The sequence below is a fragment of the Hermetia illucens genome, chromosome 3, assembly GCF_905115235.1.
Source record: "Hermetia illucens chromosome 3, iHerIll2.2.curated.20191125, whole genome shotgun sequence".
NCBI lineage: Eukaryota > Metazoa > Arthropoda > Insecta > Diptera > Stratiomyidae > Hermetia > Hermetia illucens.
In genome coordinates, this window is record NC_051851.1 from 79,259,594 (window position 1) to 79,398,254 (window position 138,661).

The 138,661-nt window shown below is 40.7% G+C and overlaps 3 protein-coding genes across 6 annotated transcripts; 1 reads left to right on the forward strand and 2 right to left on the reverse strand.

Annotated features, from left to right (window-relative positions):
- Window positions 1–8,592: 8,592 nt before the first annotated feature.
- LOC119653054 (serine protease easter-like) lies at window positions 8,593–15,271 on the reverse strand. 4 transcript variants are annotated; one of them, XM_038057531.1, is made up of 5 exons: window positions 14,969–15,126; window positions 14,225–14,420; window positions 9,734–9,927; window positions 9,504–9,666; window positions 8,593–9,415 (listed from the first exon to the last, which is right to left on the reverse strand). In XM_038057531.1, the coding sequence occupies exons 2-5, from the start codon at window positions 14,247–14,249 to the stop codon at window positions 8,709–8,711; spliced, it is 1,089 nt and encodes a 362-aa protein (XP_037913459.1). In that variant the 5' UTR covers window positions 14,250–14,420; window positions 14,969–15,126; the 3' UTR covers window positions 8,593–8,708. The 4 variants fall into 4 exon arrangements, with proteins under 4 accessions (XP_037913459.1, XP_037913458.1, XP_037913460.1 ...); XM_038057530.1 differs by lacking the exons at window positions 14,225–14,420; window positions 14,969–15,126 and adding an exon at window positions 15,133–15,271; XM_038057532.1 differs by lacking the exon at window positions 14,225–14,420.
- An 8,953-nt stretch (window positions 15,272–24,224) lies between these two features.
- LOC119652942 (26S proteasome non-ATPase regulatory subunit 13) lies at window positions 24,225–32,067 on the forward strand. The gene is made up of 7 exons (XM_038057331.1): window positions 24,225–24,384; window positions 24,482–24,595; window positions 24,664–24,799; window positions 24,885–25,187; window positions 31,006–31,097; window positions 31,173–31,437; window positions 31,803–32,067. The coding sequence occupies exons 1-7, from the start codon at window positions 24,278–24,280 to the stop codon at window positions 31,929–31,931; spliced, it is 1,146 nt and encodes a 381-aa protein (XP_037913259.1). The 5' UTR covers window positions 24,225–24,277; the 3' UTR covers window positions 31,932–32,067.
- An 11,531-nt stretch (window positions 32,068–43,598) lies between these two features.
- Window positions 43,599–103,948, reverse strand: LOC119651225 (putative glutathione-specific gamma-glutamylcyclotransferase 2). The gene is made up of 5 exons (XM_038054695.1): window positions 103,152–103,948; window positions 82,363–83,834; window positions 59,254–59,289; window positions 49,821–49,899; window positions 43,599–44,356 (listed from the first exon to the last, which is right to left on the reverse strand). Exons 2-5 carry the CDS (start codon window positions 82,651–82,653, stop codon window positions 43,920–43,922), a joined length of 843 nt encoding a protein of 280 aa, XP_037910623.1. The 5' UTR covers window positions 82,654–83,834; window positions 103,152–103,948; the 3' UTR covers window positions 43,599–43,919.
- Between the last annotated feature and the right edge of the window lie 34,713 nt (window positions 103,949–138,661).

The following is a 138,661-nucleotide window of genomic DNA, read 5'->3' on the forward strand; positions in this document are numbered from 1 at the left end:
TTTATTGGGCCGTACGTTGATGCTATTCTTCTCTCTTGACTGATTCGAAACTTGAAATCAATTTTATAGAAGCTGGCTCTTTACTCGCAAATGAAACTAGAACGTATTCTGTGGATGACATTGCTACAGATGTCTGCTTCTTACTGCACCAAATAATCGCCACTTGTCATTTCTAATTAATCTTATCATCTGTAGAACCCGCGCGCTCGTGGAAAGTGAGACTGAACATTTTCGAACAATCACATACTAGTATCGTGTCACCACGGTTTCGTTCCAGTTAGCTTGAGTTGGATGCTCCAACCGCCGACACAGCAAACCAACTGCAACTATAATGTCTTGTCTTAAAAATTGGTTCCATCACTTTAATGTACAGTTTTTTATTTTCCAGCTCCATGCCATCTTCTGTGAGCTGTGAGGAATCCTATCACCATTAAAATGGCAACTGGTTTTGCATTCTCCGTTCTCCTCCAATAATTTGACAATTTTTGCCCTTTAATTTAGCAAAAATGAACCGTCATCTTCTCATTCGATCTTGATCTCCATCTAATTAGCACCCTCTCCCAAGTATTACCGCTCACGTAGGTGATTGTATCATCTTTTTCTGCCTTTGACTATAAACGTTTGTCCGCAATTCCGCTGTTGAACTCCAGTTTTCCGAGATTAACTGTTGCCTTCAAGTCTCAAACCCTTACTGACTGCTTCAGCCCGCATAGACTCTTAGAACCTTCTGAGTGTAATTACGCGGTGTTTCTAGCGATTAATTATTTGAAATAGTAAAACTTGTTTTTTCTTATTCGCTAGTGTTGACTTTTATTTTACAAATACGGATATTTCGGGAACCTCCTCTTGACTTGTTAGCACTGATGAAGGGAACAAGTGGTTTCCGAAATATCGGTATTTGCAAAATAAAGGTCAACACTAGCGAATAAGAAACAAGTCGGAATACTAGAAGCTCGCGCTTCGGGTATAAAAATTTTGTGTTCATCTTATGTAAGCAACTTCAACGCACGTGTATAGCTACACATCCAACATATTCCTTCATCATTCATTCATTTATTCATTCATTATTTCAACATTTCCGAATACTGTCCATGTTTCCGATTTAGTTTTGTACAGAAAAACATACATATGTGCATATATAGTACGCATATTAAATACAGCTGGTTTAATGTACAAATATATCTATCTGAATTAGACACTACCCGCAAACTTCATTAGCACGCAGATGCTATATACCTACATACACACATGTCTGGAGTAATTGATATTCATATACAAAGTCTCAACCCCTGTAACTTTGTTAATAATAATTGAATTTTCTTCAAACTTGACCAAATTGTGCATTATGTTGTTCATTATAAAAATGCCAAATTGTACTTCTGGGATGAACATAAGGTTGCCGGTGAATTTCTAAAATGTGGAAATATAATATCATTAACTTCATTTGTGCAGATATGGAAACCGGATGTATTATATTTTGAGGCCTAGATTCCTCGATATCAAATATGGAACCAGTTTTGAAAAGTACTAATTTAGCCCTTTCATTTGATACCTCACATGACCACATTCAATGAAAAAAAAATTTGCACCCTCCATTCACATGTATGGGGAGCCCCCCTAAACTTAGCACAAAATGGCGCCACTTGCTGCATGTAAAGGAAACAATAGTTCACACGCTATTGCCAATTTTCGTAACAATCGGTCAAGCCGTTTCGAATAAATCGAATGTGACAGACAGACAAACCTGTGAGGAGTGGCCAGATCTCCCACCAGGTGCGACCCCAGCTAATGGATTGGGGCATACCTATTGATGTGTAAATATGTGTTCATGCACTTTTCTTTTCTGACTGTGCATGGGCTAGTGGAAGTGGAAGTTGGAAGTGTTCAAACGAAGTACGACCTTATCAAAAACACCAGTAACAAGACCAAAGAAAGACGAACTGAAGGCAAATCGTTGGACGACAAAAAACTTCATAACACCCACCGCATATGTTCAAGATGCGCGACAGCAGGAAGTGCTCCAGGAGCAAGGAAGGGATCCATTCAAAAGAAGCTCGTCAACTTTGAGATCTCCACCAATGCCGATGAAGGATAAAGTACAGGCAAGGCCAATAAACGCCAAAATTGAAGCAGCGTATAAAAGGAGTAACCCAGCCGGGGCTTATAGGGAACAGAGTCCCGATCCGCAGGAATTATCCTTCACCAAGCCTGGGGCAAAAATAGTTGTGCTGTCCAAGTTTATCAAGGACAAGCACAACGTGCACCAAGCCATAAAGAATATGGTTAGGGCTATTAGAGTCCTCTATAATAGATCGCAGATGGAGGAAAAAATTAATAAGGATACGCCGAACCCCGCTGTGCCAACAGTACCACAAGCGACCCAAGTGACGCCTAACCGTACTATTATCGAATCACAGCGAAATAAAAGAGTACGTGAAAAAGAGGACAGGACATTCTAAAAACCAGCACCAACAGCTCAGAAGGAGGGAAGCGTACAGCGAATGTAGGAAACTCGACCAGCGTTGCGAACCTCAAGACGAACGAAAACGATGGATGGGCTAAAGTTACTAACAAAACAGCGAAACAAAAAGGAAAAGTGCGAACTCGTCCTCGTCCAGTAAGGGCAATCTGTCCTACGCGGAGATTCTCAAAAAAGTCAAAGCTGATGCCGACCTAAAAGATCTGAGCGGAAACGTGAACCGAATCAGAAGAACCCATTTCATGTTCGAGCTCCAGCTTAGACAAAACTGACGACTTTCGCACTCAAGTGAAAAACTCGCTTGGGGAGAATGCCGCAGTGCGTGCCCAAAAGCATGAGGTCTACATACAATGTAAGGATCTCGATGAAGTGGCATCAAAAGGAGAAATTTATACTGTTCTGAAGGAGCAATTCAAGTTGAAAGAGCTTACTGAGGAGTCTGTTGTGGGCTTACGAAAAGTCTATGGTGGCACCCAAACGGTCACAATACGAGTACCAGCGGAGGCAGCGCAGATGTTGTTAGCTGTCGGAAGGGTTTGAATTGGATGGGTTGCCTGTCGTTTAAAGGAACAACCTTCCCTAAAGAGGTGCTTTAAATGCCCCGTGTTTGGGCACTTCGCGAAGGCATGCACCAGCAGCATTGATAGATCCCATCGATGCAGAAGGTGTGGGTAGAAAGGCTATATTGCCAGAGAGTGCAATAGGGACCCCAAATGCCTATTGTGCAAAGTAAAAGAGGGACAGGATAACCGGCACATTGCCGGAAGTGGTAAATGTCCGGAATTTAGGAAGGCGCTTCCTGCAATGAGAAAATGAGGTTTATTCAAATAAACCTCAATCATTGCAGGGTCACTCAGGATTTACTTGAGCAGACCACGTTCGAATCTGAGATAGAAGTTGCCATCACAAGTGAACCGTATAGAAACCGTCACGGTGGCATATGGGTCACAGATTCGACTTGTGGGGCGGCGATATGGAATTGCGGTCGACAGACCATACAATGTACTGCAAGTCAGCCACACACACAAGCCAGTGGCTTTGTGTGGGCGAAAATAAGTGGTGTATATGTATACCTCACCAAGTTTGACACTGTCTGAATTCGGGCAAATGCTTGATAATCTTGTCCTTGACGCAAGGGGACGAAGTCCAAAGGTGATTGCTGGTGCTTTCAGTGCTTGGGCCCTAGAGTGGGGTAGCAGAGAATCAAATGCCAGGGGGCGCAGTTTATAAGAAGCTTTTGCGCAGATGGACATAGTTTTGGCTAACGAAGGTTCTGTAAAGACCTTTCAGAAAAAAGGGTCAGGCTCGATTTAGACCTGACCTTTGTCAGCCTGGTATGTCCCGGTGCGTGGTATGTCCTGGTGCGTCATCGAACGCTACACCCACAACGATCACCAGGCAATCTTCTTTGAATCATGTGTCGAGCCACGGGGCAAAGAGCTATCATGCCCGAAACCGAAAAATATTTCAGGCTGGTCTGCAAAATCTTTGGATGAGCAGACCTTCATAGAGGTGTGGTTAGATCAACCTGATAAAGCAGGCGCCTCTACGGAGAAAGCCGTCCATCTAGCTCAATGCATCGCCAAAGCATGTGACGCGTCCATGCCTAAGAGGTGGTCATTCCCCAGTAGAATACCAAACTACTAGTGAAATGATGAATTGACCGGCCTTCGATCAGCCTGCCACCGAGCCAGAAGAGTGGCTCAGAGAGCGGTAGGTGGAGTCGATCAGGGGCAAAAAAAAAGCACCTATAAGGCAGCCGGCAAAACCCTCAAGCTCGCCATCCAGCGAAGCAAGAGGAAATGCTTTAAGGATCTCTGCTCAGAAGCGGACGTAAACCTTTGGGGGAGTGCTTATAGAATCGTGATGGGACGATTCAGAAGCCATTCATCTCCGCAGATCACAGTGGTGGGGGGTGGTTTTAGTGGGTAAAAGTCCCACACGCTGGTGTGTCCAGACCAGTGTCTTTTGAAGATTTCCACCTCCTAAAAAAAAAGACGGACAGACAGACATCGACTCGATTTTAATAAAGTTTTGTTTCACACAGAACCTTAAAACCTGAATGGAATTTTAATATTTCACTGGAATGTCAATTATTTTCATTAATTATGACGTCAACATCTTATTTGTATGGCTTAGGATGCTGTTAATTCACACGAAGTTGATAAGTTTGAACTGCTATAACTTTGACACTAATAGTTGGATTTTCATGAAACTTGGCATTCGTATGCACAATACTGCCTTCTATGCCGGTGTAATTTAGTACTCGTCGGATGAACTTGAAGGGGTTTTTCAGTAAATTTCTAAAAGGTGATAATATACTATTAATAACTTTATTTGAGCAGATATCGGAATGAGACATATTTTGAGGTCTAGATTTCATCTAAACGCACTTTCCTGATTATTTTTTCGGACTTTTGGGCTGGGTAGTTTTCGAAAATGAGTCCTGTCTCACTTTAACTGCGTACATTTTGACCCCTTACTCACGCAGTTTGCAAATCACCCCAAAACTAGTGTCAGTTTCGGAAAGTACAAATCGAGACCTTTCATTTGATATCCTACACGACTATTCGGTAACATTTTTTTTAAAATTCCCCCTTTCCATGTATGGGGAGCCCGCCTTCAAACTCCACCTAAATTTATGTCACTCGCTGTATGCCTGGAATTTCATAATCTGACCACCAAATGTCGTTCGGATCGGTTTGGCCGTTTTGGAGAAAAGTGCGTGTGACAGACAGACAGGCAGTGAATCGATTTTTATAAGGTTTTGTTTTACAAAAAAAAGTTTTATTATTTCAAATCTTAGAACCTTGTCTTTTTGCTCTGGTACGATAAATTCTTTAGGCTGCTCTATTCGGGTATGCACTCTTTACAGTTAAATGCGCTGCCAGTGTAAGTATAACTTGGACTCTCATGTGGTTAACCACAGGAGCAATCGTCTCATCGTTATCTTTGCCTGCTGGAAGAATCACCCCGCTTTTGCGTATATGGGCCCCTTTAAAATGAACGTTGGACGATGATATTCACTGCGACATGCTAATCGCGTAGGCATCACAGTTCCTGAGAAAAGTGCGCATGACAGACAAACATTGCCATCAACAGTGACCAGCACAATTGTTTTGTTCTTTCACTAATGAAGTATTTTGTTTTGGGTGGATCTCGGCACTGCACTCCAGAAAAAAGAAAAATTATCTACTCATTGCTCGGAACAGGCAAAAATCTATCTGAAATATCTAAAAGGGTTGGCTGCTCCAGAAAAGTGGTATACAACACCATCAAAGCAATAAAAGAAAACCCAAAAAAATAAAAATCCAAGCCTTCCCCACCTAAACCCGCCGCCAGAGTCCACAGAGCAATTGTCAGGAAGTCGGTCGCTGATTCTTTGAAATGCTCGTGCACTGAAATATATGAAGAATTGGGTACAGATATTCCAAGTAGACTTGTAAAAAGACGACTCCACGATGTAGGGCTGTTTCGAAGCTTCAGCAAAAAAAACCCCTATTGTCCAAAAAGATATAAAGGCTCATGTGAACAAGGACCTTGAATTTTGAAAGAGAGTGCTTTGGAATGATGAATTGAACCTGATAGTAAACCATTCATTCATCGCCCTGCAAGACTGTGATGCACGGAGGTGGTAGCCAAATGGTATGGAGTGGATTTTCCTGGAGATGGCTCGTTGGCCAAATTTGAGGGTGTCATGGACAAAATGGGAATTTAAACATACTAAGGAACACCATGCAACCCTTTGCTTCAAGCTGCATGCCAAAAAATTGGATTTTTATTCACAATAACGATCCAAAGCATGCAGCTAAATTGGTGAAAACGTGGTTGTCGGTTGAAAAAATTAAAGTTTTCCACTGGCCAGCCCAAAGTCCAGATCTTAATCCGATCGAAAATCTTTGGAAATATATTAAGGAACGGATCGGGCAAAACAAATACGAAAAGCAGAAACGAACTTTGGAAGGATATTCAAGAAGCTTGGTCCTCTCTACCCTATAGTCGATGGCAAAAATTGGGGGAGAGCATGTCCCACAGATGCCATATTCTATCCGAGGAGCAGAAGGGTTGTCGAGTATGGTCAAGGGGTTGCAAAGAGCAACTCATTATCGACTCGGCAATTGCAGGACAAGCAACGAGAGGGCAAAGAAACCTCTGTAGTTGCTATATCGATTATACCAAGGCTTTCGATAGCGTCCCGCATACCTGGGTAATCGATGTCCGACATCTGTATCGTATTGATCCGAAACTAATAAAGTTTTCAACGACAGTCATGAAAGGGTGGCATACCACCTTATCAGTGCACACATCTTAGGGTCCTAATACCTCAGGGCCCATCCATATATGGGGGGCATTTTCCAGGGTGATTCAATGACTCCCCTTTATTTTTGCATGGCTCTGAACCTCCGTTCATGGCTACTCAATGATGCTAGAGGGCATGTTTTTGCAATAAAGAGTAGCCTATTTGCTAAGTGCGAACTGACACACTTGACGTACTTAGATGACATCAACTTGTATGCTGGTACTGACGACCACCTTAGAATTCTGTTGTGAATAGTGGAAATGTATAGCCGTGATATTCGGATGGAATTTGGATTAGACAAGTATCGAATCCAAGCCATACGCAAAGGTCATCACGAGCCACATGCCGGACATAGCATTAGTGAATTCCACATCCAAGCTATGAGCGAGACAGACTTCTACAAGTACCTAGCAATTCTGCAAGGAAGCCATGCTCGAGTCGGTGATCTGAAAGATGGTTTCGATTCCGAATTCCTGAGACCAGTAAAGCTGGTACTGAAATTGTATCTCTCGTGGAAAAATAAAATAAGCGCATTGAATATATTGGCTATCCCTTTACTGGCTTAAGCATTCGGAATACTGGCGTGGACGAAGACCGATCTAGAAAACGTGCAGCGGCGGATATGGACAACTATGTCCAAATTCCGAATGCATCATCCAAAGTCTACCATGGAGCGGATGAACCTGCCTTGTGACATCAGAAGCAGGGGCGTGTTGACGTGGCGGCACTGCATCATCGCCAAGTCGACTTGCTGCGCGCTTATTTGTACAGCAAAGAGCAAGCGAGTCCCTTGCTTGTGGCTGTCTGTAAGGCAGACTGTGGAGTGACCCCACTTAACTTGAAGGATCAAGGTGAAATCGGATCAAGAGCGGATCGATGAATAGAAGTCGAACGGAATGTACAGTAAACACGTGAATTGCCTTTGGCAGCCATTTGTCGATTTTCATTTGTCGAACAGATGGATGTGTGCTGGGAAGCGCTTTGCTGAGACGGAGGGATGTGTGTCATTCAGGAGGGCGTGGTCGCCACTCGAGCTTATAAAAATCTCATCATGAAAGAACGGGTGGAGAACGACCAGTGCAGAATGCGTGGTTCCGCGTTAGAGACGTTATACCCTCTCATTTCTGGCTGCACTGTTATGGCACGGGTGCAATACACCACCAGGCATAATGCTGTATATAAGGTGATCCACCCGGCATGCAAGCATGAGCTAATCACGGGAACATGTCCGATATACCGATATGAGTTCTGCTTACAGCATATATTAGGACCGGCAAGTTCTGTCTGGGGGTGGGGGGTGAGAGGGTTAGAAAGGAGTCACTTATTTCAAAGGGCCATTCAAAAAACTTCCCAATCTAAATAGCCTTAAAAAATCAAGGTAGACGCTAAAATAATGTTAACAGTACATAGCGGAGTACTTTCTTTTTTGGAAATTAATTGGAAACTCCTTAAATTCATTCTAGAATTATAAAACTTTTTAGTAATGTAGGTTATAATATTATGCACCAAGCAAATTTGGTAGAAGTCCTTTTTCCAAATCACTACTCTCCAGTAAACGGTTATGCCACCGAAAAACAGCAGCAAGAGATATATATGTATAATATTCTTATTCATCGTGAAATTATGGCCCGATCAATTTGATATTACGTGAACTACTAATGAATAGCTGCATGTAATCCTGTATACTTAGAACTCAGTGTAGTAGGAGTGATTAGTCCCAGAAATTTCATGAAAATAACATTAGTAGTGCCAATTTTATAGCTACAGACTTAGAACTAATGAGACCTTAGGGTCTTGTTAAAACTACTAAAACTGTATATTAAAGTTAAATTTATTATAATGTATAAAAGGGAGAATTCTAACTATCTATCAATAAATATCACAAAAAGAAAAAAACATATTGTCTTTGTTTCATTATACAAAGTTGTTTTACGGTCTAAGATGGCTCATAATCCAGTTTACGAAGCTGTTAACACGCGTATAGATTCCGGGTTGTCCCTTAAATCCGCAACGGGACGGTCCGAATGATGTGATTCCAGCAACATAGAGATGAGGAATTCTATCATCACTCTCTGCAATCAAAGGCCCGCCAGAGTCGCCATTACACGAGTCGACTCCCCCTTGAGCGCCTGCGCAGATTTGTGAGTTTTTCAATGTAACGTTTATTCGATTATATAATCTATTACAGTCATCAATGTTCACACCAGCTATACCAGCTTTCTGTAATACATTACTTGCACTTCCATTTTCTGTCCTTCCCCATCCTGCAATATTCATGTAGACGCCTTCGTACGTCTCGTCCAATTCTCTTGGCCCTAACGGCAAACATAAAGGTCTTATCCAATCTGTGTAGTTAATATTTCGAGATAACCTCAGTAAAGCTATATCGTTATGTTGGGAGAGTTGCTCAGGCTGGTAAAGTTCGTGGGGAATAACCCTCTCGATAGGCACATCAATAGGCGAATTATTGCAATTGTCGAATTCGCAGTCAATTTCAGTACGGATGTCCCATTCGCCTAATCTAACGCTTATCAACCTAGCATATTGTGTAATTTTTCTTACGCAGTGAGCTGCGGTGAGAACGTAACGATGGTTGATCAGGACTCCACCGCATCCAAAGACTAAATCAGGACTGTCTGAAAACGGAAGAATTTGTCTACATAAAATTCACTATTCATGATCATGGGCTAGTTATTATGATAAAAGGTGATACGCTTAACTCACCTACTAGGTACTGCAATAGAACCATCCAAGGGTGTTCGTCGATACGTGTTCGTGTTCCGCCGAAAATTTTATCACTCAACGTGAACCCACACTCTCCCGGCGAAGGAAGCAAACCCATGTTAGGAATATGTCCTAGTATCGTGGAATTAAGAGGACAACATATCTAGAAATCATTAGAACTGGAAGTCTTGTCATTTGCATATGTAAGCAGCCCAACACGAATAACTCACCATTATGTCACCATTCCGGTCGGCACACCGACTGCGTCTGAGGTAGAGCCGGTTAGCTTTGTTCAGCGAAGGCCTTTTAATGACATCAACCATGAACTTACATTGCTCAAACTTAGTACACCAACCTCGTAGCATATCACTGGTGAAACAGTCGAATTCTTCTTCAGTGGACTTTTCAAATATAATGCGATCCCCTGTGCGGAGTTTTGGGTGAAACAAATTAATAGGTTGCTTATTTTTAAGTTAAATATATACAATTACCACCTAAGCCCTATGAATTGCGAAAAGAAGCTATCATAAATGGGATAAATACTGGGTATACATTTATCTTTCGCTCGGCTTCCTCTTGTTCAACCAATTTAAGATTTATTTCCAAAAATAGTAACTAAGGCATTTAATTTAGAATCCCACATGAAAATATGTATTTGAACAAAAAACCTTATACCGCCCTATTGCCTTCATGTTCCATTAAAGTCTCATCACACCTGTCACTTCATTCCTGACGAAGAAGAAAGAATGACAAAAATTCTTGAAATCTATTAAGTCACTTGACACATTCATTGGACTTGATGAACACCCCTCGCAGCTCGAACGATGATACCTTTTAATATTTAAAATATTTTCAATCCAAATACTGTCGGCAGTTAGTAGGAGTAGTAGGTGATGAACTTCGTGAATGTTGGGCCCGATCTTGGACGCCGTTTGTAATGAGCGTTGTAATTAGAGTGATTTTCAATTACAAAGGCCGAGTGATGCAAACCTAGAGAGGGGATCCTAAAAGTCGGCCCTAAATGACTTCTGAGGCATCAGGTAAGGATATGATACGTCTTGTAAATCCCTTCTTCGATCACTGCTGTCCGTTTATGAGTTGCAGGCTCAACACAATTGACCTGCTTTTAAAGTTTCGTACGAAACTCTTTTTCCGAAGCTAGAAATTGTCAATAGATTCTGGTGACATGTTCCAGCATATAAGATCCTGTCTTCTTCCTCGCGAAACCGCCGCAAAGTATTACATTGTGGGGTGGTCATGTTTCTGGCCCTTTCCTTCGCCCAAACTGACGTTGTGTAGAGGAGCAGAGAGCTCCCCACTCTAGCTATAAGCAGCCTACGGGTGTATCGCAGGACCCCAACATTTGGCACCAACTTTGCTAGGATCATGCTTACATTGGACGACTTAGTGGAAAGATATTGTAAATGCTACTTGAAATTCAGCCGCGTGTCTATCATCACTCCAAGGTATTTGACTGCTGGTTGAGAAGTGATGATAAGCTTCCCCATTCTGATCGGTTTGTAATAAGCATGGCGTCAGTCTGGATACAGACTGAATGTGCCTAAATTTTTAAAATCCTTAAAATAATAGGGATTGAAAGTGTCTGTTAAAAACTTCAAGGCGAAAAAACACTAATTTTCGAGAATTCCATTCTCGATTTTTGACTCTCATAAGAGAGAATGGGTTCAACGAAACGCCGAAAACTGTTCCATTGCTAAGAGCAGATTTACAGTCGATATAATTCGCACCCATGTTGTGTTTTGCATAATTCCCAAAAAAAGAGCAAAAAGGAGCATATAACACTAACGAACCGCTTCGGTCATGCTGCTCCCAGCGCAAAGGCGAGGCGACTTCTAATGACTTGCTTCTGTTCTGGTATGCAATCGTGAGCCGTCTGCGTTCCCATTTTTCTCTAAAAGCCTGCTACCTGATCCACATCGGGGTTGCTTTCCTGACAAATTCTATTCGGTTTTGAAAGAACAAGGTTTCGTCTGTTTGCCGCTTAAAACTCTTTTCTTGGTGGTGGATTTTCATGCTTTTGTGACACGGCCAATCTACATACCCAACTTTTGGACCCTTTTCTTGAGCCGAAACACCCAGAAAAGTAAAGTCCGCGTAATTCTGTCGATCGCTCCAGGAAGAAACATTTGTTTGCTAATTTGAACGGCGACTTAATTATTTTCCACTATCACTGGTTGACAACGTTCTGTTCCACAATATAATTTAGCTCCGGGAAAAGGGCTATAAACGCGTCATGGAGTCGATATCTATATCCTCCGGAATTCGTTTCTAAATCCGCGACATAGCTGTAGGCGCGGACGATAAACTTGTTGAGTTTTGTCCAAACCATAAGATGGTAAAGTTTTCCATCACTGGTGGTTGACAACGCAATCGACAAAACGTTCAAGGGTGGAAGGTCACTCTGATGCTCTGATGTAGACATCGGGGTATCAAGGTACACCAGAGAGTGAAACAGGTCTCTTTGACAGAATTTATCCAGACGAAAAATCTGACAAAAATCACAATGATGCATCTATATTAAATCTAGACCTCATATATGCACAAATAAACTCAATAATAGTATGTCACCATAAATCTTCACTGACGGTTTCGTCCAGGGCAGAGGCAACCATCAGACACTGCCTCACCTCTGCCCTGGGAGCAGCGTGACCGAAAGTAGCGGCAGCTGGTAATCGCTCCATTTATATATTGGGCTGGGGGAAAAGAGATGTCGTATTTTGTCAATAGATGGCGACACTTAAACGCATCTTGTGTTGTACTTATTGCATAGGGTCATACTATACGGCGATTTGAAGACGACAATCTGTACTACAAGTGTGTGATCGTACATTTCAGTCTCATGTTATAGCGCGTCAAAGATGGAGTCCACTAAGCAAGAAATTCGTCATATTTTACGTTTTTACTATCTGAGAGGTAAAAATGCAATGAAGACGGCCGAAAAAATTTATGAAGTTTATGGGCCCGATACTGTAACGATTCGCACAGCACAGCGTTGGTTCAATCGATTTCGATCTCGTGTAGTGGATGTCGAAGATACACCTCGTACTGGTAGGCCAATCATCGAAGAAACCGATAAAATCGTCGAAATCATCCAAGTAGACCGGCATGTGAGCATTCGCTCGATTGGCCAGGAGCTGGGTATAGACCATAAAACCATTTGGAACCATTTGCAGAAGATTGGATTCCAAAAAAAGCTGCATGTTTGGGTACCACACGAGTTGACGCCAAAAAATCTCTCGGACCAAATCAACGTCCGCGATGCACTGCCGAAACGGAGCGAATTCGACCCATTTTTGAAGTGGATGGGTGATTGGTGTTGAAAAGTGGATCATTTTCGACAACCTCAAGCGAAAAAGATCTTGGTCGAAGCGCGGCGAGCCGGTCCAAACCATCGACAAGCCCGGATTGACGGCCAGGAAGGTTTTGCTATGTGTTTGGTGGGAGCGGAAAGGAATCATCCACTATGAGCTGCTCAACTATGGCCAGACCCTCAATTCGGTCCTCTGCTGTGAGCAACTCGACCGTTTGAACCAGGTGATTGACCAGAAGCGGCCAAAATTGGTCAATAGGAATCGTGTTCCACCAGGACAACGCTCGGAATCACATATCTTCGATGACCCGTCAGATGCTGCGGGAGCTCGGATGAAATGTGCTATAGCACCCACCGTATAGTTCGGACCGTCTCTTCGGGTCCATGCAAAACGCTCTTGATGCTAGTAAGTTGGCCTCAAAAGAGGCCTGCGAAAACTGAGTCTGAGTTTTTTGCAAATAAGGAGGAAGGTTTTCTAAAGGGGAGATAATGAAGTCGCCTTCTAAATGGCAACAAGTTTGCGAACAAAACGGCGTATATTTGACTTAAATCGAATAATTCTAAGTATGTTAAATAAAGCGTTAAATTTCGATCAGAAATACAACATTTCCTTTTCCCCAACCCAATATAATCGCAAAAAGAACATGATTGCGAATTATATTGGAGTGAAATCCATTTTAAGTTCAAACCTAGACCAGGCTGAAGTGATTTTTTTTTTTGAGGATGCTGGGAGTCCTGAGTCCGCATCCACTTGATGATGGACCGGACTACCATGTTTGCGATTATATATAAATGGAGCGATTACCACCTGTCGCTACTTTCAGTTACACTGGTCTCAGGCAGCGTATGATGAGTTGACTCTGCCCTGGACGAAACCATCAGTCATGATTTTTCATAAACTTGGGTGTTTAACCCAAAAAGAGGAGTCCGTGGACCATCCGTCTGTCATCAAGTGAAAGGTTTCGATTAATATTTTCGACGCCAATGTTAGTTTTAACATTTACTGGAAAAGTGGGGTGGTCCAAAGTGATCATTTGTTTAACGAACCCATTCTCAGAAACTACCCAACCCAAAATCATGAAACTTCCTCTACACAGTGTCCAGGCCTCAAAATACTGTCCATATTGGGAAATTAACTAGAAACTCCCAGTTACAAAAATTTGCTGTAATATAAACTATAGTATGGAACATGATATCCCCAAATGATCAAAATTGTACTATTACTAATAAAGTTACAGTAGATCAAAGTTGTCTTTTCCGTGTAAATTTACTGCAACCCGAAATACCAAATATCAATCTCACATTAAAGTGAGTAGTTTGGCATGATAAATATACATATATATTATGGGCTACGTACAAATGAAGTGGTTCTGCACTCAAATATACTTACATAGGAAACAAACAAAACCTTCCATACTTGAAGCATCTATCTTCCGGTTTCCCTACTTGTTTAGGTATTTGCATATCAGTGTCAATTACTCGAGGTAGACATTTGTATGTATATCATCATGCGGTACTAGATAATGTTTATTGATTTAGGATGATCACAGTATTTATGTCTTTGATATGTATGTAAATATGTGTATCTTGGAGTTTGGCATAATATAAAAGAATGTTTTGTAATCTTAGCTATGTACGAATAAAAAATCATGCATAGAGAGTTTCTCACATAAGATGAGCACAAAACCTTTATATCCGAAGCGCCCAGCTTCCGGTCCCCCGACTTGTTTGTATCTGTTGTACGTTAACTTCTTCATATTAGCTAATAATATTGAACTTCTAATGTGAAGCGTATGAAGTTGGCTATTATCAATATAGTGCTTTCCAGATTCAATTATTTGTGTAAATGGATCTTTAAAAAATAGAGCACAATTGAATATTTAACTATGAACACGCAGAACTGTCATGCACTCATTGTTCCTCACATAGGGAAACACAAAACCTTTTATATCTGAAGCGGCTAGCTTCCGGTTTCCCGACCTGTTTTAATTTGATGCGCGAAACTATTTTTCTAGTACATCAAATGAGAAGGATAAGATAATAGAACGGTCACTATTTCAGGAGGTTTTTCTGTTCGAATAATAAAACTGCTCGGATCCAATTTTGTGTACACTACGCATGGTGCATATCCAACCTTCCATTGCTGTGAGTAAGATTCATTAATTATAACTCATAACCATACGTATGAATCACTATTTAACGTCTAAATTCACTACTGCACATTTGCACCCGGATGATACCGCGGAATTCCTTTCCTTCAGACTATCAATCCACTATCGAAAAAAACACTGAACTTACGGTCGCTGGTCGATACCACCACGAGACTAGCAGCAATAGCAATCCAGAGCGGTAACATCTCTGCAGCCACAATATAACTTGAAACTTGTTGCTTTTTTTATTGCTAGAACTTCAATAGTTAGAGCTTCAGAGCGTGATCAGTTTATTACTCAAAGAACTCACTCTGAATAGCATCTGATCTCTTACAAGTTCAGAAGAGGCATGAATGCCGCATTCCTTAAATAACTCATGCCCATTTTCTATGCATAGGGCCATCTCTAATTCACAGAATTAATTACGCTAGAGAGATAAGTACATCAAGCCTACTTGCAAAAGGAAAAAATATAGAAAACCCCAGCTTATCTCTGGTCAATTGCTCTTTCGTCTCAAGGGGGATCATAGGGTGTTTCCATATAAGATATCTTTCTAATTTATCGTCTCCTCCGTGATTTTAAGTCTCGGCATTATCATTCTGGAGAAACATTCACTGTATCCGGAACAAATAAAGGGTGACCCGCCAGTAAGTTTCTTTTTGAAGTTGTTTGCGACGAAGTTCAGTACTTTCGACTTTTCTGAAAGAGAATACTTTGCAATGATTTAGGAGTAATATTTCGATTCCATTGATACATGTCTATCTGTCATATGTTCGTCTCATTTTACTCCTCATTACTCTGTAGCGCAAGCTAGAGCGTGTGGATTTCGCATCCCCTCAAAGTCACCTCCAGTCACAGCCCGGGACACCACCACCTAAGTATTCCCATACGGAGTGGCTGCTCCTTTTTGATTTCTTCCTTATCCCAATAATTCGGCAAATCATCCAACCCTATGCGATACAGATACTGCTTGTAGCAACTGCCATATCGCGTGAAGAAATAGAAATATTATAGTTGTTCTCCCCGTGTTCTACGTGTTTGAACCAGACTGTGCGAAACTCTCAGGACATCTAAAGAAGCCGTGAGAGATTTAGGTATAGTACCCGTAACTGGGTATATTATGAATATTACAATCACCCTCTCGAGATACCAAATTTCTTTGACTTCCTGAGCCAGTGGCTCATAGTTCACCTTCTTCAACACGTATATCCGTTCAATGTTGATATTATGAGGACAGCACCATACATAATATACGCTGTCTTGGTAATCAACAGCACATTAGCCTTGTTGTGCGCTATATGGCGATCGGTCACATAATGTGAGCAAATCACAACGGTAAACCGGATATGTTCCCGTAATCAACCTATGTTTGTATGCAAGGTTTCGATGATTCACCCTTCATACAGCATTATGCCTACTCATGTCTTACACAGGCGCTATAACACTGCCGCTAGAAATAATATGGTCCAGCGTCTCTAACGTCGAACCACACATTTTGCACTGATTGCTCTTTTATAATGAGCTTTTCATAAGCTCGGAGGTGACCACGCCATCCTGAATGGCACACATAGATCCCTCCATCCCAACAAAGAGCTTCCCATCTGTTTGACAAATGCAGATTAACAAATGGATGCCACAGACAATTCACGTGTTTATCGTGCATTGCCTGCAACTTCCATTCATCGATACGCCTTTGGTTTGACTTCACCCTTGTCAGAGGATTGAAGGAACGAGCCTTCGAGTTTAGTAGAGTCAGCCCACAATCCGCCTTGAAAACAGCCGCATGCAAGGGACTCGACTGTGGTCATCATACCAGCAGATAACTTTCATCGAAGTACATCAAGTGTGTCACCTCGCACTTAACACATAGGCCATATTTTAATGCAGGTCACCAGCCATGAAAGTGGCTCAGTGTCACAAAACCAAAGGGGACTCAATGAATTCCGCTGAGAGATGCCAACAATTTTATTAGTTTGAGTTCAATGCGGTACAGATGTTTGACATCGATTAGCCAGGTGTGGAGACGCTGTCAAAAGTCCTGTCTCTAGTTGACCATTACCGTGTCAACAGTGAGTTGCTTTTTGCAGCCCCTTGAACCAACTCGGCAGCCCTTCTGCCCCTCGAACAGATTATTGTTGGTCTAAAGGTGCGCATTGAACCTTCCACTAATAATAGAGGTTATAAATTCATTGAAGATTAGTAAGCAAGTCATCGGTTTTGTGTCTGCGAGGTCCTTCACCGTGTTCTTCTTAGGGATAAGGTAGATAATCATTGCATTGAGGAAAGGTGAAATATTCATGACCTGATTTATGCTGTGTGACAACCGAGCACACCAGTCCTTCGTGATGTTTATGGCTCGGAGAACCTCCTCTTTGGGAAACTTCCGCAAAATTCGTGCTCTTCGGTCGCTCAAACCAATAACGCGAAAGCGAATCTTCTGACCGTGCAATCTGGCAGCCTCAACTGCACCAGAGAGAAAGGAAATGCATAGAGCCTGGGAATACCTGGTCTATCTAAAATATCCATTTCCGATAATTTTATACGTACGTTTTGAAATTCGTCCTAAATCTCAGCGAAGACTTCAGCTGGCAGGTAAAGGAGAGTGCTTCGGCGAGTATCGAAACTGTTGCCTACAGTATGGCGTGGTATTATTGACATCACCGCATCTGCCCCCATCGACTCTTGGTCACCAGTTTCCGCGATGAACACGTTCCCTGATGAAGCGGTACTGGTTAGCGACCCGCTGCACGGTTACGCGCGTATTGCGGGAAGCACTCCACGAATATTTTCTGCAACAAGGGGCGATAAGATATTGTACTTGCCCCGCCGTTGATATCTCGTAGTAGGAACGGATTATAAAGAGGTTCATATGCTCAGTCCACTTCATTCGCTGCCTACTCGAACCTGCTAAAGCGGTCGCCACAATTTGTGGTGAAACAGCTGCAGCAGGCGGAGCCATGCAATTGATCATCGAGGCGCCTAGAGCCGAATCGTCACCAAGACTTCCGCCAGTTATCCGTACCGGATCTCAAATTGATCTTTCCCCTCATTTTCGGTGTTGCATTTTATACATAACTGCCAAGTGTGGTGATAGCTTCACCAGTGAGTAATCTGCAAGACTGCAAATTTCCTGCACTTTCCTCACCTGCCCCTGAGACAATGCGGTAACGTACAGCCATTCAGACTGAAGCTATCTATCCCTTCTCCTTTCATAACCGGGTTTGGAACCGAGAACGACGGAACCAACAAGTCAATATTATTACCTATCCTTCTTCCTTTCAGATTTTTCCTTTTATTTTAAGTCCAATTTATTCTAAGTTTTTATTCAGGTCTTTTAGTTTTTATTTCTTTTCTTTTGTATTATCATCCGCCGCTGCATGATGCTCATCTGAATGAAGACGATTTAACTTCTATGAATTTGATGACTTCTTCTTAACCCCGCAACTGTCACCCTAAATCAAAGGACCAGGGTGAGAACCTCAAAAGTCGCATCTCATAACACATTTGAGGCATGAGAAACATCGATTGAGGAAGCGATCCGGTTTGGATTTCCCGTCGCGATCACGACACTCGAGCCCGGAGTCTTATGACTCCACCAGCGCGGCCAAGCCATTATTTTTTTATTACAATTCCAACTTTAGCTCGCGTGTTGATTATTCGATAGGCGCGCGGAAAGTCCCGTGTTGAATTGATTTTTAGGCTCCGGACACATGACACTGATTGCAATATGACCATGGTCCCCATTCACCTACCCTTTACGCAGTGAATAATTTGGGTCACCCTTCTGCTCCTGTATCGCTTCTACTTGTCATTCGAACTGGTGCTTGCCATAAGCCAGTCTGATGCCTGTTATCATGGCCCTTAAATTATGATTAATATTCAGGCGTTTCTTATTGATATCACAGATTTGTTATCCACTGCGATAAAAACAGCTCCCGATTGGTCACTGCATATTATATCGATTGAATGGTTAGTTGTCAAAGTTTCTTTTTTTGCCAATCCTCTCGCTAATCACTCCCCACTTGGGATAACACTTTCAATCGCGGGGGTTTATGCCCGTATGGGTGGGAATCTGTGAAGGATAAGGCTTCTTCTGAACGGGTTCATCGATGGAACCGGTTCTACTTCCTCCTATGCGCTTGTACCATTTGATACCACAGTAGCCAACGACCCCACTATTGAGGTACTGAGGTCGTTGGGTATCGGCGCCGGCAGGCCGCTTGCTCACTCCCAAAAACCCCCTCGTGGGTTTCCGGAGCCCCGCAACGTAATTTCCCCCTCCTTCATGTTCGAATTTATTTCTGGGTATTCTCCCCAAAGCCATTTTTTATTTACGGGTGAGGGCTTTTTGTTCCCATCTACCTGGCCAAAAACCCCAAGCTTTTATCAATACCTGTCTGCATCGTATCATAGGAGTGCGCCGCTCTGACGCTATTTCAAATGAAGAACTTAGGTGGCACACAGGGTTGCCATACACTGTTATTGGAAGACGGAAGTGACAGTAGATAGGCCACAAATTAAGGAGGGGCGACGGCGAGACTCCTTCACAGGTTCTCCACTCTCATGGCGAGTTCTAGAAAAGCCGCGGAGAGCAGCGGCGGCGTCATCCACCCGCTCGTATCAACAACATTCGAAATAACTTTCCAATGTTGTTAATCCTGCTGCGCCACAACGCCAACAACGCCTCAGATAGGGACTGGCCTCACGGACACGACCTTTGGCTATCGAAAACGAACTATGATTGGTTTCTAGAATGTACGCATTATCCTTGACAAATAAAAAAGTGACAATTTGATTGTGATGGGTAATGCCAAATTCCGATCTGACAACAACGTGCTCGGGCATGTGATGGGGAAACACGGTTTTAGCGACCAGAACGGTAATGGTCGGAAGTTCGTGGATTTCTATTATTTCCACTTGCCATAGGGTCAGTTGGGTTTCAGCTGACCGATACTGTACAAGCAATCAAATCGAACATTTTGCGATCACCAGTGTATTTACGGGCTGTCCCCTGGATGAGCGTAACAAGAGAGGCACTGGCATTGATTCCTCAGGAGCCAAGCCTCTTGTTTACCAAGATCACTAACAAGTGGATCATGGCAGCCACACTCTATAAGGGGTGCCCCTATTATTAACAGAACGCTACAGATGTAGACCGAGGAGTTGAAAAACACCTCCCCAATACAAGGTGTTATGCCAACCGTGCCCATTGGATAATTTGCAATCGGGGGTAACTGACTGTACTCGAAAGGAGCTTCATTGATACCTGATCGCCTCCGTGAGTAAGCTCGACCTTACAATGGCACGTCAAACCTCTTAGCTCCATACTCGTGGGATGCAAACTAGCCGGACCTCGTACCACACAAAAACTGGCTCATCAGGCGGAGGCAAATCTGCGCAACATTGAGAGCCAGGTGAATACACCCAAAAAGGGAGAGGTTAGGAGGTCAAGCAGCGGAGCCAACGTCAACGTTGGTCTACTGCGAAGACCGCAAACAACAATGGTACCTGCTCAAAAGGCAGGGACGAGTAAGGGTACGTCTGATGTCAGGATATCAGGGTTATCAGACGTCAGAACGGATACAGGCCTCAGTGGCGCAGGCACTAAATTGTGTCTGCATTATCCGAAAGAAGACCTAAATCCAGAAGAGGCCCTTAAGAAGGCTCAGGACACACATAAGCCTTCAGTATCAGAGCCAAAAAAGCAGGGAGCAGCGGAAATCAACCTGCATGAGGGAAATACTGCTAGCAAATACAAGAAACCCAAATCCCAGCCCAAGAAAGGTTAAATCTTGAGGCGATCAGGAATGAACGCCAGAACCAGGCAACCCACCATTAGCTTTGCTAATGCGGTAAAGAGCGATTGACTGGCTATACTGCCGAAAGTATTTCTGGAGCAAATAATCGCACGTGAGGAGTGGAGGGATAGAATACGGAGCTTGTGTTTACCGGCATACGTTTTCGACCAGGTCTAATACTGGTAGACTGCGTGACCGAGGACATGGCGGATTAGCTTAGGACTATAGTTTCTAAACTACCAAAATGGAAGGGAGTGGAACTATCGACATGTACTGGGGATGATATGCCAAGGGCACACATGTTGACCTTAACCGACGCGATTGAAACGAGGAAACTTTTATGTCTTATCATCACTCAAAACATGGATCTCCACACATGGTTATGGAGAGTTTTTAGAAGCAGGAAGGAGGGCAAAGGCAAACTCTACACGATCGGGGTAGACGACCAAACCCTGGACGGAATCAAACGTCGCAACTGCTTCACCAATTGCAGATTTGGTACCATACCTATACACGTACATAGGGAGAAAACCAAAAAAGATGCTTCGGATGACACATCGGGTGGAAAGCTTACCGAAGTCCCCGAAGGAAATGCGGAGGCCATAGAGGCTGAAATGACACCGAGAAGAGAATTAGCCCTGACTTAGGCCTTCTAAGGCTCAAGTCGGAAGGCGAAGCACAGGGCAGTCCCATTCCGGAGGAGGAGGACAATACTCAGACATTGGAGAAGCCTAAGCACTGTCGGTGCCGATGGTCAGCATTAAAATGCAGTAATTGCAAAAGCAAGTTCCAAGGATAACCTTGGAACAGTGCTGGCTCAAGAGCCCTGGGTGTAACGGGGCAGATTGGCGGTCTGCAAGAAAAATCATCCAAGTAATTTGAGATTCCTCTTGTGATAAATCAAAAACTTGCATCATTCTCAAAAGAAATATAAGATTCATGTCTTTCACAGTTTCTAATAGAAGATCTAGTGGCTGTTTAAGTCTAACTGGAAGCCGCGGGAAGAGCTCGAAAGGCAGTCGCGGCGTCAGGCTACTTTCTAGAAGGCGACACCTGGATCCCATCGGAATTAATAGTTAGACTGGCAACGTTCTGCGAGAGGAAAGCGCTACTAGCTCTTCTCGATTGCGGCGCCAACACCCGTCATGAGGTCTGGGGAAGCAAAAACATTAATCGAAGAGGTGAGTACCTTCTGGAAATCAGCCTCAGTAACAAGTTAGAAATACATAACGTAGTGAACACTTCAACATTCATGACCAGCAAGAAGCAGGAGATACTAGAAATACAAACAGTGGTGGAAGGCCTCAAGAAAGTCATCATCACGTATATGGGGCAAGCTGTCTGGCTAAGACACTTAAGTCATCAAGGGATGTACATTTGTGGAACAGGAACGGGTGAAATAAACCAGGGACTGGCATAGGTAGCACTGACGACGTATAGCAATGCAATCAGGGCAGCGAAAAGAAACAGCTTCAAGGAATTCTGTGAAGGGGTAGAGCAAACGATAAAATCATCCAGCTTATATAAAGCTATAGCCAAAGACAAGGCAACATGTTCTGTCTGTTTGAAGAAGGAAGATGGGACATTTACCGAGAACTGAGAATGCTTAAAACTCATTTCCCGTCCTACCCCACGGCGGAAGGTTATAAAATTCTACCTAAGACCCCAACAACGAACAAAAGGCGAAAAAAGGGAACTGGAATTCAGCGAAAGAGGTATGCTCGGAAGCCAGAGTTGGAACCTTTAAACCACTGAAATCACCCGAAGGATTTGGTATTTTCCCAGCACTACTCCAGAGAGGCCTTGAAATAATCTTAAGATCTCTCCTAAGAGTGGTAAGGGGCAGCATAGCCTTCGGATATATAGCAAGGGCATGGAAACAGGCAAGAGTAGTCTTTATTCCGAAAGCGGGTAAAAATGATCGTTTTCACCCTAAATCTTTCAGACCAATTTGTCTGACATCGTTCGTACTTAAAACGGTGAAGAAGGTTGTAGACAATTATTTTAGAACTAACGTTCTAATGCGTAGTCCCCTATACCCATGTCAGCACTCCTACCGAGCAGGGCGGTCAACTAAAACTGCTCTGTATCAGCTGTGTGCGTTTTTGGACTTCCGGGGAGCGTTCATTGCACACAGAGATACGAGATGCCTAAATCCGCAAAGGAGTGCGAAACATTCTGGCTTTCTGGGTGGTCGGAATGTTAGAGAGTCGGCAAATAGATATGTCGACAAGTGCGGTATTATCACCATTAATGTGGAGCATGGTAGTTGGTACTCGTCGGAGAGTTATCAAACACTGGTATACAGGTTCAGGGTTACGTTGATGATATTTTTTTAAACTGTGACAAATATGAGGATACCCATGTGGCAAAATCTAGACAGATTACATGGCACGTAGGTGAAACGAGTAATAGAGGTCAAATATTTGGTCATTACACAAGATCAAAAACTACTCCGGAAAAGGTGTATAGCAGGGAAAAATGGGGATGCACCCCGAAAATGCTGCATTAGATATACGCTGCAATAGTAAGGCCAATGATTACCAAAGGGTTGATCTGGGCAGACAGAACTGAACTCAGCACAACGGCCAGGGAGTTACACAAACTTCAAAGACTGGCTTCCGTGTGCATCATTGGGGCAATGAGAACTGGGCGAACTTTCAAGGAATGCAATAGTCCAGGATGTTCATGGGGAGATACGAACAATTGGTTGAACATCACCAAAAAGAGGAGAGTGATGAAACCTCGATACCCGTTCTGGGACAGTGTTGAGCGCTTGTGCAAATTAGGTACCTTGGAGAATATTTAATTAATAGATGCTAGATTGAAACTTTTGGAAGCAAGGAACATAATAAAGTTTCTGTTGGTTTTAGGTTTAAACGATACACTATACTTTATAGGTATACTATAACCAGTAAAGGGATATAATACTTGTTTTAGGACGCAGTGCGGCTTCCCTCGACAATGTTATTATGTACAAGAAAGGATCAAGTTGTTTTCTAGACAAAACTTTTAAAAACTGCTAATTACACCTCGCAGAGAGTACACAAGATATTCTTGCCATTTTGTAAACACTTCTCTAACATCAAAGAGTTCAGGTCATTTCTCATCAATAGTCCCAATTCGTATCGATGAGTACCTTGACTTGGGAACATTATACAAAAAAGTCCTTGAATTGCGATGAAAATGAGTCTCACAACTGGCTTTGTAGTTATCCTTTCAATTCGTAAAGTCCGTTGAATTCACACAACATACGGTAACATTTTTATATCATTCTTCATTTTGCTGTTCAATCATTTTAAAATTACAGTTGAGGATAGACAGCTAATTTAGTATTATAACCGATTCAGCGATTTTCCCTCCTATGAATTAAATAATCCCGTTTATCATTGAACGTACTCAGTGAAGTTATCTCGACAAAGCATCATTTAGTCACTGCCGTCCAACTAACCTAAAATTTCGCCGATGTATTGACATTTTGCAAAAGTCATCGTGATGGCGTCCGGTCAGAATGTTTCAGCCTATTTGGCTACACAAAAGAAAACTCCCAACAAAGAACTTGCCGCCGAGTGGACACAAATCGAGGACCTTTATAATGAGAAGTAAGTACACATTTGATATGCACTAGTTCTCTGTGATTTCTCTACATTTTCCGCTACAAGACGTGACCTCCATTTGTTTGTGTCTGCTCTTTTCCAGGTTGTGGAATGAATTGACAATAAAACTGACAAAATTTGTCAGGCATGAGTCGCTGCAGAATGAAGACGATTTGCTGAAGCTTTACCAGAATTTCATTTCATCCTTTGAGACTAAGTAAGTAACCGGAGAAAGTAGGAAAATTAGTTTGAACTCTTAACATTTCAATGAGATTCCTTTTGCAGGATCAATCCTTATGGACTCGTTGAAATCCTGGAAGTGGTCGTCGATCATATCAGCGACAAGAACGAGGCCGTCCAATTTCTAGAAAAGCTCAAGGAGAAGGTGAAAATCTGCGAGGAGGCAATTTGGTACATAAAGGTAAAGCGCGGTTGATATTCCAATTGGCTGAGAGATTTCTGTACAAGTCATTTGGATAGAAATAACTTTACTTCTCGTCTTGCAGGTACTGCAGGGAAACATCTATTTGGATCACCTAAATGACTTGGATAACGTGAAAAAAATTATTCTGGAATTGAAGGAGGTTCTGGAAGAGGCAGGCAACGTTACTCCCGTCCACGGAAAGTATTACATGCTCGCATCGCAGTACTACAAGCGCGTTGGCCAACATGCCGATTACTACCGTTGTGGCCTGCAATTTCTGGGCTGTTCGATGGATGAGTATCCCCGGGACCAATGGGCGCAGCAAGCGTTTTTCCTTGGACTGGCTGCCCTGTTAGGAGAAGGAATCTACAATATCGGAGAACTGGTGAGTGTCAATGTTGCCTTCGAATTTGTTAAGCTACTATCAACAAGTTGCAATACTCGCACGTAGCGCCATTTGTATTCAGCTAGAGGGAAAGGCAGAGAAATTGAAAGATATGGCGCCAAGGGTGGCAGATAATGTGCGTAGTTGGATAACGCTACCGGAAAGGGAAATGCATCTGACCGTCCTGAATACTCATCATAATCATCAACGGCGCAACAGTCGGTATATGGTCTATGCCTGCCTTAATGAGGAACATCCCGGTTTTGCGCCGAGGTCCACCAAATCGGTATCCTTAGAAGCAGCCTACGCTTTGGCGTGCGCCATCGCTCCATCTCAAGCAGGATCTTCCTCGTCTCCCTTTTCTACCATAGATCTTGCCCTTATAGACTTTCCATACGAATTAAGTGATTCGCTCACCGTATCCTAATGAGCCGGATTTTATCTACAACCAGGCGGTCATAGTATCGCTCATAGATTTCATCGTTATGTAGGATACGGAATCGTCCATCCTCACGTAGGGGCCAAAAATTCTTCGGAGAATTCTTCTCTTGAACGCGGCCAAGAGTTCGCAATCTTGTTAAGAACCCAATTCTCCGAGGAATACATGAGGACTGGCAAGATCATAGTCATGCATAGTAAGAGCTTTAACCTATGGTGGGACGTTTCGGGCGGCTCTACTGGTTGCAAACAAACGTGCGCGGATTTCATTATCGTAGCTGGTATCGGTCGGGTCGGGTGATTTTCGACCCCAGATGGGAAAAGTTATCTACGGTCTCAAAGTTCTAGTCTCCTATCCAGTGCCCACTACGATTCGAATATGTGAGTTGAGCCACGGACCTTCCATGAACGGATTGCTTCAGTCGTGATTTATTGATGGAGTTGTTTTGTCATGTTGTTAACACACAAATATTCTACTTCTAATGGGTGATCTGAGCAGTAGCGTATTCTTCTGAAATAAGAAAAATGGGTTTTAAGTCACAGCCGAATACCGAACATTCTTGGCTACGAGTGCAAAAGATGTGGCAAAAAATTGAACGCTTAAATTTTGTGAATGTTCGCTTTTGCCAACTCGAGCGAGAATTCTTGCGACACACCCACAGCTCTACTACCAAATCCTATCTATACTTTCACGCGGTGAGTGTGAGAGCTCTTTCTTAACGAAAGCTGCAGACGGAGAAAGATGAAGGGCGAGTCTCCCGCGCCTAAAAACAAGTTATACCAACTGGTCCTCCCGGTTGGGGGTTGGGAAGGGCTGACAATCCTACACGCAAAACCAACGTTACGAACCTACAGAAAGGAGCCTCGGACAGGATGGACTTTACAACGACGAACCCGGCAACGACAACGGAATAACGGTTTGTGCATTTTCTCATGAAACGCTGCCAAGCAGTTAGCCGATACTCTGTCCCAATATAGGGTTGATGTCACAGCGTTGCAGGAAATGCGTTGGACAGGGACCGTTTTGGAGAAGAGCCACTACACTATATATTATAGCGGCCATCCAGCAAACCATGTGGTCGGAGTAGGTTTCTCAGTCAGCCAAAAAATGAAACCTGTTATCGGCTTTGAAAACATAAGCCAACGGCTATGCACTCTGCGCTTGCGAGGCAAATTTGGAAATATAAGATCCATAAATGTGCACACCTCTACAGAGGAGACTGCAGAGTCGGAGAAGGATACCTTCTACGAGGAAGTTGAGCGGACGCTCAAAGTCTATCCCAAGTATGATATCAATATCATACTTGGAGATTTCATATTGGAGCGCTGGGTTGAGTATTTTGATGAACTGCTCAACAACCAAAATATCGGCCAGTTGAAGGTCCTGCCAACTGAAGACGACGGGCAAATGCTGCCACCACCAAACATACATGGAACACTCCGTGCAATATACCAGCTTAAAATCCATAAGTCGCCAGGAGCCGATGGAATTACAGGCGAATTGGTTAAATTGTGGAGGCGACCAATTACAACAAGTGGTTCATCAACTAATGTTCAAGGTGTGGGATAGCGAATCAATCCTTGACGACTGGCAACGAGGCATTATCTGTTTCATACATAAAAAGGGGGATATCACGCAGTGCAGCAATTATGGAGGTATCACGTTGCTGGGTACCATCTCCGCTATCTTGCTAGGCCGCATAGCCCCATACGCTCAGATCATTATTGGCCCATATCAACGACGCTTCACTCTAGGTAAATCAGCAACAGATTTTCTCCTTGTGGCAAACGACGGAAAAACTGTTGGAATATGGACATGAGTTGCATCATCTTTTTATCGTCTTTAAAGCCGCCTATGACAGTAAAGCCAGTTCAGTCCCCCGACCAAGTTAATAAGGCAGACTAGGCTGACCCTGACCAATGTGTCAGGCCAGATACAAGCAGCAGGATCACTCTCAAGACCATTCAACATCAACAACGGTCTAAGACAAGGAGATGCCCTATCATCATACGCTGACGATACTGACAACCCAAGATGTACAGTCTACCTTCATCCAGATCGAGCAGGCGGCGCGAGATCTCGGACTGCAATAAATGAAGGCAAGACGAAGTACATGGTGGCAACGTCAGCGCCAAAAACCAAAGAACGAACAACATCGAATCGCACTGGTCAAACGAAAACAATAAACAAACAATGAGGGCGTTGAAAATTTCTCTTATCTAGGTTCGAAAATCACAACTGATAACAGCTACGATGAGGAAATCCGCGCACGGTTGTTGTCAGCCAACAGAGCCTATTTCAGCTTACAAAAACTGTTTCGCTCGAAACGTCTCACCATAGGGCCAAAGCTCTTACTGTACAAGGCTGTGATCTGGCCAGTCCTTGTATATTCCATGAAAGCCTGGGTTCTTAGCAAGAAAAATTGCGAACTCTTGGCCGCGTTCGGAAGAAGAATCCTCCGAAAAATTTTTTGCCCCCTACATTAGGATGGACGATTTCGTAACCTACATAACGACGAAATCTATGAGCGATACCATGACCGTTTAGTTGTAGATAAAATTCGGCTCAACAGGTGATTCAGCCCGGAAAGTCTATGTGGGCAATACCTATGGTAGAAATGGAAGGCGAGGCAGAGCCTGCCTAAGATGGAACGATGGTGTAAGTCAGGAAGTCAGACAGCTTTTAGGGATATCGAATTAGTGGACCTCGGTGCAAATCCGGGGTGTCTGGATTTCCTTATTAAGGCAGGTCTAGATCGGATACCAGTTGCTGCGCCGTTGATGATGACGATAACAAATTAAGGTACATTTTCTGAAGCAGTAAGGGGCTTCTGGGAGAGAAAGCTTTGGTTTCTAGTCTGGAATCCACGTGCTCGCTGCAAATCCGAGACTTTGACTGTCTTACAGAGAGGAACGAAGAGGCCATCAAACGTGAATGTCCGGAAGTAACCAATCGCCGGATTGGTATCACCTCTACGAGTTCCCGAGGCCAAAACGTCACCATGGTAGGAGTTGTGGTCGGCTGTGTAGGATACGAAGCCGGGCCGCCCCAACCAAATTTTACAGATGTTTGGATTATCGTCACACGTCTGCAAGCTTTCGGGCACCTGAAAGGAGGACAACATGCGGCCAGGCAAGCCATAAATCGAACACCTGCAACGAAAAGGATTGTTGCGTCCTATACAAGGATCGTGACGTGTCTGATGAGAACGTTGGGCAGATTGCGACTGGGGCAGTGTCCAGTCTTCAGAACAGAACTGGAAAGAGTTAGGACCAGGCCAACATGATTCGCATCCTGCAAATCCATATGCTCCAGAGTCCAACCGCTCACGAGTTGCTAGCCCAGTTCGCTGCGGAGACTAAAGCTGATTTAGTGCTCAACAGTGAGCAGCAATGAGATAAGGACCCGGCTTCATGGCACCATATCACATGGCACAATATCAGAAATCGCTGCATCTGAGTTCGGGGTGGCTCAATGCCGAGGGGAAAGGTTTGTCTGGATTCAGTGTTTAAGAGTAACATTTTTAAGTGTCGAACACTAAATGAGACGATACCGGACTTTTGACACAGACTTGATGCTCTGGAGGACGGTATATTGTGCACAGAGCGGCTGATCCTAGTCGGGGGTGACTTCAATGCCAGGACACTTAATTGGGGTATGCCTCATGCAGGCGCCAGAGGGAAACGAATTCTCGAAATAGCGACGAGAGCAGGATTTGAAATTTTAAACACCGGATCCACCTCAATGTTCCGGCGCCTAGGCTGCGAGGGAAGCATTCCAGACGTAACCATAAATACATTGCCTTCGAAGTAGATGACACTAACTCTCGTTGTGCGCTACCCCGGCGCTCCTTCTATGTATGGAACGTCGCAAAGGTGAACATCGGGAGGTTTGCCAAAACTCTGGGAGCAGCTGATATTGTTGTAACTTCAGCTATGAATCTGATAACGACGGCCTGCGGAACTTTCATGCTCAGAATGGCATCGAGACGTGGCAAACCTTCTATGTATAAGTGGACGGCAGGAATTGCAGAGCTCCGAAAGGAGTGTCTCAGACTCTACCGCCTAACACGACGTCTAAACAAACCGGAGGAGGCGTGGAGGCATAATGACAATACAGATCACCCAAAAGTGCAATAAACAGGAGCAAAGCTCGCTACTCGCTAAATGGGGACCGGTTACAAGCTGGTAACCCGATAAGTGGGGGCTCTGCGGAAACCGTGTTCACTTAAGACCGAGCAGATGCTTCGCATTGTACGGGCACTATTCCCTGCGCACCTCGTACGGGATGATGACGCTGGCGCGGAGAAGAAAAGAGTTGGAGCAGGCATTCCTTCTTCTCTATGAAAAACAAGAAGGCGCCAGAACCCGATGGTGTCCCAGTAGAGGTATACAAGCTGGTGTTCCAATATAGGCTTGGTGAATTTAACGCTTGCCTGAAAGAGGGCATTTTCCGTTCTCGTTGGAAGGTGGCGAGGCTTGCGTTGATAAGCAAAGGAGAAGGGAACCCTGAGTTGCCATCTTCATACCTCCCATTTTGTATGTTTAACACTGCTGGGAAAGTGCCCGACAAGCTCATCAGAAGTAGACTCGCTGAAGTGATACGCGCTGCCGGAGAGTCATCCTGACCAAAGAGAGAATTCCGACCCTGCATCCCATATCGTTCGACAAGACAATGATCGAGTCAAAACCAACGGCAAAGTATCTTGGACTGACTCTTGACTCAAAGATGAACTTTTTTGAGCAAATTAAAGCAACAGGTTGCAACTGGAGTTTCCGCCGTAAGTAGGCTAATGGCAAATATTGAGCAGGCGACGTCTCGTGATGAGTTCAACGCAGTTTGTCCTGCTCTACGAGGCGGAGGTATGGACTGACGCTCTTGAGAAAGAGGTATATCGTAAGCGCCCCGCGCAAGTATAGAGACGGGGAGCTTTGCAGGTGCCCTCTGCATACCGCACTGTTTCTGAACTGACCGTGATAATGATCGCGGGATAATAGGAAATGTTATTCGAAATTTGTATTCGTTAAGTTTTAAACGCATTCAGAATGGAGACGCAGAAATCTTCAAATAAGAGTGACAAGTATTCAAGCGAGCCTATGTCATTATGGGCGAGAACGTGATATTTACATGCCTCTCCCTATTTCTTCTAGAAAAAAATACAATAAGGTTTCCAAGTAATTCCACTGATTTTCTCTTCAATATGTTTAGTGTAAATTTCATCGCAACTTTGCATACCAATTTTGTAGCCCTAGATACTGGAGCAATTTTTTCTCTGCAAACTCTAATTTTTTCTCTGAAACCTCTAAACTTCCACACTTTCCTAGTGTTCTCTGTAATTAGCATCGTAATTCGTAACGACTTCAAATATTTTCCTTTCAGCTCACGCATCCCATCATTGAGTCATTAAGCGGCACCGAGAACGAATGGCTTGTAGAGTTGTTGAAAGCATTCAACGCCGGTGATATTACAAAGTAATTGCCAAATTCCTTTTTTCTTTTGCAATAAAAAAATTATCTAATCATCCAATTTCAAAAATCCAATCACAGATTCATGGCAATGAAACCAACGTGGAGTAAAATACCTGATTTGGCCGCGCAAGAATTGAAGTTGCGTCAGAAGATCTCATTACTGTGCTTAATGGAAATGACATTTAAGCGACCCGCGAACAAAAGATCCATTTCTTTCGAAGAAATTGCAACAGAAACAAAATTGCCCCTGAAAGAAGTTGAGCTTCTGATTATGAAAGCGTTAGCACAGGGATTGGTACGCGGTGCAATTGACCAGGTTGCCGGTGTTGTTAATATGTCTTGGGTGAGTAATATTCGATTTCATTTTCATTTTCTTCATCTAAAACGATATTAGGAGCAATTTCGCTATGAAAGTGCCAGAAAAGGTAGAAACAAAACGTTCTAAAGTGGCTCCATATCTTTATTTAACAAAAAATCATTCTATTCTTTTTTAACGTATTCAAAGTAATTCGCTGAACAAATGAAGCTTAGAGCCAAGGAATTTTGCTAACACGAAATAGCTCTAATAAAACACTTGCCTTTATCAGACCTTTGAATACCTACATTACTTCATTACTAAGAAATATAAAAAACCGGCACTGAATATGTTAAATTAAGCATGCAACTTACAGTATCGCATTACATTATCTTTTCCTATCATACGTGCAGGTTCAGCCGCGCGTCTTAGACAAAACGCAAGTAATCACGATGGCCTCAACGTTAGATACATGGATGCAATCTATTACGTCGATGGAGCAGTTGATGGAAGCACGTGCTGGTGAAATATTGATTAATTAGAATAAATTAGATACGTTTCGATTTGTATAATGTACGCTGCGTAAATTCGAGGGATTTACTAAATTCAGAACTAATTTTTTGTTCATCTTTTTTGTAATAATTCTGAATAAATCTAGTTCAGTAATTATGACGAAAACAGAAATTTATTTACTTTGCAAAGTTGTAATTGAAATTCACTCGTTGAAATTGTTTATTGGTCCACGAACCTTACCTGTTACCTTGTTTGAAACCCAGAAGTAGCGAAAGTTAAGGTAGAGTTGCTGTGGATTTTATGAATGAAGGCAGTAAGTGTGAAGATAATGGAAGTGATTCATAATTTCATTCAAAATGAAACTGGGGAAAAAAATAAACGACACTGAATAAATGTCCTAAGCCCCAAAGAGGATTTGGCGAGGAGAAGGAAGTCATATCTTGTCTTTGGTGATATAATGCGGATAGTATACTGTACATTTTTTTTCCGAAGGACAACTTAGTTTTGTCACGATTTATCGCATCGTTAGGGTGTTTCTACGTGCAAATGTCCAATTCACAGGTTTATCTTTAAGTACTGGGGAAATGGCAATGTATGTACAATTCAAATGCAGACCCTTGTCCGGCTCATACACAGGGTTTTGCCTGTCTGTTGTCCGAGACAGGCACCGGCAATTGTTAAACACAAACACAGAAATTTGTTTGACATGGACATTTGTCGGGCGTAGACACAGGCATTTGCTTGAGCCAGACATGACATAATAAGAACAGCTTGTTTCCACTCAGCATCTTGCATACAGATCTTACATGCCAGATTGTCTCCTCTTCACAATTATATAGTCTGCAGCTGCAGTTGTCAATTCACTGGTTATTTAGAATGGGTAGGTAGATATAATTAGCAGCTTCGTGCATTCTAACGCTATGGTGTGCCGTTTTGATGCTAAAAACTTCTACCTCCGTGGCCGCTGCATGCAGGACATGGGTGCAGAATCTAGTAGGACCAAATCTCCAGCGCCGCCTTAAACCGTTCACGAAGGTTACCAACAAACAGAGATTTCTTTGAGGCCGTCATGGACTTCGGTTGTCTAGATCCAAAGAACAATCCTCGTGCGGAAATTCCACTTTCTCACGAACGTTTTGTAAGCCTAGAAGGCTATATAGGCCTCAGCTCTATTTTTAGTCTCCGATCTAACGTAGGATCCTAAATTACACAAGGGTGCGCTATATTAGAGAAAAGTGAGAATTTTTGAACATTTAGACATTGGATTTGAAATTCCGGTATATTCTTTAGTGATAACTAACATTAGCTCTATTTTGATTGGATTTCTGTTACAGCCCACATGCTCCCTCTATTAATGGAGGGAAACATTGTAATGACTTATGTGTTTTAGGCGAATTCACCAAGAAGGGAAAAATATCCCACAAACTTAAAAAGTTGGCAAAATTGACCGTGAAGGACCGTCCGCAGAAAATGAAACTCTGGACCAGATCTAGAGGGAAGATCCCCGAAGGATCCGATCCTTATGCGTCTCCTGCCTCAGATCTTCAAGGGGCACGGCCTTTGGAATTTTCACTCTGATCTGGCATCCTCAAGACATTATGTTGGAGGATGAGCGTTTAGATTACTGTGAGTCTTGCAAGCTAGAGAGGAAGAGTCATCAAATTAAATCGAATAAGCTGATTCATTTTATTATAATTCAAAAAGAAAAAAAATTATGCAGATGCAACAAAAGAATTCATGGCGTCAGAGGAAGAGGCGTGAATGACGTAGCGTCGCTACGCGCTTATTTTTACAGCAGGGAACAAACTCAGCGCATAATGAAAGAGCGGGTGGAAAACGGACAGTGTAGAATATGTGGTTCAGCGCTAGAGACGTTGAAACATCTCATTTCTCGCTGCACTGTAATTGCACCGGTGCAATACACAATCAGGCATAATGCTGAATGTAAGGTAATTCACCAAAACCTTGCATACAAACATGGGCAAATCACGGTATGAACGGCAAGCAATACTCAATAGTTCTGCTTGTTGGGACCGGTAAGTTCTAACTGAGCACCACATACCACAACAAGCCTGTCATGTTAGTTGATAAGACAAGTCACTCCGCGTATATTATTGATGTTGCTATCCGCGATAATAGCAACAATGGGCAGAAATACGCAGAGAAGGATGTAAACTGTGAACCTAGTGACTCAGGAAATCAAAGAAATTTGACATCTCGCGATGGTGGTTGTAGTTCCCATAAAATATTGTCGGCAACAGATATTATACCTAAATCCCTCTCGGCTTCCCTTGAATCCTGGGATTCTCACACAGCTCGGTTCAAACCATACATAAATATACATACAATGGACTCCCCACGTTAGAAAATCACTCTATGATTTTTTACGCCCAAGTAGTAGTTTCCCTTGCCCAATTATCATATCAGTTGAAAAAAAAACAATCCTCCAATTTACCCTTACGTTTCGGCAGCAATGGTAACCAGCTATGTTGTCGGAACACAGAGGTCGGTATGTTGTCTGTCGCATATTAATTATAATAATTAGAATAATAGTGTTGTAATGCTGACGCCGATATCTGCCCCCTACGATTGTTTCAAACATATTTTTTAAGAAGAAGACAAGGTGCACAAAAAGCTTCACTGACATTCTTACCTATGAGGCAATAAAATGTACGTTTTTGGAAGAATCACAGTCCGCAAAAAAATTGATTTGTATTGAGCGGGATTCGAACCTTGGGCCGGATGAAGACCATGCGACCTCCCTAAAGATCTTCCTTCAACTAAAACATGAAAAATGAATAATAGTGACACAAAACTAACGCAGTCATGTATTATCAATTAAGATTGGAGTTCAAGTTTAAAAAGTGTTAATTCACATTGAAATGATTCTCAAATTTCAGTCAGGATTACTCCAAAGAAACAATTTAGTAGGGCGATGGGGACTTCTTAGGAGTAAGGCCTTTTAGTGCAGCTGGAAAAGCTTTCAGCATTTTTTTTTGCGAAATTCACCGTCGTTCTTCATATTTCACGCGCAAAATTAATTTTGACATTTTGAGGTTTTAATGAGCAACTGCCAGTTGCCAGTCTACTGAAGTTTTTTGACGCAACTTGTGACAAACACAATGAAGCGGGCTTCTCAATACCTTGGAATTTGGTTGAAATTTAAAATGCTGATATTTTAAAAAATACAGTTCTTTTCAAAAACGCTCTTTGTTAGATTGCATCACAGAAATGAAATGATCGAAACCACAGCCGGCACCACTGTTTTTCATAAAAAAATGTTGAAATACTCCGGAACGGTTCCTTTGAAAGTGCGCGAGCCAGAGTTCTCCGATCAAATAATGCCTCTAAGAGCTTTATTCAGCGGATGCAGTAGTTGTCGAGAAATTTAAAGGGAGCGAGTCTTCAACCTTAATTTCCCTATTAAGACCTTGCAGCATTACTTACTCTAGTTACTTGGAATCATCGAATTCTGTAGGTCATTCAACGTCAACTTCGAATATTAGATTTTAAGGTTTGGTGCCAAAGGGATGAAATTACAATCTTTTATTTGATATTTTATTTTATGTTTTCACGTTACCTTCTGTTAAGTGGTGAAATCGAATGTGTAAAAAGCTAAAACTGAGACAAATTATGAGCTCTATATCTCTCACTTATTTCGTATTCGGAATGTGTAATGAGAGTTAAAGTGTCTCCGACTCATTGATTATCAATGCGCAATCGGATGAAAACTATGTAATTACATAAAAGTCATGGAAGAGGTTTAGTTAAATGTGTAGGACGGGCATGGTAACACGCAATTAGTAGACGTACTAACTTGTTGCCATAGCTTGCAATCCTACACAAATGAGAAAATTGGGAATGGATCTTAACGCAGATCTTCCAATAATACATGTGTGTGTCAAAACAGGTTTAGCTTGAAACCCTTCCACTTGTCCAGTTTTACGCTTTAAAGTAGATGAGAAAGGATCTCGATTAGAGATACGTGGTTAATATAGAAGATTATAGAAGAGAAAAGATTTCGGTTGAATATCGAGCACGAAACATTTGAATTAAAGACAAATTGACGGAATTTTGTGTTTTCAATATTTAGGCTTTTAAGTACTTTACACATTCTCATCTGTTTCTGGAGTATTTCACACTTATAACTCTGATATTCATACGTAGAAATATCACATTTTATTTCACTATTACTCCAACCACACATCTCTTGAAAAAAATCAAATAATTATCAATTTCACAGAATTTTTGTTGAAATCTCCTTAACTGTGTGAAATGGCAAATAATGAATTGAAAGGAGGGTAATCGTGATGTTGAAGAGTAGGAAAAAGGAAATATGCTGCATACAAGGAAACGAATCTCACATCCGCTCGTCACAGAACGAAGAAAACCAAATGATGCGTATACTGAGAAGCCACAGACACTACAATACTCATGTCACCAATATGACCAAGTCGTCTTTAGCGTCCCTACACTCAACTCTGACAAATGGTCACTTCTCAGATCAGATTGGATTATCCTCGTTCCTAGCATTGATACTATTTGTTATGTAAGACACTCCTCCCTAGTTTGATGAGAGCTTCTTGATGGTTCTATACCAAAGACGGCAGCTAAGGTGTTCTGTTTGTAGTCAGCAATCGATCTACTTTGTAAATTGCTTTGTAAAAGAAGGTCTTTGCGGATTTGCCTTTCAGGTAGGTGTACTGAGATTTGTACAACGGCGACGTCTCCATGATCATCCTTAAGTGCGTTCTAGGATCTTTAACACGAAAGAGGTGGATCTAGGATCTTCAACATGTATGCCCGCTTTCATTATGAAAACGGCACATGCGTGTCTCCAGGAGTGCGGTACATGTTTGAGCGAAATGCACCTTAGATAAATCCTTACGGACCGTTGAAAGACCCTTTCTTGCTTTTTTTAGAATATTACTATTATTATTCCGCCTAGGCAAATTTATATGCAGAGAAGCAGCTGATTTCATTCTAGGTGATTTTCCAAAAGACTGGCATTGCATAACCATCAAACTTGGTTCTGACACAGTCTTCCTCGCTACCAGATGATTCCGCCCAAGAACCCTTAGCTTTTTTAAGAAAGAATGGATTTCTAATTTCGTTGGCCAGGAACTTATTGAGTATTGCAGAATTGTCCACCTTTTATTTCTTTCAATTTGCAGACATCGTCAAAATTAAAGGATAATTTATGAGAGGCACGTTGAAAAGGAGGGAAAAGGTGAAACTGTATTACTCGCTGCATGCGAGAGATTCATAGGTCCCACCTTTCTACCGTATCGATAGAAGAAACCGGGTCTGAAATATAAGGTGTGACAGATCGACAGACAGTAAAGCGATAAGATTTTGTTTTAGACCAAATTGCAAAAAAAAAGTCGTTTATTAAAAGGTGCTTATCAAAAATTGATTTTGTAGATATATTCAATAAAAATTACAAAAAAAAGATATTTTGAAAAAGTGTTACACTTAAAAAACTCTGTTATTAATGGGTGTTGATGCCTCTGGCCTGCTGTCTTGAGCTCTCCTAGGGTCGTAACGACTGGTATTCCTACTCGTACATGTCTTTTGAGGTTGCCCTAAATATGTTCAATTGACTGCTCGCCTTATTTTCACTAATGACGGAAATCACTTCTATATATACACTTTTTGAAAAAAAAAACTATTTGTTTGAAATTGTGAGCATTTAAAATTTCAACCAAGGAATTGAAAAGTCCACATCATGCTGTGTAACGTCACAAGTCGCGTCAAGAAGCTTCAGTAGAATCGCAACAGCAATTACTCATAAAAGTGTCGAAATGAATTTTGCACTTGAAATGTTGGATGTAACTCCACAAAAATCGCGGTGAAAGCTGTTCTAACTGCTCCGAAAGAAAAATATTGTAAGAAGTGGATCACCATCGCCCGGTGAAATCCGGTTTTTTCCGGTCGGCTTTATATTTTTGTGAAGATCATTTCAATGTAAGTTAGCATAAACCATCTTAATAAATAATATATGACTGACTGAATTTTAGAATTCTGTTACTATTATTCATTTTTGATGTTTCAGTTGATAGAAGATGTTGAGAATTTTATGCAGTTCTCATTAAATTACACTTTTAAAACCTCAGAGAAGAGAAAATTACGTAGAAAGCAGAAGATATATGAATCTAATTCAAATTAAGTCACAAGAGAAGACATCCTACTGAATATTCAACCGGTCCACGGTTCGAATCCCGCTCAGTGCAAATCCTTTTTTTGCGGCCTGCGAATCTTTGATGTACGTACGTTTTATTGATGCCCAGGTAAAGATGCGAGTGAAGTTTCCTGTGCACTGTTTTCGGGCATTATTTCCGCCAATGCCGTGTAAACATACAAACAATATGGTGAAGTTTTGCATTAATTTAATTTCTCACGCTTGTAAAATGCAAATGTGTTGGAAGCAATCGATGGACAAAGATCATAATCGACATTACAATACTACTATTCTATTTAGTATAGTTAATATGCGGCAAACAATATATTCAACTTTCCGTTTTGACAACTTTTTGTTTTTGGGACGTTGAACTTGCCAGGATTTACTATATAGCTTCTTACCATTACTGCCGAAACGCAAGGTAAATTGAAAAATTGTCACCCAACAATTTCTCACTTTTCTGTTGAAAACTCACTGATTACTTCACAAGCAACAAGTAACAAAGTTTAAACCGTACGCTTTCACGTAAATAAGATTCGAATTCTTCGCTCAGTAACGTCACATGAAATATCAGCCAATCATCGCTTTTCCTTTTTTGCTTTGTGAGAATTCAGTTTTTAAACCATCATAATTAATAAATGACCGTTTTGAATTGGTTTTTTTCAACAGATATGGTAACTGGGCAGGTGAAACTACTATTTGGGCGTAAAACCATATATGAGTCTATTAGGTCAAGATCCGGACTTCGTGCCGGTCATGGTAACCCTTGATTCCCGGCCTCATTAAGGTGCTCAGTGGCAACGTGCGTTATCTCGCATGAATGGCGCGAAAGATATGATATGGTCTTAAAGAACATCTTCTACTTATCTTTGAGCGGTCACACAGCCTCTATCGATCACAATAAGATCCATTATGTAGCCTCCCTGGTAACCTACTTTTCCGGATATATCGCATGAAGCAAATATTTCATTTCGGCGCTTGTAGACACGCTGATGTCCATTTGGATCTCTTAGGGCTATTCTGCTCTCAACCGAGAACAGGACATCCTTCCATTTCTTCACAGTCGTCAGCGTTTCTTGCAAAAGCAAGTCTAGCTGTACGGTGTTGTGAGAGGAGTTGTGGGACGCGAATTGGGCTAAAAGCCCTCGGATTTATTTCTGCCAGTCTTCTTCAAATGGTACATTCACTCCCACTGACATTTCACACACTTCCAAAAGACGCATGTGAGCTCCAGTAGCTTTGCAAAAGCGATTTCTCAACATGTTGCTGACAACAAAGCGGTCATCTCGAGTTGATGTGCATCGATGTCGGCCTTAACCTTGCCTGTGGGCGAATGAGTCTGTCTTCCGAAATCGTCTGATGGCATTGCGTACCATAGTACGAGGCACACCGAGTGTACGAACGATGCGACGTAAATTAAAGCCACTGTCCTAGCTTCACCAGTTGCATCGAGTGACACTTTTTACAGTCACAAACAACTACAAACTCAAATTAAACAATATTCGCTCACTATAGCAGAATAGAACGAGAAAGGTTAATAAAGTAACACAATTGCAAAAACCAGTCGGTGACACAAGTTTACGAAAGGAAATAACGATATTAATTTTTAATTAATTGCAAGAGTACCCACTTGACAAAAAAAGCAAAACAGTTGATCAGCCATAGTTAACATAAACAAACAGGACGAATTATATAGGTGGACGGCTAACTGTGCCTGCGAGTGTAGTTTCGAAGTTTTGATAATACTCTTGTCAGGACCGCTTCCTTTCCGATGACTGACCTATATTTCTTCAGGTAGTCTAATTCATTCTTGTAGCAAATGTTAAAGATTTTCCTGGTTGACTCTCTGAGAGTGGACAGATCTCTGTTCCACCAAAGTTACATTGCTTTTTGGCTGTGTTTTGCTGGGTATGAGACTGTAAAATCTAGTTTGCCTCTCGTGCCACCATTAGAAGCACTTATAAGTTTGGCTTCGATAACCTGATCAAAATTTCTCCAGTCGATTCTTCTGAGGCCTTCGAAATGGTAAGATACCTCTACAGTGAGATTCAGATTAAAAAACATTTAGCTGTGATATGAGAAGGATCTCTGATAAGACACTCTTCAGTTTTTTACCCTGAAAGTTTTATTGTCAATAGGGTGATATCAGGGACCTCCTCTTAACCTGAGAGGGGAAGTGCTCTGCTCCTGTTAGAAACGGATCAGACTCTCTAGTACTGCGAAATAAATTGTTGTTTTGGAGCTCGTTAGTGTTCGTCATCTTTTAATCCAAGGCTTCTGTATTGGTGCGATCTCTTCCCACCGGAGGATGATCAGCGGAGCCGCATTTTGAATTCTACCGATTTATCTATTGTCTGTTCATGTAGGGGGATCTTCGGTCCCCGTCAGACTATCGATTTTCATCTCCTTCACAGCTTGCTGACGGCATCTTTGTAGCATAGAACATACGGTATGCGAAATTGTTTCGAATAATTTTTCTGCCTTGTAAAACAGTACAACATTAGTCAATCATGTGATGAATGAATGACTATATTTTTACAAAAATTATCTAAATTTCCCCCGTAATCTTTCCCATATCAAAAAGTAATTGGTCTTTATTTAGAAGAGTATTTCTTGGTAATGAGACCACCCCTTTGATAAAAATGGGATAATTTGCCAATTTCCACTTACAGTGCACTTCGACTGCTTCAGGTTTACATTTTATAATATTAACTCCTTCCGCTTTCAAATTATGTCTTTTTAAGAGCTATTCCAATAGAGTAAACCTGAATCTAGTGTTGGATAAATGCCTACGGCAATCGCAAGGCGCGTCGTCATTACTTGGGGGCGGTTTCGGCAGAATATTGCCTGCGAGATTCCTTCCAGTCCAGAATGAGGACCAACGGAGACTTCCGATATGATGGAGAAGGGGGCTTTCTATAAACAATTGAATGCAGTCGAGGAGAGGCTTCCCAACGGTGATCTTGTGATCATGATGGTTGACCAGAATGCCAAGGTTAGCTTTGTTAACATTTTGCTCAGACATGTAATGAGGAAACGCGATATTGGCGGTCACAATACAATACTAAAACGGCGTCACAAGACCTGGCTAATTGCCGAATCTTGGAGGCAAATAGTGGCGAACGTGACACGTTAGAGTTCCAATACTGTGCGAAATCAGCGTGGTATGTGCCGTAACAAAAAGTAATTTATTATTACCCTTGTCAGAGAAGGAGAGGGTTCCGAAAATAATAATCTTTCCAGAATAGGTGGAAAGAGCATTCACAACCGTTCCCAATAGTATAAAAACCGGCGAAGTTCCATCTCTTGTAAATGGATTCCAGTCAACCGATTGAGGAGTGCCTTCCCCATGTACTCGAGGAGGGTGATCAGACCCGAGTCTACATGGGATTTCTCTGAAGTGACTCTTGGCACGAAGCCTCACCGGAGGTTATCTGGTACCGTGGAAATCGGGATGGCTCTTTGAGAGTATATGTTTTAGGAGAATTCCTGGAGGCTATGCTCTTGGTCCGGTTATTTGCGGTCTGCCCCCTTGAGGGTGTGGCGCGGCAGGATTCGCAGCATTCGAAATTTATTTCGAATGTTGCGAATGCGAACGAATAGATGGCGCAGATCTATCCACTTTGCGGAGCTCGCCACGGGAGTGGAGGACCGGCGAGAAAAGTGTGCCATGAGTTAGGGGCAGAAAAGAAACACATGAAGCGAGACTCTCTTCTGCCTCTAACGAGCATACGGTGACACAAAATATTAAAGTTAAAATACAAAAGTCTAAATATTACGCGCATGCAAATGATCAAAGTTCACTTAAAGAAATTCTATTAAAATGATTCATGTTCACAATGTTTGGCTTAATAATTCTCATAGGAATTAACTGTAAAGAAAGTTAAAAGGGTGTTTCATGCCGGTTGTGCCCATATCGCGGGCGTAGTTCCTTTTAGGCTCAAGCGGGTAGTCGTCCTTTTAGGCTCAAGCATGTAGTCGTGCTGTACAGTCGGGCGCCGTACCCCTTAGTATAAACCAGTACCGCCGTGCCAGTTATGGTGGGTCCTTGATTGTGTGGAGACCAATCAATCAATCCGTGTCCGAAAAGAATCGTGGGATTACACCTACACGACAGGTACTCACGTTGAACCACCAGGACCTTCATCTCTTATAGATGAAATGGGTAGTTACCGTGTCACTTATGGACTGCTATTTTAAATAGAAGTGAAATCATATCTGCCAACAATGTGCTCGAGTCGAGTAAAGTCGTTGGTGTTGTAAGTCCTGCTACTGCTACTTCTATTTACGCGGAAACACTACGAATCCAAAACTTTTTCCAGAAAGTGAAAGAAGGCGATGGTCGTTAAAATACTGAAAAAGGCACACACTGCAATAATCCTGGAACGTATCAAGGAATATTTCGAAAGCTGGTTTCCGCTCTGAATCTTCCTGCACTGACCACATTAACGCCGGATCATTTTGCAGTTCTATTCTCCGTTTCACTGATTTCGAGAAAGTCATAGACAAGGTGAATAGAGAGTGTATTTAGAAGGTTATACGCGCGAGGGGTATTGGCGTGCTGGAACGAGGTGAAATTTCGGAGGAATTTGAAGTTGAAAGGGTTGTATCCTGCCGTCAATATTATGTCTTCTTGTTATCGGTGACATTTTCCGTGCCGATTAAGCCATTTGTTTGCTTTCTCAACTTAACCAAATGGTTTTAAGTTTGGAGAAGGAGGCGGGTAGACCATATTAAAGGAGTGGAAGTACTTTGGGATCAGCTTCCTTCCTTTTGGAAACTCGATCAATTTTCATGATTCACTTTCAATTAATTTTAGTATCTAATGATTAATTTTAGTATTTCATGATTCACTTTCAATTAATTTTTATCTAATGAATCCCTATTTTCTCTGTCTTGTATAATATTTTATCGCCCCCAACAGTTTTCACTGATGTAGCAGCTAGAAATCTATGTCCCATGCCATGTTAACGTAATTTTTTCAAATCATTATTTAACCAAATTCACGTGCCCATGAGGGACCAGGTGCATATTATGCAGTGTTAATGTGCAGCTCGTGAAGTTCGATTAACACTACAGTCTTACCTGGTTTCAACAGTTTCATAGATATCGAAACTTTTTTGAGTATTATTATTTTGAAGCGCTCAGACTTCTCTCTGGGGCTCTTATGTGAAATTCGTGTTATCAACTTTCAACCGCAGTTCTCTTCACCGTTTACAGATTTTTACTTGTATCGTAATTTAGTTTCTCATTTCTGTAATCGTTTCGTCCTGGCAAGATTTCTTGTCATAATTTCAATCCACACTGCCATAGGTGGCTCATTTGATCTATTGATCGAATGTCCTTGGATTTGCAAACATTTACTACGAAACGAACAGGTTTTTGGTATATATGAAAACGTTCAAAACCTTGCAGAGATCCTGAAATACAAATTTAATTTTTTGTGGGAAATGTTGGATATTTTAATAGTAAACAAATGTTCATGTTTTCAACATTTATTTGTTCGTATAAAAATCAGCCATTGTCTTATATAATATAATTTCACGGTTACATCATAAAGCTTTGAAGTTTTATATTTATTTGCAATTAATATATTTCAGAAATTTGGTCAAAATACCATAGTTTCCCTAACTCCTATCAAATAAAATGCTTATTACTAGAACAGCTCGGCTAACTCTTAAAAGATAAAAAAATCATCTGCATTCATGACTTCAAATTGTTCTTATTAGAAATAGCTGTGATCCATAAGTTATTAGCATAAAGCCTCTCAATCAAAATATCACTAACAAACGCTCATGAATCCTCCAAATCTTAACATTAGCAAGACAGAGTTATCTTAAATATTAAGACAGCGCAATCTTGTTTCTGGTACACGTGACGTAAACTCAAAGGTGGTGGGTCGTTGAATTTCTTCATGCGAATCGCGTCTAATTCTTTGCGGAGCAGCGCCCATCACAGATCGAAGAGGTATTTTGCGTTCATCCAGGATATCTCGTACACTTTTCTCTAAGCAGAAAAGATGCTCGTCATACGCCTCAGAAATCTCCTCTTTCATAAAATTTGCTAATTTGAGAACATACTCTACATTATGTCCGCTAGGACCAGACGAATCAACAATTTGCTGAGCTATACTACTAATTGAATTTTCACCGAGCCAGTGGGCGTTTTTGTCGGTAGCAATGTATACTAGGACGGGGAAAGCTTCGCCGCATATGTCTGAATTTTCCACGGCGACTCGAGGGAAGAATTTCGTGTCAATGGTCACATAGCCACCTGAAAGAGATAAAAAACAATATGTGAGAAATTGCGAGCTAAGAACTCCTAGGGCAAATGTAGTGATTTAACTAGAACTGCGGTCAGGTATGTGAATCCCAGACAACAAGTAAATAAGTCTACTCCAGCTATCCGATTTGCGATCGAAAAGCTCCAGAACAAAGAAATGGCTCTGAAATACGTCAAAAAATTTACACAACAAATCCGGCTGACACCAAATCAACATCAGAAAATTACAGTCCTGAGGAGAATCATATCAATCAAGTTAGTCGATTAAGATAACTGCAGAGGAACCAATTGGGTATCAACTTCAACTATGGGAGGCGTTTGAAGGCTCCTAAGGTTATCTAGGCATGTCTTATTTGACTTTCAGAAATATAGTAATGATACACAAGGAGCAATTTACCAGTTAATCTGAATAGTTGATTTGAAACGTGGTGTGCGATGGAGTCGCATTCAGGTCACAAAAATTATAATACAGAAAATGTATATCGAAATCCACACAACACAAACTGGAAGCACTAGTACTACCATCAAAATCTGGATATTGGAATGGAGAGAGTGAAGAACTTGGTTAAAACTTGGGTTAAAATCAAATATATCGAGGCGCTTGCAAACAGGCTTCATAGAGCATGTTATGAAAATAGTTCTTGGCTGGCAAGTAAGAACCAACAAACTAAATGCTGGAGCTACTACACTGCTAACGTACAATGGAAAACACGACAATTATTTGATAAGGCACAAAGGACAGAAAAGCGGGAGGAATGCCACTGAAATTGATACATTGCTAAAAGGAATGTGCCTCTAGAAACTCCTAGCCTAAAGAAGTGGAGGTTTAGCGAAGGTTTTGCCGGGACATTGCAGAAACCCGAAGGATCACAAGAACTGGGAAGGAATTTCTAGAAATCCTTCCAGAAGTCCAGGTTCTGAAATAAACGCAAATGGGGTAAGAGACGAGCTATTGGCCCTACAATATTATGACCAGGGATATGTCGATTATTGTAAAATTCCTACAAAAGCTCTCACAGCTCGTTCCGTATGCTCTGCTTATAGTTAAGGGAGAGGAGAAGCTTGCAACATATAGATTGCAAATAAATGGGATGTGAGCACTTGTGACACATGAGATATTTTTCATCCACGAAGTTACAAATCCAACTTGGAAAAGAGGAAGTGATTTCATGTTACCAATGTTCTGGACACTAAAGTGGAAACCTCATTAATAAGACAGAACTCCAATTCCTGGAGAGGAATCTATTTGAAAACACAGATTTTATGGAACACATATGGTGAAAAACGGAAGATTGAACAGAGGTAGGGATACATGGACCAAATCGGAAATATAACAAACTAATACATCATTGTAATCCAGACAGAAGTGTATGCGATAAGCCAGTGTGTTAGGGACAATCAACGAAGGAAGTAAATGCTTGATAAAATCCGTAGTCTAGGTAGTCTTGCATCAGCTCAAACCTTATCTTAATTGGCGTTTGAACTTCAGTAATATTTTAACATCTCCCAACTGAAAAGGAAGTACCATCAACATAACAACATAAAGGAATTGACGGCAATGGGAAATTGGACACACTTGCAAGAAAGGGATACCAATCTAGACCAGAAACTATGTTTGGAATTTGCAAACCTGCAGCAGTGATAATCATAAGGGACTGGGAAGCCAAGCAACTACTGCATCTATGGTAGACAGTCCCACTCAGTAAATTTGCACAGCATTCAAGTTCGCCTTTTGCCTTCCAGTCCCACATCCCTGAAGAAACGTTTCACTTCAGTCTTATTGCTCTTACAAGCACAATTTAGAAGTCGTCTGGTTGATTTCCTGAGATTTCTACTTCTCAGTACCACCAAGTAATTTTGCCAGTAGAAAGGAAGAGGTTTTGGCATAGTTGTTCCACCTAAAGTTCCGCATCCATGCGTCCAGTTTCTATGTCCTCACCCCTAAGGAGCTTCGCCTTCTTTCGCAGTACTTTCTGTTGCCATCAGCTAGGAACCCAAGTTCGCTCTAATATTGTTTCAAGAATTCCGTCACCTGGTTGGCGCAAACAACCACTAAGCATGTGACAGTTTCCAGATTTTTTCTATCATATATTTTTGGAAAGCAGAATATGTTGTATTTCTATAGGAAATTTAGACAAAAATTCAAAATATTTACCAAGTCACAGCAAAAAGACGCGATATTTCAAATTTAATTTTGTATAATAATTTAAGACCTTCATAATAACATACAAAAATATTAAAAAGATCACATCTTTTTTTCTGGGTATTTACCTCTATCGTCCGAAACACGATTGTAATTTTACCTTTCTAAACATTAAAATGACAAAATTGTAAAAGAAAAAAACAAGCAAGTATCGCAATCTTTTTCCATTAAAATTCCAGAATAAAAATCAGAATTTGTCTAAAATACATAATTGTGATTCACACAGCAACTACTGATGTCTAAAATCGTTGGTGTAAGAGTTATACAGTATATTTGCAACATATTCTGCTTTCCAAAAATTAAACCCCTTTATAGTAGCCATTACAGCCACTAAGCCAAAGTATCACCTATTATGGTACTAGGTATTCTCACAAGGAAGGAAGACTTTTGCCACAACCGCTGCAAGGGTGGTGTATGCACAGCCAGGCGAATTCTTCGACTTATAATACAATAATGAGCAAGTATATAATATAATTTCCTAAACGAGTTAAGACAGGGTCATAGAAGTTGCCATGATAGTAAATGAGTTCTCATATTCAAAGGTCCGAAGAAACCCCTCTTGCAATCGTGGCAGGGCCCACCATGGATTATCAGAGGAGCAGACCAATTTTTTAAGCACCAAGATACCGTCGAAGCAACGCATTCCCCCGTGAGAGACATTTCAGAAATTTGTCAAGCTTCCCTGTTAAACAGGAGTGACAACCACAGATTTCCTAATCATTACCAAGTAGCACTTCAGTATTTTCGAAACTAAGCAGCAATGTGGCAGGCATCATTCATCACGTCCTTGCTATAGATACAGTCGGGCGACCTTGATTTCCCGGTTGTTTGCAGGTGAGATTCAGAATACCCGTGCTCGCTGAGCCGCTGAGTTAGGGAATAGTCAACCTCACCGTGCTTTCGATTGAACCACGACCGCACGTCTTTCCCAAGGTTGCTGTATGCGCAGACAGTACGGGATCTCTCTTCACAAGCAACAGCTTTCTTATTTCCCTCGTCGCGATCGGAATAACTTCCACTATCATCATTACAGCTGTACAGATGGATAAGAGACCTGCGACGTTGGACATTAGGTAAATCGTAGACATTCTAGCCGCAGTCTTGTCTGCAGTGTTGCGTATCTGATCGAAGAAGCTCATATTCGTGTCTCTCATGATGCGGAGGTATTCCACTGCCCGCTTCGACAAGACCATGGTTTCACCAACCTGAATAGGGAGGACTGTGGAACCTTCTTCTTGGTCAGCACAACGACTTCAGTTTTCTCCAGAGCAAGGGAGAATCCACGCTCAGGCATCCATCTGCTCACTCGCCGCATCACCATTTCCAGTGTGCGGTGAGCTTGCCCAACCGTGCGTGCAGCAATTTCGTCAGCGTGTCCGACTAGATGCGATTCATCAGGCATCTGAAGTCGTAGAAGGCTATTGTATAATGCGTTCTAAAGGTCCGGACCAAAGATAGATTCCCGAGTTTTCCCTAGATGTCACCTTTATTCGGCGCTGTCCTCGGGTCTCATAGAGTAGGGCATGGTCCTTTAAATAGTCCCTCGAGATCCGCAATAGGAAACCTGGGCTATGAAAACGATTCTCCAGCGCCTCAAGTCTGTGGCACCACTTCGCAGAATTGAAGGCGTTTCTTACATCGAGGGTAACAAGAAGCACCACTGTGCCTCAGCTAGTTATACCGCTTGGGTCAACTGCTTAATGGCATCAGCTATGGATCGCCCCGCTCTAAAACTATATTGTGTTAGTGAGTAGCCTCCCACAGCATGTATTGCGCTAATCAGTCGTGGCTTGATGAGCTTCTTAAGCAACTGCCCCGCTGTGTTCAGTATACTGAGCGGACAATACGCTGATGGCGCCCTTGGATCTCCTTTGCCCTTGCTTATCACCACAAGTCTCGCAACCTTCCACGGGGAGGGAAAACACCTGCTGTCAAATATGCGTTGAATGCGCCGAGTAGCAAGCCCGGCAGGTGTTTACATACGACTTTCAATACTTCGCTGGCAATACCGTCTGATCCTGATGCTTTTTGTCCTTCATGGACAAGACCGCTTCTTCTAATTTCTTTGCAGCGAAGAGTGGGCATTCCTCAATACTCCCTTCTTGATCAACAGTGTCAATTCGGATGTTGTGGCCAGAAAAAAGCCTCTGTAAGATTTCTTCCACCTTAGCTGCCTCCATAGAACACACTAGCCGATGGGTACCGAGTTTTTTGGAAACCAGCTTATACCCGAGGACCCGTGACTACCTCTTCATGTCGTTGATTAGCTCCTGCCGGCAGCGTGCCTTCTGCCTGTTGATTTTGTGGCGGAATTCCTTTTTCACACTCTTATACTCTGTGGTTCTAAGCGTTACCTTGTCTTGGCTTCTTGCGCGCTGAGCGTATGCTTGCAATTTCGGCCGACCACCAGTACACGGGTATGTTTCTGGGACGCAGTTACCTTTTGGGGCACAGTGACCTTATCCAAGAGCTTCTGGCAACTCATCCAATGCACTTAGTAATATTTAAACCCTAAATTTTTTTTTGTTACGAATTGGATTACATCGAAATATTTATTTATTTTTTTATACATAGTGTTTTCGCACTGCGATCATTTACGAACTACATTTTACGAGTCGCTTCTACGACATTTCCTGCATATGTTGTTTACAAAATTAGGTTTTATTTGTTTATAAATAGCAAAAAAATTGCAACCTTTTGAAAACCTTAGGTTACCGTCCCTTCAAGTCGTTGAAATACTACTTGCTAAACATGTGAACATGCATAACAGTTGACCAGGCAAACAAACTGATGGCATATTTTCACCTTCACTGAATTCATAGTGAAAGGTAAGCCACTTAAGAAATTCGATTGTTCGTTAACCTGATTAGAGGATCAATGGTATATACGAGCACATACTAACCCTTTGCATAAACAGATAATTAAAGACCGATAATAGCGCAGAAAACATCAAAGCCTGTTACGTTTCTTATTTTTAAATAATATTTGCGTAATTTTTCTCTTTAATTCTCTGAACAAATTTACCGAAGGTCATCACAGACATGCAAAATTCTTGTAAACATTCCGCCATTCACTATAACCTGCCGCAACGCATGTTCACTTTGCTACGCTGTTTCAACAATTTATTGAATAACAATCTTCTTACAAAAACTACCGACAAGCAATCTGTAGTTAACATTTTTCGGGATAAATGTGTCGATATTACTTCAAGTGTGGAGGTACAGAAGTTATCTAATCATTGACTAGTCTTACCTAGGGTGCACTCCCGCTGCTTCAGATATTCTAACGCACTATCGCCAGTCACTTTATACGCACAGCCCCAAGTTATACCCTGGAATATAAAGATATAGAAATTACGTGTTAATCATTTATCTGATTTTGATGGATTATAGTATTTACAAGAAATAGTGGCCTCTCCGAAATCATTCATTCGAGAAAATGGTGACGTGAATCACTTTCCTATGTATAATAGTGAGTGTAAAAGAAAACCAGTTCAAAAGGAAGCCCTTTTCGTATTTGCGGACATCATCTTAAATCTTAACCTAATCACGAAAAATCCAAAATATCCATATGACCTTCTTCCTCGTCTAGTAGAGAGGAAAAGGTTTTGTAGGTCTCTTCGAAGTAAGCCCCATTATGACGAATTCCCCCCGCCCAAGTTAATCAGACGTTGAACTTCTTTCCTAACCCATTACTGAGCGCTCTGGCCGGTTCTCGAGAATACCACTTACGTCGGATGTGTCCCTTCTTTTCTCAGGAATGGCGAAATTCTCGAGATATGGACGAGTGACGTCCTGGCACTTTCTGCCCTAGGCCTGGGGACTTTTCCCAGGGTTGAATGCACGTGGAGTTACCGAGAACTCGTATGTGACCCCGAGAGTTGAGCTGAAAAGACCCACGTAATCCACGTGTCTCCTATTCACTTCATTTCTTATACCTGAGTTCCACAAAACTTACATCCACGAATTATATTGAAGTGAAATTTCTCTTACTAGCTTTGCTCGAGTTCTATTTATACATACAAGAGTGAAAACGACATTAAGATTTACCGTAGACACAAACCAATAACTAATTGAGTGAAAAGAGTTTGGAATTTGTTTTCCGAACGTGTCTGTTTCATGCTTACATGCGGATTATTTGATTTCTGAAGTCAGCAAAAAATTAAATAGATTCCGCATTTAGGTTATATCAGACAACCTAAATAAGAACGATCTAAATTTTGATAAATATTTCGAATTATCAAATGAATTCACCCAAGATATTTTCCCACAAATTAGTACAGAAATTATTTTCTTAAGGGGGCCATCCCGTGTGTCGGATTCGCGGAATCGATTTTTTTTTGGCATCAATTGTATCTAGATATAGTTTAGAATATATGGACAAAGTGGTTTTTTGATATTCGGAGTCATTCGGAAATTATAGTGTTAAACACGTGATAAGTCACATGCCAGATTTATGTCGATCGCCGTAATAAAGCTCATATTTATCGGTCCGAAAGACGTTCGAATGACTTCGCTAAAAGGACAAGAATTGAAGCCAAGGCCGTACATGTCTTTCTTCAAGAAACCTAAGGTTTATGGACTAGGTATACCAGATTAATGGTCAGTTAAGGTTTTATGGCTAAAAATCGCATTTTACTTTTTTTTCGAAACCGTATGCTGAAAATCGGCTGCCACCATAGCGCAAAATCTATCCAACGAAATTTTTTGCAATTGTCACGACTTATTCAGAACCTATTTCTACGGTCCGCAATCTATGATAATTGCGATTCATTCAGTAGTTTTTTTTTTATTCATTGAAGAAGCCGTAAAAAAACCCCAAAATTCAAAAAAAAAAGTTTAACACGGCACCAAAAATTTAGTTTTTAATATTTTTTAACAATCCTAGTTTGCGGCCTGTAGTTAACTCTGTACGTTAAAGTGCCGTCTACTCCTTTTTCTCTAAGATGATCGCAGCGTCCTCTAGCGTGACAGCAGAAAAACCCCTTTTTTGGAGATGGGTGTATAAATTGCTCCGTATTACAATAAGGAACTATGTGATCGGGCTGGAAAAATTACTATGCACGCTCAAGATATTAATAAATCTATGGTGAAAAATTTGTATTTCCATCTTTCTTTAGTTCTTCACAAAAATTTCTAAAAAAAAACCCAAACAAAAACGGCCTTCACACGAAATGACCCCCTTAAGATTTCCAAGGTTTATTGAGGAAAGAATATAAGTTGAGGACACTTTCTGACACTTTAATTAGTTTTATAGCATTTTTGCTATAATTTCGTTCACAATGTCGGAAAATCAAATTTTTTAATTGGAAAATGTACTTACTTATTTCTTTCTTAACTGCATTTTTGAAAATTTCTCTCTACTTTTTCATACAGGAGATTTGATAGTTTTATGCTGCTTTTCTTAAGTCTATCAATCGGTTTACTGACTAGGTATCTAGGTAATTGCGTTGATTAAAAGACGGAAGTGGTAGTAAATGGGTCCCAGCTACGGACAAAAACAGCGCACTTACCTGTAAAAATGGCAGTTCTAAATTGTATAGAAAAGTATCAGATAAGATGGTCAAATGGTAGTATAGGTCCCAGGGCGAAATGTGAATTGGTACCCACGATGGAGCATAAAACCTGGGAAATGCCTGCTGAACCAACACCAACAGTTCTACTACCAAACCCTATCTCCACCTCTACGTGGTGACCGCTGGGAGCTCTTTCTTAACGAAAAGCTGCAGACGGAGAAGGATGAAGGCGAGTCTCCCTCGCCGTTCACGCCCCTACAGAGGAGACTGCAGAGTCGGAGAAGGATATCTTCTACGAGGCAGTAGAACAAACCCCCGAAGCCTATCCCAGATATGATATTAAAATCATACTCGGGGATTTTAACAGCAAAGTAGGGAAGGAGCCCGTATTCAGGCGATACGCTGGACCCCATAGCTTACACCAAAATACAAATGGTAACGGACTGCGGATTATTCAATTAGCAGCATCGCATGAAATGGTTGTTGGAAGTACCTGGTTTGCGCGGAAAGCGGTCCACAAACATACGTGGGCCTCTCCAGACGGGATCACTTTCAACCAAATTGACCAAGTGTGGATCGAACGCCGCCACCTCTCAGCCTTGATGAATGTCAGAACATATAGGGGACCAACATAGACTCGGATCACTATCTCGTTGTCATGTTGTTCCGAGCTCGAATAACAACACCACCGAGAATCCCCTCTGACAATCAGGTGAGAGTTAACACTGAAGCCATCCACACTCCGCGACACCTATAAGAGGGAAATGGATGCCGCAATAACTGCAGTCAAGAGAGGACCTGGAGATGAAGCATCAACAAATGATCTTCACAATCACCTGAAGAACGTTATCATGGATACGGCCACAGACGGAAAAAGGAAGCCTGGGAGAACCAACAAGTCTGTGAACTAGAAAAGTACAGGGAGCAACCGCACCAGGCGCGCAAGTTTTACCAACAAATCAGCAGGATGAAGCCTTATACATCTCGACGCTCGAGACGACCAGTTACACCAAGTGGTTTATCAACTTGTGCTCAAGGTGTGGGACAGCGAATCAATGCCTGACGATTGGCAACGAGGCATTATCTGTCTCATACATAAAAATGGAGATTTCACACAGTGCAGCAATTATAGAGGTATCACGTTACTGAGTACCATCTATAAGATATTCTCCGCTATCTTGCTAGGCCGGATAGCCCCATACGCCCAGAACATCATTGGCCCATACCAAAGAGGCTTCACTCCAGGCAAATCAGCAACAGATCAGATTTTCTCTCTGCGGCAAGCGATGGAAAAACTGTTGGAATATGGACAACAGTTGCACCATCTATTCATCGACTTTGAAGCCGCCTATGATAGCCTAGCCAGGGTAAAACTTTACACGGGCATGGGAGAATTCGGTATCCCGACGAAATTAATAAGACTGACTAGGCTGACCCTGACCAATGTGCGAGGCCAGATAAAAGCAACAGGATCACTCTCAAGACCATTTGACATCAACAACGGTCTACGACAAGGGGATGCCCTGTCATGCGTCCTCTTTAACCTGGCCCTTGAGAAAGTGATCCGTGATGCCGAAGTAAATGTAAGAGGTACCATCCTCTTTAAGTCCACCCAACTACCTACGCTGACGATATCGACATCATGAGAAGAACCATCCGAGAAGTACAAACTGCTTTCATCCAGATCGAGCAGGCGGCAATTGGGGCGAGATCTTGGGCTGCACATCAATGAAGGCAAGAGCAAATATATGGTGTCAACGTCAGCACCGAAGACGAATCAACGAACAACATCAAACCGCACTGGTCAAACAGGAAGAATAAGGATAGGAGAATACAACTTTGAGACCGTTGATAATTTCTCCTATCTAGGGTCGAAAATCACAACGGATAACAGCTACGATGAGGAAATCCGCGCACGGTTGTTGTCAGCCAACAGAGAGTATTTCAGCTTACAAAAACTGTTCCGCTCGAAACGTCTCAACATAGGGTCAAAGCTCTTACTGTACAAGACAATGATCTTGCCAGTCCTCATGTATTCCTCGGAGACTTGGGTTCTTAGCAAGAAGAATTGGGAACTCTTGGTCGCGTTCGAAAGAAGAATCGTCCGAAGAATTTTTGGCCCCCTACATGAGGATGGACAATTCCGTAGCCTGTATAACGACGAAATCTATGAGCGATACCATGACCGTCCGATTGTGGATAAAATCCGGCTCAATAGGTTACGGTGGGCGGGTCACTTAATCCGTATGGATGAGGATGATCCAGCCCCGAAAGTCTATAAGGACAATATCTATGATAGAAAAAGAAGACGAGGCAGACCCTGCCTAAGATGGAGCGATGGCGTAGGCCAGGACGCCAGACAGCTTTTAGGGAAATCGAATTGGTTGGACCTCGGCGCAAAACCGGGGTGTCTGGAGTTCCTTATTAAGGCAGACCTGGGCCGGATACCGGTTGTTGCGCCGTTGATGATGATGATCAGATAAGAAAATTTTCTATTTATTTCTGTTACTCATATACGTGTTTGCATCTCAAAACGGTAATATACAACCACCGATAAAAAAATCTCTACCTTCTTTGAACACGTTTTTCAATTCAACCAATAATTTGTCTCCTTTCGGGTAAGTGTTAAGCCAGTTTTCAAAAATTAAAGGCATTTTCATGATCCGAAAATCAAAATTAAGTGCAGAAGAAAAAGCGAGAAGGGACTCACCACTTTAGAAAATGGCTATATGTTTTTTGCTTTGAAATAGTAATTTCTAATGCCCAATTAACGTATCTGTTGAATAAAAAACGGATTCCGAACATTCATTAATTATTTATAATGGTATAACGTCGAATTCTCACAAGCCGAGAAAAAAATGAAGTGTTTGACTGACATTTCATGTGACGTTACTCAGGAAGTAGTTTCAGTCTTGGCTACGTAAAAGTAGACGATTTGGTGTTTCTTGTTTCCGACTTTTGAAGTAATCACTCAATTTTTAACAGAAAGAAATGAAAATTTTACTTTGTTACCTGAAAAAGGAGAAACCGAAAATTTACCTTACGTTCGGTAGTGATGATAGCGAGCTATATACCAATGTGGACTGGAATATCTGTTTCCACCGATTGCTGCAAACATATTTTATATTTTGCAAATGTGTGAAGTTAAATTAATACAAATCTTCGACATATTGCTACATAATTGAGCTGCAGGTCGAAGCCTAAAAGAAAGAAATTACCCTCGAATACAAAGTGAACAAGAAACTTCAAACACGTTAACGAAAAATTCGCAATCGCAAAAAATGAGTTTGCACTGAGTGGGATTTGAACCTTAGTCCAGTTGAATATATTGCAGTTCTCTTGTGCGTTATCATCTGTATTAAGCTCATCTACCTCATGCAAAATGCTTTCCAAGATGCTCTTCCTTTGCAATTTGGAAACATGAAAAGTAAATAACAGTGATACGAAACCAGAATGCAGTCATATATTATAAATTAAGATTGGAGTTTAGTCTATAAAATGTTAACTCAAATTGAAATAATCCCCACAATATAAACTTAACTACAAAGAAACCAAATTCAAACTTCTCGCGGGGTTTTTGTGTAGTTATAATACTGGTGTAGCAAGGAAGGGAATTAGCTTTGATCACTTCAGCTGGTCTCATGACTGCAAACCTAGGGTGCGCCCCTACGTTCGTGGGACCGAGAAGAAGTACTTCAAAAGTGTTACAGCTGATTACACATTGGCGGGTGCTAAGCGAAGTCTCACTGTCAGATCACCAACACCTAGAATTTAATCTATTGCAATACAAAGACGGAATCCTAGATTGGACAAAGTTCAATGAACTTCTTGGCAATAAAGTAAAGCCCTAGGCGACTAAGGACTCATTTGAATTGCACACTTTTAGAGTGCTATGAAGAGGCTTGTCCTATTTCTCGATCCCAAAGCGGTAAAACAGTTCCTTGGTGGAACCGGGAAGTGCGAAAATTCAGGAAATCAACCAGGCGACTTCTGAACCGTGTTTGCAAAAGTTTCACTCTTTTAGAAAACCCGATGGTACTTCCACGAGTTCCAGGCAGGAATCAGTAGAGACCCTCCTAGAAGTGTACCATCCGGAAGAACGGGTGAGAGACGTGGTAGGGAGAGAGTTGACGGTCCTTGCAATCCCTTCAACTGATTGCTAAGAAATATTTTTCTAGCAAGTCCTGCTTTGGGGTATGTGCCTACCTATTGACAGGAGGTTAAGGTAGTCTTCATACCAAAGCCTGGGAAAGATGGCTATTCTAATTCAAAGAACTTCAGACAGATCAGCTTGACTTCATTCTTGTTGAAAGGGACTGATTGAGCGTCGCATTCGTGGGAAGGCGCTTAGGTTGCATTCACTTAATGAAAACCAACATGCTCACCAGCGTGGAAAGTCATGTGAGCCTGCTCTTCATTCTTTGGCTGTAAAGATAGAGGATGCAGTTCTGAAGGGTTAGTACGCGATGGGGGTGTTCGTGGACATTGAAGGGGTGTTTCACTGTGCGCCTTTTCAAAAACTCTGTGATACCGTCAGGGAGCAAGGTGTTGATAATACTTTAATTAGATCAAAGATACAACCCTTCAACTCTCCAAAGAAGTGAAATATCTGGGAGTCACTCTAGATAAAAAGCTTCTTTGGAACGAACATGTAGAGTTAAAATTCAAACAAGTTCTTTAGGCTTATGGGCTGTGTAGACGGACCTTTGCCTCGACATAGGCACTCAGACCTCATGTGGTAATGTGGATATACGGTGCTATCATTAGTCGGATCTTCGCTTATGCATCCGTAGTGTGGTGGGTTAAGGTGAGACAAAAAGGTTTTCACCGTAAACTAACCGCACTGCAAAGAACTGTGTATCTAGGTATTACCGGGGCCATGAGCACGACATCCAGCGCAGCTCTAAATAAATTACTCAATTTGCAGCCCCTGGATATATTTATTCAAAGCACTGCAGTGAGAGCAGCTCATAGACTAATTAGATTAGGTCTACGGGGAAACAACGGACGTGGGGGGGCGGAGCATGGGAAGAGTTACTCGGAGTACTGAATCCGGTTCTTATAATGCCTTCCGATTCTAGAGGCCCCATACATCTCTTTGGTAGAAGATATGAAGTTATCCTGAAACGTAGAGAGAACTGTGGAAGTCCCAGAGAAATGCGTGGCGGGATATATGGAAGTCTTCTAAACCGATAGCTCAAAAACAGGATAGGGCTCTGGTGCCGGAGTCTACCTCTTGAAGAAAAACGAGAAGTGGGCTTTTATTTTGGTACAATATGCAACGGGTTTTCAAGATGAAGTATATGCAACCCTAAGGGCGGTAAACTGAGTGTTTGACGAGCGGTTGAAGAGGTAGGCGCATCACAATCTGCCGTGATAGCCAGGCTGCATTGAGGGCATTGAGTAGTCCTGTGATCACCTCAAAAATCGTTCAGGAATACAGAAACCGTTTGAACTCTACCTGTAGATTTAATACGGTGGAACTACTGTAGGTACCTGGTCACTGTGTTATAGAGGGAAATAGAATCTCGAATGCGTTAGCAAAAGAGAGGTCAATCTCCCCAATGACAGGTGGCAGAGCCTAAAGGCTGCCGAACATACCAAACTTTTCCTGACCAAATCGAACATGCGTACCGTAAAGTTTATCCTGTCGAAAAGCAGGAGGACTTGCAGGAGTATTCTAGACATTCTGATACATGCCCTTCTGTAATGAGGGAGCGTAATCCACCGAGCATTTTTAATGTGAATGCTACGCCTCTGAACGCCTCAGACATCAGATTTTTGGTGCCGACATTCTCCAGGTACGCCGAGTAGCATCGCATCTACTAACGGAAGATTCCGGGATATTCGTTAGATGCGGGTGTCCAGTACTTTGGATCACCATGGCCTGAGTGTTCAGAAGGTATAGCTTCCCCCCACCACACACACAGAATGCACGAAACAATATCTTGCTATCCTTCTTGACACTTTACCGTCAAAATTAACTTTGATATTTTGATGAGGAACTACCAACTGCCGGTCAACGGAACTTTCTTCACTTGACTTGTGACGTCACAAACATAGCGGGAACTTCTCAGTGCGTTTGAATTTAGTTGAAATTTAAAATACCGAAAATCTAAAAAGAAATTGGGACACCAGAAGCCTAACGCTTCAGGTATGAAAGGTTTTGTATATTGCTTATATAATATATGTAAGTATATTTGAGGGGGCATTTGTACTCAATTCGTAATATAAGTTAAGAAAAGAACTGGGTGTTTTTTCTAATATTGTAAATATTTTTATTTTTACAGTAATGCGTTAGAATTTTGTGTCACTATTATTCAAATTCAAATCAAGTCACAAGAGAAGATATACCGCAACATATTCAACCGGCCCAAGGTTCGAATACCGCTTCAGAGTTGAGCCTATACAGAACCTCTTGGAAGGACACCATCCGGGAGAACATGTGACAAAAATGGGGAGCAGAGAATTAGTAGTTTCTGTAAACCCTTCAACATATTCGTGAGAAGGCTCTAATATCGAAGCCACTAAATGACAACCTGTAGAAATCGTTTGAACTGCTTCTAGATTCAATACGGTGTAATTACTCTGGGTGTCCGGGCATTGTGGTATAGAGGGAACTGAAAATTGAAGTGTTAAAAGCATTGGCACTGTTATCAAAAACTGGGAATAAGCTTCTCATAATGACAGTGACAGAGCCTTAATGCTGCTAGACACGTGAAGTTTTTCCTGTCAGAACTTGCAGGAGAATTTGGAACATTCTGATTGGCATTTTTCGAGATAAGATATCCTGTAATGAGGAAGCGGGATCCACGGTCCTCCGCATATGGATGCATCAGACATAAAGTAACATCACATCCATTAATGGAAACCCTGCGATACCTAAACGAATCCGGGATATTCCGTTCGGCGGGAGAATCGTGTACAATGGAGCACACCAGGGTCTAAGTGCTCAAAGGTTTTGCCTCTTCTATCTCATAGACACACACATACAGATACTATATATATATGTAATAGATTGTTAAGAATTTATAAAAATATCCGCTGCGAGTCAAGTGATGCAGTGTTTTAGTTTTATCAATCAAAGAAAGTAGATCCGATTAAACATCCAGTTTGCTCTTTGTTTTAATATATCATGATCTGCAATTTTTATTGGGGACAAAAGCTTACCTCTTTATCTTCAACTAGAGTAGCGACACGCCCAGGCTGGAAAGAAAGAAAAATACATTACAAACCATCCATTATTGAGCCAAGGCAGAATATATTTCCTTACTTGAAACTAGCACAAATCTAAAAATAGCCGACCCACGCTCCACTAATCAAAATATTCACCATATTTATGTATGTCTACACAAACTTTTGTAAATAATCGGGAAAACCGAAAATATCCAGATAATTAATAGCTTCGAGATAAAAATAAATTATCACAAAATTTCCTAGACATTTTTTATGATGGAGGAAAAGTTTGAATAAAGTAAATAAAAGCCAAATTGCTCTACCTTTTGCTTTCGCTTTTATATTGTGCTTTCTGGTTTTTCTTACCAATACGAGCTGACCATGTGACAGGTTCGTGTTCTGTCTACATTTATTATAGAATACTTTGGTCGTTCTATTTGCGCGTGCGATTTTGTTAGAGAATTAACTTTATGGATGCCAAAAGTAGCACATATGCAAATCTATTTATCTGGTTTTAGGCATAAATATGTTCATTTTGTGCTCCTAGTAAACAAATTTTCAAGGATGGGCATTGCTCTTTGGTGGGAGAGATCTATTGCTAGAATTTGAAAGATGCGCTACCTGGGTTCAAATCTGATCGGTAGGATGAAAAGTAATAGGTTTAGAGAAATATTCTTGACTTTTTTTAATAAATACGGTAATAACGAATAATTCTATTGCAAACCTGAATTTAATTGTTAATTAAATTTAATCAAATTCAACACAACATCAAATATTTACAGCCTTGATTAGAAACCCACCACCAGATGGTTCCCGACTGTTATTTATCAGTATAAATTTGTCGATAAAGGCTTCGTTTGCTGCCGACAGATATTTCAAGTGGATTTGTATTTACTTACAATGCAGGAAAGGGAGACAAAACAAACAAAGCGGAACTCACTATGTTATCATATGTGAAAGCTGTTGTATGTTTATTTAAAACGCGCTTGCTTAGAATCTGGAATATAATTTATAAACACGCCGACTTAAATGTAAAACAGTTTATTTGGATTTTTTTCTCTTGATTCATTCATTCGTCTGGCGAATTTATAATGATAACGCAATAGCAATATTAAACATTTTGTGGCATTTCGCATAACTTGCGTCACTTGAGTTAGATAAGCAAAATGATACAAGAGAATTAATTTCAATTTGATGTGGATTGCTACGAATATCGGGAACAGGTTTCCTTTGAGGGTCTGTTGTTAGTGGGTTATCATACTGGTAGGACAAGAGTTCTGCGTAGAGAACCAGAAAATAATAATTAGAACTGGAACTATTGATGACTGACCCTGGAAATAGCCGGTTGGGATTGAATATAATTGAATAAGGAAGCCGCTTATTATCAACAGAAGAAATTTGAGATCAAGAATGATGTTTTTAAGCTTGCTTGAAGAAATGGGCGTTATCTTATATTCACCGTTCTTCAATAGCTCATCTCACGCTAATTGGCGGTTGGTTTGGGAATCAGTTCGTAATTAAGCATTTTGAAATAATTTATTCAAGAGGGTAAATTTGATACAATTTCTATACGAGCAATTGCTGTGGTCACTTCATCATATATGAGTGGAAATACTGTTCTTATCGATAGTAGTTCTGCAGATAAGAGAAATTCAATTGGACAATATTTAAATGATTTAGCTTCGCCATATTCTAAGCCAAAATAGAAGAAAACAAGTCGGAATACCGGAAGCTCGCGCTTCGGGTATAAAGGTTTTGTGTTCATCTTATGTAAGAGACGCACATTTTTCTGTCCGTATATAGCTACAAATCCAACATAATCCTTCATATATTTCCAAACTACGAGACATACGTACATATTAGAGCCATAGATATCACGCTCACCCTAAATAAACAAACTGCCTATTACCTACTGTGCACATATATGCACGTATCTAAATTTATCGTACCCATATTTCCGATTTACGTCTTATATCTAACTGAATTAGGCACTACCCGCAAAGTTCATTAGCACGCATATATTATATACCTACATACACACATGTCTGGCTGACAAATAACTAAAAAACTAAAACAAAATAATTGTCTGCGACCCAATTCGTAAGAACTCATTTCGTTGTGATATTGACGAATTGATATGTGATGATGACGTCATGCGGGTTGTAGAGTGAACGAAATTCACAAAAAATTGTAAAGTTTCACCCCCTATAACTTTGTTAATAATAATTGGATTTTCTTCAAACTTGACCAAACTGTGCGTTATATTCTTCATTACACGCATGCCAAATTTTGTACTTCTGGGATGAACATAAGGGGGGTGCCGGGTAAATTTCTAAAATGTGGAAATATACTATTATTAACTTTATTTGTGCAGATATCGTAACCGGATATATTTTGAGGCCTAGATTTCGTAGAGATGCACCACTGTGATTTTTTTCAGATTTTTCGGTTGGATAGGTTCTGAGAACGAGACCTGTTACACTTTTTGTGGGTCATATTTTGAACCCTCACTCCCCTATGTTTCATCTAATATCAAATATTGAACCAGATTCGAAAAGTACTAATTGAGATCTTTCATTTGATACCCTACATGGCTACATTCTGTGAAAAAAAAATTTGCACCCTCCATTCACATGTACAGGGAGCCCCCCCTTAAACTTAACATAAGATGGCGCCACTTACTGCATGTAAAGGGATCACCAGATTACATACTCTCACCAATTTTTGTGACAATCGATCCAGCCGTTTCCGAATAAATCGGGTGTGACAGACAGACAGACAGACAGACAGACAGACAGACAGACAGACGGACAGACGGACAGACAGACACCGTCTCGATTCTAATAAGGTTTTGTTTCACACAAAACCTTAAAAAGAAGGTACAATAAAATGCTGAGCTCAGGGAAAGAGATAAATAAAGTATAGTTGGAGTTACTCGTATTCCAATACGCTAAAGTCTACCTGACCTCACCTATCTTGGTGGCAGACCCGCGGTAATGTCCTCAAAAACTAAAAATAATCGCGTGGAGTAAAAAGCCTCGGAACAATGCTAGGACGTTCTCCTCAGTCGACGCGGCAAGAAGGGCTGCGGTCTTGTTGAGACATGAGCAAGCAAGCAAATTAGTCTGACACAAACGAAAACGGATCTGCACGCTAAGTATTGTTATCTTCGCTGGAAAAACTGAGGAACTCAGACGTACCTTTCGGAAGATATGCGTTTATCTCTGCACTCCACAAGATGCCCGATGTTGCGGTGCAAAATCTGCCTATAAATTTCTCTATTTTGGTAGCCCACACACGCAATGTGTTCGACAGTATCATCTCTGAGGGTTTCCATGATACCATTAAACATATCGACCAGTTTGGTGACCTCACCATTATGTCAGCTGATCGCACGCCTCATTTCTTTACTGCATATGCACCACAGACAAGTTGAGTTGCTGCCGAGAAAGATGCATTCTGGTAACTACTTCACACAGACACTTGCAAGGTGTAATAAGGTAAATATTTAGCTTTCGAAAGACGATGTCTAAATGAAGATCCGTGAGAAGAAACGGCTTTACTATAAGTTTCTCGTCAGAGAAACAAAGAGCGATCGCTTTTACAAAGATCTTTAGGATAAACTGGACACATGGGACAACAAGAGAAATCTGTATCTGCGTCATAAGCTAGTGTCAGTTCTGAGCGTTAATGACAAGAACGATATTTTACTTACTAATCGCCGAGGGCAACGGACCAATAGCGAGAATATTTTGATCAGATTTCAACGTTAGAATTTGCTCATTCTCCGATTCTTCAAGTACTGTCGACATTTAGAGCCGTTTCACCTGTTCGCACTGCTGAAGGCAACGAAACAATCAAACCAATGAAATCGGGGAAAGCAGCAGAATCTCATGCCATCGCAATTGAGCTTTGAAAAGCAAAGAGCTGGAACCCAACACGTGACTAAGTAAGTTCTTCAATCAGGTTATTGGGGAATGACTGTCCCAATATAAAAAAAATGCTGCTCGATTAGATTGCTGGCAAATACCATGAAGATTTTTGAACGCATTCTCGACAACTGTATTTGCGACATCATTCAAATAAAAGTGGACCAAGCCAGTTTTGCCACAACTGAGGAAGTGCGAAATTACTGACGTAATATACGGCGTTGTCCGATTGAAACATGAACTAACCTGGTATGCTCTCTATGGGAACACATAGTGCCAGAGAACTGCTGGGTTAAATTGCTCTGCTGCGATCTAGAAAGAAAAGTTCCAAGTATGGGCTTCGTATCTCTGTCGATATCTACCAGGAAGCATTCAACACGAATCCGAGGTGTTTGTCCTTGTTATGGACACTGACCATAGGACATCCAACGCCCAGCTCTATACATATGATATTTTCCTAACATCTCATAGCAAAGCTGATGTCGAGCAACTTGTCCATAAGTGGTATGATCTCCACATGCAAAACGGTCTCAGACTGAATCTTAATAGAACAGAATTTTCGACGACCGATCCAAATAAAACAAGCACTATCACGGTCAGTGCCAACGACCTGATGAGAACCGAACAATATATCTCGGATCAATGCCATCAGCCAATAATGAATTGTATAATATTATGAAATTGCTTCACACGTTAGCGCAACTTAGAGAAACTGGCGTTCGACAACTGCAACAAACGTCCCAAATCTAAAATTTAACGCAATGTGGTCCGCCTTGTCATCCCTACGATTTTGAATCTTGCCCAATTATAAAAGATAATGAATGATGCCTTGAAGTAATTTAAACGAAAATGTTGCGGTACATGTGAGGACATCCGCAATCGATATGAAGTTGGACCGATCACAGAAAAAGTGTGAGAGAAGGGTCTTTGAGTGGTATGTAATTCGCGCTGATTAAAACTCAATTTTTTTTACAAGGACCTAAGTCTTTGAGGAATACATGAGGAACGCCAAGATCATGTTCTTGTACAGTAAGAGTTTTGACTCTATGGTGAGTCATTACGGAGTTTTTGTAATCTCAGATAGGCTCTGTTGGTTACGAACAAACGTGCGCGGATTTCGTCGTAGCTGTTGTCGGTTGTGATTTTCGTTGCTGACGTTGCCACAATATATTTCATCTTGCCTTTATTAAGGTGCCCGCTCGAACTGGACGAAGGTATAGATGTACAATGTCAGATTGTTCATCAGCATAGGCTAGTGGTTGGGTGGACTTGAAGAGGATGGTGCCTCTCGCATTTACCTTAGCATCACGGATCACTTTTCCAGGGCCAGGTTGAAAACGATGCATGGTTGGAGATCTCTCTGTCTTTAACCATTGTTGAAGTTGAGTGGTCTCGAGAATGATCTCGCTGCTTTTATCTGATCGCGCACATTGGTCAGGGTCAGCCTAGGCAGTCCTACAAATTTCGTCGGAATACCGAACTCTTTCATGACCGTGTACAGTTTTACCCTGGCTATGCTATCATAGGTGGCTTTAAAGTCGATGAACTGATGTCCATATTCCAGCAGTTTTTCCATCGCTTGCCGCACAGAGAAAATCTGATCTGTTGCTGATTTGCCTGGTGTGAAGCCTCTTTGGTATGAGCCAATGATTTTCTGGGATTATTGAGTTATTCGACCTAGAAAGATAGATATAATTGGTATAATTGGTACTCAGCACTGCACGATATTTCCCTTTTTATGTATGGTATAAATAATGCCCTATTGCCAGTCGTCAGGCATAGATTCACTGTCCCATACATAGAGCATAAGTTGATGAATCGCTTGACATAGATGGTTGCCTCCATATTAAACCAGCTCGGTTGTAAATCAATCAGATCCTGCGATTTATGATTTTTAAGCAGGCGAATTGTACGAACTGTTTCTTCTATGTTTGTTAGTGGCAGTATTTGTCCGTCGTGTTCATTGGCGGGACCTTCAACTTTCCGATTTCCTGGTGGTTGAACAATACATCAAAATAATCCACCCATCGCTCCAATATGCCCATTCGGTTGAAAATCAGATGTCTCTATTTGTTTCGGCGGGATGAACATCGTGTTGTATAAGGCCTCACCCTGTTGACCTGCTGTTAAATTTCCGCGCCTGGTTTCTCCCTATATTTTTCGAGTTCACAGATCTGTCTCTTCTCCCAGGCTTCCCTTCTCCGTCTGTGAAGTCACTTCTTCGCTCGAAAAAGTCCGTGATAGGTCTCTGACCAGACACGTGTTCTTTGAGAGTGCAACGTCACTCGGTATACAGCATTCTTCCGCTCCGTTGGTAGCTTACATTTGTCGTCAAACCAGCCGTTCCGACTTCCGGCTTTGACTGGGCCAAAAATGTTTGTGCCCGTATCAATAATAACGAACCCGCTTTTAAACATAAGAAAAGCTGAAGAAGGAGAGATCTGAAGGGTTTTACGAGCGACATGATTCTCTTATGCATGTTCATAAAATCGTTACTTCATTATAAGGCAGGTACTTGGTGGAATGTGTGATTTAGACGAGCCGACTCCACTATCGAACAGGGCAAAGCAGTTGAAAAATTGAGACAAAATTTCGAAGTTGAAATCATCCTTTTTATATCTTTTTGATTTTTCCGTTGTGACACTACATAAAACTGATTTTGTAAAGTATATTAAGTAATATGTAAGAAAGTAGTGGTGCATTTTTGGATATCTCTAAAATGTTTTGGGGGTTTCTAGTTAGAGACTTCTATCAGTAATCGTACTATCGATAATATGGAAACGACATATAATTAAAAATAGTGACAATTTTGTGGTGCATACATATGGACAGTGACGGAAAAAGTGCGTGCTCAGAGTTTTTTTTAAAGCTGTGTTTGAATGAATTTTTAATCTTTATGTTATATATGATTTTGTAGTATATCTTATATAGAATTAGATGTGTAGTTTCAATTTTTACAAGTTGTTATAAAGTAGTTATGTACTTTCATTTGACTGGAAAATTAGCTCCAAGCAATTTTTCCAATTTATGGTTCATTTATTGGAAAAAACGTACTCAAAGTAATTTTCTTAGTTTGTTGTTTATTTATTGTGTTGTTAGAAAACACTTCCCCCAGAAGGTGAAGTCCTTTATTGTTAAAGTGGCTATAGTCAGAGAGTCGTTGCTAAGGTGCTCAACATCTCGCAGTCCGATTCCATGACACGAAATCCGTTGCAAGAAAGAAGGATAGCGGACATCCGACGAAATCAACTGAGACCCAGGACTGTCTGCATATCCATATTGTGTGAAAAGATCCTTTTGAAATGGTGCCCTCGTGTCTTAGATTAGGACAACAACTCATGGAAGATGGGAGTCATGTCAGCTACGGCTACAATTATTTTGCAGTGAAAAATGAAGTTTATTTCTTTGTGACTTATTTATGTTACATTGTGTTGTATGATCACACATGCAAAGCCGAATGCTTTCCGTCTCACTCGAAACCCATTAGCAAGTCGGGATACCTGAAGCCGGACGCTTCGGATATAAAGGCTTTGTGTTCATCTTAGATGAGAAACTCTTTATGCGCCATTTTCCATTCGTACTAGCTAAGAATATCAAACACTCCGTCATATTTTGCGAAGCGCCATGATACACATATGTACATGCAAATCAACGACATAAATCCTAAATAAACAAACACTATCTATTACCGCATAGCGATGCATTAATATATGTGCGTGTCAAAATAGGTCTAACGCATCTTCACTTTACTCCGTGCACAAAAGCATACATATATATGTTACATACGTAAATTAAAAACCGCTGGTAACCAGGAAGACAAATGTCTATTATATTGGTTATTACCCGCAAGCTTTATTAGCATATACATATACATGTCTACCTCGAGTAATTAACACTGATATGCAAATAACTAAAAAAACTCAAAAAAGGAAAACTAAAACGTCCTCATTGACCTTGCCATTCATATAAGTTCACTTTATATAATGATAGTGTCATACGTGTCTTGGGTGCCATAAATTTACCTAAAATTCGGAAATTTTACCCTCTATAACTTTATTAATAATAGTCGGGTTGCCTTCAAACTTTCCAGAATTAGGCCCTATATTATCGTCTATGCTGACGTCTGTTATACTTCTGGGATGAACTTAAGGGGGCTTTTCGGTAAATTTATAAAACATGGTAATATACTATTATTAACTTCATTTGTGCAGATATCGATATGGGATGTATTTTGAAGCCTAGATTTCATATAGTTGCATCAGGTTCTGAGAACAAGACCTGTTTCACTTTTTGAGGCCCACATTTTGCGCCATATTTCCCCTACGTTTCACCCAACATCTGAAATAAGATCAGTTTCGGAAAGTGTTAATGGAGCCCTTTTATTTGATATCATAACCATGTTCTGTGAAAAAAAATTTACATTCTCCTTTCGCATGTATGGGAAGCCCCCCTGAAAATTCAACACAAAATGGAACCACTCGCTGCATGTAAAGGGACACATAAACTGCATGTTCTCACCACATTTCGTAATAATACGTTCAGCCGTTTACGAGTGAGCTGGGTGTGACAGACAGATAGGCAGACACTGAACCGATTTTAATAAGGTTATGATTCGCGAAAGAGCACTTTGAATGGGGTGTTAAAAGCTGTACTGCCGTATCTTATGGTTGGGCTAATCAATATCCATGCTCTTTTCAGTAAAAGGGATTCGTTATGTTCGACTACCTTTTGGAAAAAATTATTTCCAGGTATCTATGTATGAATATGTCGGTTAGTGACCAAGCAGATACGCATATGTGCAAATACGATTTAGACAGAGTAGGCCTCACTATAAATAACTTACATTAAGCTGCCAACATTTGATCGATCTTTGAGCAAATATTGACTCGACATTAATTGGACAAGTTCTTGCTATTAACCATCCAAACTTTCAACTTAATTAGCAATGCACAATTATTGTCTGAAGTGAAATGTACTAATCCGTTAAAACCACTCTAAATAATACTCGATAACACTATCACCGACCTTGCTAAAGTTTTACAAAGAAAAATGAGATCGAGCCTGTTATGCGCGTGCCATGTTTTCATGCTTCGAATTAGAAACACATGGCAGAGTACGAAACTTTCCACACATTGGAAGATTTGCTACGGGGGTGACGCAAATACATACAAGCAATCAGTAGCGAATATTTGTAACGTGTCGCTAATTGAAGGTCTTCCGCATAATATTCGCACAGCTTGGAGAGGAGCATGTGCTGATTTTGTTTGGAAAAAATTAAGTTAGATTTAGAAGAGTTTCTCTCAATTCTGAAGCCACCCAGTAGTATTGCTATTTGAGTTGGAGCACAAATTATAGCAAATTTTTGTTTAATAATAAAATTTAATGTCGCGACGTATACACTAAACAAAGAACGTAAGAAATCGTACGGTGAGCGGGGGCACTGACAGTTGCGCATCAAGTTCTGCAAAACTCTGCCTAGAGCTTTAAATAACAGAAAACAATCTAATAATATCTATTATGCAGGATGGAACGGGAATTCTAAAAAGCCCAATAAAAGACCAGTAGAAAGAGAGCACATATTTCATTGTTTTGAATAATAAAGGAGCAAATTCCTGCGCTGAGCCCAAAGCAAAATAAACTTGCGATATGGACATAAACACAAACTTATAAAACTCCCACAAGGGCAAGCAGGTAGAAAAAGGCCGAAAGTGAACGCGTACACAAGTTGATCATCAAGTAGGTTTTGATATACACATAACTTGTTGGCGGTCAAACGAACTAGAGATATTCCACTCGAATTCCAACTCTTCCTTGAATATAATGGGACATCCACATTTTGAAAATAAATTGGTCCAAAAAACTATTCGAGGAAATCTTTACTCTCGGAAAAAATATAATATTTTCAAAATGATCTTTTTGCCTATTTAGAGCGGTAGAAAGTGTAAATTTAAAGAAAGGTGAAAATTGATTTCACTAAATCTAGGCATCGAATCAATTTCGGATCCATATCTTACAGTCTTGCCTAACTTCAAGTGTGTACTTTTTAAACATTCACTCGGCTAATTTAGAAGGAAAGTCAGAACAAAGACCTGTTCGGCAAGCATTATGCTAATGAAGGTCTTTCGTTTGATACCCTAGTCAGCTATACGACGATGCAAAAATTTTCCTTTGAGGAGTCGCCTGTGAAACCTAATAGAAAGCCCGGCGTGGGATTTCATAGGTACGGTTGTTTCCAAGAAAAGTCGATGAGAGAGATGGATTGAAAGTAAACCGATTTCATATAAAAACAGGTATGAAAGGTTTTGTTGTATTTTTATGTCAAAATATATGGATTCCATTTATAGATAGCTCCTAGTACACATATGGTCTATATAGCTTATATTCGATTCAATGTGGTATTGACATTTTGTCTTTTAGGGAGTGGTAATTTGACACCAAACAGGCAACTTTGACTTGTCACAACTTTGTTAATAATAGTAGGATTTCTACCAGCGTGATGCTCCTTATTAAATCCTACCTTAATGCAAAATTTTATGGATTTTCCTTGGTAAATTTTCAAAATATAATAATATACTATTGTTAACTTTATTTTACCAGACGTCGGAGTGGCTAGCATTTTTCGGTTGAGTAGTTTCTGAGAACGGCCCCTTAAAGTAATTGACACTCTTTGGCCCAGTTCACTCCTGCCGTTTGCAGCCAATATCACAACCAACACCTGCTTGAAAAGTGCTAATCCAGAACTTGGGCGGTATAAAAAAAAAAAATTGTCCACCCCTGTTTTACGTATGGGGACCGCTGCTTACGCAGAGCAGTGTAATTCACTGGATGTGCGGGGGTTCACAGTTTCAAACTTTTTAACAAATTTCGTGTCAATAAATGTAACCGTGCCAGAGAAAGGTCTATATAACAGACAGACAAACAGTGAACCGATATTAATAAGGTTTTGTTTTCAACAAAACCTTAAAATGGAATGACTAATGATGAGTTCTCGAAAAAGGAATATACGTCTCAAGGTAATAGAACAGAGACTTTGCAATCACATGGAGAATACTTAAAATAGCCATATATGAAGATATTTTAAATAGACTATAGCTGAGTTTATACAGCATTGCCGCCACTTAAAGCCAAATAACTATCAAGCAGTTTCGATTTGAGATCGTATCAAGTTAGGTAACTAATTCGTTAGGAGAAAGTATTGCTGTCACGACAACGGCAACAAAAATTAAAACCAGGGTTCCAAGTACTGTCACGATTGCCTTTAAAACAAACCAGTGGCAATAACGTACGAAACAAGACTCGCAAACCAGTTGGGGAATAGACTCCTGGAGTTCTCCGAATTAAGGCTCAAATCATTATGATTGCAGTTCAAAAGAGGAGTGACGAACTTAAGGCAACAGTACCATGCCAAACAAAGCAAAGGTGCTTTGATAGCATGTATAACGATGTAGTCAAAAAGAACAACAATGTATCGAATGGCTAAGACGGATAAACAGTTCAAGCATATGACGAGCTAAGGTGATTGGCAAATAAAACATGCCGATGCAAACTTAGAATATGGAATGCAATTATTGGAAATATTGACGTCTCACAATATTGTGTCAACGTTTCAAAAGCCAATTCACAAAATTGTGAAAAATAACATACGAGTATACCGCCGGAAAGCAGCTCGGGCTACGCATGAGGGATCACTGCTGCGCGGCTTCATGGATTATTTCGCTCTCCTCGAATTGAGGATAATATATACGACCCCGGCAGAAATGGTTCGTGTGCCTTTAGTCTGAATATCAATTTTTCACGGAACACCCCTCATCATCTCCTGCATCTTTTTCGACAGTTTCTACGGCTGGTTTTAATGTTTTCTCGATTCCAATACCTTAAAATCGTTCAACTATCCAGATTTTTTTCCATCAACAAAGATCTTTCTAGGGACGATCTTCTGACCAAGTATTTGGGTAGAAATTACCAAAAAGCCAATGAACTTTTGAACACCATGGTGTGGCACATTATCCCAAAGCACTTGAATTTGGGGGAAAATCGTTGATATAGCCGCCTACATTACCGCTGGGTTATTCGACCGATTCTACGGAACAATATTGATGAAAGAGACTCGTAGTGCTCGTAGGATGGCACGACACATAAAAAATGAATATTTCGAGGAAGGTGGGGGTTTGTCCTACGGCCCTGGTGGAGCTGGACATTTCAGTAAGTTTCTTTTTTTGCTTCACAGTAAACTTCAGACCGCGTTTTCTCGAAATCACTTTTCTGGAACGGGCGTGCAAGATTACTAAGAACTAGTGAATGGGTTTGGTACTGTTATTTTATATGAACTAGGATCTTTTGAAAACTAAACATTTTGATACCAGTTTTAACGCACCAATAATCGAAAATTGTCGTGAAAATTCAAATTTTGTTTGTAATAGCCTGACTAGCTCCTAGATCATCGACAACAGAAAACCCACATGATCAAGAAAATGTTTGGTTTTATGTTTTCAGATGAAAATTACGGTCGAGACCGTGCACACCAATTAGGACGTCTGCGATGCCATGCACGTATATTACCCTGAATAACTTTTTTTGTTTTCAATTTTCATTCTTGTAAACATCTCTTTTTGTACTTTTAAGCATCGCCCTAATATATTAAAGTGATTAGTTATGTTCCGTCTTCATTTTCCCAAAAAATGAATGTCAACAAAGCACCCTTCTTACGGTTTTAAAGGGACTTCCTCCCTAAGCAGATCGAGCACTTCCGTAAAATATTTAGTCTGGCCCAGTATATCCCCGACATCTATCTAATGAATGGCAAATGAGAAGCAAGCATCATTAATGTTGTCATTCTTAAAAATTAAATAAAGCTCCTGGGATTGACGGCCTACCAGAGCTTCTGAAAAAAGTGTGCCAGTATTGATCAATCATTTTCCGCAGATGAAAGTAAGACTATCCGATAACTATCTATAATAAAAAGCGTAATGTGTCTGATATACAAATAAGGAGGGAATAGACTTTAATTGAAAACCAAGTAATGAACTTCTTTTAAATTTTCGATGAAAATTAATGAGAGCCAATGCATTCACTAACTGTAGGAGAATTCCAAAGTATACCTGAAACCGGACAATAGATCAAATATTATCAGGTAAATTAAATGCTGGAATTCAATATGACCGTGTAGTTTTTGTGGACTTCCAACAAGCATACAATAGTGATGGTAGGAATATGCTATACAAAATAAAGCTTGTATTTGGCGTGTCGTCTAAACTATTTGCGATTAAGAAAGTTGACACTGAGTTCTAAATTAGAACCGAAAACGAATTATCCACGGGTTTTAGGATTAGCTCAGGTGTTTAAGAAAAAGGCGATGGTTTTTTTCTGATGAGCTTGGTCCGGGGTACGCTATCAGGAAAATACTTATCGGCACCAAAAGAAGGCTATCGTCTACCTAAATAGTAGCCTATGCTGATGTGCATTATACACCTAGCTTCGAAGGATTTGGACTGAGGATAGAGTCAAATGGCCGCTAATTAAAGACCTAAACGTGAAAACGCTAAATTTCAGCTAAAATAATAAAGCAATAAATTATGCAAAGTTTTATCATATGAAAGTATCTAGTAAGGAATACAACTTGAAATTCTACGTCATGCAATCCGATGAACACAAGCGTCCATGGCGCAACCAGAATCCGAAACCCACATACAAGATGGATGAGAAGTTCACCGCCTATGCCCTCACAGGACCACCGAAAGGATTAAGATCATCTGCAAGCTCTTTCCTGATGCTGTATACGGCAGCAGATTCATTGCTACTTATGGCAGCTTCTACTTCTCTCACCAACGTAATGATGGAATTCCTTTTGTCACTGCATATACTACGCTGCACTTCTCGTAGTTTTTCACGGTAATGCACCTCTAATGCATCACTGCCGTTTGCAGCAATCAACAGAGTTCTCATGTCTTTACGTTCATCGATCAGCCTAAACGTTTCCGCAGTCAGCTAAAGGCATTTTTAATGAGCCTCCGGTGGTGGTATTTTCTCGAAACTTATTGAACATTATCATTGTTTTTTTGATAATTACCGTCTAAAAGCATTCAACGTTTATACAATTTCGACTGCAATTTCAATTTTCCTCCTAATGTGTCAGAAGCAGAGGAAATTCAGCTGGAGCGTTGGTAAGCAAACTTGACCGGGGGTAATTGTGTGCCATTGAAGCTGAGCGGATTATTCCCAAGAATTATCTTTATTTCAGTTTTTTGCGATTGATCAACTAATGGAAGTATTATTTTGGTTCTGAATAACTCGTAAGTCGGGCAGAATTCCTTTCGAGATAAGTACATTAAGAAATTTAGAATTATACTTGCACCACAATTATAACATTCGTATTTGTTAGGACTCGCATCTATTCGTATGTACACTAAGCGCCCATTAAAAGACTGCTACCAGACTCTCAAAGTTTTAGTAGGATCGTGAGTTTACGTCTGCCGGATAAGTGTTCACAGCTAAATTCTGTTTTGATAGTATGAAGGGTTTCAGTGTTTCGAAATTTAAAAATTATCCAATACACCGATAGACATGATTTGGATTTAAAAGCGCATGAGCCTTTTGTCAGTGACTTTTGTAATGAACATGTCTATGCATCATCGAAAAATACCAAATTGTCAGGTTGTTTTCATGCCAGTGCATATAAATAGAAAATGCATGAAAACGCAATAGCAATCCAATATGCATCCAAATTTTATTCACTTGAAAAGAATTTAAACAATTCATGATGTGCAGATAAGTGATCTTCCTGCTGACACTATTAGATTTAGAGAGATTGTTTGAGTAAGTTTTGGTTAAAAAGTCTTATGCAGTAACCATTTAAGGTTTTAAATTCCAGAGGATTAATTAATTAATGGACAAAATTTCCATTCGTTCATGGAAACTCATTACACATATGTAAATGATAATTTTCTTAGGTGACACCTGTACTTTATGTTGTGTAATCATTATTTAATTTTCTGTTATGTGGTGTATATTACTTACCTGCAAAATAAAAACTTACATAAAGGGGAGCAACTCATAAACTTAAATTGACTGTGACCAAAGCTTTCAGAACAAATTCAATTTAGTATGCTCATTTCTTTTCGTCGCAAATTTCTCGTGAATCAACTCTCAATAAAACTTTCTTTGTAATGAAATGTTTTCTGATTTAAAATTTTGTCTGCCCATTCTTTTTGGGATCTGATTCATCCAAAAATAAAATTAATAAACTTTTCTAAAGTTTATCATCCAGATATGTGGGTCAATTACCTTCAGGATTCACATTGTGATGACGTGGAAATCCACGAAAGTTTCCTGATATTGTATCGAATTTAGGTCGCGGTCCTGGTATGTAAATAGTAGAACTTATTTACTGTTTACGCTCTAGCCAGAGCAAAGTTCTAGCTGTATGGGCATTTGAACTCGCCCTGGTTGGTTTGTATTTGTGTTTACCATGGCCTCGTAAAAAATGGCACGCGCACGGAATGACTGTGTGAATGCGATTATTTCCGAAAGTTTAGTACTGTGTGAAAATGATAAATAATGTCTACGATAATAAGCTCGTGTTATTCTTACTCAAAATGTTTTTCACTGCGTCTTTGTCTTAACTTTTATGCGTTCGTAATTCAAAGACCAAACGTATCTGCTTAAAACAATAAATTGTATGACGTCTGTTTTAAATGGGAAAATTGCAATAAATTGGGTTGAAAAATAAGTTGATGAACAGAAGAGGTTGGTCACGAGATGTGCATATATGAACTTGCTAAGTGAATAAACGGGTGCTTGACTTCTGATTTGAAATTGTCTTGACTCATCTTAGTTCGACCTTCATATTGTTAAAACTGGAGATTGCCGACAAGTTGTATAACCCTGCGCAAATCGTAAAGTAAAGATGCGCAAAAAGCTTAAAAACAGAGACCAGAAAAGCTTTCCACAAAGTCCTGCGCTCCCGTTCATTGGATTAATTAACTTTCCTGTTTATATTCAATGATACATCAATAAAATCAGGGGTCCCGCATCTTAAATTGTCTTAGATTTGACGCTTAGCTCGTGCAATTGCAATTTTGAGTAACACTTTGGTGTCTTAGTAAAATGTCTTAAAATACGGATGAATACTTCAACCAAAAATGAAACATTTAGATTTATAGTGCACCAACGAGATAAAGTCCCGCTCCTTAACAGAGTTTCAAAGATCGAGCCCTAATGTGAGACTGGCCTCACGAGGAGTAACGGAGCCCACTAAAGCGCTAAAGGATATACGTACATTTAAAGACTTTAGCTATGAAAAGATAATATCGTTTATTCACAGGCCCTAACATTTAGGAATATCAGCTATGCAACTTCCCTGAATGCCACTATCCCGTTGCTTTGAAAAATTGTTTCCCATTTGAGATAATCTGGAGAATATTTGATGAAAATTTCAAGTAGAAATTCCAAATTAGTCGGCAAACCGGAAGCTCAGCGTTTCAGGTATGAAAGGTTTTATTTGTTTCTTCTGTAAGTAGAAACTTAAAAATGGCTGAAAAAAAAATTTACATTTCCCTTTTGCATGTATGAGGACCGCCCCCCCCTAATCTCAACGTAGAAAGATGTCACTCACTGCATGTCTGGGCGTTCACAGTATAGTCGGTTCTGAGAAAAGTGCGCGTGACAGACAGACGGGCAAACCGACAGATATTGAACCGATTTCAATAAGGTTTTACTTTGCAAACAAAACCTTAAAAATGAAAAAGTTACGGCACAAAGAGATCATGGCGTCGTTAGAGGGAGAGGATTAACAAAACTTTAAATCGCTGATATTTTTGAAATCGATGTCAAAATATCTCGAAAACTACTGAACCTTTTTTTTTTATTTTTTTTTTTTTGTGTATAATACGTAATTACTTATTCTTTCCTACCGGATTTTTTCGATATTTCGATATTTTTGTTAAAAATCGTCACTTCAAGTTCATACATCCGCATTTTATATAAAATCAAAATTTTTAAAATCGGCTATGACATAGACTAGATTATAGTATCCACTTTAATAATCTTGTTGTCTTTTTTGTTTCGAATGGCTTTCGAACAAATGGCAGTAGGCACCGAATTGACGATTTTTTTGCCACAATTTAAGGACAACGTCAGAGTTGCCTTAGTTTTTAATATTTTTTAATTTAAAAATGAAGATTATAGAAGACAGTGTGTACTTTTTAGTACAAAAAAAACCCCGCGAAGTTAAATGATTCTATAAAAAAAGTCAATAAAGGTAGTTTCTAAGTATAATATCCCTTTTAATGAGACATTTGCTTTCTAAACTAAAAAGAAATGTGTTAAAGAACATATAAATGACGATATGGAAACGACTTTTCATATCGGCGATAGAGGATCTGTGGAAGTTACAGTTAAACTTTCAAGTCGATATCATTAGAGTTCTACTACTCGCCGATTTCCAAAACATTGTTTCAAAAAAAAAACGCTTTTGCAATTTAAATTTAATTTAAGAATACTATGATACAACTTTTCGAAATCATGATAATAGGATCCATATATTTTTTTTTTAATTTCATTCTGCAATCCCCCAAGTATGATATAATTGCCCTTCCATAGCCATATCCTACTCTTTCAGGCCTTTTTAAGGTTTGTAAGTTATGTAAAGCAAAAAAAACATTTAAACAAATATAACATTTAATGTCAAAAGATGAGGTTATGTGGCTCACGGTTAAATACGTTCCCTAGATCCAAAAATACAATGTAGAGAGGGTAATGCTTCTCATGATGTTTCCCCACAAGTGCAAGGCTGCTGTACGAAAAGTCTCGGTTCAGTGAATAAGTACTCAAGTCAAATCACGTGCGAGCTCAATGCTGGCCGTATTGCCTTCAACAGGGCACCGTATCCCCGTAATTACAGCCTTGAATGAAGTGCTCTAACACGCTTCAAGGCCCAGATCCAATTGGATTGTCACCCCAACATTTATCATTATTATTAACGTTCTCAAGTAGTGTAATACAACTATAGAGGATCTACATTTTTGGCGACCATGGCATGATTTTTAAGGAAACAGCCGTGATTTTGGAGCACTTTGTGATTACAGCTGGTGTTGACAGTTGGGTTACTCGCAGAATGTACGGACGAATTAGGGGGCGCACCGTAGTGGACATGTACTGAATGTAACTACACGAAATAATTTCAAAGAAAAACCACAATGACAGTCCCCACAAAAAACCAAAGTCTGAAAATACATCCCCACAAAAGTATATATATAAATTTTCAGGCATCCAAAAAACTGTAAGATGTGTATATATGTAGGAAATCGGTTCTTGTTCGAAAAAGAAAGTTAGACGTGTTTAGAGATTATTTGTACTTGGATGGGGGACCGTCTGGAAATATTTTATTTTTGGTTTAATTTTACCCTTTTTTAGTAAATTGCAGAATAGAGTTAATTACTGCAAAGACTTGGGTAATAAATTAATTAGCAATTTTACGTGTTTTAATTGGAAAGTTCTGTTAACTTCGGCATGCTTATCAGGTTATGTTTAATGCTCGTCATGAAGGCGAACCTATTCCTCATAGCTACTCCCGGTGTATTATTTCATAGAATATACTCTAACTGTAAATTAATCTTGAAGAATAATACTGTACTGTGATTGTAGTTAAGTGTATATGCATTATTTGGGCGCCGATATTTTCTATTTATCCGTTAAAGTAGTAGTTACAACGAAAATTCAAAATATGGATTGAAAACAAAATACTTGTCACGTGTAAAAAACCCTGCGCGTGATATTTTCCGAGCCACCCTCAATCGTCTTCCTTTAAAAGTATGATAAATTTCGCAATTATTTTAGCAGACGTATCGAATTTCCTCGTGGCTTGAAGGGAATTGTCAACGTTCAGAATAAATCAAGACGATGTGAGAAGTTAATGGAAATGCATGTGCAACCCGCATGCATCAATAGACGATTCCATTTAATAAAATATAAATAGTAGTAGTAGTGTTGTAGGTAAGTCTAGAAAGTTACAATAACGGCAGAAAAAAGAGCTCCATTATGTTTGATTCTTTTTTTTTAATTTTTGCATTATAAGGAGGTAATTTAAAATCTAATTCCATCTGTCTGTGACGTGCTTGGATTATCTGTATGTATCTCATTGTCAGGAAAGTATTTTTCTTTGGGCCTTCCGAGTTATCTATGCATGACATACACTAATAACCCAACGATATCTTTTCTTTAAAAGTTATTATTTACTTCCCTTCCCTTCCCTTAGATTCCCAAATTCCTTCCGCAAACATTTCCAATTTCATTATCTTCTGCAAACCCATCCCAATGGCCATAATAGATCCAGATCCCTGTCTAACCGCATAAAAAGTTCCCAGCTCCTTTCTTATTTGATTTATTGTTGGTCACTCTCAATTAATTGCAACCAAAGCAATACAAAGAAATTGTCATTGAACAGTGCTACCGGAGACAAAAATAGTTGACATAAGGCTACATACTGTTGAGAAAATGCTTTCGATAATGACACAATTAGTGCTTAATGAGTTTGAAATAATGAAAAACAGGACAACTAATTAGGGCCTTTGCAAAAAAAACATCAGAACTTAACATTAATTTTCTTCAAATTTCCGTGGACCGTCGATAGGATACTTGTTGATATAAAGGGAACTTTATTCAATAATTCTAAGTGAATTGCACATTAAAAAGCCCTATTAAATCCCAACCAGGAAGCAAAGTAGGTAAAATCACAAAACGAAACGAAACAGATCTCAATAGACAAGATGCAACACTTGACGAATATAAAATAGAAAATCTAGAATAATGAAAGTGCCGAAAAAAGACGAAGACGATCGCTCGTTTATAAGACTTTTTATCAATTGACGATTCTAAAAGTTATTTGCGTACACAAAAAAAAACAAAGTTCTAAGTCGTTAATAAGATCTATGTTATGCTACGAATTTAAAACACAGACCCTCCTGATTTAGCAGTTTCCTTTTATCGGTAACGTCCTGATTTTCATTGAACAATTTTGCTTTACGTTTGCAATCGTTTCTTTATGTTTTTTTTGTTTTGTTATATTCCCTTTTTAAGGTTTTGTGTGAAACAAAGCCTTATTAGAATCGAGACGGTGTCTGTCTGTCACACCAGATTTATTCGGAAAGAGTGTGTGATCTGCTGTTCCCTTTACATGCAGCAAGTGGCGCCCTTTTGTGTTAAGTTTAAGGGGAGGCTCCCCATATATGTGAATGGAGGGTGCAACATTTTTTTTTCATAAAATCTGAAAAAAAAATCACAGTGGTGCATCTCTACGAAATCTAGGTCTCAAAATAAATAAATAATAGTATATTTCCACATTTTAGAAATTTACCCGGCAACCCCCCTTATGTTCATCTCAGAAGTACAAAATTTGGTATAGGTGAAATGAATTTGGTCAAGTTTGAAGAAAATCTATTATTAACAAAGTTATAGGGGGTCAAACTTGACCATTTTTGCGAATTTCGTGCATTCTGCAACCTGTATGACGTCATCATCACATATCAATTCATCAATACCACGACGAAATGAGTTCTTATGAATGGGGTCGGAAAGAGTTATTTTGTTTTAGTGTTTTTAGTCATTTGGATATGAATATCAATTACTCCAACCATATATGTGTGTATATAGGTATATAATATATGCGTGCTAATGAAGTTCGCGGGTAGTTTCTAATTCAGATAGATATATTTGTATAATACATTAAACCAGCCGTATTTAATATACGAGCTATATATATGATATATATATGCACGCTTTTGTGCCCAAAGTATATTGGAAATTTGGGTACGACCAATGTATATACGTACATGTATATGTACAGTATTCGATAATAGGCAGTTTGTTTGTTTGGGGTGAGGATAATATCTATGGCTGTAATATGTATGTATATGTTGCGTAGTTTGGAAAAATATGAAGGAATATATTGGATTTTAGCTATATACGGATAGAAAAATTTGCGTTGAAGTTTCTTACATAAGATGAATACAAAACCTTTATACCCGAAGCGCGAGCTTCCGGTATTCCGACTTGTTCTGATCTGAGTAGGGCACAATCAATTTTCCGTAGCAAAAGCCACTTTTGTTGCTACCTTCAGAAATAATGTACATATTTTTTTGGTTAACGACATTGAGGACCAGAAATGAAAAGCTTCCCGTGAACGTTGCCCAACTGCCCAGCACAATATGGAGACCAAATTAGACATAACATTGTACAGAATATGAAATCGCTCATGGAATTCATGAATTGCCGAAGAAAAGATAAGTAAAGGCTGAATGCTAGGTGAAGTAATTAAACCATAAATCTTTCGTAAGAAAAACTAGGGGGCGTTTTCAGTCTAGTCATCTATACTACGTCACCAGACGACAAATATACCATAATTATTTGCTGTTTGAATTAAAACGACAATTAGAAACAGCATGCCATCAAACACCTACTTCGGTGCGAGCATTGGGTTGGCACTATTCATCTACTTAGGCAACACATCGATTCGATAATCAAATGTACTTTATCTTGTATGGCGAAATCGCACAAGTAGTTCCTAATTGTACTATCGGTGCTTCTAGTGTAAACACCGTTTCCATCACTAGATAATGCAAGATGTCTGACAATAATTTTATGGCTACGACTTATATATCTTACTTAAGCCTAACCCTAATTATACTTAATTAAATCTAAATAGGTGAGACCTGCAATTTCCAGTATTGATATTAAATCTCTGGTTCGTCATGTGACTGTACCAGTCGGGACTCTTGCCCGACCATCATCTAGAGTCGAGCACGCTCATCTGGCTCTTATCGTTATGCCCTATTGTGAGGGGTAACGCTATTGCCTGCACATGGTAAACCGTTTCTCACGTTGGCCGCAAATAGCACCAATCCCCGATCAAGAAGCCATCACAGTTGCCAGAGCGTTCCTTGACACATAGATCTCCAAGTTCGGCATACCATTTGAGATCACCACAGATCAAGGAAGACAGTTTGAATCGAGGTTGTTTCAAGAACTCAGCAGCCTGGTCGATGCTACCGACATCAGAACTACAGCATACCATCCTGCAGCTAATGGCAACCTGGTCGTCAGTGTTTTCATCGTCGGGTAAAAGTAACAATAAGATGTGATAATAGCCGCTGGTATTCACACAGCTTGGAGGAAGATCTCGGCTCAACTGCAGCAGAAATGGTGTATGAACAGCCATTACGCCTCCCAGGAGAATTTTCGATTTACAGTTCTACAAAGAGCAGGTGTACAAGTCTAATTTCGCGAGTTGAGACAGCGTCTCCAAATGTTATGGGCAGTCAATAGGAGTCAACATGACAACAAAAGAAGCTTCATATTTAAAGACTTAGCAACAACAAACCATGTCTTCATCCGTATAGATGGTCCAAAGAAAACACTCCAACATCCATACCAGGGCCCATATCTGGTGATCAGTAGAACGGAACAGAACCGGATCTCGGACCAACAACAGGGACCTGGAGTGGCAAACTCAACGAAATCTGGCAGACGGGTTAGTTTTCCTGACCGTTACCAGGCCTTCAATAATTTAACAATCACAACCCACCCAATTATTTCCAGACACTTGTCTGGAAGTACCAAAATTACCTACTTCCTAAAAGTTAGCTGACTACTAAAAAGTTAAGTAGAGCAGTCACTTGGTAGAAGAGTCAGTCTAGCCACAGCTCCTTGTAAACACTTCAATGAGAAGCAGGAACGATATTGGATTTAAATAAACATATGGCATATATAAACAACTTCTTCTATCTACCTAACCTGCAATTCCGAAATTATAAAACCAGCAATGATACTGAGTGTATGAAACATCAGTAATCATACTAACATCTTGTTAATGTAATTTACACAGCAAAGCGAAGAATATTTTGATCGAAAAATGTCATATACATATTATAAATAAACAATAGCGCGCGATAAGCAAGCGACAAAGGAATAATCTTGATTTATAAAAAATATTCATGAAGTTTTCGCACCATATTGTATATTCGTGTATATTTGTCAAAGGCCGCTCGGGAAATCACGAGATTTAGAAATATACATGAACGAAACCGCGGAAACTTTGCGAACAGAGTCGGCTTATTATTGCCGGTCAATACCCCTTTCAAAATATTGGGGCTATTTTTCGCTAACTATTATTATATAAAATTACCTTTTCCGGCGTGCCGCGGTGGGTTGTATTTCCTTGCCAAAATCGCCTCACGTAGCCTCTAATATATCCTGTAACACACTTGGAATACTGGAAACCAGGATACCAGCACAATGATCCGTAGCCAAACACCCAGACAGATGTTGCATCTGTTGCTGCATTGTTATTAACGCCAAATGCATTATTTGCAAAATAATTGTCGCCGTTATCATTGTTGCCATTAAAATCTTCGTCATCTCCATCGTAGACAACTGCATTTGGAGCGAAAATATTTCTGAACGGTTGGTAATCCATATTGGGTGACGGGTTCACTGGGCTGATTGAAACTTGTTGGATTATTTTGATTTGTTTGAGAATTGGGTTAATTTGGCTGTTTGGGTTTATGGGCTTTGTAGATTATTGAAACCACGGTCTATGTCTCTGAGTCATGAATTTGTTTTTGTTTTATTCTTTGAAACTAAACCAAAGCTAGACTTTTATAAATTTCATCCACAATATCCACGTTTGAAATTTCCATATAATTGATTTGAGAACACTAGCGAAATTTAAATTTTTAAATATACACAAAGAAATTAATAAATTTTTCAAAGTACTTTTGCCTGTTGATATTTTATAGATTTTCGTTAATATTAGTAAACTATAAGAGGGAAGACGCTATTATCATCTATGAATTTATCAGCGAACACTCGAAGCACTTTTCAAAATTATTTTAGATTCCCAACAAGCTTCAAGCGGACTGATGGCACTCAGTCCGCCTTTATCACTGCGCTTCGCTGCCGCTAAGTCTGAACGTTGACTGAAATAATCTCTGATAGAGCCTCATATAGTGAACTAAACAAGCTTAAAGACTATTAGCTTCCCCGAGTAAAAAAAGATACGGCTACGCCAGACATCTAGCTTTTCCCACTTGCTGAGCACGTCAGTATGCAAATGTGGAGGTGCAAAAATATTAGACGCTGAAAATCAATTGCGATTCACATTGAATGTTGCGTTTATGTAAGAAAAGCGCACTCACAAGCCAGAGTATGAATGGTTTGTAGTAAAAATTGAACTTTTCAGTTTCAAATGCGCGTAAAATTGTGTAAAAGAATTAAAGCTTTCGTGAAAAGCGTAAAACGGAGAAAAGATACAATAAATAATACTTGTGGTTGCTGAATGGCACGTTTTATTTTGTAGAACGGGGTGCCGAGTGTGACATTATTCATGGGTTTTCGCGGGGCGACATGCAACGAATCGACCTTGCGCTGGTTATACACTATATCCGCTTAGCAGAAGGCAATGGGAAGTTATTTAGCACTAATTTGTTCAATGCACTATTATTGTCTAGTCTGCGCCTTTGGTTATTTATATGATTAATAGACGTTTTATCAGTTCGCTCTATATCTATTTTTTGTGCCAAAATTCCAATCTAATTCGCATTGTATACAATTCAAAGTTAACGACGCGGCCGATTATCAGCTGAACTCCATGTTTATCTGCAAAAAATAAGCAAATGAGCAGATGAAATCAAACAAGCCACTTTCGAATACTCTTCAAATTACAAAATCTGTACACCCATATGTATATATTTTTTTTCTTAAATTTGTATTAATTACAAAATATTATATTTCGGTAGAAACCCTAAGTTTGTAAGCGTTCATTATTTTGGGTGATTTAGCAAAATAGAAAAATGTTTCAATTGAGAAGAAAGTCAAAAATAGAAGCAATGGACGGAAGAAGGGCAAAAAATAGTGCAGCAAAAAGATGAACAGATGCTAACTTGAAATGTTATCTATTAATCCGGGTACGTTCTCGTGTCACCTGTTAACAATCACACAAGTACACACTGCGCGCTAAAAATTTACATCCACTTTAATAATTGCATTACCCAGTCAAAGGTTCGTCTTTCTTTAGCTTCGTATTGTTTTACAACGGTCAATCATAGTTAAAGGTAGATAATTAGAAAGTTTTTATTATAAATTGAATTCGTCTTATTTTTCTACAACGTCACAGCCCTTGGCCTCCGGAAGTCTATGCCTCCACTCTTCTCGGTCGCCTCATCGGATCCTCCAATTTCGGAAACCGAGCAGCGTGCATTGTTCACTGAGACCTTCCAGTCAGTTTCGGTGTTTCCCAAGTGGTCATTTGCCTTCGAGTAAACACCTGGGAATTCTTTTGTCGTTCATACGCACTGGATGACCTGTCAACTCGATTTTTCGAATCTTATATGGATGGCGGCTCCTGGTCCGTCATATACAACTCACTGATGTAACCCATTCATCATCCCTCACTGGACCTAACATTCTCCTTAGGATTTGACGTGCGAAAGAATTCATTTTCTGCAACCGTAACATAGGACTTTATACTTACCGATAAGAAATGATTAATTTGAATCATGCATTGCTTGAAAAACTACCAGGCAGAAGGAGTAATTTTTCAGCACGATAGTGCCAGTCAGGGACGCCTTTGCTCCACCTCGCTGGGATGTCCTACCCCAGGCGCCCCACTCACCAGACTTGGCGCCTTCTGACTTCCACTTGTTTATATCAATGGGACACGCGCTTGCTGAGCAGCACTTGAATTCTTACAGAGGAGTCAGGAGGAGGGAATGCATGGTTCACTTCAAAATACCAACGCTTCTACTGGCAAGGCATCATCAAATTCTTTGAATGGAATATATTTCAACATTTTTCTAAAATATACGGTATATAAATTAACACAAGTCGAAAAACCGGAAGCTGGACGCTTCACGTATGAAAGGTTTTGTGTATTTTTTTTATACAGATATTTGAATGTGCATTTGTCCCATGAGTACGTAGCACGTAATATATGCACATGTTATGTGAGAATATACACATTCAGGTGATATCGACATTCAAAGTCTTGAATTTACAAAGAAGCAACAATTTTGACCTATTATAACTTTGTTAGTATACCCTATATTGTTGCAAAATTTCGTGATGCTAGGCGGAACTTAAGGGGTGGTTTTGCAGCCAATTACTAAAAATTGTAGTAATATACTATTATTAACTTTATTTGAACAGATATCGGTATGGAGGGTATTTCGGAGCATAGGCACCATACAGTGGCAGCCTCTTGATTTTTTTTCTGATTTTTCGGTTAGGTAGTTTCGGAGAATGGGAGAAATGACTACTTTCGACCTCCCGCACTCCCCACTTTTCCAACAAATGTCAAAACTAATACCGGCTTCGGAAAGTACTAACTGAGACCTTTCATTACACCCCACATGACTATATTTAATGGAAAAGCATTTTACCCTCCTTAAAGTCAATGTAGAATTATGTAACTCACTGTATGCGTGAGCGTTCACAGTTCCCATCTTTCCACCAAACTTGGTGTGAATATCCGAGAAAAATGCATGCAAATATACCATTAATAACTTCATTTGTGGAGATATCGGAACGGGATGTATTTTGGGGTCTAGATTTAGTATTTTTCGGTGATCCCTGATTTAGGGATCGGAAATTCTTCTGATTATCTTTGACAGCTCTTTCTAATATGTACACAATTGGAAAACCCTCTATATTTCTCTCAGAACAGTTTGTCACTATTTTGAGGTGTGGAAAACAAAATATTAAAATCGGTTCATTCTTTGTCTGTCTGTCACATGTATTACTCTTAGAAACGATTACCCCAATTGACACGAAATTTGGAAAAAACTTGGAGCCGTGAACCCCTGTGTATGCAGTGAATGACATCGTTCTACGTTAAACAAAAGACGAGTGTAGAATTTTTTCCACCGTATGTAGCCACGTGCGATATCAAACGAAAGAAAGTAGGGCTTAGTTTTAGTTGTATGCGTATTTCGTAAATGGCAATTGTTTGCGTATGTACGTACTGTGTGAGATGCAAAGCACAATCCAGATGGAAACCGGCCGGATTTTACCTAATACTAGCATTAAGTGCCAAGGATTTAGGCTCGGGCGATCCTGCCCATTTAAAAGATAATAGGCGCTGGTGGTAGTGACCGGTGGTAGGTTAGTGGGAGAATCCGTCAAGAACTCCTCGCAACATCAAGCACGTTTTCAGAATGGTGTACTTCTGCATGGTTTGAACCAGACTGTGGGAGAGTCCATGGGCACCAAGGAAGCTGTGAGGGATATAGGTAAAATATTATGGCAACTATAAACACTTTCTCCAGACGCCAATTTTTTTTTATTTCCACAGCCAGCGGCTCATAGTTCACCTTCTTTTCCATATATTTCCGTTCAATGTTGCTATTATGGGAGATAGCAACATCAATAATATATGCGGAGCGACCCGTCTGGTCAATTGAAAGCACGTCAGGCTGCTGTGTAGTGGCGATCAGTTAGAACTTGCCGTTCCCAATACATGCTGTAAGCAAAACTATCACGTACTGCTTACGGCTCCTATCAGTAAACCGCCTGCGCTTTGCTGTAAAAATAAGCGCGCAGCGAGTCGACTTGGCGGTGATGTTGTGCCGCCATGTCAATCACGCCCCCACCTTCGATGTCACGAGGCAGATTCATCCGTTCCACCGCAGAGTTTGGAAGGCATTCGGAATTCTTTTCAACATTTCGGTTGGGTAAGTACTGAGAATGGGTCCGTGGACGAAATTATCACTTTTCGTATTTGGGAGTAGTTCATATTTATAAGGAGGTTCCAAAAATGTCTATTTTTTAATATTCCCTAATAAACAGCCAAAAAAATCTCTCGGAAAGTTTATGAGAGAATACCTATGGTACGAAGTGCCGAATTTTGAGAGCGATTTCACTGAATATGGCAAAATACTATTTTTAAAGGGAAAACAGGCCGAAAACCGGAAAGTTTCCGCTTCATGTGTGCAAGGTTTTATTGATTTTTTAAGTAAGAATATTCGGGTACATGATGGTTCCATTTATCCATAGCTGGTAGTGTATATAAGTTTAATATACTCGATGTTCAATACGGTGTGGCATGGGAAGCGGGATGACCCTCTGCCAAAAGAATTACTTGAGAATGCGTTCTCGCCCGGTTATTTGCGGTTGGCCCCCTTGTGATAGTTTTATGGTGATTGTGGGTGCGCCCATATCGCGGGCAAAGCTCCTTATGTGTTCAAGCTTGGAATTGCGGTGTGCAATTCAGGCGCGGTACTCCTTACTTGCGGTAGAGCACTTAGTAAAAGCCAGTGCCAGGGTGCTAGTAACGACGGAGCTCTGATTGTGGTTGTCAAATCAATCCGCGACCGAAGAGGACCGTGAGAGTATGTTTACATCCTTAAAGCCCCAGCACCTTCATGTTGTATGAGATTATCATATATTACAATATCATTGTTCCAAACTATGCCATCTGAAAGCATGTATCATATTTCACAATATGCTGTAAAAAAATCTTGGGTACTTCTAACGATATGAGTTAAAAGTGGCTCTGGCGGCTCAGTTAGTGGTGGCGAATTTGCCTTCCCAGTGGAACAACACAAATCAGACATTTCTTAGTGAACCTTCAAAGTGCAAAAATGTAAGCACATGTTTGTCAGACAAATGTCTGAGTCGGCAACATCATGTTCCAGACAAAATCTTTTTCTGCATGAAACAAATGTCTGTGTCTCTGCCACACATCAGTCAGTTTAAACTTGCGTCCGATATCAGACATTTGTCTGAAACAGACAGCCAAAGGAGACGTTTTGCTGAGACAGATACAGACATTTGTTTGATGCAGAGGAAGATGAAACAGACATTTGTCTGACGAAGTCATTTGTCTGTCTAATGTCGACTCAGACATTTGTATGACCCATATGTCTGCCTGTTGCCTGAGGTACTCGGAGGTAATTTCTTAGTGTGTAATAGTGTTTTCAATATTCAAACACTATGCAATATATTGTCATGTTGTGTCGTTCCCAGTAAGCATTAGCAAAACTGTCGTGTCGGTCCCAGTGGGCGCGCTCCTTAACAGATCTCGTTCTTAGGACCTATCCAACCGAAAAATTTGAAAAAATCATAATGGTGTACCTATACAAAATCAAGGCCTTAAAGTTAATAATAGCATAATACGATATTTTAGAAATTAATCCTAGAAGTACAAAAGCTCCATTATAAGTAATAAATAACAGACATTTTTAGAAAGTTAGAAGGAAATGCAAATATTATCAGCAAAGTTATAGAAGGTCAAAAGTTTGTATTTCACATGAATTTATCGCAATCTAAGACGTTTATCATGTCATTACTATAGAAAGTGAACAGTGGAGTTGGATAAATCAAGGAATATTTTGAATTTTTAGCTATGTACGGATGGAAAAACGTGCATAGGAAATTTCTCACAGAAGATGAACGCAAAACCTTTACAACCGAAGCGCCCGGCTTCTGGTATTTCGACTTCTTATATGATAGACTAGCTGAACCCGGGACACTTTGTTCTGCCTAAGTATAATATATTAGTAAAAAACGCGGATTTCTTTGTGTTTTGCAAGAAGCTGGAAACTGGTGTGTGGTTTCCTGAAGAAGAGCCACTACACCATATATTATAATGGCCATTTAGTAAACCATGTGCCCGGAGTAGGTTTCTTAGTCAGCCAATTGGCTTTGAAAACATAAGCCTCATTAACGTTCACGCTCCTACAGAGGAGACTACAGAGTCAGAGAAGGATTAATACAATAATTAATACAAACATATTTGGTCCCAGTCGCGAAAAAAGTCAGAACGGCTGGTTCGCCGATGAATGTAAGCTAGCAACGGAACGGAAGAATGCAGCATAGCGAGTAATGTTGCATTTTCAAAGAAGCGACTTCTCAACGGAAAAAGAAGCTTGCTAGAATCAACAGGTCTATAAACTCGAAAAGTACAGGGAGCAACCGCACCAGGCGCGGAAGTTTTATCAACAAGTCAGCAGGATGAAGCTTCATACACTACGATGCTCATGCTGCCAAGAAAAAGAGAAAAATATGATGGGTTGAGTATTTTGATGAACTGCTCAACAACCAGAACATCGACGAGTTAGAGGCCCCGCCAAATGAAGCCAACAGACAAATACTACCACCACCAAATATAGAAGAAACAGTACGTGCAATCCATCGGCTTAAAAATCATAAGCCGCCAGGAGAGGATGGAGTTGAAGCTGAATAGGTTGAATATGGAGGCGAACAATTACACCAAGCGATCAACTGATGCTCAAGGTGTGGATCAGCGAATCAATGCCTGATGACTGGCAAAGAGGCATTATCTGTCCCAAACATAAAAAGGGAGAAAATCATTGGCCAAAGAGGCTTTATTCCAGGCAAATCAGCAAAAGATCAGATTTTTTCTCTGCGGCAAGCGGTGGAAAAACTTTTAGAATATGGATATCAGTCGCACCCTTTTTTCATCGCCTTTAAAGCCCCCTATCATAGCACAGCCAGGGTAAAAGTGTATACGGCCAAGAGAGAATTCGGTATCACGACGAAATTTATAAGACTGACTAGGTTGACCCTGACTAATATGCCAGCCCAGATAAAAGCAGCATAATCACCCTAAAGACCATCGACGATCAACAGCGGTCTAAGACAAAAGGATGCCCTATCATGCGCCGTCGTTAACGTCGGCTTGGGAAAAGTGATCCGTGTTGCTGAGGTAAATGCGAGAGGCACCGTTCTCTTTAAGTCCACTCAACTATTTCACTGATGCACCGACATCAAGGGAAAAACGACCCGAGACGTACAAACTGCCTTCATCTAGATCGAGCAGGCGGCGCGAGATCTTGGGCCGCACATCAATGAAGGCAAGACCAAATATATGGTGGCAATGTTAGTATCAAAAACCAACCAGCCCACAATATCAAATTGAACGAGAATAATAAAGATAGGATATTACAACATTGAAATCGTTCATAACTTCTCCTATATAGGGTCGAAAATCACAGCCGATAAGAGTTACGACGATGATCTTGCCAGTCCTCATGTATTCCTCGGAGGCTAGGGTTCTTAGCAAGAAAAATTGTGAACTCTTGGCCGCGTTCGAAAGAAGGAGATTTTTTGGCCTGACGATTCCGTAGCTTACAGAACGACCAAATCTATAACCAATATCATGACCGTTGGGTTGTGGATAAAATTCGCCTCAATAGGTTGCGGTGGACGGGTCACTTAATCCGTATGGATGAGGATGATCCACCCCGGAAAGCCTACAAGGGCAATGCCTATGGTAGAAAAAAAAGACGAGGCAGACCTTGCCTAAGGTGGAACGATGGCGCAAGCCGGCACGGCAGACACCTATTAGGGATACCGAATTGGTGGATCTCGCCGCAAAATCGGGATATCTGGAGTTCCTTATTAAGGCAGGCCTTTGCGCCGTTAATGATGATGATGATTGGAAGAAGTGAAAAAATGAGAGGATACACTTGCCCTTGCACTTTGTCCCCACGTGCTCGAGGAAGGCGATCAGACCCGAGTCTGCAATGGGACTCATCTGAAGTGGCTCTTGTCACGAAGCTTACCGTAGATTATCTGGTATTATCGGAACGAGGACGGCCGTCTGAAGTACATATTCCAGAGAAATTCTAGGGGGATGTGTTCCCGGCCGGATTATTTGCGGTTGGTATCAAAAGTTCCTCTTCAATTTCAAGTTGATTTTGCCCATATCGGGAGCAGAGCTCCTCGAGGACTCTAGTGTGGTGTTTCGCTACACAACTCGGGCGCCGTCGCTCCAAACGATGTCATTTGAAAATATGCATTGTATTTCCGAATATACTGTAAAAAATGTTTGGATTGCTGAGTAGTTCCAATAATATTAGTAAGTGGATCTGGCGGCTCAGTTAATGGTGGCTGATTTTCATTGCCAGTGGAACAATACATATGAGCCATTTCTTACTGAAATTATAAGAAAATATAAGCAACATATAGACATCAATTTCAATTTTTTCCTTCCATGCACACTTTATAATAAAATCTAAACAGAAAAACCGTCGATTTCTCCTTGAAACGGGATATGCCATTTATATGCAAATACATATTTCGGGTGATCTGGCACTGAGGAAGGGCACAACTTGTGCTCGAAATATGTCTTTGCAAATAAATGTTTTAGGAAGAAATAGATGTTTTTTTATTTAGAACATATGGCCATTATATCAATGAGGACATTTTGATCCATTTCGTAATCGTAGTCTTCATTGTAATTAAATGCTGTTTTATGGAGATCGATTCTCAATATTGATCGAACATGTCGTGAGCGTTCAGTTTCACCGGAAGGGGAGGAGGTAAGGATAGGAGGAATAAAAATGTTCCTCCTTTTTACCCCCGATTAAAGCCCATAACGATTACTTCTTCTTAAAGAGTTACAGTGCTCTGAAAGCTGTAACATTAATAAGCTTATTGGACGATGATTGCCCTGGTCGCGATGTGGGATTGCTGAGAGGGTTACCTTCGCCATACCACTCCTTCCAGCACCCACTCAAGTGAAGGGGTGGAGGGCCGTCCGACGACTACAAGCAAATCAATGTTACGCCATAACCTTTCAACGGAGGACGACCGTAAAAATTCTTCGATGATGTTAGGAAGTGGGGACCTTCTTCTCCCTTCTGCGCACCCTCTTCATTCCCTCCCTCTCCGGGGTGCCGCTGACAAATCAAACTTTGCCATAGTGATATAAAAATATCCCCCATTCGAAGCGCAATGATCGCTGCGACTTTGCACCGGGTTTTGAGAGAGATCTCCCGCTTCTCGACTCATACTTTCCTGTGGAGGATGGGTTCAAAGTTGAACTTTACCCTTTTCACATGAAAATAAGCCCAATTTAGGGCGAATTAATTTTTTCCAGTGGACGGGATTAGAGAGGAGGATCTTCCTTCCTTCCAGCGCCATCTAGCGATGAGCTACGACAAAGTGGGTGCGACCAAAATATTTGCCATGGAAAAATGCATGTATATACCAATTTTCGTAGCGATCGGGTGAACGGTTTCGGAGTCCGTCGATCAGAAAGAAATATGTATACCAACCAATTCTATTTTTAACGTTTGGTGTAAAACGAAGATAAGAAATTTAATTTTATTTTGTTAAGTAAAAGGGTTATAGGGTAAGCAACAGTTGGGGAGGAGTGTAAACTACTTGACAAGTCCTGGTAAAAGTTAAAACATAATAACAACTAAACACCAACAACGATGCTTCGATCCCATGATAAACTTAATGGCAACGGACTGGACTTTGTACTTTAAATAACTGATTTAATCCGCTTTTATGAAGTACCAGACGTTTACTGATTCCTCAGTTTGTAAAAGATGGCATAGCTTGCTCAATCTAATCAGTTGTGAACTTATTCGAGTGTAATCAAACACAATTCGATTTATATAATTGTTTTTATTTTCTATAAGTATGTCTGCATAAATTACATCTCGCAAGGGTGATTTTCAAAGCGATGATTTTCTATGAATTGTTTATTTACAAAGTGGAAACCTATCTTACGAATCAGTTTACAATTGTCATCCCTTCATCTTTCAGATAATTGAAAACAAATTACGTCAGCTGTTAACTCACCTACAACAGAATTGAACTGTGCACATTTCAATCGAAATTTACGAAATTCATAGCGAAGTGTACTTTGTTTAGTTAGCAAATCACAGAAGTACAACAAACGAAATAATATAAGCATTCACAGTTAAACCCTGTCTTATTCGTATCTTTTTGATTGGAGTTGAACGGAAGCATTTTTGCAGCGACTGGATTTATGGTCACTTGAATATATATGTGTATTTCTGTACTGTAACAACTGTTTAAACCTCGCAGCACACATTGGAGCCATTAAATACCGATTATCATTTCCAAATTTTGATTGTACAAAATAGGGAGAAAGCACAGGGGAATAATGTGTAAAATGTAGTTGCATGATTTCATCAGCATTTTCATCATCGTGCTCTGGTAATGTTTGATGTAAAACTGGTAATTAACTTGTAATCTAACAGTGGTAATTGCTATTTTTAATGGTGAAATGCATGATGCATCTTATCAACTTTGAATAAAAAATTAGCGGTCAATGTTGTCTTTTGGGAAGCATTTGTTTCTATCGGTAGTGCGCCCATTTCAGTTTGAATGCATCTTCCTATTTAAAAAGACTAAATTCGTGAATGGAGATTTTGATGCAACTACCCGATAGACTTATGTTGGATGACCCAAAAAGGTTTTATGGAAATATATTTTTTTGTGATAATCGCTAGTCGATTTTTTGTTAAACCCGTTTTTACTCAGTGAGTATTTATAACTGACAAACTGGTCAGAAGAACTGATAATTCCAGGACTGGCGGGGTTAACACCTGATGCGCATTAATTGAAAATATATTTTTGACTCCCTGGCTGAAACAAGGAGGCGTATTTTATATCATATAGGAGGGTTCTCGAGGCATCCTATAAACAAGTCGAGAAACCGGAAGGTGGACGCTTTGAGTGTGCAGTTGCCCCAGTAGTACGCAGCACGTAATACAGGGTGCAGCAGCATAACTTCCTTTTTTAAAATGCACGCCACTCAGTTAGTTGATGTCATAGCGGAGCGCTAGTGGTCTCGTTCAAGACGGGATACTGTAAAGTTTTGTCCCGACACGGTTCAGTCGCCATCATGCGTTGAAATAGTGAGGAGCGTGCCTTTGCCGTTGAGGTTTACTTTTTAAGGGGATGTTCGGTTATTGCAACACAGCGTGCATTTTGGAATCGCTTTAATTTAGCCCCGTTGGCTCCCGTCGCAGACCGCAAATCAATTGTTACATGGGTCACTACATTCAGACAAACTGCAAGTGCGACAAAAGGAAGAACTGGAGTCCCTCGGCCCGTTAGATCACCTGAGAACATTGAAGCAGTGAGAGCGTCAATGTTGCGATCGCCACGGCGTTCTGCGCGCAAACACGCATCTGCCCTTGGACTATCCGATCGTTCTGTGAGAAGAATTCTTCGTGATGATCTTCATTTTCATTCCTATAAGATGGCGATAGTGCAGGAACTTTCAGAACGTGACTTCATTTCTCGGATGAACGCAAGTGAGCTTCTTCTTGATTTCGTTCCCGAGGGTGCTATTGTTTTTTTAGCGATGAAGCCCATTTTCAGTTGTGTGGGTCGGTTAACAAACAAAACATGCGCTACTGAGCTGACACCAACCCTCGAGAATTGCATCAAAAGCCTTTGCATTCACCCAAAGTCACAGTGTGGTGTGCAATTTCCTCAGCTGGAATTATTGGTCCCTGGTTTTTTGAGGAAAATGAGGTTACAGTGACAGTGAATTCGGACCGGTATGTAAACATGACCATTGATGTCAAGACCATTCGACATCAACAACGGTCTACGACAAGGGGATGCGCTATCATGCGTCCTCTTTAACCTGGCCCTCGAGAAGGTGATCCGTGATGCTGAGGTGAATGCAAGAGGTACGATCCTCTTCAAGTCCACCCAACTACTGGCCTATGCTGACGATATCGACATCATGGGAAGAACCACCCGAGACGTTCAAACTGCCTTCATCCAGATCGAGCAGGCGGCGCGAGATCTTGGGCTGCACATCAATGAAGGCAAGACAAAATACATGGTGGCAACGTCAGCACCGAAGACGAATCAACCAACAACATCAAACCGCACTGGTCAAACACAAGTACGAACAAGAATAAGGATAGGGGAATACAACTTTGAGACCGTTGACAATTTCTCCTATCTAGGGTCGAAAATCACAACCGATAACAACTACGATGAGGAAATCCGCGCACGGTTGTTGTCAGCCAACAGAGCCTACTTCAGCTTACAAAGACTGTTCCGCTCGAAACGTCTCACCATAGGGTCAAAGCTCTTACTGTACAAGACTATGATCTTGCCAGTCCTCATGTATTCCTCGGAAACTTGGGTTCTTAGCAAGAAAAATTGCGAACTCTTGGCCGCGTTCGAGAGAAGAATCCTCCGAAGACTTTTTGGCCCCCTACATGAGGATGGACGATTCCGTAGCCTACACAATGACGAAATCTATGAGCGATACCATGACCGTACGGTTGTGGATAAAATCCGGCTCAATAGGTTACGGTGGGCGGGTCACTTAATCCGTATGGATGAAGATGATCCCACCCGGAAAGTCTATAAGGGCAATATCTATGGTAGGAAAAGAAGACGAGGCAGACCCTGCCTAAGATGGAGCGATGGCGTGGGCCAGGACGCCAGACAGCTTTTAGGGATATCGAATTGGTGGACCTCGGCGCAAAACCGGGATGTCTGGAGTTCCTTATTAAGGCAGGCCTAGACCGGATACCGGTTGTTGCGCCGTTGATGATGATGATGATGTAAACATGCTACAAAAATTTTTTTTTCCACGCCTAAAAAATTTGGATTTGGGGGACACTTGGTTCCAACAAGATGGTGCAACAGCACACACTTCAAGAGCATCGATGGCTGTTTTGAGGGAACACTTTCCAGAGCGCCTTATCTCAATTAGAGGCGATTTGGAATGGCCGGCACGCTCTCCCGATCTGTCCCCTTGTGAGTTTTTTCTATGGGGTTTTTTGAAATCCCGTGTTTATGTGAACCGTCCAAGAACCCTACAAGATTTGAAGACCAACATCCAAGAAGAAATAGCCAACATAACACCTGCTATGCTAACAAGAGTCAAGACAAACGCCAGAAATCGGTTTACGCAATGTATGGAGAATGGGGGACGTTACCTAACAGATTTGATCTTCAAAACAATGTAAATAAAAACTTTAGACATGTATCTACATTATAAAAAATAAATAAATATTTTCCGATGCATACAATAGTTTTTATTGAGTTTTGAAAAAAAAAATTATGCTGCCGCAACTTGTATATGCATATATTATGTGAGAGTATCCACTTTCGGGTGATATTGACATTTATAGTCTTGACTTTGCAAGGAAAAGGCAACTTTGACCTATTATAACTTTGTTAATAATAGCGCGATTTCCACCAAACTTGCTAGAATCATGCTCTATGTTATAACCTATATAACTACAAATTTCGTAGTACTAGGATGAGCTAAAGGGCGGTTTTGCAGCCAATTACTAGAAATTATGGTAATATACTATTATTAACTTTATTTGGAAGAATATCGAGTGGAAGCTATTTCGGAGTCTAGGTACCATATAGTGGCAGCTTCTTGTTTTTTTTTCAGATTTTTCGGGTGGGTAGTTTCTGAGAATAGGCCCGTTAAAGGAATGTTCTCTTTCGACCCCTGCACTCCCTATCTTTCCAACAAACGTCAAAACCGTCTTCGAAAAGTACTAATCGAGACCTTTCATTTGAGACCCCACATGACTATATTTGATGAAAAACAAATTTACACACCCCTATTGCATGTATGGGACCCCCCCCCCCCCCCTAAAATGTCACGTATAGCGATGTAACTCACTGTATGCGTGAGCGTTCACATCCCCCATCATTTCACTAAATTTGGCGTCAATCGTTATAACCGTCTCCAAGAATAATCGAGCCTTACAGCAAGCAATCAAGCACCGCGAGCACGCTTTTGTAAGGGTTAAAATCGATGACCTCTACACATACAGCTGTTATGCCGTCCCAAGTATGACAATACCAGAGTATTGCAACATGCTAGATAGACTGACGAGAGACGCCAAAGATCGCAGCCCCAAAATTATTGCTGGTGACTTCAACGCTTGGGCAATGGAATGGGGAAGCCAGAAAACAAATGGAAGGGGAAGAATCCTACTCGAGGTTTACTCCTGCCTAAACGTCACCCTGGCTAGCATCGGAAGCGTGAACACCTTTAGGCGTGGAGAGCTAGGCTCCGTTCTAGATCTTACTTTCGTAAGAAGAAGAAGAAGAGAAGCGACCAGCAGGCGATACATATTCCTATTGATAAGGAAGCCAGAACAATAAATCCTCACCTGAAGAAACCAGAAACAGGTTGGTCATCAAGAGCTCTTGGTGAGGATACATTTCTGGAGGTATTGCAGTGGAACACCGAGTTTACTGGAACGACCATAGAAAAAGCATCGCAGCTATCCCAACAAATATATGGAGCATGTGACGCTTCCATGCCAAGACGTGCACACTCTCGGAAGCATAACCCTAACTAATGGTGGAACGCTGAAATAGCGAAGTGTCATACGGAATGCTTGAAAGCCAGAAAGCGGAGTCAACGCCGAAGAAACATGCTAGAGTATGAACTACGGTACCTCGAACATGAACAGGCACAAAAAAAGTTGCAGTGGACCATCACGAAAAGTAAAAATTATTGCTTCAAATGACTCTGTGATGAGGCAGATTCAGATCTATGGGGTATGATAGCATAGTTAGGGTAAAATTGTACACGGCCATGGGAGAATTCGGTATCTCGACAAAATTAATAAGACTGATTAGGTTGACCCTGACCAATGTGCGAGGCCAGATAAAAACAGCAGGATCACTCTCAAGACCATTCGACATCAACAACAGTCTACGACAAGGGGATGCCCCATCATGCGTCCTCTTTAACCTGGCCCACGAGAAAGTGATCCGTGAGGCTGAGGTGAATGCAAGATCCTTTTTAAGTCCACCCAACCACTGGCCTATGCTGACGATATCGACATCATGGGGAGAACTACCGAGATGTACAAACTGCCTTCATCCAGATCGAAATGGCGGCGCGAGATCTTGGCTACAACATCAGCACCGAAAACCAACCAACCAACAACATCAAGCCACACTGGTCAAACGGGAAGAATAAGGATAGGAGACTACAACTTTGAGACCGTTGATAATTTTTCCAATCTAGGGTCGAAAATCACAACCGATAACAGCTACGATGATGAAATCCGTGCACGGTTGTTGTCAGTCAACAGAGCCTATTTCCGCTTGCAAAAACTGTTTCGCTTGAAACGTCTCACAATAGGGTCAAAGCTCTTACTGTACAAGACTATGATCTTGCTAGTCCTTATGTATTTCTCGGAGATTTGGGTTCTTAGCAAGAAAAATTGTGAACCCTTGGCCGCGTTCGAGAGAAGAATCTTCCGAAGAATTTTTGCCCCCCTACATGAGGATGGGCGATTCGGTAGCCTACATAACGACGAAATCTGGGATGTCTGGAGTTCCTTATTAAGTCAGGCCTAGACCGGATACCGGTTGTTACGCCGTTGATGATGATGATAATATATTATTGTTACCTATTTCTTAAAAATAAAAAATGATTTTCAAAAAACAAGAAGAAAAAACAATTTTTCAAAAGTCGGTTTTGGTTCTTTACTGATAGTATTGATTAGATTGGATCCTTCAACATATACCTTTGCAAATGAACAGTACTAGGGCCGAACATTTGCTCAACACCTTCGTACTGTTTTACACTATCGGTGCATATCCACAATGTTGAAGAATCTACTTCGATTTTACCCTGCAAAATAGACCAAGTTTATCTTCCTTACAATATTAACTCAGCATGGTTGTACTCATTTGCTCGGTAATACGACCCCGATTATATTTTCTTTTAGTGAGAAAAGTCTCATCAATCTGGGCCGTTTTGCTTTCACCAGCTAGTATTGGACTAGGTACTAGGACTAGGACCCGTAGTACATTTCACGTATAAGAGAGCAATAAATGTTCTTTTATAGCCAAATTTGTCCAAAAGTTGTGAGGAAACCAGAAGCTGAGTGCTTCCAGTATAAAAAGTTTTCTGATTTTTTTGCGTTATGAGGCGCTTTGTAATAAATGATACTTATATACTATGATGTCGTGAGAGTGAATTCGTACGAAAATGAATAGGAATGAGTAGGATCAACAAAATCAAAGCGACCTTCTAGTTTTTATTTTATTTATTTTCCGAGTTAGCACAATCTCGGCAGATGCCGGATTTGACCTAATACTAGCACAAACATTTAGGCTCGGACGATCCTACCTACTTAAAAACTAAAGGGGCGCTGGTGGTGATGGCCGATGGTAGGTTAATGGAAGAATCCGTCGAGAATTCCCCGCAACATCGAGCATGGTTTGAACCAGACTATGCGAAAGTCCCAGTACATCAAGGGAAGCCGTGAGGGATTAAGGTACAATACCTGTAGCTGACAATATTATGGGAACTACAACCACCCGCTCGAGACGCCAAATATATTTGATTTCCTGAGCCAATGGCTCATAGTTCACCTTCTTCTCCACGTATTTCCTTTCAATGTTGCTATTATGGGGGACAGTAACATCAATAATATATGCGGAGCGACCCGTCTTGTCATCTAACAATACGTCAAGCTTGTTGTGTGGAGTATGGCGATCAGGTAGAACTTGCGGGTCCCAATACATGCTGTAAGCAGAACTATCAAGTATTGCTTGCGGCTTATATCGGTAAACCGGACATGTTCCCGTGATCAGCCCATCCTTGTATGCAAAGTTTTGATGGATAACCTTACATACAGCATTATGCCTGGTGATGTATTGCACCGGTGCCATTATAGTACAGCCAGAAATGAGATGGTCCAACGTCTCTAACGCCGAACCACACATTCTGCACTGGTCGTTCTCCACCCGTTCTTTCATGATGAGTTTTTTATAATCTCGGGTGGCGACCACGCCATCCTGAATGGCACACATGAACCCCTCCGTCTCAGCAAAGAGCTCCCCAGCACACAGCCATCTGTTCGACAAATGCAAATCGACAAATGGTTACCAAAGACAATTCACGTGTTTACCGTGCATTGCCTTCGACTTCCATTCATCGATCCGCTCTTGGTCCGACTTCACCCCTCTCAGAGGATCAAAAGATCGATCCTTCAAGTTAAGTGGAGTCAGACCACAGTCTGCCTTACAGACAGCCGCACGAAAGGGACTGGCCTGCTCTTTGCTGTAAAAATACTTGGGGATGATGTTGTGCCGCCACGTCAACCACGCCCCTTCCTCCGATGTTACGAGGCAGGTTCATTTGCTCCACGGCAGACTTTGGATGATGCATTCGGAATTTGGACATAGTTGTCCGTATCCGCCGCTGCACGTTCCCCAGATCGGTCTTCGTCCACGGCAATATTCCGAATGTATAAGCCAGTGACGGAATAGCGAATACATTCAACGTGCTTATTTTATTCTTGCCCGAGAGATGCGATTCCAGCACCAGCTTTACACGTCGCAGGAATTCGGACAGCAGAGCATCCTTCAGATCACCAACTCGATCACGAGTTCCTTGCAGAATTCCTAGGTACTTGTAGAAGTCTGTCTCGGTCATAGCTTCGATGTGAAGGTCACCAATGTTATGTCCGGCATGCGGCTCGTGATGACCTTTGCGGATGGCTTAGATTCGACACTTGTCTAATCCAAACTTCATCCGAACATCACGGCTGAACATGTCTATTATTCGCAACAGACTTCTAAGATGGTCGTCAGTCCCAACATACAGCTTGATATCATCTAAGTACATCAAGTGTGTCAGTTCGCACTTAGAACGTAGGCCATACTTTATTGCAAAAGCATGCCCTCTAGCATCATTCAGTAGCCATGAAAGGGGGTTCAGTGCCATGCAGAACCAGAGGAGACTCAACGAATCCCCCTGGAAGATGCCCCTCTGTATACGAAGAGACTCTGAGGTATTAGCACCATCAGATGTACGCACTGATAAGGTGGTATGCCACCCTTCCATGACTGTCACCAAAAACTTTATTAGTTTCGGATCAATGCGATGCATATGTAGGATATCGATTAGCCAGGTATGGGGAACGCTGTCAAAAGCCTTGGCATAATCGATATAGCAACTAAAGAGGTTTCTTTGGTCTCTGTTGCTTGTCCTACAAATACCGAGTCGATAATGAGTTGCTCTTTGCAACCTCTTGACCCAACTCAGCAGCCCTTCTGCTTCTCGGACAGAATGTTGTTAGCTTCGAGTGCGCATTGATCCTTCCCGCAGTGAGGAAGGGTGGAAATTCCTCCGGCCGACTCATGACCTCATTTATACTGCGCGCCAACCGACTGTGTACACTGGTAATTTTCTTATACCAGAAATTCTGCACCCGATCCAAACCTGGACCCCTCCGGTTCTTCGAGCTGTTTATGACTCGTCGAACTTCCTCTTCGGTAACATCCGGAAAATTCATGTCAGGCGTATTGGTATGCCGGGTCCTTCGGCGGTGATCCACTCAGTATGCTGGGCGGATAACCCTCAAAGTCCACCCCAATATTCTTTATTTATTTATTTCTCACCCGTCTGCTGGCATTGCCAGTGCTGATCTGAATCAGTCTAGCAATGTCCTGCCTTAGTGAGTCCCGCCGACGTTCCAAACGAATATTCCATGGTGGATCTTTTTGGTCACTCAAACCAATAACACGAAAGCGAATCTTCTGACCGTGCAATGTGATAACCGTAACTGCACCACAATACACAAGTGATTGTAGTTGCAGCAGCGACATATCAGCAGACAGCCGGGATGCAATCTCATCATTGATTTGAGATAGAATACCCGGAGTTGCTGGAGATGCATAGAGCCTGGGAATACCTGGTCTATGCAAAGGATCCATATCCGAGAATTCTATACACACTCTTTGGAATTCGTCCCGAACCTTAGCGGAAACCTCAGCTGGACGATGGAAAAGAAATAATAAAATAAAGCGAGTTGCGGTCTGCAACTCGCTGCACAGTCACGTGCGCGAATTGCGGGAAACGCCCGACCAATCTCTGGTGCAACAAGGGGCGGTAAGATGTCGTATCCGCCCCCGGCGTTATTTCGTAGTAGGAGCGGATGATGAAGAGGTTCATTTCTTCAGTCCATTCCATCCGTTGCCTATGCGAACCTGCTGAAATGGTCGCCACAGATTGTGGCGAAGCAGCTGCAGCAGGCGGAGCTGTGCTCCTGGTCGTTGTGGCACCTAGACGTCGAACCGCTCCACGATTCGCGGTTTCGACGCCGTGCTGTCCATTACGAGAGCCCGACCCAGTCACCAAGTCAGACGACTCCCCCCGGTTATCCGTATCGGATCTTAAATTTCTTCTTCTTCTCATTTTTGGTGGTGCATTTTCCTCACCTACCCTCTGAGACGCTGCGGTGGCGTACAGCCATTCAGAATGAAGCTATCCATCCCTCCTTCTTTCACAGCCCGACTTGGACCGGCTTATTTATTTATTTATTTTATTGTCGTTTCATTTTGTTTTATTTTACGAGAATCTATCATCAAAACCCGTGGCTACCGGAACTTTAGTCTTTTTTTGGGGCCATTGTAGAATCCGTCATCAAATCGCGCGGCCGCGGAAATTGTAATCGTGCCGGTTCTTGGAATTGCAAAGCATGTCGAACACACTAAACCGGTGGAACACCACATTTGCACTTTGAAATTTCGTTCAGTAGCTAATTCGTGAACACACGCGAAGTCTACATTTCTTTATATATGCTGTAGAAGTCCTAAATGTGAAGATTTTTTCCTCCGATATTTCACCCCTGTACAGGCTGCCTAGAAGTGTTTCATGACTAAGGTCGATGTCCTAGTGATACATCAGAATGAGGGAGGGAGATCGCTTCAAAGACCAATCGATTTATTGTAAGACCTATATCGATAGATATTTGTAATTCGGTTGAGACTCTTTCAAGTATAATCGTTTGTGTATTGTCTTCATAATCCTTACCTAGTAAGCGGTTTGCTTGAAACCATGTTCCATTATAAATAATTGGAAACGCATATTTGTCTTTCCTTATACTCCCTTCACGTTGCGCTCCAGCGCAGTAGAACGGTGTACCCCTACGACACGTGTCTGAATCCCCCATTACCCATTCCTCGAACTCATAATCCCATGCCCTTCCCCCAACCTGAGTGGAACCGCCTGAAAAGTCCCATTTCTTCTAGCAGAACACGGTCAATGCATTCGACCTTGAGTAAGAGTCATCGTAACACCACAACCTCGTTCATGAATGGCGCGAAGGAAGAACGATGCAAATTATCTCATGAATGACAAATTCGATGGCTCACCTGTTCTGCAACTGGTTTTCCCGTTGCTGTCGTTCACAAAGGCTGCCCGCTGAGGCGGTTTTGCATATCCAAATGTTCGCTGCTTCCTCTAATTTGGGGGCGAAACACCTCACACTTTTCAACTAAGACACACGAGCTTCGAACAAAACACGGAACGTTGACCCACTGCTGAAGAGAAATTCGCACGCGATTTGCACTTCCAGACGCGAAAATCGAACCGTCCGAGCGGCTCCAGGCGAGATTTTAAAGTAATCACGACTCACCGTTCGATTCAAAGCACATTCCAACTCGCACTGATGAGCGCCGGTGATGAAAGCGGCTGATGAAATATCTGCGGCGCGCGGCTCATCACATCCCACCTTGGCCGGTGCAATTATTTTCGCGTCATCCGCCCTTCACTTTTCGCGGTCGCATCTACGATTTTGGCGCACACTCCCTCCGCCCGCTTCACGCACTCACTCTGAACAACAGTTTGTGCGGCCGCCGCCTGTCACCTTACCCACTTCCCTCAGGCACGCCCCGCGCCCCGTTTCCAATGCAATTTACTTCCGCTCTGGGAAAAACTTTCCGAATGCCCAGAATGACTACGAGTCGACAGTTGTACGCGAGTCAGCTGTTCGCGTACGTTACTGGAGGTGTGCCCCCGCGAGGTGACAACTTATCAATCAAATACTTTTATCGGCGGATAGCCCCGATATTAGCGACGGAAGCCCTCAACCCCCACAAAGTAAAGCCAACGAGTGTGTCTGTAATCCCCACAGTCATCACGTCGGCGAGTGCACGAGGTGCAGATTTCGGCGTTAGCAACAAACTCATCGTGCATGAAAATTCCATGGTTGAAGACGAGACTGCGCTGAATTGGAGGAGAAAGCGCTTCGAAATGATGTAATTCCGCGGCGAAATTTCCGCGACTCGTAAATGGAGGGCGATGTTCACCTACACCGTCGGAATCAAGGAGTTCACTATTTTTAAGGACAATCGTGTCGAATGTGGTTGGCACATGGAGATCTCATTTTAAGCAAAATTACAAAAAACGCATCAAGAAGAAACATGTAGCATATCTTCAGGCGAATAAACAATTAACAATATGTTGATTGTTTTTGTCAAAGATAGAATGTTCCTAAGTTAACCAAGAAAGCAAAAGATGCAATGCCACTAGTTAAATTTGAACATAGAAACCTGGATTCGGTAAGTTTTAGAAACTATTGCTGACAGCGAACTCTAAGTCCGGGCCCGAGTTGAGACGCAAATTTATGGAATGATTGCTGCATATTTAGAATCTTTATTAAGTTCCGAATCTGATTCGGATGATGTTGAAGAAATGATCCCAACAACATTTCGTGGAAAGCTGCCGAAAAGCGGTCATTTAAAAAAAAGACACGGGGAATTTATACTCAAGGATGAATTTTCGAATGAAAAATTGAAAATTTATTATCGTAAATTCTATTGTGAATAGCATAGATTCATCAAAGGGAAGGAAGCAATGCGCGATAGCCTATCGGAATCGAAGAAAAACTGGCTTGTTTTGAGGAAGGGAATTTATTGATTTCATCATCACCATCAAAGGCGCAACAACCGGTATCCGGTCTAGATCTGCCTTAATAAGGAACTCTAGACATCCCGGTTTTGCGCCGAGGTCCACCAATTCGATATCCCTAAAAGCTGTCTGGGGTCTTGAGCTACGCCATCGCTCCATCTCAGGCAGGGTCTGCCCCGACTTCTTTTTCTACCATAGATATTGCCTTTATAGACTTTTCGGGCTGGATCATCCTCATCCATACGGATTAAGTGACCCGCCGACCGTGACCTATAAGCCGGATTTTATCCACAACCGAACGATGATGGTATCACTCATAGATTTCGTCGTTATGTAGGCTACGGAATCGTCCATCCTCATGTAGGGGGCCAAAAATTCTCCGGAGGATTCTTCTCTCGAACGCGGCCAAGAGTTCGCAGTTTTTTTTGCTAAAAACCCAAGTTTCCGAGCAATACATAATGACCGGCAAGATCATTGTCTTGTACAGTAAGAGGTTTGACCCTATGGTGAGACTTTTCGAGCCTAACAGTTTTTGTAAGCTGAAATAGGCTCTATTGGCAGCTAACAGTGGTGCGCGGACTTCATCGGCATAGCTGTTATCGGTTGTGATTTTCGACCCTAGATAGGAGAAATTTTCAACGGTTTCAAAGTTGTAGTCTCCTATCTTCAATGCTTTCGTATGACCAATGCGATTTGATGTTGTTCGTTCTTTCGGTTTTGGTTTTGGCGCTGACGTTGCCACCATGTACTTCGTCTTACCTTCATTAATGTGCAGCGCCGTAAGCTCAATCTGCATGAAGGTAGGCAGTACATCTCGGGTTGTTCTTCCGATGACGTCGACATAGTTAGCGTAGGCCAGTTGTTGGGTGGACTTGAAGAGGATGGTGCCTCTCGCATTTACATCGGCATCGCGAATCACTTTCTCCAGGGTCAGGTTAAAGAGGATGCATGATAGGGCATCCCCTTGTATTAGACCGTTGTTGATGTTGAATGGTCTCGAGAGTGATTCTGCTGCTCTTATTTGGCTTCGCCAGGGTCAGCCTAGTCATTCTTATTAATTTCGTTGGGATACCGAATTCCCTTATGGCCGTGTACAGTTTTACCTGGCTATGCTATCATAGGCGGCTTTAAATTCTATGAAAAGATGGTGCAACTGATGTCTATATTCCAACAGTTTTTTATCGCTTGCCGCAGAGAGAAAATCTAATCTGTTACTGATTTGCTTGGAGTGAAGCCTCTTTGGTATCGGCCAATGATGTTCTGGGCGTATGGAGCTATCCGGCCTAGCAAGATAGCGGAGAATATCTTATAAATGGTACTCAGCAACGTGATACCTCTATAATTGCTGCACTGTATGATATCCCTCTTATCTTATCTATGAGACAGATAATGCCTCGTTGTCAATCGTCAGGCATTGATTCACTGTTCCATACTTTGAGCATGAGCTGATGAGCCTTGGTGTAATGGGTCGCTTCCACATTGAACCAATTCGACTGTAATTCCATCGGCTCCTGGCGACTTATGATTTTTAAGCCGATGAATTGCACCGACTGTTTCTTCCATACTTGGTGGTGGCAGCATTTGTCCGTCGTCTTCAGTTGGCGGGACCTCCAACCCGCCGATGTTCTGGCTGTTCAGTAGTTCACCAAAGCACTCAACCGATCGCTCCAATATGCCCATTCTGTCGGAAATCAGATTTCCTTCTTTGTCTCGGCAGGATGAGCATCGAGGTGTATAAGGCTTCATCCTGCTGGCTTGTTGGTAAAATTTCCGCGCCTGGTGCAATTGCTCCCTGTACTTTTCTAATTCTCAGACTTAGTGGTTCTCCTAGTCTTCCTTTTTCCGTCTGTGAAGTCGCTTCTCCGCTCGCCGGAGTTCGTGATAAGTCTCTGTGCGTGACCGCGTTCTTTGAAAATGCAACAATACTCGGTATGCGGCATTCTTCCGTTCCGTAGCTAGCTTACATTCATCGTCAAATCAGACGTTCCGGCTTTTCTACCAGCTAGACAAGGTCCACGTGTTTTTGTGGACCGCTTTCCGCGCAACCCAGGTATTTCCAACAACCATTTCGTGCAATCGTGCTAACTGAATAATCCGCAGTCTTCTATCATTAGCATCCCTATGTAAGCTATGGGAGCCGACATATCGTCTGAATACGGGCTCCGTCCCTACTTGACTGTGATCTCCAAGTATGATGGTGATATTATACTTCGAGGGTTTGCTCAACTGCCTCGTAGAAGGTATCCTTCTCCGACTCTGCAGTCTCCTCTATAGGGGCGTGAACGTTTATGAGGCTTATATTTCTAAACTTGCCCCGCAAACGCAGAGTGCATAGCCTTTCGCTTATATTTTCAAAGCCGATAACAGCAGGTTTCATTGTTTGGTTGACTAAAAAACCTACTCCGAGCACATGGTTTATTGGATGGCCGCTATAATATATAGTGTAGCGACTCTTCTCCAGGAAACCGGTTTCTGTCCATCCTATCTCTTGCAACCCTGTTACATCAGTCTTATATTGGAACAGGGTATCGGCTAGCTGTTCCGCAGCATTCGGTCTGTACAGGGAGCGCACGTTCCATGAGAAAATGCGCAAATAGTTAATCCACCAAATCGTCGTTTTGAAATCCATCCAGTCCGAGGCTCCTTCCGTGGCTTCGTAACATCGGTTTTCCGTGTAGGGTTGTCAGCTCTACCCAACGGAGGTTGAAGGACCAGTTGGTACATTTTGTCTCGTTTTTAGGCGCTGGGAAGTCGCCTTCGTCCTTCTCCGCCTACAGTTTTTCATGAATAAAGAACTCCCATCGATCAACAGGTGTAGGTGGAGATAGGGTTTGGTAGTAGAGCTGTTGGTGTTGGTTCAGCAGGCGTTTCCCAGGTTTTATACTACATCGTAAGTACCAATCCACGTTTCGCCCTGGGACCTATAATACCATTTGACCGCCTTATTGATTGATTCCATGTAAACCTAAAAAACGGTATTTTCTTTTATTCAGCATTGAAAGAATAAGTGAATAATTATCTTTTATAGGGGAGAGTCTGTTATCTTGCAGTGTTTGATAAATTGTACCAATTCAAAATCTTCCACTTAGTGTAACTTTTCTCCTTCCTGGTAACATGAAACTGAGCGCTGACAGCGCCCTCAACTACTTCTCATTTTGTAGTAGTGTAGTACGTAGCACGTAATATATGCATATATAATGTGAGAATTCCACTTTCGCGTGATATTGATATTCTTAGTCTTGAATTTGCAAAGTGACAACCATTTATACCAATTATATACATATTGCAACCATTTATACCAATTATATAAATATTGCAGTTTCCACCAAACTTGCTGAGTTTCATCGATCATCTATATTATAGCCTACATTGCTGCAAAATTGCGTGCTGCTACCATGAACTTAAGAGGGGTTCTGCAGCTAATTAGAAAATTATAGTAACATACTATATATCGGTATGGAAGTTATTTCAGAACTATACAGTGGCAATCTTTCGATTTTTTTCAGATTTCTCAGTTCGGTAGATTCTAAGAATGGGTCCATTAAAGAAATGATTACTTTCCACCCTGCGCACTCTCCACCTCTCCAACAAATGTCAAAACTAAGACTCACTTCGGAAAGTACTAATTCAGACCTTTTATACCTCACATGACTATATTTGGTGAAAAAAAATTACAATCAGCCAGACAGTAAACTGGTTTTAATAAGGTTTTGTTTTACAGAAAACCTTAAAAACGTTTTTGAAAGTGTTTCATAGGAAATTTTGACGTGTATAACTAAGGACATTAATAATAATAATAATCGTTGCCACAAAATCCATATTGGATCAGGGCTTTGAAGTGTGTTAGAGACCGTAACGGTAATTTGTACAAGCACAATTTACCCAATTTTATTATTTTGTATTTTTTTAGATGAATGATTGCCAAAAAAAATATTATAAATGGAAGAAGGAGGATTTGGGAAGGGCATTGTTGGCTCTGGAAAAGAAGGAAATGAGCTTGAACCAGATGGCTGATAACTATTTCACAACAAAGCTTGGTCTTACGCTTTTAAAGGCCATCATCCAGAACTGAGTGTAAGACAGCCTAAAAGCCCATCCATAAATGGAATAAAAGGCTTTAATAGACACAATGTTTATGGCTTCTATGATGTACTAGTAAAGATAATTGATGAAAATGCCCTACCAGCTGTAGGAAGATTTTATGTCGCTGAAAGCGGAATTTCCACAGTTCAGAAGAAACGGCAAAAAACACTTGGCTTAAAAGACAGAAAACAGGTTGGGGCAATCACAAGTGGAGAAAAAGGGGTTAATACAACTGCTGTTTACTGTGCTAATTCCGGGAGAAACCTATATACCATTTTGAAGCTCAGACCCTCTACTAATGGTAGTGATCACGAATTAAGCTCCTTTTTGCGAAATTCTCAATATAACGGAGATATAAGTGTCTAAAGTTTTTCCCCAGATTCCTCCAAAAATCAGAAATTTTCTTGGCACCTAGACCCCACAACCTATATACCATTTTGAAGCTCAGACCCTCTACAAGGAGCAGTGATCACGAATTAAGCTCCTTTTTGCGAAATTCTCAATATTAACGGAGATATAAGCGTTTAAAGTTTTTCCCCTGATTCCTGCAAAAATCAGAAATTTTCCTGGCACCTAGACCCCACAAATTATATACCATTTTGAAGCTCAGACCCTCTACCAGTAGTAGTGGCCACGAATTAAGCTCCTTTTGGCGAAATTCTCAATATTAACGGAGATATAAGCGTTTAAAGCTTTTCCCCAGATTCCTCCAAAAATCAGAAATTTTCCTTGGCACCTAGACCCCACAACCTATATACCATTTTGAAGCTCAGACCCTCTTACCAGTAGTAGTGATCACGAATTAAGCTCCTTTTTGCGAAATTCTCAATATTAACGGAGATATAAGCGTTTAAAGTTTTGCCCCAGATTCCTCCAAAAATCAGAAATTTTCTTGGCACCTAGACCCCACAACCTATATACCATTTTGCAGCTCAGACCCTCTACGAGTAGTAGTGATCAGGAATTAAGCTCCCTTTTGCGAAATTCTCAATATTAACGGAGATATAAGCGTTTAAAGTTCTTCCCCAGATTCCTCCAAAAATCAGAAATTTTCCTGGCACCTAGACCCCATAACCTATATACCATTTTGAAGCTCAGACCCTCTACCAAGAGTAGTGATCACGAATTAAGCTTCCTTTTCGCGAAACTCTGAATATTCACGGAGCTATAAGCGTTTAAAGTTTTTCCCCAGATTCCTCCAAAAATCAGAAATTTTCCCGGCACCTAGGACCCCACAACCTATATACCATTTTGTAAGCTCAGACCCTCTACCAATAGTAGTGATCACGAATTAAGCTCCTTTTTGCGAAATTCTCAATATTAACGGAGATATAAGTGTTTAAAGTTTTTCCCCAGATTCCTCCAAAAATCAGAAATTTTCCTTGGCACCTAGACCCCACAACCTATACACCATTTTGAAGCTCAGACCCCTTACCAGTAGTAGTGATCACGAATTAAGCTCCTTTTTGCGAAATTCTCAATATTAACGGAGATATAAGCGTTTAAAGCTTTTCCCCAGATTCCTCCAAAAATCAGAAATTTTCCTGCCACCTAGACCCCACAACCGATATACCATTTTGAAGCTCAGACCCTCTACCAATAGTAGTGGTCACGAATTAAGCTCCTTTTTGCGAAATTCTCAATATTAACGGAGATATAAGCGTTTAAAGTTTTTCCCCAGATTCCTCCAAAAATCAGAAATTTTCTTGGCACCTAGACCCCACAACCTATATACCATTTTGAAGCTCAGACCCCCTTCCAGTAGTAGTGATCACGAATTAAGCTCCTTTTTGCGAAATTCTCAATATTAACGGAGATATAAGCGTTTAAAGTTTTTCCCCAGATTCCTCCAAAAATCAGAACTTTTCTTGGCACCTAGACCCCACAACCTATATACCATTTTGAAGCTCAGACCTTCTGCCAATAGTAGTGATCACGAATTAAACTCCTTTTTGCGAAATTCTCAATATTAACGGAGATATAAGCGTTTAAAGTTTTTCCCCAGATTCCTCCAAAAATCAGAAATTTTCTTGGCACCTAGACCCCACAACCTATATACCCTCTACTAATGGTAGTGATCACGAATTAAGCTCCTTTTTGCGAAATTCTCAATATTAACGGAGATATAAGCGTTTAAAGTTCTTCCCCAGATTCCTCCAAAAATCAGAAATTTTCCTGGCACCTAGACCCCACAACCTATATACCATTTTGAAGCTCAGACCCTCTACCACTAGTAGTGATCACGAATTAAGCTCCTTTTTGCGAAATTCTCAATATTAACGGAGATATAAGCGTTTAAAGTTTTTCCCCAGATTCCTCCAAAAATCAGAAATTTTCCTGGCACCTAGACCCCACAACCTATATACCATTTTGAAGCTCAGACCCTCTACCAATAGTAGTGATCACGAATTAAGCTCCTTTTTGCGAAATTCTCAATATTAACGGAGATATAAGCGTTTAAAGTTTTTCCCCAGATTCCTCCAAAAATCAGAAATTTTCCTGGCACCTAGACCCCACAACCTATATACCATTTTGAAGCTCAGACCCTCTACCAATAGTAGTGATCACGAATTAAGCTCCTTTTTGCGAAATTCTCAATATTAACGGAGATATAAGCGTTTAAAGTTTTTCCCCAGATTCCTCCAAAAATCAGAAATTTTCCTGGCACCTAGACCCCACAACTTATATACCATTTTGAAGCTCAGACCCTCTACCAATAGTAGTGATCACGAACTAAGCTCCTTTTTGCGAAATTCTCAATATTAACGGAGATATAAGCGTTTAAAGTTTTTCCCCAGATTCCTCCAAAAATCAGAAATTTTCCTGGCACCTAGACCCCACAATCTATATACCATTTTGAAGCTCAGACCCTCTACCAATAGTAGTGATCACGAATTAAGCTCCTTTTGCGAAATTCTCAATATTAACGGAGATATAAGCGTTTAAAGTTTTTCCCCAGATTCCTCCAAAAATCAGAAATTTTCCTTGGCACCTAGACCCCACAACCTATATACCATTTTGAAGCTCAGACCCTCTACTAATAGTAGTGATCACGAATTAAGCTCCTTTTTGCGAAATTCTCAATATTAACGGAGATATAAGCGTTTAAAGTTTTTCCCCAGATTCCTCCAAAAATCAGAAATTTTCCTGGCACCTAGACCCCACAACCTATATACCATTTTGAAGCTCAGACCCTCTACCAATAGTAGTGATCACGAATTAAGCTCCTTTTTGCGAAATTCTCAATATTAACGGAGATATAAGCGTTTAAAGTTTTTCCCCAGATTCCTCCAAAAATCAGAAATTTTCCTGGCACCTAGACCCCACAACCTATATACCATTTTGAAGCTCAGACCCTCTACCAATAGTAGTGATCACGAATTAAGCTCCTTTTTGCGAAATTCTCAATATTAACGGAGATATAAGCGTTTAAAGTTTTTCCCCAGATTCCTCCAAAAATCAGAAATTTTCCTGGCACCTAGACCCCACAACCTATATACCATTTTGAAGCTCAGACCCTCTACCAGTAGTAGTGATCACGAATTAAGCTCCTTTTTGCGAAATTCTCAATATTAACGGAGATATAAGCGTTTAAAGTTTTTCCCCAGATTCCTCCAAAAATCAGAAATTTTCCTGGCACCTAGACCCCACAACCTATATACCATTTTGAAGCTCAGACCCTCTACCAGTAGTAGTGATCACGAATTAAGCTCCTTTTTGCGAAATTCTCAATATTAACGGAGATATAAGCGTTTAAAGTTTTTCCCCAGATTCCTCCAAAAATCAGAAATTTTCCTGGCACCTAGACCCCACAACCTATATACCATTTTGAAGCTCAGACCCTCTACCAGTAGTAGTGATCACGAATTAAGCTCCTTTTTGCGAAATTCTCAATATTAACGGAGATATAAGCGTTTAAAGTTTTTCCCCAGATTCCTCCAAAAATCAGAAATTTTCCTGGCACCTAGACCCCACAACCTATATACCATTTTGAAGCTCAGACCCTCTACCAGTAGTAGTGATCACGAATTAAGCTCCTTTTTGCGAAATTCTCAATATTAACGGAGATATAAGCGTTTAAAGTTTTTCCCCAGATTCCTCCAAAAATCAGAAATTTTCCTGGCACCTAGACCCCACAACCTATATACCATTTTGAAGCTCAGACCCTCTACCAATAGTAGTGATCACGAATTAAGCTCCTTTTTGCGAAATTCTCAATATTAACGGAGATATAAGCGTTTAAAGTTTTTCCCCAGATTCCTCCAAAAATCAGAAATTTTCCTGGCACCTAGACCCCACAACCTATATACCATTTTGAAGCTCAGACCCTCTACCAATAGTAGTGATCACGAATTAAGCTCCTTTTTGCGAAATTCTCAATATTAACGGAGATATAAGCGTTTAAAGTTTTTCCCCAGATTCCTCCAAAAATCAGAAATTTTCCTGGCACCTAGACCCCACAACCTATATACCATTTTGAAGCTCAGACCCTCTACCAGTAGTAGTGATCACGAATTAAGCTCCTTTTTGCGAAATTCTCAATATTAACGGAGATATAAGCGTTTAAAGTTTTTCCCCAGATTCCTCCAAAAATCAGAAATTTTCCTGGCACCTAGACCCCACAACCTATATACCATTTTGAAGCTCAGACCCTCTACCAGTAGTAGTGATCACGAATTAAGCTCCTTTTTGCGAAATTCTCAATATTAACGGAGATATAAGCGTTTAAAGTTTTTCCCCAGATTCCTCCAAAAATCAGAAATTTTCCTGGCACCTAGACCCCACAACCTATATACCATTTTGAAGCTCAGACCCTCTACCAGTAGTAGTGATCACGAATTAAGCTCCTTTTTGCGAAATTCTCAATATTAACGGAGATATAAGCGTTTAAAGTTTTTCCCCAGATTCCTCCAAAAATCAGAAATTTTCCTGGCACCTAGACCCCACAACCTATATACCATTTTGAAGCTCAGACCCTCTACCAAGTAGTAGTGATCACGAATTAAGCTCCTTTTTGCGAAATTCTCAATATTAACGGAGATATAAGCGTTTAAAGTTTTTCCCCAGATTCCTCCAAAAATCAGAAATTTTCCTGGCACCTAGACCCCACAACCTATATACCATTTTGAAGCTCAGACCCTCTACCAATAGTAGTGATCACGAATTAAGCTCCTTTTTGCGAAATTCTCAATATTAACGGAGATATAAGCGTTTAAAGTTTTTCCCCAGATTCCTCCAAAAATCAGAAATTTTCCTGGCACCTAGACCCCACAACCTATATACCATTTTGAAGCTCAGACCCTCTACCAAGTAGTAGTGATCACGAATTAAGCTCCTTTTTGCGAAATTCTCAATATTAACGGAGATATAAGCGTTTAAAGTTTTTCCCCAGATTCCTCCAAAAATCAGAAATTTTCCTGGCACCTAGACCCCACAACCTATATACCATTTTGAAGCTCAGACCCTCTACCAGTAGTAGTGATCACGAATTAAGCTCCTTTTTGCGAAATTCTCAATATTAACGGAGATATAAGCGTTTAAAGTTTTTCCCCAGATTCCTCCAAAAATCAGAAATTTTCCTGGCACCTAGACCCCACAACCTATATACCATTTTGAAGCTCAGACCCTCTACCAGTAGTAGTGATCACGAATTAAGCTCCTTTTTGCGAAATTCTCAATATTAACGGAGATATAAGCGTTTAAAGTTTTTCCCCAGATTCCTCCAAAAATCAGAAATTTTCCTGGCACCTAGACCCCACAACCTATATACCATTTTGAAGCTCAGACCCTCTACCAATAGTAGTGATCACGAATTAAGCTCCTTTTTGCGAAATTCTCAATATTAACGGAGATATAAGCGTTTAAAGTTTTTCCCCAGATTCCTCCAAAAATCAGAAATTTTCCTGGCACCTAGACCCCACAACCTATATACCATTTTGAAGCTCAGACCCTCTACCAAGTAGTAGTGATCACGAATTAAGCTCCTTTTTGCGAAATTCTCAATATTAACGGAGATATAAGCGTTTAAAGTTTTTCCCCAGATTCCTCCAAAAATCAGAAATTTTCCTGGCACCTAGACCCCACAACCTATATACCATTTTGAAGCTCAGACCCTCTACCAGTAGTAGTGATCACGAATTAAGCTCCTTTTTGCGAAATTCTCAATATTAACGGAGATATAAGCGTTTAAAGTTTTTCCCCAGATTCCTCCAAAAATCAGAAATTTTCCTGGCACCTAGACCCCACAACCTATATACCATTTTGAAGCTCAGACCCTCTACCAATAGTAGTGATCACGAATTAAGCTCCTTTTTGCGAAATTCTCAATATTAACGGAGATATAAGCGTTTAAAGTTTTTCCCCAGATTCCTCCAAAAATCAGAAATTTTCCTGGCACCTAGACCCCACAACCTATATACCATTTTGAAGCTCAGACCCTCTACCAGTAGTAGTGATCACGAATTAAGCTCCTTTTTGCGAAATTCTCAATATTAACGGAGATATAAGCGTTTAAAGTTTTTCCCCAGATTCCTCCAAAAATCAGAAATTTTCCTGGCACCTAGACCCCACAACCTATATACCATTTTGAAGCTCAGACCCTCTACCAATAGTAGTGATCACGAATTAAGCTCCTTTTTGCGAAATTCTCAATATTAACGGAGATATAAGCGTTTAAAGTTTTTCCCCAGATTCCTCCAAAAATCAGAAATTTTCCTGGCACCTAGACCCCACAACCTATATACCATTTTGAAGCTCAGACCCTCTACCAATAGTAGTGATCACGAATTAAGCTCCTTTTTGCGAAATTCTCAATATTAACGGAGATATAAGCGTTTAAAGTTTTTCCCCAGATTCCTCCAAAAATCAGAAATTTTCCTGGCACCTAGACCCCACAACCTATATACCATTTTGAAGCTCAGACCCTCTACCAATAGTAGTGATCACGAATTAAGCTCCTTTTTGCGAAATTCTCAATATTAACGGAGATATAAGCGTTTAAAGTTTTTCCCCAGATTCCTCCAAAATCAGAAATTTTCCTGGCACCTAGACCCCACAACCTATATACCATTTTGAAGCTCAGACCCTCTACCATAGTAGTGATCTCACGAATTAAGCTCCTTTTTGCGAAATTCTCAATATTAACGGAGATATAAGCGTTTAAAGTTTTTCCCCAGATTCCTCCAAAAATCAGAAATTTTCCTGGCACCTAGACCCCACAACCTATATACCATTTTGAAGCTCAGACCCTCTACCATAGTAGTGATCACGAATTAAGCTCCTTTTTGCGAAATTCTCAATATTAACGGAGATATAAGCGTTTAAAGTTTTTCCCCAGATTCCTCCAAAAATCAGAAATTTTCCTGGCACCTAGACCCCACAACCTATATACCATTTTGAAGCTCAGACCCTCTACCAATAGTAGTGATCACGAATTAAGCTCCTTTTTGCGAAATTCTCAATATTAACGGAGATATAAGCGTTTAAAGTTTTTCCCCAGATTCCTCCAAAAATCAGAAATTTTCCTGGCACCTAGACCCCACAACCTATATACCATTTTGAAGCTCAGACCCTCTACCAGTAGTAGTGATCACGAATTAAGCTCCTTTTTGCGAAATTCTCAATATTAACGGAGATATAAGCGTTTAAAGTTTTTCCCCAGATTCCTCCAAAAATCAGAAATTTTCCTGGCACCTAGACCCCACAACCTATATACCATTTTGAAGCTCAGACCCTCTACCAGTAGTAGTGATCACGAATTAAGCTCCTTTTTGCGAAATTCTCAATATTAACGGAGATATAAGCGTTTAAAGTTTTTCCCCAGATTCCTCCAAAAATCAGAAATTTTCCTGGCACCTAGACCCCACAACCTATATACCATTTTGAAGCTCAGACCCTCTACCAATAGTAGTGATCACGAATTAAGCTCCTTTTTGCGAAATTCTCAATATTAACGGAGATATAAGCGTTTAAAGTTTTTCCCCAGATTCCTCCAAAAATCAGAAATTTTCCTGGCACCTAGACCCCACAACCTATATACCATTTTGAAGCTCAGACCCTCTACCAGTAGTAGTGATCACGAATTAAGCTCCTTTTTGCGAAATTCTCAATATTAACGGAGATATAAGCGTTTAAAGTTTTTCCCCAGATTCCTCCAAAAATCAGAAATTTTCCTGGCACCTAGACCCCACAACCTATATACCATTTTGAAGCTCAGACCCTCTACCAATAGTAGTGATCACGAATTAAGCTCCTTTTTGCGAAATTCTCAATATTAACGGAGATATAAGCGTTTAAAGTTTTTCCCCAGATTCCTCCAAAAATCAGAAATTTTCCTGGCACCTAGACCCCACAACCTATATACCATTTTGAAGCTCAGACCCTCTACCAATAGTAGTGATCACGAATTAAGCTCCTTTTTGCGAAATTCTCAATATTAACGGAGATATAAGCGTTTAAAGTTTTTCCCCAGATTCCTCCAAAAATCAGAAATTTTCCTGGCACCTAGACCCCACAACCTATATACCATTTTGAAGCTCAGACCCTCTACCAATAGTAGTGATCACGAATTAAGCTCCTTTTTGCGAAATTCTCAATATTAACGGAGATATAAGCGTTTAAAGTTTTTCCCCAGATTCCTCCAAAAATCAGAAATTTTCCTGGCACCTAGACCCCACAACCTATATACCATTTTGAAGCTCAGACCCTCTACCAGTAGTAGTGATCACGAATTAAGCTCCTTTTTGCGAAATTCTCAATATTAACGGAGATATAAGCGTTTAAAGTTTTTCCCCAGATTCCTCCAAAAATCAGAAATTTTCCTGGCACCTAGACCCCACAACCTATATACCATTTTGAAGCTCAGACCCTCTACCAGTAGTAGTGATCACGAATTAAGCTCCTTTTTGCGAAATTCTCAATATTAACGGAGATATAAGCGTTTAAAGTTTTTCCCCAGATTCCTCCAAAAATCAGAAATTTTCCTGGCACCTAGACCCCACAACCTATATACCATTTTGAAGCTCAGACCCTCTACCAATAGTAGTGATCACGAATTAAGCTCCTTTTTGCGAAATTCTCAATATTAACGGAGATATAAGCGTTTAAAGTTTTTCCCCAGATTCCTCCAAAAATCAGAAATTTTCCTGGCACCTAGACCCCACAACCTATATACCATTTTGAAGCTCAGACCCTCTACCAATAGTAGTGATCACGAATTAAGCTCCTTTTTGCGAAATTCTCAATATTAACGGAGATATAAGCGTTTAAAGTTTTTCCCCAGATTCCTCCAAAAATCAGAAATTTTCCTGGCACCTAGACCCCACAACCTATATACCATTTTGAAGCTCAGACCCTCTACCAATAGTAGTGATCACGAATTAAGCTCCTTTTTGCGAAATTCTCAATATTAACGGAGATATAAGCGTTTAAAGTTTTTCCCCAGATTCCTCCAAAAATCAGAAATTTTCCTGGCACCTAGACCCCACAACCTATATACCATTTTGAAGCTCAGACCCTCTACCAATAGTAGTGATCACGAATTAAGCTCCTTTTTGCGAAATTCTCAATATTAACGGAGATATAAGCGTTTAAAGTTTTTCCCCAGATTCCTCCAAAAATCAGAAATTTTCCTGGCACCTAGACCCCACAACCTATATACCATTTTGAAGCTCAGACCCTCTACCAATAGTAGTGATCACGAATTAAGCTCCTTTTTGCGAAATTCTCAATATTAACGGAGATATAAGCGTTTAAAGTTTTTCCCCAGATTCCTCCAAAAATCAGAAATTTTCCTGGCACCTAGACCCCACAACCTATATACCATTTTGAAGCTCAGACCCTCTACCAGTAGTAGTGATCACGAATTAAGCTCCTTTTTGCGAAATTCTCAATATTAACGGAGATATAAGCGTTTAAAGTTTTTCCCCAGATTCCTCCAAAAATCAGAAATTTTCCTGGCACCTAGACCCCACAACCTATATACCATTTTGAAGCTCAGACCCTCTACCAATAGTAGTGATCACGAATTAAGCTCCTTTTTGCGAAATTCTCAATATTAACGGAGATATAAGCGTTTAAAGTTTTTCCCCAGATTCCTCCAAAAATCAGAAATTTTCCTGGCACCTAGACCCCACAACCTATATACCATTTTGAAGCTCAGACCCTCTACCAGTAGTAGTGATCACGAATTAAGCTCCTTTTTGCGAAATTCTCAATATTAACGGAGATATAAGCGTTTAAAGTTTTTCCCCAGATTCCTCCAAAAATCAGAAATTTTCCTGGCACCTAGACCCCACAACCTATATACCATTTTGAAGCTCAGACCCTCTACCAATAGTAGTGATCACGAATTAAGCTCCTTTTTGCGAAATTCTCAATATTAACGGAGATATAAGCGTTTAAAGTTTTTCCCCAGATTCCTCCAAAAATCAGAAATTTTCCTGGCACCTAGACCCCACAACCTATATACCATTTTGAAGCTCAGACCCTCTACCAATAGTAGTGATCACGAATTAAGCTCCTTTTTGCGAAATTCTCAATATTAACGGAGATATAAGCGTTTAAAGTTTTTCCCCAGATTCCTCCAAAAATCAGAAATTTTCCTGGCACCTAGACCCCACAACCTATATACCATTTTGAAGCTCAGACCCTCTACCAGTAGTAGTGATCACGAATTAAGCTCCTTTTTGCGAAATTCTCAATATTAACGGAGATATAAGCGTTTAAAGTTTTTCCCCAGATTCCTCCAAAAATCAGAAATTTTCCTGGCACCTAGACCCCACAACCTATATACCATTTTGAAGCTCAGACCCTCTACCAGTAGTAGTGATCACGAATTAAGCTCCTTTTTGCGAAATTCTCAATATTAACGGAGATATAAGCGTTTAAAGTTTTTCCCCAGATTCCTCCAAAAATCAGAAATTTTCCTGGCACCTAGACCCCACAACCTATATACCATTTTGAAGCTCAGACCCTCTACCAGTAGTAGTGATCACGAATTAAGCTCCTTTTTGCGAAATTCTCAATATTAACGGAGATATAAGCGTTTAAAGTTTTTCCCCAGATTCCTCCAAAAATCAGAAATTTTCCTGGCACCTAGACCCCACAACCTATATACCATTTTGAAGCTCAGACCCTCTACCAGTAGTAGTGATCACGAATTAAGCTCCTTTTTGCGAAATTCTCAATATTAACGGAGATATAAGCGTTTAAAGTTTTTCCCCAGATTCCTCCAAAAATCAGAAATTTTCCTGGCACCTAGACCCCACAACCTATATACCATTTTGAAGCTCAGACCCTCTACCAGTAGTAGTGATCACGAATTAAGCTCCTTTTTGCGAAATTCTCAATATTAACGGAGATATAAGCGTTTAAAGTTTTTCCCCAGATTCCTCCAAAAATCAGAAATTTTCCTGGCACCTAGACCCCACAACCTATATACCATTTTGAAGCTCAGACCCTCTACCAATAGTAGTGATCACGAATTAAGCTCCTTTTTGCGAAATTCTCAATATTAACGGAGATATAAGCGTTTAAAGTTTTTCCCCAGATTCCTCCAAAAATCAGAAATTTTCCTGGCACCTAGACCCCACAACCTATATACCATTTTGAAGCTCAGACCCTCTACCAATAGTAGTGATCACGAATTAAGCTCCTTTTTGCGAAATTCTCAATATTAACGGAGATATAAGCGTTTAAAGTTTTTCCCCAGATTCCTCCAAAAATCAGAAATTTTCCTGGCACCTAGACCCCACAACCTATATACCATTTTGAAGCTCAGACCCTCTACCAATAGTAGTGATCACGAATTAAGCTCCTTTTTGCGAAATTCTCAATATTAACGGAGATATAAGCGTTTAAAGTTTTTCCCCAGATTCCTCCAAAAATCAGAAATTTTCCTGGCACCTAGACCCCACAACCTATATACCATTTTGAAGCTCAGACCCTCTACCAGTAGTAGTGATCACGAATTAAGCTCCTTTTTGCGAAATTCTCAATATTAACGGAGATATAAGCGTTTAAAGTTTTTCCCCAGATTCCTCCAAAAATCAGAAATTTTCCTGGCACCTAGACCCCACAACCTATATACCATTTTGAAGCTCAGACCCTCTACCAATAGTAGTGATCACGAATTAAGCTCCTTTTTGCGAAATTCTCAATATTAACGGAGATATAAGCGTTTAAAGTTTTTCCCCAGATTCCTCCAAAAATCAGAAATTTTCCTGGCACCTAGACCCCACAACCTATATACCATTTTGAAGCTCAGACCCTCTACCAGTAGTAGTGATCACGAATTAAGCTCCTTTTTGCGAAATTCTCAATATTAACGGAGATATAAGCGTTTAAAGTTTTTCCCCAGATTCCTCCAAAAATCAGAAATTTTCCTGGCACCTAGACCCCACAACCTATATACCATTTTGAAGCTCAGACCCTCTACCAGTAGTAGTGATCACGAATTAAGCTCCTTTTTGCGAAATTCTCAATATTAACGGAGATATAAGCGTTTAAAGTTTTTCCCCAGATTCCTCCAAAAATCAGAAATTTTCCTGGCACCTAGACCCCACAACCTATATACCATTTTGAAGCTCAGACCCTCTACCAGTAGTAGTGATCACGAATTAAGCTCCTTTTTGCGAAATTCTCAATATTAACGGAGATATAAGCGTTTAAAGTTTTTCCCCAGATTCCTCCAAAAATCAGAAATTTTCCTGGCACCTAGACCCCACAACCTATATACCATTTTGAAGCTCAGACCCTCTACCAGTAGTAGTGATCACGAATTAAGCTCCTTTTTGCGAAATTCTCAATATTAACGGAGATATAAGCGTTTAAAGTTTTTCCCCAGATTCCTCCAAAAATCAGAAATTTTCCTGGCACCTAGACCCCACAACCTATATACCATTTTGAAGCTCAGACCCTCTACCAGTAGTAGTGATCACGAATTAAGCTCCTTTTTGCGAAATTCTCAATATTAACGGAGATATAAGCGTTTAAAGTTTTTCCCCAGATTCCTCCAAAAATCAGAAATTTTCCTGGCACCTAGACCCCACAACCTATATACCATTTTGAAGCTCAGACCCTCTACCAGTAGTAGTGATCACGAATTAAGCTCCTTTTTGCGAAATTCTCAATATTAACGGAGATATAAGCGTTTAAAGTTTTTCCCCAGATTCCTCCAAAAATCAGAAATTTTCCTGGCACCTAGACCCCACAACCTATATACCATTTTGAAGCTCAGACCCTCTACCAGTAGTAGTGATCACGAATTAAGCTCCTTTTTGCGAAATTCTCAATATTAACGGAGATATAAGCGTTTAAAGTTTTTCCCCAGATTCCTCCAAAAATCAGAAATTTTCCTGGCACCTAGACCCCACAACCTATATACCATTTTGAAGCTCAGACCCTCTACCAATAGTAGTGATCACGAATTAAGCTCCTTTTTGCGAAATTCTCAATATTAACGGAGATATAAGCGTTTAAAGTTTTTCCCCAGATTCCTCCAAAAATCAGAAATTTTCCTGGCACCTAGACCCCACAACCTATATACCATTTTGAAGCTCAGACCCTCTACCAATAGTAGTGATCACGAATTAAGCTCCTTTTTGCGAAATTCTCAATATTAACGGAGATATAAGCGTTTAAAGTTTTTCCCCAGATTCCTCCAAAAATCAGAAATTTTCCTGGCACCTAGACCCCACAACCTATATACCATTTTGAAGCTCAGACCCTCTACCAATAGTAGTGATCACGAATTAAGCTCCTTTTTGCGAAATTCTCAATATTAACGGAGATATAAGCGTTTAAAGTTTTTCCCCAGATTCCTCCAAAAATCAGAAATTTTCCTGGCACCTAGACCCCACAACCTATATACCATTTTGAAGCTCAGACCCTCTACCAATAGTAGTGATCACGAATTAAGCTCCTTTTTGCGAAATTCTCAATATTAACGGAGATATAAGCGTTTAAAGTTTTTCCCCAGATTCCTCCAAAAATCAGAAATTTTCCTGGCACCTAGACCCCACAACCTATATACCATTTTGAAGCTCAGACCCTCTACCAATAGTAGTGATCACGAATTAAGCTCCTTTTTGCGAAATTCTCAATATTAACGGAGATATAAGCGTTTAAAGTTTTTCCCCAGATTCCTCCAAAAATCAGAAATTTTCCTGGCACCTAGACCCCACAACCTATATACCATTTTGAAGCTCAGACCCTCTACCAGTAGTAGTGATCACGAATTAAGCTCCTTTTTGCGAAATTCTCAATATTAACGGAGATATAAGCGTTTAAAGTTTTTCCCCAGATTCCTCCAAAAATCAGAAATTTTCCTGGCACCTAGACCCCACAACCTATATACCATTTTGAAGCTCAGACCCTCTACCAGTAGTAGTGATCACGAATTAAGCTCCTTTTTGCGAAATTCTCAATATTAACGGAGATATAAGCGTTTAAAGTTTTTCCCCAGATTCCTCCAAAAATCAGAAATTTTCCTGGCACCTAGACCCCACAACCTATATACCATTTTGAAGCTCAGACCCTCTACCAATAGTAGTGATCACGAATTAAGCTCCTTTTTGCGAAATTCTCAATATTAACGGAGATATAAGCGTTTAAAGTTTTTCCCCAGATTCCTCCAAAAATCAGAAATTTTCCTGGCACCTAGACCCCACAACCTATATACCATTTTGAAGCTCAGACCCTCTACCAGTAGTAGTGATCACGAATTAAGCTCCTTTTTGCGAAATTCTCAATATTAACGGAGATATAAGCGTTTAAAGTTTTTCCCCAGATTCCTCCAAAAATCAGAAATTTTCCTGGCACCTAGACCCCACAACCTATATACCATTTTGAAGCTCAGACCCTCTACCAATAGTAGTGATCACGAATTAAGCTCCTTTTTGCGAAATTCTCAATATTAACGGAGATATAAGCGTTTAAAGTTTTTCCCCAGATTCCTCCAAAAATCAGAAATTTTCCTGGCACCTAGACCCCACAACCTATATACCATTTTGAAGCTCAGACCCTCTACCAGTAGTAGTGATCACGAATTAAGCTCCTTTTTGCGAAATTCTCAATATTAACGGAGATATAAGCGTTTAAAGTTTTTCCCCAGATTCCTCCAAAAATCAGAAATTTTCCTGGCACCTAGACCCCACAACCTATATACCATTTTGAAGCTCAGACCCTCTACCAGTAGTAGTGATCACGAATTAAGCTCCTTTTTGCGAAATTCTCAATATTAACGGAGATATAAGCGTTTAAAGTTTTTCCCCAGATTCCTCCAAAAATCAGAAATTTTCCTGGCACCTAGACCCCACAACCTATATACCATTTTGAAGCTCAGACCCTCTACCAGTAGTAGTGATCACGAATTAAGCTCCTTTTTGCGAAATTCTCAATATTAACGGAGATATAAGCGTTTAAAGTTTTTCCCCAGATTCCTCCAAAAATCAGAAATTTTCCTGGCACCTAGACCCCACAACCTATATACCATTTTGAAGCTCAGACCCTCTACCAATAGTAGTGATCACGAATTAAGCTCCTTTTTGCGAAATTCTCAATATTAACGGAGATATAAGCGTTTAAAGTTTTTCCCCAGATTCCTCCAAAAATCAGAAATTTTCCTGGCACCTAGACCCCACAACCTATATACCATTTTGAAGCTCAGACCCTCTACCAGTAGTAGTGATCACGAATTAAGCTCCTTTTTGCGAAATTCTCAATATTAACGGAGATATAAGCGTTTAAAGTTTTTCCCCAGATTCCTCCAAAAATCAGAAATTTTCCTGGCACCTAGACCCCACAACCTATATACCATTTTGAAGCTCAGACCCTCTACCAGTAGTAGTGATCACGAATTAAGCTCCTTTTTGCGAAATTCTCAATATTAACGGAGATATAAGCGTTTAAAGTTTTTCCCCAGATTCCTCCAAAAATCAGAAATTTTCCTGGCACCTAGACCCCACAACCTATATACCATTTTGAAGCTCAGACCCTCTACCAATAGTAGTGATCACGAATTAAGCTCCTTTTTGCGAAATTCTCAATATTAACGGAGATATAAGCGTTTAAAGTTTTTCCCCAGATTCCTCCAAAAATCAGAAATTTTCCTGGCACCTAGACCCCACAACCTATATACCATTTTGAAGCTCAGACCCTCTACCAGTAGTAGTGATCACGAATTAAGCTCCTTTTTGCGAAATTCTCAATATTAACGGAGATATAAGCGTTTAAAGTTTTTCCCCAGATTCCTCCAAAAATCAGAAATTTTCCTGGCACCTAGACCCCACAACCTATATACCATTTTGAAGCTCAGACCCTCTACCAATAGTAGTGATCACGAATTAAGCTCCTTTTTGCGAAATTCTCAATATTAACGGAGATATAAGCGTTTAAAGTTTTTCCCCAGATTCCTCCAAAAATCAGAAATTTTCCTGGCACCTAGACCCCACAACCTATATACCATTTTGAAGCTCAGACCCTCTACCAGTAGTAGTGATCACGAATTAAGCTCCTTTTTGCGAAATTCTCAATATTAACGGAGATATAAGCGTTTAAAGTTTTTCCCCAGATTCCTCCAAAAATCAGAAATTTTCCTGGCACCTAGACCCCACAACCTATATACCATTTTGAAGCTCAGACCCTCTACCAGTAGTAGTGATCACGAATTAAGCTCCTTTTTGCGAAATTCTCAATATTAACGGAGATATAAGCGTTTAAAGTTTTTCCCCAGATTCCTCCAAAAATCAGAAATTTTCCTGGCACCTAGACCCCACAACCTATATACCATTTTGAAGCTCAGACCCTCTACCAGTAGTAGTGATCACGAATTAAGCTCCTTTTTGCGAAATTCTCAATATTAACGGAGATATAAGCGTTTAAAGTTTTTCCCCAGATTCCTCCAAAAATCAGAAATTTTCCTGGCACCTAGACCCCACAACCTATATACCATTTTGAAGCTCAGACCCTCTACCAGTAGTAGTGATCACGAATTAAGCTCCTTTTTGCGAAATTCTCAATATTAACGGAGATATAAGCGTTTAAAGTTTTTCCCCAGATTCCTCCAAAAATCAGAAATTTTCCTGGCACCTAGACCCCACAACCTATATACCATTTTGAAGCTCAGACCCTCTACCAGTAGTAGTGATCACGAATTAAGCTCCTTTTTGCGAAATTCTCAATATTAACGGAGATATAAGCGTTTAAAGTTTTTCCCCAGATTCCTCCAAAAATCAGAAATTTTCCTGGCACCTAGACCCCACAACCTATATACCATTTTGAAGCTCAGACCCTCTACCAATAGTAGTGATCACGAATTAAGCTCCTTTTTGCGAAATTCTCAATATTAACGGAGATATAAGCGTTTAAAGTTTTTCCCCAGATTCCTCCAAAAATCAGAAATTTTCCTGGCACCTAGACCCCACAACCTATATACCATTTTGAAGCTCAGACCCTCTACCAATAGTAGTGATCACGAATTAAGCTCCTTTTTGCGAAATTCTCAATATTAACGGAGATATAAGCGTTTAAAGTTTTTCCCCAGATTCCTCCAAAAATCAGAAATTTTCCTGGCACCTAGACCCCACAACCTATATACCATTTTGAAGCTCAGACCCTCTACCAATAGTAGTGATCACGAATTAAGCTCCTTTTTGCGAAATTCTCAATATTAACGGAGATATAAGCGTTTAAAGTTTTTCCCCAGATTCCTCCAAAAATCAGAAATTTTCCTGGCACCTAGACCCCACAACCTATATACCATTTTGAAGCTCAGACCCTCTACCAGTAGTAGTGATCACGAATTAAGCTCCTTTTTGCGAAATTCTCAATATTAACGGAGATATAAGCGTTTAAAGTTTTTCCCCAGATTCCTCCAAAAATCAGAAATTTTCCTGGCACCTAGACCCCACAACCTATATACCATTTTGAAGCTCAGACCCTCTACCAGTAGTAGTGATCACGAATTAAGCTCCTTTTTGCGAAATTCTCAATATTAACGGAGATATAAGCGTTTAAAGTTTTTCCCCAGATTCCTCCAAAAATCAGAAATTTTCCTGGCACCTAGACCCCACAACCTATATACCATTTTGAAGCTCAGACCCTCTACCAGTAGTAGTGATCACGAATTAAGCTCCTTTTTGCGAAATTCTCAATATTAACGGAGATATAAGCGTTTAAAGTTTTTCCCCAGATTCCTCCAAAAATCAGAAATTTTCCTGGCACCTAGACCCCACAACCTATATACCATTTTGAAGCTCAGACCCTCTACCAGTAGTAGTGATCACGAATTAAGCTCCTTTTTGCGAAATTCTCAATATTAACGGAGATATAAGCGTTTAAAGTTTTTCCCCAGATTCCTCCAAAAATCAGAAATTTTCCTGGCACCTAGACCCCACAACCTATATACCATTTTGAAGCTCAGACCCTCTACCAGTAGTAGTGATCACGAATTAAGCTCCTTTTTGCGAAATTCTCAATATTAACGGAGATATAAGCGTTTAAAGTTTTTCCCCAGATTCCTCCAAAAATCAGAAATTTTCCTGGCACCTAGACCCCACAACCTATATACCATTTTGAAGCTCAGACCCTCTACCAGTAGTAGTGATCACGAATTAAGCTCCTTTTTGCGAAATTCTCAATATTAACGGAGATATAAGCGTTTAAAGTTTTTCCCCAGATTCCTCCAAAAATCAGAAATTTTCCTGGCACCTAGACCCCACAACCTATATACCATTTTGAAGCTCAGACCCTCTACCAATAGTAGTGATCACGAATTAAGCTCCTTTTTGCGAAATTCTCAATATTAACGGAGATATAAGCGTTTAAAGTTTTTCCCCAGATTCCTCCAAAAATCAGAAATTTTCCTGGCACCTAGACCCCACAACCTATATACCATTTTGAAGCTCAGACCCTCTACCAGTAGTAGTGATCACGAATTAAGCTCCTTTTTGCGAAATTCTCAATATTAACGGAGATATAAGCGTTTAAAGTTTTTCCCCAGATTCCTCCAAAAATCAGAAATTTTCCTGGCACCTAGACCCCACAACCTATATACCATTTTGAAGCTCAGACCCTCTACCAGTAGTAGTGATCACGAATTAAGCTCCTTTTTGCGAAATTCTCAATATTAACGGAGATATAAGCGTTTAAAGTTTTTCCCCAGATTCCTCCAAAAATCAGAAATTTTCCTGGCACCTAGACCCCACAACCTATATACCATTTTGAAGCTCAGACCCTCTACCAATAGTAGTGATCACGAATTAAGCTCCTTTTTGCGAAATTCTCAATATTAACGGAGATATAAGCGTTTAAAGTTTTTCCCCAGATTCCTCCAAAAATCAGAAATTTTCCTGGCACCTAGACCCCACAACCTATATACCATTTTGAAGCTCAGACCCTCTACCAGTAGTAGTGATCACGAATTAAGCTCCTTTTTGCGAAATTCTCAATATTAACGGAGATATAAGCGTTTAAAGTTTTTCCCCAGATTCCTCCAAAAATCAGAAATTTTCCTGGCACCTAGACCCCACAACCTATATACCATTTTGAAGCTCAGACCCTCTACCAGTAGTAGTGATCACGAATTAAGCTCCTTTTTGCGAAATTCTCAATATTAACGGAGATATAAGCGTTTAAAGTTTTTCCCCAGATTCCTCCAAAAATCAGAAATTTTCCTGGCACCTAGACCCCACAACCTATATACCATTTTGAAGCTCAGACCCTCTACCAGTAGTAGTGATCACGAATTAAGCTCCTTTTTGCGAAATTCTCAATATTAACGGAGATATAAGCGTTTAAAGTTTTTCCCCAGATTCCTCCAAAAATCAGAAATTTTCCTGGCACCTAGACCCCACAACCTATATACCATTTTGAAGCTCAGACCCTCTACCATAGTAGTGATCACGAATTAAGCTCCTTTTTGCGAAATTCTCAATATTAACGGAGATATAAGCGTTTAAAGTTTTTCCCCAGATTCCTCCAAAAATCAGAAATTTTCCTGGCACCTAGACCCCACAACCTATATACCATTTTGAAGCTCAGACCCTCTACCAGTAGTAGTGATCACGAATTAAGCTCCTTTTTGCGAAATTCTCAATATTAACGGAGATATAAGCGTTTAAAGTTTTTCCCCAGATTCCTCCAAAAATCAGAAATTTTCCTGGCACCTAGACCCCACAACCTATTATACCATTTTGAAGCTCCAGACCCTCTACCAATAGTAGTGATCACGAATTAAGCTCCTTTTTGCGAAATTCTCAATATTAACGGAGATATAAGCGTTTAAAGTTTTTCCCCAGATTCCTCCAAAAATCAGAAATTTTCCTGGCACCTAGACCCCACAACCTATATACCATTTTGAAGCTCAGACCCTCTACCAATAGTAGTGATCACGAATTAAGCTCCTTTTTGCGAAATTCTCAATATTAACGGAGATATAAGCGTTTAAAGTTTTTCCCCAGATTCCTCCAAAAATCAGAAATTTTGCTGGCACCTAGACACACTTATCTTCAAAAGAATGAGACAAAACCCGGAGTTGGGCAATGACGTACCTGAGGGCAATGTTTTTACTATTTCAGAATCTGGTTACATAAATTTTGCTCTGTTTGTCGATTGGATTAAGCATTTTATTAGTGTAGTCAAATCATCTCCTACAAACAACGTTTTGCTTCTGCTCGTTGTTCATATAACACACTCAAAAAATCTGGAAGCATTAAGCTTGGTCAAAGATAATGGGATTATAATGCCCCAACTGCTTGATCAGCAAAAAACAGGATAAAACAGACAGAAAAAAGCATAGAAACAACAGAAGACAACATTACCAGAGGAAAGGAAAATTCGCCAGCACCATCAACAGTAAACCAACGACCATCGACTTCAGGATTAAACACTAAAAATATTAGCAAATTGCTAAACTCTTTGCGCCCTATACACAAAAGTAATCAACACAAAAAAAACTATTCAGAAAGCAGTTGAAATTACTTCAAACCATTATAAAAATAATTTGGAAGAATCAATTGCAGCTAAAAGAGAAAAAGCCACCGGAAAATTAAAGAAGATACCCGGAAGCACTACTAATATTACATTAATAAATAAAGACTCTCTCTGGGACTGGAGGGACACAGTCTGGTTCAAACCATTTAGAAGTACACCATTCTGCATACGTGCTAGATGTTCCGGGGAGTTCTCGACAAATTCTCCCATTGACCTACCACCGGCAACAACCACCAGCGCCTATTATCTTTTAAATGGGAAGGATCGCCCGAGTCTAAATCCTTGGCACTTAATGCTAGTATTAGGTAAAATCTGGCATCTGCCGAGATTGTGACAACTCGGAAAAAATAAAGAGAAAGCACAAAATATTAAAAACGGAGAAGGAAAGAAAGAGTTTATTAAAACTCAAAAGGGAAACAGCTCTTCTTCTACAAGCACTGAAGATGATGTTTTAGAAAAAGTTAGAAAGGCACAAGTAAACGCAAGAGAATCCAAAGCAATAAAAAAAGCACAAAATAATAGAAACTGAAAAAAAAAATTAAAAAAAAAGATAAGCAAAACCAAAAAGAAAGATCTTCACAACAAAGATCTTCAGCAGCAATGATTGTGGGGATGTAGTTCTAGAGGTGACAGATGACGATGACGAGCAAAATGTTTGTGCAATATTTGAGATTCACTACTTTGATGAAACTGGGCCGAATGTTGACTGAATATAGTATGCTCGTTTTTATAGATCTAACCCACATATTTGCGATAATTGTTTAAAATAAAATAAGGTAAAAGAAAATGAAAAATTTGATCTCAGTACATTAGTAGATAAATAATTGATGATTAATTAAATAATATTCTATTATCATTTAATTTTAGAAAGAAAATATTTAAGTTTGATAAATGTTTAATTTTTTTTCGTCTTTCGGTTTTTTGTCATATTATGACTGTTACTATTAAAGAAATATTTAATTTTTGATAGCACTTTTTCATTAATAATAAAAATATAATCAATACGTTTTAAGTATTATTAAAACCACTTTAACCTGGCCCTGGAGAAAGTGATCCGTAATGCTGAGGTAAATGCGAGTGATACTATCCTCTTGAAGTCCACCCAACTACTGGTCTATGCTGACGATATCGACATTATGGGATGAACAACCCGAGACGTACAAACTGCCTTCATCCAGATCAAGCAGGCGGCGCGAGATCTTGGGATGCATATCAATAAAAGCAGACGAAATATATGGTGGCAACGTCAGCACCAAAAGCCAACCAACCAACAACATCAAACCGCACTGGCCAAACGAGAAGAAGAATAAGGATAGGAGAATACAACTTTAAGACCGTTGATAATTTCTCCTATCTAGCGTCGAAAATCACAACCGATAACAGTTACGATGATGAAATCCGCGCACGGTTGTTGGCAGCCAACAGAGCCTATTTCAGTTTACAAAAACTGTTTCGCTTGAAACGCCTCAACATAGGGTCAAAGCTCTTACTGTACAAGACTATGATCTTGCCAGTGCTTACGTATTCCTTGGCGACTTGGGTTCTTAGCAAGAATAATTGCGAACTCTTGGCCGCGCTTGAGAGAAGAATTTTCCGAAGAATTTTTTGCCCCCTACACAAGGATGAACTATTCCGTAACCTACATAATGACGAAATCTATGAGCGATACCATGACCGTCCGGTTGTGGATAAAATCCGGCTCAATAAGTTGCGGTAGCGGGTCACTTAATCCGTATGGATGAGGATAATCCAGTCCGGAAAGTCTATAAGGGCAATATCTATGGTAGAAAAAGAAGACCAGGCAGACCCTGCCCTAGATGGAACGTTGGCGTAGGTCAGGACGCCAGATAGTTTTTAGGGATATGGAACTGGTGGACCTCGGCGCAAAACCGGGATGTCTGGAGTTCCTTATTAAGGCAGGCCTAGACCGGATACCGGTTGTTGCGCCGTTGGTGATGAGGATTTTATTTTACTTTATTATAAAGTCTATGAGTCTCTTAACTCTTAGTGGTACAATTTACCTGACCCGACCGGTTGGGCAAATTGTTCCAAAGAAAGCCATTCTCAATTTTAACGGGGATATAAGCGTTTAAAGTTATTCCCAAGATTCCTCCAGATTTCAAGAATTTTCCTGCTACGATTTTAAAGCTCAGACTCTCCCCCAACAGCAGCGATCACGAATTTCGCTCCTTTTCTGGAAATTCTCAATACTGACGGAGATACAAACGTTTAAAGTTTTTCCCAAGATTCCTCTAAATTTCGGCAATTTTTCTGGCAGCCACACCCTACAACCTGTATACCATTTTGAAGCTCAGACCCTTCCCCAACACCAACGAGCATGAATTTCGCTACTTTTCTCGAAATATTCAATATTAACGGGGATAGAAGCATTTAAGGCTTTCCCAAGATTCCTCCAAATTTCAGCAATTTTCATGCCGCCCACACCCCACAACCTACACCATTTTGAAGGTCAGATCTTCCCCCAAGACCAGTGATCATGAATTTCGCTCCTTTTCTCGAGATTCTCAATATTAGCGGAGACACAAGCGTTTAAAGTTTTATTTAGCAGACCATGAAACCTTGCCGGAGTGTTTAGTTTTGAGTCCAGACATCAAGTGACCGAGACATTTTACCTGCCTCTGGAGGAATCTGCACTTTTCAACGTTTAGGGGTCCGGCCTCAAGCAAATATTGAAAAATGCTCTCGAGATATTCCAAGTATCCAGATTCTGAAGAGCAACCGACCAAAACATCATCCATGTAGACAAAATAAAAGTTCAAGATTCGTAAGACAGAGAGAATGAACCTCTGGAAAGTCTGCGCAGCGTTGCGCAAGCCGAAAATCATCCTGGTGAACTCGAAGAGTACGAAAGGTATGCAGATAGCCGCCTTCGGAATGTTTCCGGAAGCGACAAGGATTTGGTGATACGCCTTGGCTAGAAACAAGGTCGTAAATACATAGCAGTTCGTTAGCGAGTGCGCAAGATGATGGTCTGGAACTGTCTGAGCATTTAGACGCCTATAATCTTCACATAGTCGCCATTCACCGTTTGGCTTAGGGACCAAATGAAAAGCGACAACCAACTGCTATTAGATGGTCTGTTTCATTAAGTCTTCAAACTCTCGCTTCGCAACTGGGGACGGAACACCAGACCGGAAAACACAACAATGTTTCCCTTTTTTAGGAAACATCCCTTCGTCGAGGTATTTTTGCATTGCTTAAATAAACATGTCTGCTCTCGCGTGGGCGGTAGATTTCACTGGTTTATTGAGAATATCATCAGGTACCAGGAGCAATTCATCTTCGGTGATACACGGTATAGTCTCTAAACCAGTTACACTGATTACTTCGATGACTGTGTACGATCTTTGCGGGAACAGTGTCTTCACTATCGATGCGAGTATTTTCGGACAAGTTAGTTACTGTGTCCTCGGGGTTCACGTCAGCTTCGTTGCAGAGGTCTTTAAAGCTTCCTCGAATGTTTGGTGATTCTTCGGGCTTGCAGACATTTTGCCTTCATCGTCTTTATTGCCTCACTCCACCAGTATCATGATGAGCGCATTCTGCTGGGAACTCTCGTTGATAACAAACTGAATTAGCTGTTTAGTCAATTTTACTACTGATCCTTGGCCCATATTGGCGAAATTCATCAAAAGTCAAACGAATCTTTATCTTGTAAGCTGTCCTTCCATTTTGAATCTGTCATTTTGAGATTCTCCGCCATTCTGCGCTCTTTGACTTCAAACTCTACCGCCTGATGTCACTGTGGATGAATTCTTCGCTTACCCACCACCTTATCTTAGGCAGAAGGAAAAAGTTGGCGAAAGTGATGCCAATGATGTAGTTGCCTCACGTTATTTCCAATTCCTAATTCCAAAGACTCAAAAATGTTTCCAATAGCCTACGACCTCTGACATTAGTATGCTTGCTACCCCACTCCGTTGCCCACGTGTGAAGTCACCGTCGATCAAAGTGGACCTCTAGTGTTTGCGTCTGTCGTACCATTGTATCGTTGTCTGGAATTTTTCTATTGGCCAATTAGATTTTTCATAGCAGCTATATAAATTGATGCCATTTATTTTAGCTCGGAGAAAACCCTCTAATCGATCTTCCATTTCTTCTACATAGAGGCCTGTTTGCTCTTGTCATAAGTCCACGCATTATTCTATGGTATTTTGTATCGTTCGCTGATTAGAACCAAGTCCGCCCACTCGTATACTACAATTTGTACCAGGAGATCTTGAGTCGTCATGCAATGAATGTGGTTTATCTGCATTATCTTCATAATAATTTCGTGGTACTCAAGGCCCTCATGAACACCGGGCATTTATTACAGCTAAATAGCTAATGATGATTATGATGATGAAACGGCTAGCGTATTTCGCCCGGTCTTTAATACAGAACATATATGATAGTGTTGTATCGCAGTCGCTATATGGCCTCCACCTCCGCATCTCCTGTATAGCATGGAACGGTCTTCCTCATTTTTAACAATGTTTGGCGAAGTGTCCAAATCCCAAACATTTGAAGCACTTTGTAATCTTTATCTGTTCGTGGATGCGACAGACAACCCTGCGTATTTTTTCTGCATTCAAAAGCTTACTAGCGCTTTCTGCAGGAAGGACCTGTGCTTGTACGCCCAGGGCTTTTCCGATGGTCCTTCTGAAATCAGCTGATTTTCCCCTCGTCACGCTATTCAATCTCAGTAAATTTATAAAGAGCTCTCATACTCCCAACTGCATCCTTCATTGGTTGATGAATGGCACGTATTTTTCCGTCCTCTAGCATCCCGACCATTTTTCTAATTTGCTCACCAAGCTTATGGTAATTACTTCCTTCCGTAACCAAGTCCACTTCCATATTCACGTTCGGTGGCATTTGGTGTTCGTATTCGCTGACGCTCCGTTTTGGTATTCCGCTTGATGATCTTGGCATTTTAAAATTCCTTTCGAAGGGATTTTTCTCGTACGCCAATTTCGCTTCGCCGTTATTGTTTCTGCCAGTACTATTTGTGTTATTCGTATCCATGTTATTTGGATCCCCACTCAAAGCCCTTATCAATATTTGGGTGTATAGTCACTAAGTGATCCCAGGGTTATCTATGAAAGCAGTGAGGCCATGTAAGGGTTGGCGCAAGCCTTTATGGGATCTCGCGCTCAGTGCCGGATTAGTGCAGGTCAGATTTTACCCTGCACCGCCAACGTAATGGTGATGAAATATTGAGTGCTCTCTGAGGCCTGCCAGAGTTTTAACTGGACGGAGGCGTTCATAACATTAGCCTGAAAGCCATTCCGGTAAAATTTCACCTTACGTCAGCCCAAAGTCAACAATCCAAATCGTATTCCATCGATGTGTGCCGTGTACGTTACGCTCCTTAGGCTTTTTTTCAGGGTGACCTTCCCATAGCTTTTTTATGCCTACAGCTAGGTATGGCGTAAGACCTGATTTTCCGGAGCAAAGAACTCGCCGCCACCCTCTCTCGTTAGATGCAGTTGCATTGCCCGGCGGTCACTACGTGAAGGTGAGAATAGGATTTGATAGCAGAGCTGTAGGTGGTAAATCAGAGTACATTTCCCAGTTTTTGATCGAAGTATACCGTGCCATGCGTGCCATGACCAACCTTGAACCGTCATTACGTGCTAGGTACAAACTGGGCAAATAAATGTCCACTCAAATACTTTTATATAAGAGATAAACAAAGCATTTCATACTTGATGGACTCAGCTTCTGGTTTTTCAACTTACTTAGTTTTCCAACTTCAAGTTTTCGAAGTGGGCTGGTTTGACACGACAGTTTGATTGACGTTAATGTCATCGAGGGACGCCCATGTCATCCCCGAACATACAAAAGGGAGTGCAAGATTTTTTTCAATGAATATGCCTTGTGGGGCTCAATTAGTACTTTTCCGGACTGGTTTAAAGAGATATGTGTACATCTTTTTTTGAATGCGACATTTGATAAATGACCGCCTTGAGCCAGTATGGCGAATAGTCCCGTTTCGCAGTGTTTTTCATCGTTTTGACCAATGTTTCATCCAATTTGGCGGCTAATTCCAGTCAGATGTTGGCCTTAAAATGCATCTAGGATTCTTGGCCTGTTGGCATAAACCTTTGATTTCAAGCAGCCATACAAAAAGAAGTCTGGAGTCGTTAAATCTGGTGAACACGGTGGTCAGTTGAAATCACCACTTTTTGACATCAAATGTCCAGGGAATAACCCTTTCAAAAAATTGATAGTTTTGGAGTGTCATCTTGTTGAAACCGGAAGTGCTCCATACTATTATCATAAACAATTCATCATTAGTAACGGCGCAATAACCGGTATCTGATCTAGGCCTGCCTTAGTAAGGAACTCAAGACACCTTAGTTTCGATACCTCTAAAAGCGGTCTGAACACCACTCCATCTCAGGGAGGGTCTGCCTCGTCTTCTTTTTCTACGATAGATATTGCCCTTATAGACTTTCCGGGCTAGATCATCCTCATCCATACGGATAAGGTGACCCTCCCGCCGCAACCTGTTGAGCCGAATTTTACCCACAACCAGACGGTCGTGGTATAACTCATAGATTTCGTGGTTCGTCGGAATCGCCCATCCTCATGTAGGGAGCGGAAAATTCTTCGGAGGATTCCTGTTTTGAACGCGGCGAAAGGTTCGCAATTTTTCTTGCTAAGAACCCAGGTCTCAAAGTTGGTTTGTTGGTTCGCTGACGTTGCGACCATATACTTCGTCTTGCCCTCATTAAGTGCAGCATGAGATCTCGCGCTACCTGCCCGATCTGGAGGAGGGTAGACTGTACATCTTGGGTTGTTGGGTGGACTTGAAGAGGATGGTGCCTCTCGAATTCACATCTACATGGTGAATCATTTTCACCAGGGCGAGGTTAAAGAGAGCGCATGATAGGGCATCCGCTTGTCTTAGACCGTTGTTGATTTTGAATGATCTTGAGAGTGATCCGTCGGCTTTTATTTGGTCAGCCTAGTCAGTCTTATCAATTTCATCGGAATACAAAATTCTCTCATAGCCACGTACAGTTTTACCTTGGCTATGCTATCATAGGCCACTTTAAAGTCGATGAATATATGGTGCAACTGATATTCCATCGCTTGCCGCAAAGAGGAAATCTGATTTGTTGCTGATTTGCCTGGAGTGAAGCCTCTTTGGTATGGTCCAATGATGTTCTGGGCGTATGGAGCTATCCTAGCAAGATAGCGGAGAATATCTTATAGATGGTACTCAGCAACGTGATATCTCTATAATTGCTGCACTGCGTGATGTCCCCCCTTTTACGGATGGGAAAGATAATGCTTCATTGCCTGTTGTCAGACATTGATTCACTGTTCCACACCTTGAGCATCAGCTGATGAACAGCCTCGTGGTTGTCGCCTCCATATTTAACCAATTCCACTGTAATTCCATCGGTTCCTGACGACTTATGGTTTTTAAACCGATGGATTGCACGGGCTGCTTCCTCTATACTTGGTGGTGGCAGTATTTGTCCATCGTCTTCAGTTGGCAGGACCGCTAAATCGCTGATATTTTGGTTGTTGAGCAGTTCATCCAAATACTCAACCCATCGCGGCCTATTCTGTTGGAAATCAGATTTCCCTCTTTGATGGTCATCGAGGCTTCATTCTGCTGACTTATTGGTAAAATGTCCGCGCCTGGTGCGGTTGTCCGTTGTACTTCTCGAGTTCACAGATCCGTTAATTCTCCCAGGCTTCCTTTTTGCGTCTGGGAAGTCGATTCTCCGCTCGACGTAGTTCGTGATAAGTCTCCGCTATGCAGCATTCTTCCGTTCCGTTGTTATCTTATATTCATGTCGAACCAGCCGTTCCGACTGTTCTTGCTGCTGGGCCAAGTATGTTTGCGGCCGTATCAATGATAACGCTTTTGAGAGGGTTGTGAAAATCATTTGTTGATGCTTCACCTTCAGGACATCTATTAGTTGCGGTTATTGTGGCATCCATTTCCTCCTTATAGGTGTTACGGAGGGCTGTGTTGTGAATGGCTTCAATATTCACTTTCACCAGATTGTCAGAGGGAATTCTGGGTGGTGTTGTAATTCGAGCCAAGAGCACTATGCCACCGAGTTAGTAGTCCACATTGCCAACGTATCGCCTAAATACGGGCTCCGTCCCTATTTGACTGTTGAAATCTCCAAGTATGATTTTGATATCATACTTGGAACAGGATTCGAGGGTCCGCTCAACTGCTTCGTAGAAGGTATCTTTCTCCGACTCTGCAGCCTGCTATATAGGGCGTGAACGTTTAAATTAGGCTTATTTTTCTAAATTTGCTTCACAAACGCAGAGTGCATAGCCTTTCGCTTATATTTTCAATGCCAATAACAGCGGATCACAAACAATTGACATCAAAAAACCTGATTGATGGCAAGCGACGATGATCATATTAGCACACAATATAGTAGAGCATTCACGTGGCGTGCAGTGCTCCGTAGCAGAAATCTGCTTAGACTGACTCTTCAAATGTGCTACATCATTATTCGATCTAACATCTTTGTCAAAAGTTATAGTGTTTCCAGATCTTTTCGCCGAATATGGCGAACCCTGTACATCTGTATACGCCCTTGAAGTTTGCGAGTAGTATTCAATTAAGAGCAGTGATATTCAAGTTACATATATACATATGTATAAGTATATGCACGTATGAGGAAATGGTTTTAGTTAGTTGCGTATACATATATTATGTACATGTACACGCCAGTGTGTGGTATAGGCAATCTTTGTATGGCTAGGATTAGCACAATATCTGTCTTTGATATGTAAATATATCTATATATTTGAAAAATGTTTATAAATCTTCCTCCTTACATAAGATGAATACAAAACCTTTATACCTGAAGCTTCCGGTATTCCGAATTGTTTTCTCACTTCCTCC

What these genes read in the sequence shown, in the direction of transcription:
- LOC119653054 (XM_038057530.1), bottom strand. Translation starts at nt 15,190, where the DNA reads ATGTTACCGCTCTGGATTGCTATTGCTGCTAGTCTCGTGGTGGTATCG. An exon ending in GGTGGTATCGACCAGCGACC is followed by an intron (nt 9,928 to 15,132) that starts GTAAGTTCAGTG and finishes AACTCCGCACAG; the next exon opens with GGGATCGCATTATATTTGAA. An exon ending in TCTATTGCAGTACCTAGTAG is followed by an intron (nt 9,416 to 9,503) that starts GTGAGTTAAGCG and finishes TTCCGTTTTCAG; the next exon opens with ACAGTCCTGATTTAGTCTTT.
- LOC119652942 (XM_038057331.1), top strand. Translation starts at nt 24,278, where the DNA reads ATGGCGTCCGGTCAGAATGTTTCAGCCTATTTGGCTACACAAAAGAAA. An exon ending in ATTTCATCCTTTGAGACTAA is followed by an intron (nt 24,596 to 24,663) that starts GTAAGTAACCGG and finishes TTCCTTTTGCAG; the next exon opens with GATCAATCCTTATGGACTCG. An exon ending in GTGTTGTTAATATGTCTTGG is followed by an intron (nt 31,438 to 31,802) that starts GTGAGTAATATT and finishes TCATACGTGCAG; the next exon opens with GTTCAGCCGCGCGTCTTAGA.
- LOC119651225 (XM_038054695.1), bottom strand. Translation starts at nt 82,653, where the DNA reads ATGGATTACCAACCGTTCAGAAATATTTTCGCTCCAAATGCAGTTGTC. An exon ending in CTCTAGTTGAAGATAAAGAG is followed by an intron (nt 49,900 to 59,253) that starts GTAAGCTTTTGT and finishes TTTATATTCCAG; the next exon opens with GGTATAACTTGGGGCTGTGC. An exon ending in GCAGCGGGAGTGCACCCTAG is followed by an intron (nt 44,357 to 49,820) that starts GTAAGACTAGTC and finishes TATCTCTTTCAG; the next exon opens with GTGGCTATGTGACCATTGAC.